Below are 144,179 nucleotides of genomic sequence, written 5' to 3' on the forward strand. Positions count from 1 at the left end.
TGTTGGTATTTTCTTGTAGTTTTTGGGCGGTTTCCTGGTGATCTTACAGCAAGTAATTCGGTTTTATTTTTAGTTTTTTACTTCTTTGGATCGCCGTTTGTACATTTTATTTGTTTGTTTGGTGTCTGTGGGTTTTTTTAAAATAAAGGTCATCCTTTCATATCAGCTTAGGTCTAATTTCTTATAGTAAAACAGGTTTAATATTTTAATATTAACTATCACGTTATTGATTTGTAAGAATTTAAATGTATACACCTCTACAGAATTACTTGATACCAGATAATGCATTCTTTTTCAAAACGAGACATCCCTGTATGGTCAAACGACAAAAATAGCCACCCAAGGTATGAGAAAATTGTAGAAGTGATATCGTTCATTTGTGATCAAAACGTTTTTAAATTGACCAATCAGGTGCTGTGGTCAGTAGTGGAACGTAAGTGCGTTCTTTAAATAAAAACAAGTATTGCTCAAAACACACACAAGTCAATACAAGTGTGGAATTAGAAACAATATAACCAACATCAAAAATAAACACATTAGGCTGTTATGACGAGCTTGATCTGATATAATAGAGTATATGAGTGTATTTATAACGCATGTCCTCTCCTTGAGGAGAGGTCAGCCATATTTCTTTTTCTTGTTTCATCAATAAATCTTTCTAAGAATGACCTCGATGGCATTTTATTGTCTTTAACAAACAACTGAAACATTGAATTTCAATCAATATAAATATAATTGGTTATTGGATAGAAAAAAATGACTGGATAAAAATTTTAAAATCGATCATGTTGTCCAATTATAGTTTTGTTTTCTCTAATGTGTTATACGCTCCGTCTCACTATGGCAAGATTCTGCTTATGTTTCACACAGACATCAATCAATACACTCAAAGCGGAAAAAAACATGACGTCATTTGTGGTGTTAATTGTGCACCTATATGTATATCTTGTCCTTCTTAGTCCTAATACAAATTCATAAAATTTTATTATCATATAACACCACTGGTGTTTAATCTGAAGACTTTTTATTTGTTTTGAGATAATCTTACAAATTACGTATGTTCCTATTACAAATCATATTAATTTTACTAAAACGGAAGTGAAAATGTCTGCAAGGATATCTTTACCGAAAACTTTCCGGTCCTAGAATATTCACTTTTACTATTTATCATTTACATGTGTCGGAGATGTGTTACAAGCGTGACTATTCTTTATCTGACCTAGATCTTGTAATTTTTTTTATTTAAAGTAAGCGTTTAGACGTAATTAGCTTCTAGAAGAGCTTGACGATGATTTTATTTCTTTGACGATTGTTGAGGTTTTGCTAAATGTATTTTCGAGAATTATTTAAGTTTTATATTGTATAGTCATTGAGATATTAAGTTTCTTCCGAAACGAAGACATACACGATGACGACGAAAGGGTTATTTTAAAACACAATTATTCTATATCATTTTCGTTTGCTTTACATTGTTAAGAAATGAATGTTTTATATTCCGAAGAGGCCAAACTTAGTCCTTGAGAAGATATTACGAAAAAGTTCAAGGTGTAATGAAGTAAAGTCTTGATTTGATAAATTAGATAAACATGGATTTATTGCAAGACATCAAAAGAAAATACAGAGATGTGAACAAGATATAGAATAATTACAATGGGAACTAGTAGGAACGAAATACTTATTATTTAAGGGTAAATGTATAATGTTTAGTCGGCAGCAGCTGTCATTTACGTCGTGGGCAATCACGAACGAAATACCACCTTCTCAAAAGACAAAATCACCATCGACTAGACCACAAGGTTCAATAACACTGTCGTTATTTAAATTAATAAAAAATACATATATGTTTATTAACCAATTTGTCAGTCGAATCATAGTGACAGAACACCTCAGTGATTAAAATTCCATCAACTTGCCTCTAACCATAAACAGCAGGTTTGTAAATCATTCCTTGTCTGTTGTGTGTTAGCAATATATTCTTTAAAAAATATATTCTATGAATCACCTTTTTTAATCTGGTGTGGTTGCATAATATTTGATTACAATCACTTTGAATTCTTTTATGGTATCAAAGATATATACTACTTGCTTTTTTTCCGACATTCCGCAGAAACCAGCTGTATTTATTTTACAATTGACAACTGAAAGAAATAACCAATCAAATTTAAATATGTATATATAACAAAGATTGTTGCTGCTTTTGATAGATTAAAATAATTGTGGATGTATTTCATCATCATTGGGTATATCTTTGGAACTCTAATATGTTGCTGTATTTGGTAGATTAATCAACCTTAACGGTAGGATTTTTATCAATGAACATCGTAACCAGTCGTTAAGGTTGTCCTTTACTTCACAAAAATAAAACGTGGGTGAAGATGACGAACTTCCTTCGTCAAGAGTCGTCATGTCACAATCACTCTAATCCTTATAACTATATCACGCTACCCCTGCCTTCCCATTCGATATCATCACTTAACATAATCAAATAACTAGATTTATGATGTCATAGATCCGAGAGAATCGTATTTAAAAAGACCCCTGCTTGCTATTTGGTCTTTTATTAATAGAAATCTCTGGGCTATCGCTGTCACCAGCTAGGGCGACTGCCAACTGCCATCAGCAGAGACCCAACAAACAAGCCACGCCGTTTGATGCCAGATAGCCTTAGTGGAACCGCCTAGTATATAGCACTATTCATTGTATACCATTACGGTTATATCGCTCATAGGAAAATACTCTTTGTATTAAGTGAATGTTTTTAGAAAACTAACTCTAACGAACGATACATTGCTAAAGACAATTGACGCTCATTCGATAATCAGTTTAGGTTACACAACGCTGGAAACAGTTTGCTTTAGCGGGGACGTTTTAAGAAAAAAGCTCAGACAAGTTATTGTCTAAAGTTAGTTGATAGATATATTGTTTAAGTTTTAGAATATATTTATAAAAGTATCTTCTACGGTCATCATGAAAACATCGTTGCTTTTCACTTGGATTCTTAACCTGACTGTCGTGTTCGCCCATCCCATGCAGGTAAGATTAATTATTTCATTCAGTGTTTCGTTCTCATTAGCTTTCGGAACACAGTCATGTGAACTCTTAAGGAAATAACAATTATCTCACTACATGTGGGCTGCTGGCTGGAACAAACTAATGTTATACAATGTATTGAGTAAAAGGAGACAAAAGCTAATTAAGCTATGACATTTTTAATTTTCAAAACAGGTTTCGTTTATTCTGGTATTGAATTGTAGGAATATTTCTAATTCACACAAAACTATCAGTATCATATTTCAAAAGTAAGTTAAGGAGTTTTGGAAAACATATATTTTAACAGCTGCATTTAAAAGTCTGAAATGTTCAAATGTTGATTCTGAATATTGATTAACAGTTGTGGTAACTTCTATGATTCTCATTGTATGTTTATGTTTTAACTCGGATGATCGAAAGTGACTTTTAACCTAATACATCTGTATACTTGTATCACTTATCTCATTTTCAACAGACTTTTATTTAATTGGTCGTTTGACAATGGAGCGTAAAGTTACGTTTCTATTGATAGTTAAGTGGATAATGTTTTTACGATGATAGAACACACATTTTTTATTTAAAATGTTCAAACGTATAATTGTGCAGATTATCAAAAACATAGGATGTAATTTCATATTACTAACTTAGACATACCTAGCAATACGTGTAAGTTTGGTAGTGGTCGCACAGAGAACTCCAAACACGTTCAATAGAATGACAGAAAGTACATGGCCTTGTTGTATCTTTCTGTGATGATGAGATCTATTGGACAGCTAAATTGCTCATATACAATTGTAACCCTGGTTCGTTTAAATAGAAATACGGGATGCTTAATTGTGAATAGCTCAGTGTAACAATAGTAATGTTTCATGAATGGTTTGTGTATAGAGTACGTGGTATTTCCAAAGTAATGGTGAACGTATATACAGGAATCAGCTTTACAACAGATTTAGATAGCTCTGTAGAAGCTGGGGATAAATACCTTTTCTACTGTTGATAATGTTGCGATATGAAGTTTTAGTTATGGTGGGTATCTGACGTTTAAAATCAATCAATAGTAGCGCGGTTCAGCAAACACACATGTACTTGACAATCATTTGAAATCTTCGGATAATGAAAGTTACAAAAATGATTGAATTATCCGACCAATGCGCCTATACATTTACATTTTGTCATTTCATTCAACCACTTGTAGCTTTCCAAAACCGCCTCCTAGTTTACATATTTCGGTCCTTATTATCACTGACGAGTCCTAAAAGGACGAAACCGAAGTATAATGCAATTTAATTTGTGGTTTATTCTTATTGCACCTAATCATAAATTCGTATTAAATGTTCTATTGGCCTGTGTGTCTTTTGTACTTTTATGTGTCTTATAACCAGTATGTAGTAGAAATTGTTGAATTGCCGGTAGCGATATTATTGACCAATGTAAAACGACTCAATGAAAAATCGCTCCCCCTGCACGTGCTACGATTTGTCATGCCCCAGTTAAAAGAGTGATAGCTTTTCTATTATGTTTGATTAATTTTCTCTTGTAAATCTAGCTACAATCATAAAAGTACCTATGTCTGGTATACATGCTCCTAGCAAAGCTGGAGTATATTGGATAATTCTTCCAAACCAGTGATCAATCTAGAATGTGTTACGAAAACAGCAAACAAAATGGCGCTAGATATATAGCTTGCACGATGCTGTATGAATGACAGTTCGTTATGTAAAGACAAACTATTTTTTCTATTTCAAAGCTGATAACATAATTTGCGTTACATTTTATCTAATTGGGATAAATGGCGATGTCAAAACAGAGTGTATTTTACAAGTAATAAGTCATTTGAGTTTTTCATTTAAAAAAAATACTGCCCTTAGCTGTCCATATGTCTGATACTGACTTCATTGACCATTAAAGGAAATTATTATTATTATCATTTTAAGAATCTACGGATTTGTATGATTTTCGTACATGTTATAAAAGAAGGCGATCGAATGGACGCTCTTATCCCAAACAACACATTATTTAGTCTATGGATCACATCTATTTATCTGGTGTAACTGTCATACTAATAACACTTGTGTGTATTGTGTTTCTTTGGATATTAGTTAAGAGCGCGTACTTCACAGAAACAGTTGCATCATGCAGTTTAATTAATTGTTTGGCTCTTTCGTATCTGAATCTAATTTTGCTTTGAATGATGATATGTGTGTCGTTTGTACAAACTTTGACCTCGATTGGAACGGTGGATATACGGAAATGTGATATTTTAAATCCACTGTGTTTGTACAACTCCAAATACGTGGTGAATGAAGCTTAACATTTTGTGCAATTTATTCCATTTAATATACGTGCGGTTTCGTTATGTACAGCCGAATAATGACGTCATATCGGAAAGCCAATGACGTGAGGTCACGATGTCAGGAATGTGACTGCATTTTATTCTGTTAGAAAATGAATTAGCGATAACAATCTCGGATACGAGTAAAAATCTTTCGCATTCTTAGTGATATATCAGAATGAATGTTTTCAACTCACTAAGAATTTGGTGTAAGTAGAGACGAAGAAATCCTTAGACTGCGGAAACATTTAGAAATATCATAAATGAACAATAAAATTTTCAAATATGAAATAGATTCCAAGAAAACGTGAACATACGTTGGATTGTGTTCTATATTCCTGCGGTACAAATATACTTGAAACCTAATTAGGACATGTTTGTTGGCGGTTCCGTTGTTGTAAACCTTATCCTCGTTTGAGAACGTGACATGACTAAATGGGATTGACCAAGATTAACATGGCGTTTGCTATTAAAGAACCGAAGGCGGCTGCCCTATAGGAATATCTGGGTTTTTTTCTCCAGTAGAATTTTTTTGTAGGAATCTCTGAGTAAACCTTTCATTTGTCCATATTTTGAGTTAATTTAATCAAGGTTGGGTTTTAATCAAGATTCTTTCGACGTATCGGTAATTTCTGCGTCTATGTTACCCTACAGACATTCGGAAACTGCTTTTTATAAAAAGTTATGACTAAGTTATTGAGAAGATATAACCGTAGTATATATCGTCCCAGAATTCTGTATTTCAGGCATCAAAGTCGTCATACGCCTAATGGGTTATCAATAATATCCGAAAAAAAAATTAACTGCAAAGTGTCTTTTATACATATTATCTTAACGTTGCAATGATGAACTTTGGAAGGACGAAACCTCTGCACGATGTAACTTGAAGCTATGACAGATGTATAAACTTAGGTTTGTTCGCCTTTTGTTTCCATTGTTGTACACCGTGTTCTTATTTGGGAACATGGTATGACATTACTTACTTGGATTGACTAAGATTCACAAGATAGGTTTCGTCTTACAGAAAATCTGGTCTTATTCTCCTTGTACCTCTTCAGGAGCCTTGGTGTAGATCTTTCTGTTGTTCACAGTTTGCCCTTGTTCAATTGAATTTGAGTTTTGATTATGTTTACATGTTGGCAATATTATTTTGTGACATATTTTGTCACTCATTCTTTTTTTGCCAATGTCCAATCTCATTGTTCTAGAAACTCCGAGTCATATCCTATTAAAATTCCTTCATAATTTTCTTTGTGGTTCAAAGACTATTTCGAAGAATAATTGAATTTACATTTAAATGCAAGCAAATAATAACTTCCAAATTAAAAATTTCAAAACTGCTGAAAACAATATTACCTTACTTTACAAATTGCCTTTAATAGAGAATTCACAAATTGGCATAAAAGAGTGTCTACTTTTTGAGCTTTTTTGTTTTTATTTGAGAAGCTGTAAACAAAAAACAAATGGGTAACATTAAGTAATCTATTATGTATAAGTTTGATCCATGAACTGACAAAGTAATTGGAGACCTTTGCTATAAATCCTGAGTAGTTGAATTTTCTTCACAAGTAATAAATATTTAATCATTTAATGGTTTCTTAATGGTTGCGTGTTGCGTTTTGATCGGGATTAAATGCTACCATAAAGGTCACAAAGACGATAAACATTGCATACACAACAAAGTCGTCGGGTTTAATACACGTGTACTCGCGTAACCCAGGGTTATACAAAACGATGTTCATTAATGAGGAGGCTCTTACGACTTGTCTATAGGGCTAGCACACAGAAATGTCATGACCTGGAAACATTAGCGAATTGCAGAAGACATGGAAGACAGGAAAGTGAATAGGTCTCAAACAATGTCGGAGCGGCTTGTCAATCGTAGTTATTAATTCGGATCCATCTATCACCACACCTTACAACATTTAACAAACAAAGATTTGCCTCAAGCTATATCTTGCCCCGAGTACAAACCATGTACTTAATGCATTTCTATATATTTAACTATTCCTGATGATTAAGGAGCGATTGTCGGATGCTTGTTAATACATTTTAGTATATTTCTCGCATATATGTCTGTGATATCAGTTCCCCAAGAACGACTTGAATCGTCAAATCATTTTTTATTCTGATAGTCGTCTTGGTCTATCTAGGTTATCGTAACAATAAAAGATATATCTATATTGTAGGTAGTAACGAACAGCCAATACACACGTCATGTCAAACAAACATTTGATGACAAGAAATGATTTTTAATCAACCAGAGCTTAAGAATATCAAAATCTTTAGATGTCTCTTACTTGGATTCAGCAAGGTTTACATGGCGAAGAAGCAGAAAACGCTTACTCTTCTGGAACACCTCGTCTTATTCTCCTTGCACTTGTTCAAGAGTCTCCGTGTAAATCTTTCTTTCATTCATGGTTTGTCCTAGTTTGATTGAGTTTGAATTTGAATTATGATGATGTTGACCTGTTAGTATTTTCTTTTTCTTTTTTTCTAAATTAACGCAGATATACGAGATATTTAAATGATTTTACTGCTGTATTTCTCCGATGTTTCAATTGGTTCGTTGCCTTGTTATAACCGAATGAGTATGATGAGAGAATGATGTGACATGCTCTCTATCGATCACGCATAGCTATTCGCCAGTTCATCCTGTATATGGCATACCACAGAACAACAGTAGGGCCTGTGATAGGTGAACGTGAATGAGCAAGAGTATTAAGTGTATATAGTTGGGCAAATATGTTTCCATGTTTAAGTCGCCGTGAACCTGCAGTCAAGTTATACAACATCATTAAAATGTTTGTTAATTCAGCGCAAAAATAGTAAATACGACGTGTCTCAAAAATCGTAAATTAAAAATATCAAAATCAGTTTAAAAAAAATTTGGGTAAAATGTGAATTAAAGTAAACTTTACACGAATACTCCTGAAAATGAGCAATGTCATTGAGACCAGGCATTTCGGAAGAGAAAAGCGACTTCTGCTTCGTTGACAACACCACAATATAGGTATTTAGTAACATTACATCCACAAATGAGAAAGAAACAAGGAAACTAAATGGAACTTTTATTAAATCAGAAGTATGTTATTCCATCACGATTCTGTGATACAATAGTAAGGATACTCCAGTGTCCCTGTGCTGCCGAGGTCTTCCATGACCTTATATATTTCTTATGGTTCTGATAGAGCACTGGTTTCATTCTGAACTGACCTATCCGACAACCTGTGATTACTGACACTGACGGCTAATTTTCTTCATAGATATATTAATCTATTTATTTTATAGCTTCAAGATTGCAAGTGGCAGACACCGCTAATAGATTTTAAGTCCTGAGGTTAATTCATTTGAATAGTTGAATAGTTCAGATTATACACTAGACGTTGTATCGAATATATGAGAATTGTCGAATATATGAGAATTATTGTTTGTGAGAATTATTAAATATAAGATAATTATCGAATATCGAATATGAGAATTATTGATTTCTGGGGCCAGTGTATCTCCATATTTAGATTTTGACTTTTCTTTTGATCGCTTTGGATTTTCTTCAGTCCCCTCCTAGACTTCAAATCTTATGCCGTTAGCATTACTGAAGAGTCATGGAAGGACGAAACAGCTGTATGGTGCAGTTTAATTAATTTGTTTTGGCTACACTAAAACTAACTCTAAAAACGTAATAAAAGGTTTTATCAACTGTGTCTTTTTATACAGTGTTCGCATGCTCGTTATCATTTAGGTTTTGGTTGCTAAGCGTCCTTTCTCCAAGGTTTATCATTTCTTCTGGTTCGGAAAACTATGTTCTGTATCTCAATAAGGTTTACACTTAGCTGCAGAGACATTTGATTCAATTATTATTTTGATAAGTAAGTTGTCGTTATTTTGGTGCCTTTATATTAATACAAAAAGCCGTAAAAATACAGGATTTTGTAACACTTGAAGCAACTCAATCTTGTCTTCAGACTTCAACGATCCAAGCCAGTCTGTACTATTTATCATTAATGGACAATATGCGATCATGTACAATACTGTTATAGAGAGGCCCGGCATGGCAAGCACCTTTCGACAGTTCTCGGCAATAACAATAATTAAAATGTTTTAAACAGCTATTGTAATTTAATATTTATCTGACCACGTGATCACCAGGACTTCTGGACTTATGCTCCTTGTTCAGGAATCGCCATGTAAATCTTTCTTTTGTCCTTATTGTGACCTGTTTATATTGAATTTGAGAACGAATTTAGACTATGATGAAATGCTGGCTTGTTCTTTGTTGTTTGTGAATCGTTGGCAAAGAAAAAGTTGAAATCGTGCTAATGTGTTTGTGACAGAGTGTGCAAAGAATCACATACTAAACCACAATGAGGCGAGTTTTGTATTCTATATTGGAACATTAGGTGTCCCAAGTTCCTGTGAGATGATGGCCCCGTACAAACTTTATGATAAACAGCTACTTGAAAACGTGTCTTTCACATTTACAGGCATAATTATTTCTATTCACACTATGCGGGTCATTTTTATTTGACAGTTTATGAGTGAAATAAACGTCATTAGTTTCCCTGTTGCCATGACAACGGGTTTATTTAGAATGTTACAAATGTCCTTAAAACCGCCTGTCTTTTAAAATTTCACCTACCATTCTTTTTTTTTAATTAGATGCCTATAATATTGTACAAACGACGCACACGTAGATAACAGCTTTAAATAGAAAATCCAAAATGGGTAGAACCAGATGATTATGTTTATTTCAATAAATAAAGTCTAATTAGTTATAGATACATTGTACATAGTACCTGCTATCAATAGAAAAATTAATCGTAGCGCTACTACACCCAATAAATTTGTGTTGATGGTACATACTGCACATCAGGTTATTTTCGGGGATGCTATTTTCGTGGTACATTAATGTCTTCGCGACGAGTTAATCTGTGAAATAATGAAACTCCTGTTTACAAGATACCCTTGAACATTCAGATAATGAAATTTTAATTTGTTAAAGTACAGTTCCATCAATTTAAAAGAAAATTTTGAAAATTTTAACTCGTGAAAATTACCAACTCTGCGGTAATGAATCAATATCTTTTACCTGTCTATCCAGTTTGTTTCGGATACAGTTTAAATTATTGTCACATATTACATTTTCAGGTTAAGTATTCCACACCTATGCAAATCATAGCAGATAACGATATTATCATCAGTGTCCACTAATGATATGTTTTAAGGCAATTTCCTTGTTCCTGGATCATTACCGGTTGATGGCCCTAATGACCTTTTATGTGTTGACGGGCTGTTTAGAATGCCATAATGATAATAATAATAATTGTTCATCGATCGCATTAACAGATCTTTTCATAACTGAAAAAAGAAACCCTTGGTCGTCACTTACATGAAGACAATATCCTCACTTTTTTTGTCTGAATAGAAAGAAAAAGTAAAACGGAATCCTTAATTGCCATTCCGGGATCATAGATTAATCTGTAAGGGAATAACGTTAGTGGCAAAAATTGTTTTAACATATTATAACGCTTTGTTACATTGTTCATGTGTCCATGTCATGCTTTATGCCAATTTGTAAAGATAATTGTTCAGGGTTTTTTTTTACTGAGATCGTATTGGTGAAACAATCGTCTTGGGTTTCGCTATGCCTGTTTAGACATTGACAAAATATCAGAAAATTGATGTCCATATTCAATACACGGCTGATGTTTATCAGCTTGAATGTAATTGTCGAGTTAAACTGTAATTACTCTCACTTGCAAAAAGCTACAAAAAGCCCCCAGAGGTAATAACCTTCAAGCAAACACTAATTTTAACAAAACGAAAGTAGAAATCGATATAGAAAAATGACGTCATCAGCAAGGTTTAAATGGGCTTAGAAAAATTTACACCAACACAATATGAAAATTTCACTTAAATGAAATATCCGATGTTACTGGAATATTTTAACAATTCTAATTAAAAATAGTAATTAAAAAATCAATTAATCAATCGAAATTATTTATAAATCAAAGTTCTAGCAGTAAACAAACCTGTTAGATAAAAGGGGATGTGTTATGAGCTGGTCAGGTTTAATTATCTTAATTATCTACCATTTTAATCATCTATAACTTTCATTTATCTTTTGATTTTACTGATTAACAGTTATTATATCAATCATTCTTGTCCTGCTCTGGAAGGAAACTTGAGAATATCCACTGTGATCAGGACGGTAAGCCCTTATCCTGTTGCGTCCAATTAAGGAAATTGTTTTAAAGTCATTTAAATCATGTTGAACAGGTTTGTTTTTATAAATAACTAAATATTTTCGTCCCTGATAATAAAATGGTGTGGATGTTTAGTTTTATTCTTTATTAAAAGTTAAATATTCTTATCAACAGGAAAATATCTGCTAAATGATTTGTAGACCGTCGACAAATACAGTGTTTGATATTAGTTTGACCGCCATGATCCGATCTGAAGGCCTAAAAAGTCCATGACAACTTTCCAATACAAGGAACGGCTAAGCTTTTAACCATTTATGGCGCAATTTAGATTTTTTTATCACTAAGAAACAGAAGTGGACATCACTTATCATTGTGTGACTTTATCTTAAAAAACACACAGAGTACTGCCTAAAGTCAACACACACCGTGTTAACTCAGCTATCATAATCTGTGTTGTTTTGTAAAGGTATCAGATAAAGAAAACAGCGATTCTCTTTGTAAATATTAGACACGTCTGTGCCTTCTTGATACGACTTCCGGAAACTGTCGTAAATAGATTATAGGACAGCCAATCATCGTAAGTAGGTTCCGACTTAAAACGAAAAATATTAATCGGAGGAAAGAATTATGTATCAATTGACAATGTTTGTCTTAGTAAGATATCTGTGATACCAGAATTGTAATTAAGCAATATACTGCGTATAACAGAAGTTAAGGTCAATTTGTGTATACGGAACGCTTATTGGAGTTAATTCAATATGGAAAATGTTTAGATAGCTGCTTAAGATAAATGCGCCATTGATTCGAGTTTGTGACGTATTCACATAGTTTTTACAGTTGATACCGGCTGTCGTATGTTAATATATACCATTTATCAAATCACAACAACAAAAGATTATGACAAAATTAACATTGGTGGGGTTGTAAATAGCTATTTAACAATCTGGACTGTCCACCTGGACATTATCTGAGATATAAGCGAAACCAAAAGTAAATATCACAGACGATTTCTGTACGTAATGATATGGTTTGCAACGCCTAACATGTTTTGTATTTCCCGTATATTTTTTCACGTCCTTTCTGAAATCAAAAAATACCTGATCTGTAGTTCAACGTTCGCTGGGAAAGTCCTCCTTTTTGCTATACAGCACGTGATATCTTAATAATAAGATGCTAGATATCCCTATAAAGCTACGATAATTTTTACTAAGAGGGAGCGGGTGTCTAGAGGCGGCAGCCTCGTTATCATTTCAACAATCAAGAAAGTAGAAGACACTTCTCAACCTTCCTGAACATCCAGACTTATTGTCCATATACATTTTCATTAGCCTCCATATAAATCTTCGTCTTGGTCATAGTTCGACTTCGCCTCATTGATTCTGTTGATATGTCGACATCTTCTATGCTTTTCTAAAGAACTATGGTTATCGCCCAAAGAGTACATCCCTGACGAGTTTAATCAACTTACGTTTAATCTATCTTATGCTGAACTGTAAATTTAATCAAACGACGGAAGGAGTTCACCGAACAATCTTTAATAATCCGGTAGAGAATGTCATGCCAACAAAAATAAACAACTTATGAAGAACCTGACAAAGGGTACGTGAGAACAAGACGGTGCTTGCTGCTATGTCATTACACCAGGGATGGTGGAATGTCATTTTGTCCTGAAACCAGATATCAATTTTACCTTCATTAGCTATTTTCATAGAAAACTATATCTGTTCGGTTACGTATTAGCCTCTAGGGCCTGGTTGTGTAAGGCTTAGATTTTGTGAATGTGAGAGATACTACAGTTTACGTTATATTTCATTCAGAGTAAATGTCAAGTAGGATTGTATCGCTAGATTTGGATGTCAGTTCGAATTCGAAATCATACGTATTAGATATTACATATAGCGACAAACTCTGTGCCTTGCGTTGTCTCTAATTTGATACAAAAAATGCATTTTTTGTTCAGCATGCAAATTTGCACCATCATCCTTCCCATTATTTACTTTTAAATCCTACTTGTTGTCACCAGATCTTGATTGTAAAGCCCCTATCAAACTAACAATGTCACATGAGATACAAACACCTAGCATATGGTTTAAGTAACAGACGTATTCCAAAAAATAAAATTTCCTCTCTTTCAAATAAAACACTAACAAATACTAGCTCCTATTTTTCTATTTGTTCCTTCTTTTTTAAACTCTCCAACATTTAAGACCTGCCAGATTATGATTGCTATCTTGTCTCAAGTATTAATCTATAATTTTTGGATTAATAGTAAAGGTAGGCAAAGCCAATTAACATAGAAGATCCTACATGTCCGCCGATGATTACAGTAAAAGGAAGGCCAATTAAAATAGTAGATTCTACAGGTCCGCCGATGAGATCCTAATTTGATATGTCATGAGACTTCCGGCGAGTGACATATCAATTCATATTACGAGTTTGATTAATTTCAATTTTCATTCACTCTAATTTATCATATAGCTCATATTTTTAAAATTACAGCGAACACTTTCATCCAATTCATTTTCCCATAAGACAGGTTTTTGTTACTTTGGCGGTACGTTTTTCGTTGGAATAATATGACGTCATCAATAATTGACTTTCTCTTGACATCACAAGGCCGTTCTCACGACAGAACAGGCCAAACATATGATATAGATAAAAATCCTTTTCTTTTAGGAAAGAACGATGACCTGAAAGTAGGGGGACGATGGACGGACAGTGACATCAACTGTATTTTAAAAAGATATAATCTAACACTTTATGTAAACTTAATTTTATATTTTGCATTTCTTATTCGAAAAGGTTTGCTTTTGTTATCAAGTCATTATTTTGAATTTTAAATCTTTAGGATGTTAGATGATGAAGATTTAAGACTAATTTTTTCCCAGTGTTACATTTTTTAGTGTTATCAAAATCTTGAAGGAAAAAACGAAAAAAACTATGGATTGCTCTATTTTGTTTTTAAAAAATATCAAATTTATTCGATTCTTAAAAACTTAAAAAAGGAAATAAACCCTTTTAACCGTTCACATGATACGAGGTGCTGTTTGATCGACCATTGCCCTCCTCATGTAGTTATAAATACAAATATTGAGCTAAGAGCAGTCGATATTTTAATACTGACATCTAAAAGACATTAACACCAAAGTTTATTTGATTAATACTCTGTTTAACCTAACGTCACACTATCATTTTAATTACAAAATAAATGAAAAAACTTAATTGATTACATTAAGTTGTTTATAGTCGCTGATGTAAGTCGAGGGCTACTATGAAAGGTTAATGTTCGCCCTGAACACATTAGAATGTCACCATACCAAATCACACGGCGTTGTCGACAAGGTAAACAGTCCTAGCCGCAAACGTATCATATAGATTAGTGTGTCTCTGTCTTGAAGCATGCCACATAACCGGCCTGACTTTGACTGAGAATCTTTCAAGTACGTAAATTTAATTATATCGTTTATAGGTGAGTTCTACGGCAAGACGTGTTCAATATGATTTCTGTTATATTGTGTTGCAAATGTAAATTGACAAGACAACCCTGAACGAACTCCTGCAGAAAAAAAAGCAAAATAACAAAGAAAACGATATCACATACAACTATCTCTTTTCAAATAAAATTGAAAAGTTTTGATATTTTGTGGACATTTAAAGTTTTATAACCAATTACCGCAAAAATATCCATCGAGGCGCGTGCTTAAGTGAATATTGTATCGTAATTCACCGGCAGACTTGACTAAATATAGCTACTGAAGTATTAATTACATAGAACCTCCCAGAAATTGAAGTGGTGCATTAAACGCTTGAAAGTCAAATGAACTGAAATCTAGGACATGATTTGGAAGCTTTCGACACTTTCCGTAAACGAGAATATTTTTTTTCGTTTACGGAAAGTTCCGAAGATTCCCGATTACAAATATACCTTACTTAAACAGGAAGTTACGTTACCGACAAAAAGATACACTTATATGAGGTAAAATAGGTAATGCCAGGTAATACATTGTTGAATCGAATCTATTACTACAGTTGACAGCTCGTAATGTGTTTATAAGTGATATACATTATCACAATGCTATTTATATAACGATTCTTCCTTTGTATACATCCTTTAAGACAAATAAAATCTTATTATCTCTTTCTGTATGTATCTCTCCCTTCCCATCTTGTCTCTTTCTCTGTGTCTCTCTCCCTCCCTATCCTGTCTCTGTCTGTATGCATCTCTCCCTCCCATCCTATCTTTTTCTGTATGTCTCTCTCCCTTCCGATCTTCTCTCTGTCTGTATGTCTCTCTGTTTCTGTCTCTTGGCCTGTCTCCGTGTCTGTCTGTCTGTCTATATCTCTCTCTCACTCTGTTTGTCTCTCTGTCTCTGCCTCTGTGAGCATGTGTACTCTCTCTTTCTCTCATTCCCTTTGTATGCCATTCATTACTATAATTGTAGCAAGATGGTGTACTTTTAGCAAATCCGAACATGATTAATCAAGTGTTTTTAAATAATGCCAAACTATACATTCCCAAGCATTGCCCTGTTTAAATCGATCTGATTTGTTCATTTCATTTCAAGAGAAATGTTGCATCCCAATTGCAATTGTTGTTGTTTTAGTAATTAAGTAGGGTAACCAACTGCCATTAAGCATTCAATCGACCAGTACGTAGCATTATATAGATTTCCCAAGACACTCATAAACCATGGCCATGTCCTACTGGCTTGGTTAGCATGACAACTCAAATGATGTAGCATTTGTTCTGAACATGCCACATCAAAAATAAATTTGCTACAAAGTCAACATTTAGATATAATACAAATTGAGAAAATGTAAATATTTTGAAAATTCTAACTAATTAAAAAAACGATCTTTACGGATTATTTTGGAATATTTTGCTCAAACATGAATGAACAAAGCACCATGCTTTATGAAGGTTATTACATACGTCGCGTGCTGAAAGATAATCACAGTTAATTGCTTGTACCGATTTCTCTGTAACACTAAGTCAGCATTGTTAAGTAAGATTTGGGGATGCTATCCTGAACTCTCTATGAATAACTTTAGACTTCATTGACTCCATGCTATCCCTTTATGTACAAGTAAGAGCCAGGCAATTTCATCAGACGAATACACAATGTGGTGGACACTAAAGGGATGTCTCTAATTTAAATATAAATGTGTTCGCTAGTTATACTAATGTAAGTAATGGTTTAAGTTATTACAGATGTTGATTATTCTGACTGACCAAGGTTTACATGACATTTCTCTTGATCACTTTGGATTTTCTTAAGTTGCCTCCTCGGTCAAGGTTCCAACATTTCAGCCCTTCACATCACTGACAAGTCCTAGAAGACGAAACAACAGAACAATACATTTTAGTTTTTATTGTTTCTAACTTTAGATTGGTATCAAATTGTGCTATTCACTTGTGTGCTTATATACAATACTCGCCTTCATAGGGATTAAAGCCTAAAACAGTACGTAATAAAACACTAACAGAATATATATACATATATTCATATAGTCTTCGTAAAATCTGTTATTTGTGAGCAAACGTCTTTCCATTTGGTGCAATGTTAAATAAAAGCAATATAAACAATCGTGTTGCTTTACTAGTCGGGTCAGGTGCAAATAGCTTGGAGTATTATAATTTTCTTTTTTTGCCATGCCTATAAAACTATCGTTAAGATAATGAGTATGTGAAATGAATTGAATACACACATATATATATAGATAGGTCCGTGATGACCGCAGGCCATTCGTAAAAGTAGGTATTGCAGCCGAAGTCATATGTAACATCAAGTGCATTGAATGTGTCGGGTCTCACACAATCAATATCTCCTAAACTATTAAACAGTCGATCAACATATTGGACAACTGGTTCAAATGCACATCGATCATTGAACATTGTTTTGTAAATTACGAGATTTCGAGATATTTCGCGAAAGGCGGTTTGATGAAAAATATCGTTTTATGGTTGCCATTAAAACAGCATTTGAAGTTTATACCGTGTCAATATGACGGATGTGTTTGATTATCCTTATTATGCCTGGTTTAATTAACTGCTGTTCTTATTGCTAATATTTGGAAAGGATTAACGGAGCAGGAGACGCTTAACCTTCTGAAACACAAGTTCGTACTCTTCTTTCAGCTTTTGGTCTCCATGTAAATATAACTCTACAACCTGGATTCCTGAGTTTTGAGTCTGAATTAAAACTTTCAATGATGTCTGTATTTTTACATTGATTGTGTTGACGAATGTTTCAATGGAGTCAATATAGTGACAGTTGTTATCATAATGTCTATACTTATTGACTGGATGTGATTATTTTGATTGCATTATTTTGTGAAGTTTTGTTCCGAATTTTACGCAATATGTAGTTTTGTTTACATTTTCCTTTTCTGAATTTTGTTCTGTTTTCACGTTCTAAAATATTTCAATCTCGTTTGTTGGGTGTGTGATAAATTTTGTTTACATGTTGATGTCGTGATACAATGTTTACTCGTTTTCAAATTGCAATATATATCTTTAAATTTTTGTATCTGTTTAGTTGATAAAATATACAAAATATCCAAAGCAATCTTCCTTCTAAATTATCTTCTACTTGTAATTTCCAAAACATTGAAAAAATAATGAGATTCCATTCTCTCTGCAGCTGATACAACGATTGCCATAGTTATTCCAGTGTGAAAAAAGATTTCTTTGTCTGGTCATCAAAAGAGGACAGTTGACTCTAAATGTCACTTCGTGTTGATTATATTTAATTTTTATCATACAGATTAAATTCTACACGATATTATCATCGAAAATTTCATGATATTGCTTTTCATGATTTTTCCAGTTTTACAATTTTCACCAGCTGGTAGTGTCATCGATAAATCGATGGACGCTTACCCTTCCAGAACCCGTGGCCTTATTCCCCTAACCTTTTTTCCTATTTCGTTTCGTTGTTCATATTTTGCTCTTTTGTGACATTCGAATACTCCTTTGTAAAGCAAGCTAACTGCGATTTTGTGACAATATGTTTTCTATGAACGTATGTCCCATATAATGGGTGAAGACTTTTCTGGGGTCAACAGAGGTTGTAGTTTAATGACCGACATATACTGTGATCCTTCCGCCGCTCTCCACAGGTCGTGTACATATTTATCTAATCTGTTGCCAATAAACCTGCACGCTTAACATCATGTAACTTAGTTGCGTTAGACGGATTTCCTGAGTCCATTTATCTAAAGAACACTTCAGCTATTAGCTTTATCAATCTAGATACATAATCTACAAATAGAATAAATATAGAGAAGTCTGCTTCAGTTAAAACGATGTAGGCTGCTTCAAGCAGCACAATACCCAAACAATGCAATATTCAAATCTATTTCAATCAAACGCTTGTTTATTACGGCGGTTAAACGACCTTGTACAAACATTCGTGCTGAATCAGCTGAGTACTGAATTGTTCTGTTAATTTACAATGTGATCTGAATGTGTCCCATAGTTCGGCAATAAAGCTTATCATTGTAAGGTTAATTCATTAGCAATGCCAATTGATATTATCTTTAACAGTACTTACTTGGAGATGTGTTGAGATATGATGCATTTATGTTAACAATATTACCAAGGAACACAATTCCAATGCCCTAATTAAGATTTATCGATAAAATTACGTAGATTTAAAAATAATCGTGTTTTCACATAGTTTTTGTCTGCTAGGATTTTCCGAAACTTCATGCTGTTTATCCGTTAGCTGTCGACATAACCTAACAATTAAAGATTTTTAATCTAATTCAAGACGCCATATTATCAGTAACATTATTTTTTAATGTTATGATCTTTGATTTGATAGTTAACAAAAACAGATATATTTACGCAGGAAATTACCGGCTTATTGTCGGGGTAAGCTTATTTCTGAGGTCGGCTTGTTCCTTGGATATATCACGAACGGACACTGTGATGCTCAAAAGAAATCCAAAAAAGGTGATATCACCAAGGGCTTTGTGATCTTCAAATGAACATCAGTATCCACCATGAATATTGTATTGTTGGGTATAGTTTTTATTCTTTCTGTTAGAAATATATCTGAATAACTTTACTTACGCGGAACACGAGAAGACACACTTTAGTCTTACTAGGTCATGGTTGAAATATCATATTTAGAAACCAACAGCTAATTGAAAACGACAAGAGTTAAACAAAAACAAAAGGTAAATCGAATTTCCTTATTTTCAGGAAAAAGTCACAGGTCTGTAATTATTCTACAGGACACATATATTTTAGTATAACATATGTGATTTAGCAATATCATTGAACATTGTAAACCTTTTTTGAAACCGGTAGTCATTTATTTATAGAGTGAATACAACATTGATTAATGTATTACAGATATAGACCTTCACCGACAGCCTTAATTAAGTTTCATGTCGTTGGAAATAAATCCGAGACTGACGTGTTACTTCTTCACTTTGGTTTCTGAAAAAAGAAACAAATAACACTATTTAGCCAATGGAGTCGAAGTTCATGTCATCACAACACTGAATTATTGCTATAGAAACCATTAAAAGGAAACAGAAATATATTCCTGTGTGACATATGCATTCGTCGTTAGCGTGGTCTATTCCGTTAATCACTATCATGTAGCACGTGACATATCAGTAATGGAATTTCTTCCGGTTTGACGTTAATCATACTCAAGGCAAAAGCTTAGGTTTAGTAACAATGCAGAATGTCTAAACAGGATATAAAACACACTGTGATTCCAAACCTTATAAATCAAACCTCCTGTAATCCATTTCTATCTAGTCCTCTTGCGAGGAACACGTGGCTATATCATGACCTGTACATGTGGTTAATAATGTATCATTCATGAATCATGTTGGTTAAGCAATGCTCGGGCACAAACTACAGACAGATTACAATACTTCACGCAGTCAGCAAATTAGTTGTTGGTTATCGTGTTTTCATTTAAAAATCGCACATCACTTACCTGAGTTGACCAATACATATATGTCACGTGTTGTCGATGAAGCGGCAGACGCTTACTCTTCTGGAACACCTGATTATCCTTTACTTGTTAAAGAGTCTTTGTGTAAGATTTCCGTTAGTTCATATTTTGCCCTAGTTTTAATGAAGCTAAGTTTGGGTTAAGATTATGTTGACATGTTGGTATTTTCTTGTTGTTTGTCATCAACTTTGTTTATTGAATTATGCATTGTTAAATTTGATGTTGCATAGGATTCAACATTTAGGCCCGTGGCATCACTGAGGGGTCCTAGAAAGACGAAAAAGTTGTATCAACATTTCAAAAAATATTAGTCTGAACGGAATTTGTATGAAAAGATGCATTAATTACTGTCTTTTGAATAACCATTGTCATGTCAACTAAAGTTTATGAATCAAATCGACTCTTGCTCTTCAGAAACCCATGTTCTCATAATTCTCGGACGTTTTCAATAGTTTCCGTATACATCGAAAATTAAATTATTTTAATCGATTTCTGAATTTGTTAAAAAAAAACAAAGAATAAGATTTAAAAGAATATTATTAAAAATAAATTAGATAAAAACTAACTTAAAAAGATCTATTCATAACATGTTAGGCTTTTTAGATTTACAACCTTCGAACGTCTTCGGAAGCTTTCATGTCGAATGTAGGATTTCTGAGGAAATGTTTTCTGCGTCACATTTATCATAACTTGATACGGGGAGCTGTTAGTCGTCACACCTTGGCTGTGCTCTTTCTGTGAATTAATATTTAGTTGCATTCTGTAAAAGCACATTAATGAATATTTAGCAGAAATTTCTTTATCAGCTGATGGTATATGCCACAGGACACCCTATTGGTCGTTTTCTTACTCATTTGTTGTCGACAGTATGAAGTGATAAACGATGTATCGCCTAACGATATAACATAGCTATGAATATTTTATCTTCAGATCATCAAAAATGCATTGCATCGAAAACAAATGAAGGGACCTCCTGTATCAGGTTCCTTCAGAATCGTGATATGTCCGTCTCCTCTGTCTGGCCTTTTCAAAATCCCCTGATATCCGTCTCCTTTGTCTGGGCTTTTCAGCATCCCCTGATATCAGTCTCCTCTGTCTGGCCTTTTCAAAAAACCCTTATATCCGTCTTCTCTGTCTGGCCTTTTCAGAATCCCCTGATATCCGTCTTCTCTGTCTGGCCTTTTCAGAATCCCCTGATATCCGTCTCCTCTGTCTGGCCTTTTCAGAATCACCTGATATCAGTCTCCTCTGCCTGGCCTTTTCAAAAAACCCTGATATCCGTCTTCTCTGTCTGGACTTTTCAGAATCCCCTGATATCCGTCTCCTTTGTCTGGGCTTATCAGAATCTTGAGATATTCATCTCCTGTGTCCGGGCATTTAAGAAACTCCTAACATTCGTCTAATGAGTCAGAGTCCTTCATAATCTCGAGACATTCACTCAGAACAGCAGGATAAACTACATTGTAACACACCTTTCTCTTTGTCGTTGTATTTTATATTTGATCTTGATATATTCACGAGACCTAACAGCATAATATACCTTATTACACACTTTTATAGGTCGGTATATTTTATCATTATGAAGAGAAGAAACAACAAAGAAATACCGATATGTGAACCTAATCTTTAATCAAACTCAAAACCGAACGAACGAGAATTGTACAGTAGACGTATTGTGGAATAGCACCTTTTGGTAACAGAAAACGGCTAAGTGTTGTTTTGTCATCAGTGACATCCATTTTAACATTGGTCAATCCAAATGCATCTGTAAGTATTGTTACGTTTTCAAATGAAAACGTCAACAACAACAAAAATCATACAGAATAATTGATAATAATTAAGAAAGGAAACAGCAACTCCTAATCCGCACTAGAGTTTGACATAAGAATATTCTTTGCTAAAAACCTGTAACACTGAGTGTTTAATTTGTTATAATGCCAGCTTATTAATCCTAGTACACGTGAGCGATGTTTGGTGCCCATTTTTGAAATCTAAAAGACCAACAAGGAAAATACAAATTGGTCAAATCAACAACATTTAAACATGATCTCATATTCAGTGGACTTTTGTCTTTTTGTAAATATTTCATTTGTCAATATTTTGTCCCCATTTCATCGGATTTTATTTAGATTTCAGTACCCGTTAATATGTCGGTATTTTCTTAGTTAATTTTTATTTACTCTTGTGTGATATTAGATTTCTAAGTGTTTATTGAATATTTAAGATCGCCTGTTTGATCTAATAGCTGTCTTGAGTGGAAGTCGATTTACGTTTTCATCGTGCATTAAGTGTTGCTAGGCACTAATGGATGCTGAAAGAGTGTAACCTTGAGATTCACTCTAAGGTTCGCATGTGTTGAAGGTACATCAACTAATTAAACGATTGAATGGACGGACAAAGTGGGCCTTGAAGTGATGAACTAGGGAAACTAATATTACAAACTCACTGATGCTGCAATAAACCTCTTGTTGATATGACGGTTACCATGGATAAATGATATTATTCCTTCCTTCAAATTTCATCAAAACATAAAAAAAAATGAAATTCTGTTTTTCTTAATTATCTTTCACTATTAAATCATAATATTGGATTTTACTATTGGCGAGAAAACTGATTAGGTTTTATAGCAATGATAGACCAACTTCACATATTTTCTTTAACAGTTTATTAAATCGATCGGTTTATATGTGTCAGTAATTGTGTAATAACGTTAATTTTTAGATAGGTAGCGTAGTGAAAACTCTCGACCTGTTATTTTAATCGGTTCATATTTTATTTTGGCACGAAATGCAAGATATCTCCTTCCATGATTGGAGTATCGTAAAACCCAAAATAATCTTGTTTTGCAATTACGAATTATTTTCTTTAGGTTTGGAATATACAAACGAATAGAATTTTGTACATATTATGAATAGAGTTTCATACACATGTGACTGGATTTTCGTACGCATATGCATGGGTTTTCGTAACTGATTAGATAACTGACTGATATGGTTAATGAAGGTGAAAAAGCAAGTGTTCAAACTTGTGTGATACACAAAATATTATGTATGTAAATAGCTCTGACCCGCTATTTATGAGGCACCCTCTATAGTTGACCTATGACGATAGATTCAGCCCAGTCGTTCTGTTGGTTTCTACAACTATTTACATATTGGTATATATTGAATGCTGCACCAGATACCAACTGACTGGGATCTTTTCATGTGTGGGTGAACATCAATATATCTCAAGAGAGAAAAGGCTGTGTATCGTATTTCAATAGCCAAATTGATTAGGAAAGCAGCATAAAAAGAAGACAAAACTCTCATATTACTAATAAATATTGTATAAAATCATTTACTGTCTGTTTGTATGATGTCTTCAATCAAATTGTTGATGTACTTTTCAACTCACAGTTTCATCAACATGAACTAAAAAAATCAAGAAAATGCCTACATGTAAACATTCCAAAATCCAAAACTTAAATTCCATAAACAACAAGAAAATGATAAGATATCAACCTTATCTTAATCCAACCTCCAATTCAATAACACTAGGGCAAAACATGATCAAAAGAAGGATTTACACGGAGACTCCTGGCAAAAGTACAAGGAGAATAAGACCAGGTGCTCCTGAAGAGTAAGCGTCTTCTGCTTTCGACTATATATGCCATGTAAATCGTGGTCAATCGAAGTAAGTAATGTCAAATCAGAACATGGTATACAACCACGGAACTAACAGGCAAACTAACGAGCATAAAACACGTATATTTTCCCATCACACAAGACAATAGAATATTTCTCAATGAGATAACTATGGCGACCGTACAACTTACCCATAATTTTCATAAAACTGCATCTTTTGAAACCCCATGTAACATGTTTGTCCGTCAGGCGATATCTTTATCGTAAATACATTTAGAAACTCATAACATCTTTCAAATTTTAATTCTGGTTGGGAAAAAATGACGAATACTTACTGCAATCAAGACTGAGAAACTGACGATTTGATTTTTACTTAAAAAAGACACAGAACAACGACCTTCAAATTTAGAATTAGAAACATAATTTCACTGACATATATCTACTGGTCACCTGTGTTAGTCCCGACAGAATATCAGAGACTTGATATGTACTGGTCACCTGTGTTAGTCCCGACAGAATATCACGGACATTATATATACTGGTCACCTGTGTTAGTCCCGACAGAATATCACAGACTTGATATGTACTGGTCACATCACAAATGTATTATTCACGCTTTTAATCCTCAGTTATAGCGTGGGAATATACCTACACTGAGTCGTTTTTTTCAATCCGTTTTTAGACACCTGCGTGATGTTTTCGGATGTTTGTTTGATATTTAGTCTTGAAAGTCAGAGTAACATGTGTATACGATTAAGATATTAAGTAGAACAACGAGGGTCACGGGTTACGGGTCAAGGGTCACGGTTGGTCTTTTCATTGTACCCATTGTATTAAAACCACAGCTAATCTCAAATTATTTAGATTGTGCGCAAAAATAACCTGATATGAATATCTAAAAATGAACATATAATAAAACAATGTTTTTTTTTTTATTTCTCATCCGATTTTTTCAGATTGGTCATATTTTCAAAGGACGGAAATAATTAAAATCTTTAAAAAATGAATTATTTTTAACAGCTTTTTTTCAGAATGCGGAATTTTTTACAATTTGGTGTAAAAGCTGTAATTAGCATTCCATTTTCTGTCGTGTCATATTTCGTCAATAAAGTGCCTCAAAATTGAAATTCGCAAGTTAGAAATATTAGGAAATAAGACCAGAGTGAACAAGACAGCATGGCATCTTTTTCCCCCTTCTTTTTATCGTCAAGAAACTACCGCTTGACATCGTGCTTTTTATCTGTAATGAACTATCAACTTCCATGCAAGGAAAATGTAAACTGACACCTGTTGCCGGCGTATTTTCATCTATATACACTCCCAACCAGGAAAAAGCATTACTTGGAGAATCCAAAATGTGTTCACCAAGCTGTCAGTGGGGAATGCAGTCGTCTATTTATTCGAGTTAAGATGCGTCCAGAGTTAAGTGAAAGACCAATTTTATTACCAGTCGCAGCAAATGGAAGAAATTGATTGGCACAAATGTCCCTAATTACCGTTGGAGTCATAGTAATTTACTGTAATATAGCCTTAATTGGAAACACGATATCTCTTGCTACTAACAGAAATCGCAACTGTTGTTTACATAGGGATTCATCTAAGGGATAAAGGCTCCTTTCCATTCGGAAGTTCCTGTCTTTGAACCGCATCAGGTTTGGTACAAATGGACATACTCAAGATCAATGAATACACGCTCTCACTCATAATATCAGACATAGCCTGACGTCCCTCTGTCCATCACTCATGTTCCTTTATAATAGAAATGTTCACGACAGAAACAAATCAATTTGAAATTTCTTTCTTTAAGTATTTTTAATGCTTTCAAAAAAACAGAATTACGACCTCGCACGGGCCTCCAATATCTGCACCATATTAGGGATTAGGGCCGCTCGACCAACGTTCTCATTCCGAGAGCTGGATATTTAATATGCAACCTCGTCATGACGTATAAAATACATTGTGACCTTGGGCGCTACTTGTGGTACTTCATTTCATGTCTTTGTTTTAAACCTACATCCTTGGAAGGGAATTTGAATTTTAAGTATTCTGACAGTTAAAAATTTGTCTATTGTGGGTTCCAGACCTATAATACTGACAACGGGATAACGAACGCACACCACTATCTGATGTAATGCTTTATGTCACGCTTGAAACAATGAGAACGAAGTTAGTGTCAGTCTTATCGGAAAACACATAACGTTACCGCTAAAGAGTTTAAGAGCCTACGAGTTCCTCGACAATAACTCTTAGGGGCGATAACTCCTTTTCACTGATGTTATTGTCTATTAATAGAAAACGGACGATGATTCCTTTTCATTGGTGTTATTATCTATTAATAGAAAACAGGGACGATAACCCCTTCAAACTAGTGTAATTGTATATTAATAGAAAACAGGGATGATAACTCCTTTCATTGGTGTTATTGTCTATTAATAGAAAACAGGGACGATAACTACTTTTTCACTTGTGTTTTTGTTTATTAATAGAAAACAGGGACGATAGCTACTTTTTCACTGGTGTTATTGTCTATTAATAGAAAAACAGGGACGATAAATCCTTTTCACTGATGTTATTGTCTATTAATAAAAAACAGGGATGATAACTCATTTTTCACTGTTGTTATTGTCTATTGATAGCAAACAGGAACGACAATTCCCTTAAACTGATGTTATTGTCTATAAATAGAACACAGCGACAATAACTCTAGCAATTAGCAGGGACGATAACTCCCTCTGACTGATGTTCTCGTCTTCTAATAGTAAACAGGGCCAGTAACTCTGTTTTATTGATGGTATCGTCTACCAATGAACAGGGACGATAACTCCCTCTGACTGATGTTCCCGTCTTCTAATAGTAAACAGGGCCAATAACTCTGTTTTATTGATGGTATCGTCTACCAATGAACAAGGCCTTTGACTCCCTCTGATTGATAGTGCAAACTGGGTGCTGTTGTCGGTGCTGAACAACCAACTTGTGAGCAAGCTTGTTGATGACTCATACCAAACAGGGGAGACAACTTCTTCTGTCGTCTCTTTACAAACAAGGACGATATTCCCTCGGACTGTATGTACTAATAACATTGACAAGGACGATAACAACTTAAGGTTGTTTCATAGTCTAAAATGTAAATGCATTTAGCATTATGAAATACTGTTTTTGTTACCATATATTCGACCTGTATGTACTTTCGAGTATTTCAGAGAACTCAAGAAGGAAGCTGTTAATTACCGAATTAATGTTATGTTCAGTGTTTGACCTTGGCTTACAGTGAATAAATCTCGCGAGAACCAATGCTTCACGAAATCAAGTTAACAGATGCGTCATATACGCAATGAAACCACGAACTTTGAAAAATTAGAAAACTTAACAATAATTTTGATAACCTTAGAATTAACAGTAAATGAGACACTGGTTAAAGTCCATCTTAACGGAAGCAGAGCAGCAATTATCGACCTATACAGGATTTGTCGACTAACCGGCCCAGTGAAGTCGGTGATTAAGAATTGCATTCTTTCCATTTAGGCAGTTATTTTGGTTTTAAAAATGACAAAAAAAGGCATAACAACTAATGTAATCTCGATGTTTTGGACAAAAGTTTGAAAAGGATTTAATCACAAGGACGCTTTAAACCGGCGTGTTTTACTCACCACTATGGATAACAACATTAACGGCCTTTTGTCCTGCTGGCTTTTGTACTTCGGCTTTCTGTAATGTGATGGTGTCCTTGACAGTTTGTTTATGTCTGTCATGTGGCAATTAGTCTAGGCTTTTGTTATACTGCCTCTAAAGAATCACAATTAAGGGCAAAACGAGCAGCTCGGTACATCTGCTGAACATTAAATTCTAATTTGTTCCGGATTTCGATCTGGCAATCTGACTGTTATTTACAAAATGTCAGCATTGATATTACTAATGAACACCTGAACACGGAAACGGATATATAAATCTAATTTTCGAATCGGAAATTACAATTAGTGGACGCGTTTCTTTGAGGCAGAGGAAATCGAGAATATCTTGACGTCACTAAACATGCAATAAGTTTATTTCTCATTATTTATAACGAAGAAAAATAACATTAATATTTTCCCACGAATTGGTATCACTAATAAACGGACCCTGACATAGTTTTGTTTCCGGTTAATGACATAGTATTATTGAAATGATGATTATCGTGTTATTTCCGGATGGCTCGCTACCGTCCTCCCGTGAGATCAATCTTTAAAGAGTGAACAGGAAAATACATCGTGCCTTGAAATAGTAGTAGCATTATACTATACGTCCCTTTTAACACATTCCGGAAAATTAGAAAAAAAAGTAATTAGATACACATATATTGAAACAAACGTGTTAAAATCCACGATATCTTATAAATTGATATAATTTATCAAGAAAAAAATGGTAATGATACACTGTTCTAATGTTGAAATCACTGACGAAATTTAACTATGTATATAAATTAAAGTTTTTTTTCTATTAATCAAAATCTTAGCTAGATATATATTTTTTAGTAATTCGTTAGATCAGTACCTACAATGGATTAAGTTAAACATGTTGTATGACTTTGTCGTTCCGACGAATTTCAGCCGGTTAAAATTAATTCAAAATATTGCGATATTTCATGATGATTCGGTGATAACGAAAACACCAAACTGTTTTTCCATTTCGGTTTGCCTATACACATGTATGACATGTTTTTTTATATATTGTTCATTACATACTATTAACAATGGACTGATGTAGCCGAGTGGTTGAGGCGTCTGACCGTCTTTTCTACTAGCCCTCCACCTCTGGGCCTCGGATTGAGGGCTAAGTGGGGCACTTGCTAGGTGATAACCACAGGTCTGGGTTTTCCCCCGGCTTTCCTCCAACCTCAAAATCGGGGATGTGCTTGAATGACCCTAGCTGTTAACATGACGTAACCAACAATAAACATTAAACGACGAAACCAACACCAAGTCAGTTAGATGTTTGATATAATTATCATTTGCGCCACTTCACAGGGAAATGACAACAGGGTCGATAACTCCTTTTCACGGTGTTATTGTCTTATTAGAAACAGGGACGATAATTCCGTTTTAGAAAACACTCGCTCCTTTATAGACAAAAGTTAAGTGATGCTGTTTAATGCATTTTCGAATCTACCGTATCCAAAATTTTGTTTCATGGAAGCTATTTCATTATTTGGCTAGTGAACCATTCCATTCCGATTTTGACATATTTTTTTTAATCAATTTTTCTTTCCCTAAGTTGCCAACAGAGAGCTGCAAATTCAAACATGGATGTGAGTAAAACAGGTTTTAATATGATAGCTACATCCCAGAAGTCGTCGGCTTCATTATTGTAAGACTCAACACCTTGAAATTAAGTTTTTATCAAGAAAGATTTCACAGAACGTATGATTGAGATGTAAATCTCACATTTACTTGATAAGTCAGAACGACCTTTTTTTTCGTCTGAACTCGAACTCCGCAATCGAAATATACTTACTTACCAAATATATCAGAATTTGATATTCAAATGGTTCTGTGTCATGTCTTACTTGTTTTTTTTTCAGAAACGTTCATCCTCAAAACGCAACACCAGAAGTAGTGCTACAGTTGTCCGTAAGTAACTTATTTTATTTTGTGAATTTGTGCTTGGTTTAACTGCTGTTATTTTATCCTACACATGTAGATCATTAAACGCCGATGCTCGTACCAGTCCAATTAGGCACTATCGTATAGTGATGGCACACTGAAATGTCATAGACATGTTGCCATGGTACTCCTTCTGGTCCATTATTCCATTACAACATTTCACGTCAATCAGGTTACTTCAATACTATTTTCAAGATGGCCAGATTCAACACCTATCTGAATATCTATGTCTTTTGTTTATCTTTTATTAGGGTAGGTACAGAGAAACGTAATAACAAGAGTTAGTTGAAAACCTCTCCACTGAGTCCAACAAATGTTTCGCAATAAGAGAGTTTTAATTGCGCCCAAATATGCATGACTATGTATATGCATCTTAACGTACAGTCCTGAAATACCGATATCCATATAGAAATGACGTCACCGAACTAAATGTTATACTTACCTCTGTTGCGCTAGTTTCACGCTTAGGGTTTGTTCAACAATTCAGAAAGAGTTGAACGCGAGCAATCATCACGGACATAAGCAGTATCTCAGCCATATCGGCCCCATTCCCAATGCAAAATAGTATCTTTTTTCCCAATTTAGACCCCAAGTTTCCCCAATTCTAAGGAAAACGCCGTTATTTCCCCCAATTCTGAGGACCCCGAGCCCCAGTTCCAAAATGGAGCATGGTAAACTTTGCTTGTTGTTTATATTGTAACAACGTCTATTGCAGCATGTATGGACATGCAGAGTTTCGCGGGTAATTACGAATTTACGGCGGACGGCAGCGGCAGTGTGTGTGGACTTTATTTAATTTCACTTCCTGAAAAATTAATTGAGCTCGAATTCCTCCACTTTGACGTTGATTGTGAGGCGGGCGGACTTGTAGCGGTATGTATTTGTTTAACTGAACATCAAGGACACCTCGACAACAGTACAATTATATCTTTTACTCTAGGAAAAACGAGCACGTTATTTATGAATTATGGGGCTACTGTACCTCCCTGTCTAGATAAGCATTGTAATTTCTTGCCAATAATTAAGATTCCTAGCATCACTGACGAGTCCTTGAAGGATAGGAAGGAACATCTGTTTTAGTAGTTAATTCATTATTTGGCTCTGCTCTATTGCTGCAATATGTGCTCTCTTCCAAAACGAATTAGATTCTCTATAGTCTCTAGCGGTGTCCCTCGAGGACATATTCCGTTTAAGGTTCTCCATAGTTTCTAGCGGTATCTTTCGAGGAAATATTCTGTTTAAGGTTCTCCATAGTTTCTAACGGTGTCCCTCGAGGAAATATTCTGTTTAAGATTCTCCATAGTTTCTAGCGGTGTGCCTCGAGGAAATATTCTGTTGAAGATTCTCCATAGTTTCTAGCGGTGTGCCTCGAGGAAATATTCTGTTGAAGATTCTCCATAGCTTCTAGCGGTGTGCCTCGAGGAAATATTCTGTTGAAGATTCTCCACAGCTTCTAGCGGTGTCCCTCGAGGACATATTCCGTTTAAGGTTCTCCATAGTTTCTAGCGGTGCCTTCGAAGACATATTCTGTTTAAGGTTCTCCATAGCTTCTAGCGGTGTCCCTCGAGGACATATTCTGTTTAAGATTCTCCATAGCTTCTAGCGGTGTCCCTCGAGGACATATTCTGTTTAAAATTCTCCATAGCTTCTAGCGGTGTCCCTCGAGGACAAATTCCGTTTAAGGTTCTCCATAGTTTCTAGCGGTGTCCCTCGAGGACATATTCCATTTAAGGTTCTCCATAGTTTCAAGCGGTGTCCCTTAAGAACATATTCCGTTTAAGGTTCTCCATCGTTTCTAGCGGTATCCCTCGAGGACATATTCCGTTTAAGGTTCTCCATAGTTTCTAGCGGTGTCCCTCGAGAATATATTCTGTTTAAGGTTCTCCATAGTTTCTAGCGGTGTCCCTCGAGAACATATCCTGTTTAAGGTTCTCCATAGTTTCTAGCGGTGTCCCTCGAGGACATATTCCATTTAAGGTTCTCCATAGTTTCTAGCGGTGTCCCTTTAGAACATATTCCGTTTAAGGTTCTCCGTAGTTTCTAGCGGTATCTTTCGAGGACATATTCCGTTTAAGGTTCTCCATAGTTTCTAGCGGTGTCCCTCGAGGACATATTCCGTTTAAGGTTCTCCATAGTTTCTAGCGGTGTCCCTCGAGAACATATTCTGTTTAAGGTTCACCATAGTTTCTAGCGGTGTCCCTCGAGGACATATTCCGTTTAAGGTTCTCCTTAGTTTCTAGCGGTGTCCCTCGAGGACACATTCTGTTTAAAAGTCTCCATAGCTTCTAGCGGTGTCCCTCGAGGACAAATACCGTTTAAGGTTCTCCATAGTTTCTAGCGGTGTCCCTCGAGGACATATTCCATTTAAGGTTCTCCATAGTTTCTAGCGGTGTCCCTTTAGAACATATTCCGTTTAAGGTTCTCCATAGTTTCTAGCGGTATCCCTCGAGGACATATTCCATTTAAGGTTCTCCATAGTTTCTAGCGGTGTCCCTCGAGGACATATTCCGTTTAAGGTTCTCCATAGTTTCTAGCGGTGTCCCTCGAGAACATATTCTGTACGACACACGCGAAATTGCTGGGACCTGTCAAACCGAATTACTTTATTTTTTGGTCAATAATATAATTCCTCAATGCTGTGACGAAATAAATAAAATGGTTATTTATTGTTTTAGCTTGTAGATGGATGGGAAATGAATGGTCAGTTTTTCCCTCCGCCTGCTGACCATCATCTAAGACTTGAGCAACGATACATGACTTTTTGTGGACAATCGAAACCAAGGAAAGTGCTTCTATCATCACAGAATGTGTTACTCATACAAAACAGAATACCCGTCCAAGGTCAGGGATTCACCGTCAGGGTCAACTTCATCGATAACCCTCAACGTAAGAATTCATATATATTACTGTTAATCACTAAGATTTCGTGAATACTTTATTTCGCGAACTCACCTGTTCAGACATATTCGCGAATACATGATTTCGCGAACATTGATTGAAAAACCAGTTTGAATCCGCGAATGATGAGCTATTAGAGACCACAATATCGGAAACCGAATCAACATGGGTTCAGCTTAGATTAGCTTAATATCTCGTTGTTTCCTTTATGCCATCAAAACTTCGTGACGTCATGAGTATTATGATGTCACCAAAGAAAAAGTCAGGTACTGTATTGGTGTAATAGAATAATGTTTTCCTTAAAGTCAGAAAAAAATTCAGTTTTGTGATAAACGGAATGTTATATTCGTTTCATTTCATATTTAATAGGGAGTTCGGTAAAAGGAAAACATTCTTAGACTCACTGCAGAAATCTCCTATAAATGTTTGCGTGATATCATCTCTGCTTACCTGTGTTATACAGCGAACCATTCCAAATATAAAGTTGACTTTTACGAGTTCTGATCATCGATATTTTGTTTACATAGATATTTCCAGCTGTAAAAACTACTAGTACGTTATTGCTGGCCAGGAATTGCACACCATCAGATCGGGGAAACTTGTTAAGACAGCGTCTATGGTTCATCGGCAACCCAAAATAACCACACCAATAGATTATTTTTTTAGAAAGCAAATTGAAAACTTACCGACGAGGGCATATGCTGTTTTGCCGTTCAGAAATAGGAGCCTTGAAAGTTAGATTGTGACCTTTGTCATAGAAGTAATGTTATACACTGGTATTCGTTGGTTTTGACTTGGTTTCTTTTATTGTTGTTTTGCGTCCTTTTAACAGCCATGTTCATCTAAGGGCCTATAAGGTTTGTATGGTGGAGGAAAGACAGAGTCTCCGGAGAATATGTGCCAAAATATAGAATAGTAGATAACTCGATTAACTGATAATATATCAACCACGTTTTTGTGTTTTCCCACAGCGTGCAATGCCGTGTCAATGTTTACCCAAGGAGTGCATACTATGAAGAATTATGGACAACGACGAAACTGTTCAATGTCAATTATCTACCCCGAATTGGTTCACCTTGTCTCCGTCGATGTGGGCGTGACAGCTAAAATGAACGAAGTTGAGGGCGACATCGGCCTTTCAGATCAGGTACGGCAATTCTAATGAAAGAGTGACGGGACAACACATTAATGTCATCAAAACACAACAAATTAGATGATGATTCTAGAATCTAAATACTTCCGCCATCTTATTAAACGGGAACACGTGCGATCTACTTAATTGTTAGTTAATTGATTGACAGGTTTTTCCGTCTCCGTGACTTCTCCCGTGTCCAGGTATCGTCTCACCGGCCAAAGTCAGTGTTCTGGCGTCGTTACCTACGTAAATGATAGGAAAGGTAGAATTTCCACGCATTCTTTTCATTTGTTCTTGAAATATTTCAACCTCAGTCGATAGCAAAACACCAGATCCGCTGTGTCATTTCTTACGAATAGCGTCACGCATGAGGAAAAACAACCGAACCTGAAAATGCCTGGCTATCATACATTCGGTTTGATAATATATTATTGTTTTTTTCAGCCTTATTAATTTGCTTAATGTCTGGGTGTTTCATTCAACGACAAAGATTCTTGATTTGGGAACTAAACATTGCCTGAGTTTAGTATTCATTTTCATATGGCGACGGCGTCTACAAATAAATAGACCCTCTAACCATCCAGATATTCATTTAGTTCATTGTTTCTATGGTAACTGTGTGACCCTTATCGTTGATGTTTTCCCTATCATTGTCGGTGGCAATGATAATTTATAAGTTTGAGATTTCTGTTGGTTTCATCGCGATATGACGTATTACAGAAATACCCGTTTACTCTGTCAAGATAAAAAAAATATGCCAATTCTTTATTAAGGTGTTTATCAAGTACAGTTGTTGTCCTTTGGTCTGTCTGTATTATAGCTGTTTTTAGATATGAGTTACTGGATCATTGTTAAATTTCTTAGGGCTCATTTTCGCGGTTATCCAAGTTTAGGGGCTAGTTAAAGAGGATTCAGTTTCGAGTATGTCAATGCATTATTATACAGTCATATACATAAACACACAATAAACATTTTGTAACAAGGAATACCTGATGTTTTCCTTTACGTTAAATATTTGCTGGCAATTTAATTTCGCGGTATCTTTGATGACCGCGAAATTGCAAAATTAGATATCCAGCTAAATATACTGACAATACAGTATGTCTGTATTGAAATGTTGGTATTTACAGTGCCTGAACAGGATGGGAAACGCCGACTTCGTGGAAGTGAGCGGAGCTAACGGATTCGAAGTTGAGGCGAGAAACCAACGTGAGATGGTTTGTGGTCTCACAGCTGGTGCTGGTAAGATCTTCACTTCTCACCATCCATCTACAATTTCCATGGAAACATTTATTTTAAATCTTGGTTTCACCTACAATATGTCATTTTGAAATGTCATCTTTCTATATGGTATCCCCTAATTCGCCGCTTTACGTCGTCATAAAAACGAGCCGACATTTTGCAGGAGTTTTATTAATCATTTTACAACCATTTTGAGGTATTTCTTTCGTCTTGGAGAATACATTTGAAATAAAAAAAATTGTCCCATACAACTAGCGAAAAATGTATTTGTTTAGGCTATATAACAAATTACTTCTCTGCAGCATTACAACCGTTAAATTTTGTGTTTCTGGAGTAAGGACATTTGTCATATTGTTTCGCCTTTTTTGTAAGACTTGACGAAAAAAGCAAATGTCTTTTATCATTTCGTGGTTACAACCTTTCTGTTTTCCACATCAGACGTACTTACACACAGTGAATAAGTCTGTCAGTTTTAGGTTATTAGATAGACGCATAAAAAACCAAACAAAACACCTGCGTCCGCCTCGAGACACATTACAAAAATAATGAAAATATCACATATAGACGGAAAAATCATTTATATTATGATACAATTAGTCGGTAGTCGTGATCTACAACATGTAATGACGTACGCTACAGCTTATGTAAGGAAACTAGTTTAATTTATTTTTATACCCTGTGTTAGTATTATCATGGATTTGAGTAGAACCGTCATTAGATTTTGTTATTTTACAGGTTACATATAGGAAAATTGCTTTCCATCCAAAATTTCCTCTAAATTGTACATCATCAACAACAGTTCAAGGAAAAATGAAATAACAACCTGTCAAAATAATCAGAAACCAAGTTCAAATTCAATAAAAGTAGGGATAATGACAACGGAAAAAGTTAAATGATTTAAGACCAGGTGTTTCGGAAGAGTAAGCTTGGTCTGTTTAATCTACGACACCAGCAATGTAAATTTTGGTCAGTCCAAGTAAGTAATGTCATGTTCTCAAAACGAGAACAAAGTTATATAAAAAGGAACCAACAGGCAAAGTGACGAGTATCCATATTGCCGTCACAGATAACGAAATACCTTAACAAAGTTATTGATCCTTTACACATCCTTACTATTTCTATTTCTAGAATATTAATATACTTCTCCTTTGTTATGCTCCACTTTGAGCTTGGATGTAGTTGTACTTAGTCCAACAGAATACCGATAAATATATATACAACTAATATTGATGCAATAGAATGCACATTTGTCAGACGAGAATATTTTCACAGAGGAGAAAAAAATATAATTTGACTACTAACAGACACTCAATACTCAATAAGTTCAGAACATGGGATATTTAAACAAATTTTATTATTTGATTCCGACATAGAATTTCCCGCGTTCTTTAATGACGGCGACCTATTGCTGTTGACAAATTACTCTTCGTTAATAGAAAGTTTATTCTCGGTTACAGAGAGATCCGGAATTCCCGTTGCCTGCACCAATACCGTGATAAGACTGGTCTCCAGCGGTGAATACTTCAACACTGTTACGTTTGTTTATACACAACCTAAACCGGAGGACCTCATGCAAGACATGGGCACGTGCTGAGGAAAGGTAAGTAAGCCGAACATGAAAATAAAAATTGTAAACCATCTCCCTAATCCTATCGTTATTAATGTTGTCTTAGATATACCTTACTTCTAACCATCATACCAACAATTTCAAACTCTACTTGAGGAGTAGTTTTATATAAGAAAGTGACATCAGTCATTCATCTTATGTCTACCCTGCTCGTTTGCGACGTCGAAACCCTGTACTGTCCAGAAAAAACGTTCGTGCATTTTTCTCAAAGAATAAATCATAAAACTAGACAGCACATATGTGTTAATTCATGTAAAGAAGTAAACCAAGCTGATATTTATATCACAGTGAACTTCCATATTTATATTACATGCCTTCAGGTTAATGTACGCTATATGACGAACATGTACGATGCGTCATTTGAAAGCATAATCATAACGACACAGCCCACAAATACCATATAGCTAATAATTTTCAATAGGCCATTTTTTCACAATTTCCCCATAAAATTATCAAAAGAAACCTTAACAAGTGAAAATTTCGCGGTCTTGTTAAAGGTGGATATCGAATACACACTCGTCTCAATGTTTCACAGATTAAATTTTCGCGATCGCGTCAACATACTCCAAAACAGAAAAATAATCCCCGCGAGAATAACCACTTATATGATAGCATACAGACTTTAACCGGTCACAATCCAATTATTTCATAAACATGTACTAAAACGTGCTTAATGATTCTTTTGACGAAATTCTTTGAAGCCGCACATCAAACGAAAAACGACAGTTGTCTATAGATTTGTGTTCTGCATACTGCACAAATAATCTCTGAACTCTAAAAGACCATATTGCCAATTAAGGCTGTAGAAAAACGAACAAAGTCTTAATGTAATTCCCTAACAATCTCGTATTTGTGGTAAACAACATTTCATGACATCACTAGACTTCTAACATAGTGGAAGGAGCTTACAGATTTACCTTCATACACACTCTCTCGTGACATTTCACAAATTTCTCTCTTTCTCTTTTTCTATTTATTTAAAAATGATTCATTGCAGATGTGTTAAATGTGGTAATTCAGCCTGTTTTGTATTGTGTTCTAATCTCACGCGATTAAAAACATGTTCTATATGAAAAGGAACATTACTTGGAAACAAAATCAACAATATGCAAATTCTTTCAAAAAACTAGCATGAAGGGTTAGGTTAGGGTTAGACTCGTGAAAACTCGTTAAAACGTACCAGAAGAATACGGCAGGTGTTCCAGAAGGTTAAGCGTCTTCTGCTTCACCAACGACACCCGACCTGTAAATGTTGGTCAATTCAAGTAAGTAATGTCACGATTCAAAATGAGAACAAAGTATATACAACAACGGAGCCAGCAGCCAAACTAACGAGCATCAAAACACGTCTAGCTTAATACCGCATTAACAAATGAGGTCACTATGGCGACCCTGACATATATACAAGGAAAATAGAATCATATGTTTCGGACGAGAAAGAGTCTTCCGCAGCCATGTCAACCTTGGTCAATCCAAATACATGGAAATCATACTCCTTTATCAGAACAAGGAAATCATAATATTGATATTACATATGAACAGTTTTCATCTAATCCAGGTTTACATCAATTGCAATATCATGATCGGATTGAAATGAACAAAATTTAAGCGGCTAATTAATTTGAACAATAACGTAACGGTGCTATTAACATGTTATGGTTGTTTTAATATGTGAATGAAGTCTAATTTCAAGAAAACATCCACCGATTTCATATCGTTAGAACCTGAGTATTTTCTTCATATTTTGTTTTCTGATTGGCCTGTCTAAATTTTCTTAATTGTGTCGTGATTCGGCTTGATAACATCAACAAAACGATTAAAGTGTAATTCAGTTTGAATCTCGGCGGAGATTGATATCTTAAATTTAACCCAGGAGTGAATATGTTTTAAATTACCTACAATTTATACCACTTACCAAAATAAATTCTTGTTTAGCAAATATTATAGTAAGGTACCATATTTATATATGTTCGATATGATATTTGTATTAAGCAATAATGACGATAAAATTTGAAAAAATATCACAATACAACACGGTAGAGCTTTGAAAATTCCTAAAATGTGACCTCCCTTCCACAAAACATGTATTATTATTCAAGATCCATTTTGTTTTCCTGATGTAAAATCCCTTCCATGTGAATATATTCCTTTATTCCATTTACAGTTACGTGTGCAATAGTGTTTGTTATACAGCTTGTTTGCCTTCTTGTGCGTTGATTTCTATGGTGTCCCTCTAGGCACCGGCCTTTGGAACAAAGTGAGGACATTGAACCAGAATAAAACAAGTGTTTTTTTGTATCGACAATAACTTCAGAGTTACCCTTGTGTATCGTTTGTTTTGGTTTGCATTTCATTGCACCGTCATAAATGTTTACATTCGATATAATGTGTACTTTCACGGTCTAGTAGATCGAAAGGAAGGATAGCATGATTGGAAACAATTAACGATACGGAGATAGAAATCGCATGGTCATTATCCCTTCAATCTATCGTGCCGGCCGATACTAAAGTCTACAGACCAGACTGTGGTAAACAGCTGTTCAACAGAATATATCATCATGTACAAGGACGAGTAGACTGGGCTGTACTTAGATGAAAGGACGAATCTAAAAGAAAATCCTTGTAGTAAAACGTCAGACATGAATATCCTTTATTTATATCAAGTAACAGAACGTAAAAAAAAAGAATTCTTTGATCTGATTTCTATACGGATTTTCGATATCTTATTGTCACCAATGTCTGTTCCAGTCAGGTAAACAGCAATTATATAGGTCAAGCGTGTCGTATATCTATACTGATGGAGTTCGTGTTTCAGTATGGCCGTATCTACTGCCTCATTTTACAATTTGCTTTAAAATATTCACAAAATATGCAACATTGATGAATTCTTGCTCAAAATATCAAACGACTTGAAGTGGTTGTTGATAACCGTTATTGTGTATCAATTATATCCAATGATTAGTGCACTCCGAACTAATCCACATCAACAGTTTCTGAGTTTCCTGTGACCTCTCGCAGCATCCAGGATCATCTAAGATAAGTCTTAATATTCAAATGTTCTCGTTTGCAGGACAGCAGTCACAGGAGGTGTTACACTGCACCGATGCCTTCTCTTGGTCAGACGCCAAATGCCGCTCCAGAGTTGACCTTTGAACTTCGGGAAGTGGATAGTGTACAATTGAACTGAGTGAATGAACAAATGCCTGATTTGAGGCCATGGAATCTTTCATCTACAAACATCCTTGTATTTTTGTGTAACAAAGACCCATTTATCAATAACATATTAAAGAGATATTTTGAAAGCTCTCTAAAGTATTTGTTTCAACATGGAATTTTCATAAATTTAAATTTGTTATTTTTCAGGTTGATCGTAATTTACCAGTGGGTACGATTTAGATTCTCAGATTTTTTTATGCGATCAAAACCTGACGTAATATAGATAAGGAAATATAGGTACACGGCGACAAGGTGTTCCACATGAGTAAGCCTCTTCTGCTTAAACTATCGCAACAGCAATCATACTTGTTGTGTAGACTACCTTACAGCAACGAAATGTTTAGATGTTTTCAGCTCGTCAGTTTGTTAGATTATGTTACACCTTAACAATTAAGGTTATATAAAGAATGAATCAGCGAAAACTTTGCCTCTATTTTTATAGTGCGAATGCATTCAGAATGTCACACATCACGCGGGAAAACTTTATCAATACAGCAAAACGTAAAGGCGTGGTAGCAGCCGGTCTTACAATTGATGTTTTTTTAATATATTCTAGAGCAAACCAAAAGTATTTAAATGGATACGGTTGCATAACATCAAATCAAATGTACGATGTTATTACATTTGAACAGGATCACAAAGCATCGCGAAATCGAAACGTTTTTCTGTATCATTTGTCCCAGCATCTTACTCAAAATTTATCCGGATGCAAAGCCTTGTGTGTGTAATGTAACCGAGTAGGTATTTCTGCTACCGTCTCCGGGCTATGCCGTTTTAGTGTAACTATAAAAGCGCCAGCCGGTTGCCGGATTGTCAATAGACATAGACGTCATATGATACAGGCTGATGTTAGGACGTGAACCCATCAACAACAAGAATCAAATAGAAAACGATACACATGGGTATATTCTAATGAACAAATTTATCCGCATTTTTACGCCATTTTCTGTTCGTATTGCAAATACTAAGAGGTCGCCTGCCAATCTGAAATCTGACCAAGGCATAATTATCCATCACGATTTTGGACATACATGTAATTTTCCCGCTTTTCATACTGTTGTCAAGTTAGATTAGTCAGGTAATACCACTGTTATGTTAAGGCCCTCAGCATTATTGACGAGTTCTTGAAGGACGAAAAGCTGTATGTTACAAAATGATAGATCATTCTGCGGCACTGTAACTAATTCTATATTTGTATCGAAAGATGATATGAACTTGTATGTTTTTTGTACAATTTTCTGAGAAATACTCATTATCCTTTGTCAGTAAATTAGAAAACACATTACGACAACGTATAATGATTTCAAAGTTTTGCAAAAAAGTTATGTCGGTATCATCTACAAACCGTGCACAGAAACACCGAGAGAATGAGTAAAGATTTATAAGCATAGAGATAGCATGTCACATGTCTTGTCAGATAGCAACGAATCAATCCATCACTGAAATAATAAAATAATCATATTAGTAACCAATTCTTTATCATACAGACAAGGATACTAGAGGATAATGAAGACACTGGCTACAAGTATCGAAGGAGATCAAAGAGATACAATTACTTATATAAGAACTTGAATAAGTATGCGTCATTTTTGATATTCATATTTAGGCCCTCGGATTCACTGACGCGTCCTAGAAGAAAGCTGTATGAAGCATTTCAATACATTATATGGTTCTACATTAACCCTGGCAAGTTTTGAACGTTAGTCAGGTTTTAACAGACCTTTCAACACAAAAAAAAGCCGAAAAGAAAAAAAAATATGAAGACTTTAGTTTTTGTTAAAATCATAAACAAACATACCCATAAGACAACACTTTAGACCTTAATTTAGATATATTCCCTTATCTTTCAAAGCAGCAAAGCCTCAGTTATTACAGAATATGATTCTCTGTTAGCATGCTTCAAACCAAACTTGTTCAAAAGAATATTCCGAAACGGCCTTGATTATTTGTTTTTCCTCCTGGGTCATAATGACAAATAAACACTCTTCATAATACAAAACAGATTCCATCTGACATATAGAAACTTTCAACCTAATTCGTCAAAAGCTTTTAAACTGCTATCATCAGACTAAAAAAATAGACAAGTGAAAAATAATGAACAGAAAATGAAGTAAATTCAATATTGAGGTGTACTGGTACGACAAAACAGCGAGTTGATGCGTGTTAATTCATTCTTTGGAACTACTTTATCAACAATAACATTTCTCATACAAAACGCTTTCATTAATTGAATGGAAGAAAAAATATTTTGATAACGGTCACTTTGGAGATATAAGCCGAAATGTCAATGTGTGTTAATATAATTCGTGATATGGTTTTATCCGAAAAAAAAATGCCTAAGAGACTAACACACAACAATCATAAATCAATGTTGACATATCGAATCACACGACACCAGTGACGAGAAAGCAGAAGTGACGGATATCGACATGTAGACGACATTTGTAGGAAATAGAGAAACACCACACACACAGACACGTCATCTGTGATTACATCTCGGTCTCTACACAAGGTGACGTCGTTCTAAAATCATCCGCTGTATGAAAATTATGAAATATATTGAAATATAGGGTTAGTGCACCGTCCCATCGAATTTTCATATTTCGATATCCTTTCGATCACTTTGGATTCTCCTCAGTCGTATCCTGGACATCAAACTTTTGGTCCTAGAAGGACGAAACGACTGTATGATGCCTTTAATTAATTGTATTGCTTTGCTCCATCTCACGCTAAACTTCAATTAAAAGGTATTATTCACTTGTACGATCGTACAGCTTCAGCCATGATAGTGAAATAGATTAATTCCGATGCTGAAAAGGTTCCCAATATATCGTATACTTGACGTTTTTTAAAACTATGAACAAAATTAAAAAGGAAATTGATTCTATTGTGGTGTTAAATGCACTCAACCAACCTTACAATTAAATCTGTATTGACCGTTGTAGGCTTTCCTTACACATATACTGGACTATACTGACGATTAAAAAAAATAAAAGCTATATAAAATAACTGCATATTGATTCAAAACAGGCATAAACAAAATCTTACATTAAATTTGTATAGAAAGGTTTGTCACAGTTGAATAAAGAAAAACTTAATTTTAAATCATTTAATGTCATTGTTGCGAGAATCACAATTTGACAGTTTCGTCAACCGGATTTTCGTCCTTATGGAATTATATTGTTTAAATCTCTTTTGCTGTCAGCATGGCTTCTTGTTAATCACGAAAGCCTAATTGAAAAGTATTCAGATATTTCAGTAAAGTGCATTTATCCCAAAAAACCCACTATTATTTGAAAGGGCATTTCGTAGTAGAAGGATATTGTGAAGCCATAAGCCATGAGTTAGTTCTCGCAAGCTTTAACAAGAAACAAAAACAAAGGGTAATCAGTGCGCTTGAAATAACTTGCCATAAATTGGTTTACAGGGACAATCCCAGGAGCTGCAAAGGACACGAAATCAAAATGCACAACGAAAAAAAAGAAAAATAAATTGAAAGTGAAAGTCCAGAAAAACACGTACAATTTGTTAGTGTTGTCTCTGTATCAACGCAAATAATAAGTATATCGTTTTCACAGCTGTACAGTAGTCTACAATGAAAAGGTGAATATAAAACTTGGATGAAAGATTATAAGCTTTACTAATAATTAAGATCAACAAAATGTAACAGGAGATCAATCTCTCAACTAATCTTTATATAACCGAAAAAACAAAATTGCAAGATTTTTTTGTTGCGGTAATACAGCCTACGGTTCACACGTAGCGGAGGACATAAATCATTGTTTATGGGGCTTGCAACACATCAGGTCAGGTTAAAATACCAGTAACGAGGTAGCAAGGAATTGTTTCCACACAATGGGATATAAGCATGCACTGAAGGTGGACTTAAAGCCAATGCTCTGTCATATGGTTTGTGCGAATCTGCTGGTGTACACGATCGAGTTGTTTTTGTAAGGTGTAAATCTACACAGCGTGATTTGTTTGGGGAAAATTTCTGGACAGTCCAGGATGTAAACTCAAGGAAAGACAAGGTAATATCACATGTAAGAAGAACATGTTGAACTCCGTTCCTTTAGATCGACTCCATTTAGCTACGTCTTATCCCACATTAGCCTGGTCAACCTTCTTTATATGTTCCTCAAGTTGGCAAATAATCTCACCGAAAAATGGAATGTCAATAAAATACAGAAACATGTTATTTCAGTAAAAATCTCGAGCTGCGATAAATGTTTGAGGAGATTAAGGACATATTTTCAGACCTTCTGCTATTTTAAGTTTGATTCATTAAGATCACTGTCAGTTATAACCATCTAGTAACATCTGGCAAAGCAAATGATCATAATCCACCAGTGGACCTAAATTTAACACTGCTTTCTATGTTCTCGTGATATAACTTTTCATTCACAAACGACAAATAGGCATGTCAACACAACGTAACCATTCAAAGTAAAAGGAGAACATGGGGAAGTTATCAACAAAAGAAAGTTGATGCGATGAATTACTATGTAAGTTGAGATTATCACTCGATGCAGTGGAGTTTGGACAAACTGGATCTAGAGCTACACGCTATTGTCAAAGAAGATGATTGTTGGCAGTGCAAAGAGATATAGACCAATGGAAGAGCATTTATACTCACGGCAAAGATTGGTTTGTAAAAATCTAGTAGTTCTCCTAAGAGACTAGTATATACCTGGTTTGCCAAAATCTAACCTCTCTCCGACAGGGATAGAAGTATCCACATTACATACCGGAGAAGAAATGTGACAAGGTATGTCCTCAAACTTTCCACATTGATCATAATCACCTTGTCTGATGAAGGTCTCATGCATAATATCAGGTCGAAGCATTGTGCGTGTGCTATTCCTTATATATAGGTTTTAGAGAATAGGAAAACACATTTCTTCAACGCACCAAAGGCATACCGCACGCCATCGTCTCAATAAATATGTCAATTGAGATCCAATGCGGATAAAAAAATCGTTCCTGAATAGAGCAACACTGATTGTAAAATGTGTGCATTCTGATATCAATCTTAAGTAATGATGTTGGTCTCACTGTTTTAGTTTTAAGATTTAAAAATGTTGTTCCCTGTTGATGGATTGCTTTTACGTCACCCCAGCAATACGAGAGCATTATACTATGCTCTGTCGCCTTTTGTTATCCGAATCTGTAATTATCGAAAATACCATGCCAGTCTATATTTCAGTATACACCGAGTGTGTTTATGAAGTTACACCGGTTCTGGTTGATGTCATTCCATAGCTTTTTGTTGATGTATCATGTGTGTGAGGGAGATTTGTGTGTTGATGTATTTTGATATAAGTCAACGAATTACCTACATTAATCAACTGGTTCTTCAAAAATCTCAGGTAAGATATTTTTCTCATATTTTGCTTTGTAAAACATTTTGGTCAAATTAATTGAAATCTTGAAACGACTTTTAATTCGTCAAAGGATGCGGAGCACTGAAAGTGGACATAAAACATGCCTGAATGAAGAGTTTGTTCCAATGTTTGACCTTGGCTGCTTTCAGTGAAATATATGTGAAATATTTGAAGACCTTTACGCGACTTCTTCTTCTCTTGACGTTTGTGATGACCCTAGTCTGAGCTTAATTCTGTTCCTTTTGATTTTAACCTCACTAATCTGCCAAGAGTCATATCAGGAGGAAAGAAAGGTAAACAAGGTGTTGCAATAAGCAGATCGACTTCAATGTAGATGTATATAGAATGCATAGGGTAAAATATGTATAGTACAATGTATATAGCAGAAAGAGAATACAATATATCCTGTAGATATGTGAAATATAATTACAAGTTTCCTATAAACTTGATGCAAATATCTAACCAGTTATATATAAATAGAAATTAGTCTGAATTTCTCTGAAACAATAAATTGTTGGATAAATTACAAAGAAGTGAACAGGGAAAATGTTGTTAATATATGTGAATTAAAGTTACTGTTTCAAAGGTACAAATGTTTATACATCATCAATAACTCCCAGAACAGAAAGACCAAATGAGTTTTATTTATCTATTTACATCACCGTTTATACCGATCGTATACAACTGTCATTTCATAAGCGTGATGCTTTCAATTCCTTTTTTTTTCAAATATTGGAAAGAAACATAATGCGTCCCCAATCCATGTTGCAGGTGATTCGATGCTCAAAGGAATGCTCCCATTATCACGAGTATCGCGCTAGAGTTCAAACCAGTTTCGAAAATTGCAAATTGATGAAATAATTCGGGGTTTTTACAGTCATCAAAGTGATCTCATTGAGAAATATTCTATTTTTGTGCGATATGAATTTGGGCGTGTTGTTTGGCGCTCTTTAATATGCGGTTTCGTTGCGGAATACATTGCTCTCATTTTGAAAGTGGATTGACAAAGATTTATAAGTCATCGATGAAACAGAAGACGCTTACTCATCCAGAACACCTGGGCATATATCCCTGTACTTTATTTCTTAATGTTTTTTTTTGTTACGAGACACTGTACATGCCCAGCGGCATTGCGTCATACAAAACAATTTTTCCAGCATGTTTTCATAATGAGATCTGCATTATCTCTTGATTTCTCGAATCACGTAAAACACCAATATGTCCGTGTAACAATCGGAAACTTGTTTGATTGATTTCACTAAGGTCTTTAATCCGTATATCGCGTATCACGTAAAAACATCAATTGGGAGGATATTCTTAGACTGATACTTTGTAGTTTGAGATTGTTTGATTGTTCTGTAAATATTGTTTTCATATTTTTTTCTAAACAACACCGTCTGTAATGTCAAACCTTTAAAAGATAAGGTAGCTTCACCTCAGGGAATTGATGTTCATTTCTAGATTTCCATTGTCTTTATGACACTCTAGAATTTCTTCTGGTCACGCAGGGTTGATGTTGACCGCTTTATGTTAAGAGTAAAACACATCAATATATATCATAGTTCTAAACAAAAGTCATTGGTTATTGATAGTACTGATCAATGGAAACCTACACATATTAAAAAATCTTACAGCTTATCTCTACAATATTTATTGATTTTTGTGTTGGTCGCACTTATGATGACAGCGTGAATTATTCCCTCATACACACATACATTTTAATATCTTTACGAAATCAGGAAAGCAAGAGTTATAGTGTAACAGAAGCAGGTAAATGCTGCAATCCACTTTGTTTGTAGAGGATGTACTCGTTTGACACTTGACCTAACGTAAGTTTTAATTAGATATCAAATTCCTGTGTCGATTAAAACTAAACGTATGATGACTCATCATAATAAATCTCGAATATCCGTGAAATCCGACTTAATTGATCACTCTTTCAGATTTTTAAGATCAGAAAACGAATATTGCAGCTTCTTTCCTCATCTTGGAAAAATATCCAAACGTCTTTATATTTTTTAAGAATAGAAGATGGATAAATACAGGATTTATGTCATTTGGAATTATTCTTATGTTTTAAGTTGCTACGCTAAAACCTTATCAGTATCGCATCATGTTTTCATTATATTCAAGGACGCAAAATTCAATTTATTTGATATTTTATTCACGGAAATGTTAAGTTTTTTGTCCGAGTAGGTACACGTAGTTCTGTTGAATTTGTTCTGAAAGGAAGTATGCCGCACGATGTAATACATATGTACAATTTAATACGAAAGTTCAAGGTCAGTGAGGACCATTTGATATCGGTCGCTAATCTTCGTACATTCTTGTACCGGTAAGTTACATACGTCATGACCAAACAAATGGAGGAAAGTCTTTGAAAACTTGGAAAACTCGTTTATGTAACTTTCATATCCCTTAATCATACTGCTGATAGCTGGTCAACATCCGGGTCCCAGTCCTGTCACGAACTCATTGACCCCAAGCGTCGCACTAGGGTAGTCCGTTCACAGGTCTAGCTAGATATCAATGTCTTAAGTTGTAATGCTGGGTATTACTGTGTTGTTCACAACTTCCTGATCTCTGAGAAATACCGTCCTTTACTTACAATGAATTATCTGACAGCCGAGTGTTTGGGGAGACTTAAGTCTGTGCATTTGCCCTGGTGATAGTGAGTGGAATCAAACTTTAAAGTGCAAACACACCAGAACATTCTGTCGAAAGCAGAAATTTATATCCGACCATATCATACTGACAACAGATTATTCATTTCGAGTCAGGAAGAAATATGTATCTAATTTGCTTTCTGTCAAGAAACACAAATAAACCAGTTTTTGCACACGACACATAGAAAGGATTTAAGTGTAGTGTGCAAGCCTCTCTGATCAATGGTTGTATAGATGAATTCTTCAGTGTTTGCATATTTTGACGACTGACATCTACCGAGGTATACAGAGGAATGAACCGTCTTCAATTATGTTGATTGTGGTATGGTATTCCGAATCGAAGGACGATATGAGATATTCCTGGTAAACGAAATGATGGGTTATAGAGTCTAGTTGGCTTTCTTAATCACACGATTCGCCATTGTAGAATACATGAATCGTTTCCTCCAATAGTGACAACAAATATTTTCCCGTATACAAAAAGGACTTTCTGTATGGATGTATGGCTCTTGTATGTGTGACAGAATGCCTGAAAAACACAAATTAGTGAAAATATATTATCTTTTCATATTGTTTAAATAAACACACATTCGAACCTCGTTATCTCGAACTGGGCGGGACCTTGGGAAAACCTCGGGATAATCGAATATTTGATTTCATTGAGTTCGATTCATATGTGTAATGTTAGGCACGATCCGATGAAATGCAATGAATTAAATCTAGTCTCCAAATAATACGAGTTGTAAATAAGAAGATTACACTTTACGTATAATGAAATCACAATTTACAAATATCTGTTTAAATTCTGGCCCTTATATTGATTAAATTCAAAACAATTACATGTTTTACTTTTCCATGCCCTAAAATTATCAGATGTATGAAAATTCAGAAATCGGTTGGATTTTGAGGCTGGTGTACCTTCTCATCTAGATCTTTTGCATCCTTTCTGTTACTTTAGTCTTACGTCAGTCGCCTCAAAGGATCCAAGATTAAATCCTTAGCAATATTGATGAAGGAGGAAACAACTGTATGATGCAGTTAAGTTATATGTTTGGTTTTATTGTTTCTATTTTAAAATTAATTCAAGATGTACTATCCATTCGTGTGTCTTTTGTACAATCTTGAGAAGACAGTATAAAAGTTAACAGCAGCACCTTTCAATACAAATTTAGAGTTATATAAGCAGAGTCGAATGCTACCTTAAACTGCATCCTACAGCCGTTTCGTTCATCTAGGACTCATCAGTAAGACTAATGGTCTAATTTTTTAATCTGGGAGGTGAATCAAGAAAAAGCGAAAATGATCTGTGGAAATGTCGAGAAATTATTTATATTATATAACAAAAGTCTTTTCCACAGGCAAAACATTGTAACTTGAAAATGATGTGCTATGCGAAATGTTAATACTAAACATGGCAACTGATTCTTAAGAAAGCATACCCCTCTTTTAGTGCAAGGATACCGGAAGAGGCTAAGATATCCATTGCTGTCGCCCATAGCAACCAGATTCCCTGAGCTGTTGACGTCTATGCAGTTGACATCGTTTTCTTGTGCCTGCTTGGACCACCACAGGCCGTACACGTGGCTGTCCAGTTTACAATGATGAGTTGACCATTGAATGGACGTACTGTCACAATCTGCCATTGACGTTTGGTCATCCAGACGCCCTTGACAGGAAAAGGTGATATATATTAATATTCAGTGCGGTATAATCATATAACGCCACTCATAGGCAAACGTTTCAAACAGTAAGGAAAAACATTGTCAATTGCATTAATATTCATTTCGGTTAAAATTCCCACATTGTATTTCAGATTTGAGATTTTGCAATTAAGATCAAGGTACAAATAGAGTATATAATAAAACTTGAAATATCGATTTTATATCATGCCACTCCCCCCATATATGTTGCTTCAAACATCTCTTTTTCTTGAATAGTGTTATGAAGTTATGCAATGATACATACAGTATTGGATATCGGGTTTCGTAGAACAGCTTTTGACAAGGTAGGACCCGCTCTGCTTCTCACATGAAAAATCTAGTCCGTTAACAGGTCCATTATGCCCCTGGGATACAGAAAGAACAATAGAAGGTCTTCATCACAAACCTCCTCAGCGATGTAGTAATGCTAATTGGACGGACAACCTGGTGAATAACCCTTATTGGGAACATGAACTTGCTTCGATTGCCAAATATTTACATTACGAGTGTCATCGATGAAGCAGAAGAGGCTAGCAGAACACCTGGTCTTATTCTTCTTGTTCTGTTTCAGGAGTCTCCGCGTGAATCTTTCTTTTTTCATATTTAGTTTTATTAAATCTAAGGTTGGTTTATGATCATGTTGACATGTTGGTATTTTCCTGTTATTTTTACTCCTGTTATTTTCATTGAATAATACTCATAACTGAAATATCTGAGTTTGTTAAACTGGATGTACGGATTTTAGATACCGCTTCTTAATTATGCACGATTTTACTCCGGAATGAAAAGTTCAATTATCTTATCACGATCACAGTTCACTGACGACTTAACGTAGTTAAAATCACTACATCTGTATTAATTTTGGTTGTACAAGACGTTATTCCTACAATTAAAATTATTATTTTCAAGAATGGATATTATCTTATCAAATACGTATCCCTAAGTTTTCTCCAACATGTGCAATAAGGGAATATGACGTAAATAGAGATTTACTGTTTAAACAGAGGAACAAACAGCATACCTGTAAATAAACACAACAATCGCGAAAATAGAACATATCAAGGAAGACAATACTGACAAGTAGGTGTCTCTCAATTCTAACGCGAACACACAGACGTACAAAAATACTATTTTGACGACCGTAACACTTAACAATCTACAACTTTAGGCGTCTCTTTAGGCCCTGTGCTGTAACTTATTTCTGACAAGTGAATACTTTTGCACGGAAATCGTGACATTGGGAACGATTCCTTTAGTATCGACATGTTAACAACGTATGTTAGGGAAGCAGGCATGTTATTCTTTAAAAATAAATCGTGACCTTATCAGAAGGCATCTCGGAAAGGTCATCCTGTTAGCTTCGTAATCAAGACATTATCAATATACCTAAAGGTCTTGTAACCTATTTCAATAATCTCTTCACTGCTATAATTGCCTCAAGAACTGCAGAATCTTACATTAAACTTCCCGACGAATTCCCAGGGAGTAGAGCCATCGTCTTTCTGTTGCACAGAGAACACATAAACGCTTTGGTCATGACTGCCAGCCGCTACAGTCTGGTAATCTACATGGAAATATAGATAACATCATAACATGAGGTTTACATTTAGACCATGATATACGAACATGGATCCTTTATAATAGAAATCAAGAGAGAAACACACCAGAGTTTTGGATTATCATCGAGGATACGATATATGTAAATGAAACCTAAACCGTGTCTGTAAATATATAGAGAGTGTCGATCACAGAGTTATTGATATAGAGCTAAAGTATACCCATCGCAATATATTATTGAGATCATGATATGTGTAGAAGTAATTCAAAATATATTGAATACGACTTTCATTGTCGTTTCCACTGTTATTGTAGACATCATATTAACCCACTTTTGTTTTTTTTCTACTTTACTGAGAAAAGGCCAAATGACGAAAATTTACCTTGTATGTTGCCTTTTTTTATTGAATATTGATCAACATCAAAGCGACAAAAGTTGTTAGAACATTGCGTAATACATACACTATGTAGAAAATCTATTCAAATAATACTGCAATTATTTTTATTTTTACTCGTATTTCAAATATATTTTCAGTTACACGTTATCGAGAAGTTAACACACTCCTGCCTCCCTTCCGCCACCACCCATCACCATCACCATTATACTGATGTCATTAACAATAAAGTGGTGCTATTGGTTTCTAATATAACATACGAAATACACTTGTACCTTGTTTTACATATGATGATTGATAAATGAATATGAACGATAGGAAATATTACACGGTCGGAATAATTTTACTATTTTTATCGGTTTCAAAATAAACGAGAACGGGTAGTTAACACTTCATAGAGACATCTAAATAGATGTCCTTGTCTAGAAGATTAATCTATTCAAAATATTTTTCACTGATTGTATTATTAGACCATTAAATTACATCAACACTGCATTGATGTTTAATAAGTCTCCAATATAACAGAATAAAATAGAACTAATGTCGACTTCAATATCCAAGTTCGTCTGTGGATCTGACAGTTTATCATTTTACAGTCAAGTGTATAAAACAGGGATATGTTTGTTTGAACCAAATAATGTAAAGGTCGTAACACCAGGTATAAACAGACTTGCCTGGCGAGAAGTTAATTGTGTCGATACGGTCCTTGCAGATCTTCTTGTTGAAAGCATCAGAACTGCTCTCTCCCTCAATCTTAATCAAAATCACACTGTCAACATGCAAGGATTATACATGTCATAGAATATATTCAGAATTTCAAAAACATCAAAGAAGTTTCCGAGTAAAAGCATCGCTCCCAATGTGATATATTTCTTATAGAATATCAAGTTACTTTTTAATTATCATCAACAAAACCAACAGTTCATAGCAATATTTTATTTATCGGGGAAAAGATGGACCAAATTCCAACAAACTAATAATTTCTACAGAATACCTTCCCCCCAACCTCTAGATGCGGAATCAACCATTAACACAAATTAAAATTATTTTCCAAATAGGGGACATAATCTTTACATTCTAACAACAGGATTGTTGGTTTCTTCCCTCCAGCCACAGGAGTATGAGACACACTATATTAAAACATTTAATTATCTTTCATCTACGGATGCTTTTGACCAAATTGGACAAGACTGATTGTTTTTCGCGCAAGAATGTTTAAACCACGTGAGCTAAGTATCTTAACATTGAAAATGATATATAATTTACCGAAATGCATTCCAGTTAAAACAAAATATTAATGTAGATATCAGATTTATCAGCAAAGATATTTGAACTTGAGTACAAATTTGTATTTGAGCAAAGAATTGGCAAAGTATGGGACCGGGTGTAATTTCTTGTCATAATCGGGCAAATGAAAATACAGAAGAAACAGTAGTCGCTTAACATGGCCTTGTTCAAGTGGCGAAATAATCCTATAACGTTCGTTTTATCTTTAAGTAGTTGTAACTGAATGTGATATTAAGATGGCCTATTGGGTCTGTTATTTCCACCACATATATCACATCCTGGACACGGTAGATTGATACCCTAGCAGTTAAAATATACAGACCACATTATATCCTAATCGAAAATTTATTCAAAGATGAATGTCAAGCAGCAAGAAAAACGGAAACCTTTTAACGGACTTTGCATTGCCAGATGTTGGGGATAGAAGCAATAGGCTTTCTCACTGTGACGTTAATTGTCAATAAGTAAATCGTATTAATGATACAGAGAACAAATGGGACTTCTTCATGAATAGTTTATACCAAGACGTGAATTCTGTTATAATACAAATTCCTCGCGAGACAGACGAAGTGGGATTATTATTACAATCCACAAGAGACTTCATCGATGTGAGAGAAGGTGCAATACTATTGTTTTAGGAATTATGTGGACATCACGTGCTGTCAAAATATATTAAGCTTTATTGGCACAGTTGTAATCTTATAACATAATATATTACTGTATATATGTCCTTTGGAAGGGATTTATCATTGTCACTGGCCTTTGGGTAACATATGTATTTCCCCATTAATAAAACTATTGTGTGGAGTGATAAAATATGTTATATTGTTCGTCACTCGTTTGAAAAGTCGTCGATGCAGTTTCCCTTTCCCTCGATCAATATTGATCTTCTTTTCAGTCATCTCCTAGATTTCATGCTTCAGGACCTTGCATTATGAACGAGTTCAAGACGGATGAAACAGTTATATGATGCATTATATTGCGAGAGTTAAAGACGCTTACTACTCCGTAACACATGGTCTTATTCAGGAGTCTCCGTGTTAATCTTTCTTTTGTTCACATTTTCCTTTCTTTTATTGAATTTGAGTTTGGATTTTCATTTTGTTGATATGTTGCTATTTCCTTCTCTTTTTCATTATCTTTGTACTTTTTCAAGAGTCTCAAGGTAAATATGTTTTCTTTATATTTTTTGCCCTACATTTTATATAATTTGAGTTTGAATTGTCATATTATTTACGTGTTGGTATTTTCTTGTTGCTTTTCTCACTATGCATTGAAATGAGTGATTCCAGAGCGTGATAGTGGAACAGCAGAGCTGTTGTTTACAAAATTGTAAAAGTATGTTTTGCTTTGATTTTATTTTTTCTTTATTCGTGTATTTACTTGTTCCTGGCGATCTTCCCCTGTAATGAAGTTACAACTTTTTATCAAATAACATGTAACCAAATATCTGCCATTCACACCCATCAGTCAACCGTTAAGTTTCAACATTGAACTAGCCACAAATTGAGTCGGTATTTCAAGAAAAATCGTAAAAAACGTCGAGAAACATATAGATATAATTACAGGTAATGATAAAATGCATTTAGCATTCTTATGACAGGAAGCCATATAAAAAGCCCCACGGAACAGTGAAAATTAACGTTTTAGGTAGGTGGTCTTTATATAGAGGTTCAACGTTAAAGCATTAATGATTGAAATCAATTGGGTTTGTAGCCAGTATTTCTTATATTAAGATTCGATTACACACATGACACTGACACTACAAAAATGTTCGTTAGCTCAAATTAAATATTTTAGAAAAAGTATGCTCCAAAATTGATGCGAGCACTGGCGAACGAAGTACAAATTTTGCACTCATTATAACCAATCTAATTAATTATACAATCATTCATCTACCTTTTGACGAGATACTGCAACAATATCTCAATGCGTATTCTGTAATTTCTGCATGAACCATTTTTACAAACTTCCAATTTGCGATTCGGATGTAATCTCTTTATATGAGAGATTATGCTTTTAAAGATTGAAGTATTTTGCATCATCTGATAACTATACTTTATCAACGGATCAGGATGAATGTAGTAGAGTTAATTTTTTTTGGTTTAATCTATTGGTCGTTTTATAAAATAAGTCTAATTTATGAATCCATTTATCCTGCGCTATATATTTGTGATTTTTCTAGCGGTCTGTGTATATAGTTATACCAATGAAAGCCAGAGAAGAAACAGATACAGATACAGAAATGTCTTTTCTTGTCTTATAATGAATTAAAAGGTAATTATTGCTTGATATATTAAGAGGAAAGTAACAGTCTAGACACACGTCAGCATGGAACAGAACCTTTAAGGATTATAAAGCAGCTGAAATGTCATGCTGTACAGGGTGTGATTTCACTGTGAGACATGTGTAATCTGGAGTGTTACTCACTGTCCGTCCTTTGTCCCAAGGGCGATCAGTTTTCCGGACGGATTACTGTCGATACACAGAAACTGCTGACCCTGCCAAAGACAAAACATTTTAAGAATGAAGTCAAATTACATTAATATTGACATAAGTCATTAAAATTAAGTTCCGCTGCTGTTACTTGTTAACGCATCTGCGACAAATAATGGCATTTCAAATTGACTATTTTGAGTTAAAATGCTTACCTAAAATATCTGATTTGGAGACAGATTAAAATGTCTTACTCTTAACGAATAAATAACGAAATCTTCAAAGGCTTTTAAAGAAATAACTTACTGAAATAATTTTTAAACTTTGTAAGACGTGTTATTCGTGTTGAACGAAACATTGATTATTACCATATTAACAAATCAAACCGTTTAGTAAGTCTAATGGGAGGGGAAAACGTAATAAATAGGAACAACATTAAACAAGAGAAAAAGTAAAAAATATACAACATTATATACATGAAAATCATTTAGTACTTTAAACCATCAACACAGGTTCTGTATTTAATGAAACAGTTGTTTCAGATAACACAATGTGCATTATTTGTTTTGTTTTGGATTAAAAATGGAAATCTTATATAAGGTTTCATTCGACATGCCAGAAATGATATATATCAAAAAGAAAAATGTCAAACTTTTGAATAAAACCAATCCGAACTATCACTGTGTGTGATGCAGTTTGATTTATAATTTGGCTATATTGTAACCATTTCTGTACTAAGAAACTCTGTTAACGTCTAGGTCTTATGTATTAAACATTGATAATTTATTGCTTTATGCAGCAAATATTTTCATAATTTTTTTCATATTTTCATTCATTCACCCCAGACCATAAAAATATATGCCATTTTCAAACGACTGACCAATGCAGAGTTGCATGAAATAATCAAAGAATTCATTAAAACGTGATTACATGGCTTATGTCCTATACAGTCATCTGAGATTTAAAAATATTGTCATTGTTTTGGTAACATATGTCACAGAATTGCCCTAATTAACAAAATGAACTGACTTGGCCTACATTGTACATATGATACATATCTAAATTATACCTTAACTGATTCATCCTATGTAAAGGAAAGTAATTACGGGTTGATTTTCTAAAATCTATAAAAAAAAACGACGCCGGACAAAAGGCGACCACGTGATAAGGATTGGCGTTCATTATTTTGTGTTCTAAATAAACCGCGAAATCAAAAAGTCATTTTATGCACGCGTTTTATAGTGTGCTGACGTCAAAACGTCAACCACGTGTTCTTAATTTGAAATACAAACGGGGAACTTTTCTTAGAAAATATCTTCTTTTATTTCTGTATCAAATGTTTAGGCTATAAAATGGCATTTCATATCAGTGTAGATAAAAAGTTCTTTAAAAATATCTTCATTGGATTCTGTATAAAAAGTATCGGCTATAAAATGTCTTTTTGTTTCAGTGTAGATAAAAATACTGAAAATGATGTCTCCTTATGATTAAATACATAAAATATGATATACCTTGTTGAGCGATAAAAATTTACCTTTAATACTAATTTACAGACCGGATCCCGCCTATTGGAATCAAACCAACATATAATACCATCCAGACCAGCTGTGACGAAATCACCTCCTACTTCAGACGCCGGAACACACGCAATCCCACGTAGGTCGTCAAAATGTCCCTGTAAAGAACGGAAATCAGGCCAGATAAGTTGACCGATAGAATATGATATGTCGGTCAGGGATATTATTATCTATAAAGTTTTATGATAAACCTGAATCTTAAATGAAAACACAAAATGGTTGTAAACAGAATCAATAACAAACCTTTTTAATCATAATCAATACCAAATATTTGTAAACATTATCAATACCACGTGTTTGTAAATATTATCAATACCACGTGTTTGTAAACATAATCAATACCACGTGTTTGTAAACACAATCAATACCAAGTGTTTGTAAACACAATCAATACCACGTTTTTGTAAACACAATCAATACCAAGTGTTTGTAAACATAATCAATACCACGTGTTTGTAAACATTATCAATACCACGTGTTTGTAAACACAATCAATACCACGTGTTTGTAAACATTATCAATACCACGTGTTTGTAAATATTATCAATACCACGTGTTTGTAAACACAATCAATACCACGTGTTTGTAAACACAATCAATACCACGTGTTTGTAAACACAATCAATACCACGTGTTTGTAAACATTATCAATACCACGTGTTTGTAAACATTATCAATACCACGTGTTTGTAAACACAATCAATACCACGTGTTTGTAAACACAATCAATACCACGTGTTTGTAAACACAATCAATACCACGTGTTTGTAAACATAATCAATACCACGTGTTTGTAAACAAAATCAATACCACGTGTTTGTAAATATTATCAATACCACGTGTTTGTAAATATTATCAATACCACGTGTTTGTAAATATTATCAATACCACGTGTTTGTAAACATAATCAATACCACGTGTTTGTAAACACAATCAATACCAAGTGTTTGTAAACATAATCAATACCACGTGTTTGTAAACATTATCAATACCACGTGTTTGTAAACATAATCAATACCACGTGTTTGTAAACATTATCAATACCACGTGTTTGTAAACACAATCAATACCAAGTGTTTGTAAACACAATCAATACCACGTGTTTGTAAACACAATCAATACTACGTGTTTGTAAACACAATCAATACCACGTGTTTGTAAACACAATCAATACCACGTGTTTGTAAACATAATCAATACCACGTGTTTGTAAACATAATCAATACCACCACGTGTTTGTAAACACAATCAATACCAAGTGTTTGTAAACACAATCAATACCACGTGTTTGTAAACATAATTAATACCACGTGTTTGTAAACATAATCAATACCACGTGTTTGTTAACACAATTAATACCACGTGTTTGTAAACACAATCAATACCACGTGTTTGTAAACACAATCAATACCACGTGTTTGTAAACACAATCAATACCACGTGTTTGTAAACACAATCAATACCACGTGTTTGTAATCATAATCAATACCACGTGTTTGTAAACACAATCAATGCCACGTGTTTGTAATCATAATCAATACCACGTGTTTGTAAACATTATCAATACCACGTGTTTGTAAATATTATCAATACCACGTGTTTGTAAACACAATCAATACCACGTGTTTGTAAACACAATCAATACCACGTGTTTGTAAACACGATCAATACCACGTGTTTGTAATCATAATCAATACCACGTGTTTGTAAACATAATCAATACCAAGTGTTTGTAAACATTATCAATACCACGTGTTTGTAAATATTATCAATACCACGTGTTTGTAAACACAATCAATACCAAGTGTTTGTAAACATTATCAATACCACGTGTTTGTAAATATAATCAATACCACGTGTTTGTAAACACAATTAATACCAAGTGTTTGTAAACATTATCAATACCACGTGTTTGTAAATATTATCAATACCACGTGTTTGTAAACACAATCAATACCAAGTGTTTGTAAACATTATCAATACCACGTGTTTGTAAATATTATCAATACCACGTGTTTGTAAACACAATCAATACCACGTGTTTGTAAACATTATCAATACCACGTGTTTGTAAATATTATCAATACCACGTGTTTGTAAACACAATCAATACCACGTTTTTGTAAACACAATCAATACCAAGTGTTTGTTAACACAATCAATACTACGTGTTTGTAAACACAATCAATACCACGTGTTTGTAAACACAATCAATACCAAGTGTTTGTAAACATAATCAATACCAAGTGTTTGTAAACATAATCAATACCACGTGTTTGTAAATATTATCAATACCACGTGTTTGTAAACATAATCAATACCAAGTGTTTGTAAACACAATCAATACCACGTTTTTGTAAACACAATCAATACCAAGTGTTTGTAAACATAATCAATACCAAGTGTTTGTAAACACAATCAATACCACGTTTTTGTAAACACAATCAATACCACGTGTTTGTAAACACAATCAATACCAAGTGTTTGTAAACACAATCAATACCACGTTTTTGTAAACACAATCAATACCACGTGTTTGTAAACACAATCAATACCACGTGTTTGTAAACATAATCAATACCACGTGTTTGTAAACATTATCAATACCACGTGTTTGTAAACACAATCAATACCACGTGTTTGTAAACACAATCAATACCACGTTTTTGTAAACATAATCAATACCACGTGTTTGTAAACATTATCAATACCACGTGTTTGTAAACACAATCAATACCACGTGTTTGTAAACACAATCAATACCACGTGTTTGTAAACATAATTAATACCACGTGTTTGTAAACATAATCAATACCACGTGTTTGTAAACATTATCAATACCACGTGTTTGTAAACATTATTAATACCAAGTGTTTGTAAACATAATCAATACCACGTGTTTGTAAATATAATCAATACCAAGTGTTTGTAAACATTATCAATACCACGTGTTTGTAAATATTATCAATACCACGTGTTTGTAAACACAATCAATACCAAGTGTTTGTAAACATTATCAATACCACGTGTTTGTAAATATAATCAATACCACGTGTTTGTAAACACAATTAATACCAAGTGTTTGTAAACATTATCAATACCACGTGTTTGTAAATATTACCAATACCACGTGTTTGTAAACACAATCAATACCAAGTGTTTGTAAACATTATCAATACCACGTGTTTGTAAATATTATCAATACCACGTGTTTGTAAACACAATCAATACCACGTGTTTGTAAACATTATCAATACCACGTGTTTGTAAATATTATCAATACCACGTGTTTGTAAACACAATCAATACCACGTTTTTGTAAACACAATCAATACCAAGTGTTTGTTAACACAATCAATACTACGTGTTTGTAAACACAATCAATACCACGTGTTTGTAAACACAATCAATACCAAGTGTTTGTAAACATAATCAATACCAAGTGTTTGTAAACATAATCAATACCACGTGTTTGTAAACACAATCAATACCAAGTGTTTGTAAACACAATCAATACCAAGTGTTTGTTAACACAATCAATACCACGTGTTTGTAAACACAATCAATACCACGTGTTTGTAAACACAATCAATACCAAGTGTTTGTAAACATAATCAATACCAAGTGTTTGTAAACACAATCAATACCACGTTTTTGTAAACACAATCAATACCACGTGTTTGTAAACACAATCAATACCAAGTGTTTGTAAACACAATCAATACCACGTTTTTGTAAACACAATCAATACCACGTGTTTGTAAACACAATCAATACCACGTGTTTGTAAACATAATCAATACCACGTGTTTGTAAACATTATCAATACCACGTGTTTGTAAACACAATCAATACCACGTGTTTGTAAACACAATCAATACCACGTTTTTGTAAACATAATCAATACCACGTGTTTGTAAACATTATCAATACCACGTGTTTGTAAACACAATCAATACCACGTGTTTGTAAACACAATCAATACCACGTGTTTGTAAACATAATTAATACCACGTGTTTGTAAACATAATCAATACCACGTGTTTGTAAACATTATCAATACCACGTGTTTGTAAACATTATTAATACCAAGTGTTTGTAAACATAATCAATACCACGTGTTTGTAAATATAATCAATACCAAGTGTTTGTAAACACAATCAAAAACAAGTGTTTGTAAACATACTTTCGCTACATTTCTTATATCAAACACAACAGCCAATATACAAACAAGTTCTGATAAAACATGGCTTCCTACATCAATTATCATCAAATCACAAAAAAACATGTTAACGTTTTATATCAAAACAAACGGTTGATGAAAACAGTCAGTAAGGATTACTTCCGCTATGATTACTTCTGATAACTGCCCTTCCTGTCAAACTGGTGCAGCTGACAAACATATACTGAGCCCCAATGAAACGCAAGTCCAACTTAAGATAAGTTTTTGTAAGAAATCAAAAACAGGAACTGAATTTTTACTGATTTATTTAATAGTTTGTTGAAATTGCAATTAAACAAAATGTTGCTAGATTTCATTTCATAAAATTTACAATTTATATTGGCTATTTAATTAATATACCCCCATGAAAGGAATATCACAAATTAGTCAGTAATGCGTGTGTCCGCCTTGGGCATTGATGCAGGATGTGTAACGGCGTCTCATGGAATTGCGGAGTCTGGGACTGCTAAGGGCAAATAGTTCCATGCTTGTTCCAGCTGTGCCAACGTCAAAAGATCTCAAGCAGCAGAGATTCTTCTCATCCCACACACGTTCTATCGATGTCATATCCGGTAAAAGAGGCGGCAAAGGCAGAATATTTACATAATTCCGCAAAGGAGCAGTGTTGGGACGGGCGTTGTCATGCTGGCAAAACTGTAGTTGGAACAACGTAAGGCCTGAAAACGTTATCTCTGTACATCACTCCTGTGCACTTTGACGGGAAACGTGAAGAGGTGTCCGATGGTGGTAACTGAGGCTTCCCATACCTTCACGCTACCGCCATTCCATCTGTTAGTCTGCAGGTCACAACAATCGATGTAAAGTTGTTACGTCGACGCAGGCAAACGGCCACCAGTATGGGGAAGATGGAATCGAGACTCGTCTGAGAAGAGAACTCGTTGCTAGTCAACAAGAATTTATCGTTGATGATGCCTTGCCCATTGAAGACGATGCTGTCGGTGGCGCTGAGCGAGAAAAGGCCCTACGTCAGGACGTCTGCAGTTAATGCCATGTTAACGTGGGCGACGCCGGACGTTGTCGGCGGACACTGGTCGTCTTCTAACTCTGATAGCAGCTGCTGTTCTGGTTGCAGACAGGTTACGGTTACAAAGGTTGGAAGCGTCCAGCAAGACTGGTGATAGTGCTAACACGATATCCCAAGCGCCTGGCTACCGTCTGCAAACTTCCAAGAACCTTTCTTTTCTGCAAGGGTGTTAATCGAGTTCCATGAGCATTATTCATGCTGCCTTCACTGAATGAATATCTTTAGGACGGAGCACTTTATAAAGGACACGTCTCGGTGAAAACGCACCTGTATTGGCAACACCCGTGACTCCAATTCACGATTATATGCATTACGCATGTGTCGATATGAACAGTGACAGGAGTGAACAAAACAAAGGTCATTTCACCATTTGCCTACACAACGTTACATTATTGATATCACCAGTAGTATACAAAAGGTCACAACTAAACATTTTCACGTGAAAAAAATGTACTTGCGTTTTCTATGAGGCTCAGTATATTAGATAAATGAGATAACCAATTAAATGGGAAATTACTGTAGGTCCTGAGTAATCATTCGGTTTGAATAGGAAAATACTATCATTCGGTTTGAATAGGAAAATACAAACTAGAACTTACCTGTGTAATTGGTATCGCGTCAAGTGTGACGTCAGTCATTGGCGATTGTTTACTGGCAGGGAAGAAGGACGACAACATGGAGTTCATGGTAGTTCCTATCAGTAGAGTCTCATTGTGAATTTGTACCATCCTCACTCCGCCTTCTGACCGGGGGATCTACAACGGATGCAATACTTAGTGTTTTACGAGTCATATATACAATTCACAAAGATCCCAATACCCTCAATGATTCACAAAGCGTATATGACATTTGACAACGGAGATAAGATGCTTAATGATTCACAAAGTGTATACGACATATGACAATTGCGATAAGACGCTTGATGATTCACAATTTGACAACGGATACAACACTTAAATGGGAATGCACGATAACCTTGTTAAGACTTAATACGTGTGCTTTGTGTGCAATCCCTATGCTTGTTTCGTCACCTTTACAGACACAAGTATGTCTTTCATGTCATACGCACGGCAATAACCTGTTAAAGATATTGGTATACCCCATGATACTGCGTTAGATATCTTCGTTTCATCTGCGAATGAGAGAGGGGAAACTCCGAATATACATTTGTGACCAACCTGATGCTAATTTGAAATGATAAATTTCAGTGTCAACCGAGAAAAATTGTATATATATACTAAATGTATTAACAGTATATTAAATCTTATTCTCCTTGTAATTTTTCAGTTGTTTCCGAGTAAATCCTTCTTTTGTTCATATTTTGTTTTACGGAATTTGTTTTTCGATTATAGTAATATTGACATTTTGTTTTCTTGTTGTTTAGAATTTAAGACCCTCGAAAGAGGACAGCTCACGCGACGGTTGGTGGTAAGAGGGACACAACGATTGGAAAACGAACCTAGTTTTATTTCCGAGGGTTTTTTTAGCAAATTTTCTTTAATTTACCGTGTTCATATCTATTTTGTGCAACCATATATTATCTAAATGTATGTGGTATTTCTCGATTTGTGCATATTTCGCCTAATATGGTTCACTTATAGTTTTAAATCTCGATGATGCCGTTAACGTTACTGAGATCTAATACTGAAGGTTCTTTGACCTGGTACTGAAACGATTGTCAAGCTTATTGATGCTGCTAAAATAGATCTTATTTTGTATAAATAGAAGAATTCAGCAATAGCTGAAGGTAACCGATTAAAATCAACGTCATATCAGTTCAGTCACACCCCTAAAATCTAATGCATTTCATAATTATATCGAGTAGCTAGGATGATAACATAGCATCATCGACATTAGGCTGGTAATTCATCATCTGACTTAAAATAGTAAAATAATGAAGTATTTCGAACGTCTTCGCTTTCAGATAAAATTGATAGGAGTGTAATGATATATTTTAAATAACTATTCATATGCTGACTATAACTGCATATCGTCCAACGCTAGACTGGTGTAATCACGCTTTTTGAGGCTGAAATTCCCTTTTCCCTCACACTTTGCCTATGTTGCATGGCCTTATCCTTTTTTAACACCCATGAAGGATAACCCTTCTTCTTACTCTGTACAGGGATTCTATCTTTGACAGGTAAATAAACGGTTTGGTGATGTAACATTTCCTCGTCTCGCCCTTGAGTTGAGTTTGGGGATTCTCTTGTCAGTACAATGGTATGACGTCACAATAACAAATTATTGACGTCACATCAACGACTCAATCACATCAAAAACAGAATACTGACTGGGACAACATATCACATAATTGTACCTAAGCGTAAGAGAAAATAATCATTTACACCCTTGCTGTTGAGATGAAAGGTCACATGATAAGTCACGTGATTGTTCTCTAAATCTTCTTACTCTCGGGTTCAGATCATGATATATCATCTTAAGTGGTCGTGAAAGGTTCTACCTATCCCACATGGGTATATGACTTGACATTTGACATTATGACGTCACAATAGAATGACGTTATTTTATGACATCATAGTCAAAAGCCTGTCATAGTATTCTTGCTGATCATGATAATCATGCCGTCGGCAGCTGACACCATCTCGAGAACAGCATGAATTAGAATGATAGAAATAGTACTTTATTCAGCATTGTATTTGCTGGATTATCATAGTGTTTACCAGATATTAGACAAAGCCTCGGTTATGACCAAAATTTTAATTGAGACGGGGGATTCCTATTTCATATTTATGACGTCACATTAAAGACGCGATTTGATGCGTATTTGAGCGATAAACTACATATCATTTGCTATGACGGTCAGCAAAGTAAGAGGAAAAAGAGGGATCTTAACCATTAGGAGATTCGTGTTTAACTTGGTAACGTTCCCCTAGATGGATTCCCTATCTATCAATCAGTAGGTTTAAAACAAGTTCATTACTCTGTTGTAACCTCCTTCTTCGACAGTAAAGTACAATGTATATAGTTCATTTATTTGCTGTTGATTTTTCTACCTGTAAAGATCCCGATTGGTCCATGTTCTTATTCCAAGTCCAACAATAGACCATACCATCACGGCCACCGGACAGTAAAAGGCCTTTGGAGTACAGCAGAGTAAATACCGGCCCCTAAGAAAAATAAAGGTAATATTAGGTTACATACTGGTCTCTTAACAATATAAAGGTTATATACTTGTCTCTAAAGTTTTCTCTCTCTTTTTTTTTTTTTTTTTTGCCCCGATTTGCTTAGAACGATATGTAGCTGGGATAATGAGAGAGGTGCCTACCACCTACATTTCTGTTTATATAATCATTAAGCATGGTCAGTCAGTTATATGTATCACATCAACACTCAACACATTAAATGTCTCTCAAGCGTAACGAAAACTTTCAGCTGCCTTAAGTTTAGTCAACAGGGTATTTCTGAGCGGCGCCATATCGGTGTTAGTGATATTTAATTAAAATGTAACAAAATTTAATAGAAGCCAAATAGTAGACACAAGTCTTTTATAGAATTCCATTCCTTCGGCAGAAAATGGCAAAAGTGTTTTTTAATGTAAGTCCGCACATCAGTTACACAAGATTTTCTCAGTTTAATATGTTCTTTTATTAGATTTTTGGTCTGCTTTGAATGGCAGCACATCTGATAACATATCTGCAGTGATTGATTCGAAGACCGTTGACATCAATGTAGTTTAAATCGTTATTTACCATGGACACCACATAGGGATTTAAATTCAACTGCGTTATCCCCTATCATATTTCTGTTTTCCCTTTGGACAATGTCCTTTCAACAATCATTTTCTTTCATTTTTCGAAACATTTTCGCTTCAACAAAAATAAGAACCATTTAAAATAAGGAACAATTTAAGAGTAAAGATCTAACTGTCTCAGTTCTTCAATACTCTGAACATTACAATCTGTTCGAGAAGAACCCGTTTGTGATAAATCTCACGTATTCTGGTTCAAATACATTCCCGGATAAATAAAGGCAAAAGACAAAGGAATCGCAAAAATAAAAATACAGATCAGAAAAGTCAATTAATAAATTAAACCATACTACTTTTCGTTCTTGTATGACTTTCGCCAGTGAAGCTAATGGCCTTGGTAAATCAAGAGTGACAACAGGGGTATGTAAATATATAGTTATGATATTAAAGTGATGGTCATATAAAATACTTTCCATCGTGACTTTAAAACTTGATACAAAGTCCTTCACTAGTGATATGAGTTTTTATTTATTGTATTTTGTAGGGTATGTCTCCCGAAAGAACAAGATTCAGCATTAAACATAACAATATAAGGATACACAATGCCAGAAGAAAAAAAAATCAGACAGGATAAAGCAGATCCTTGTAGGATTGACAAGGACGATCTGAGAGTTAATTATGTTACTAAATAAAACTTACGTCGTGCGCATGCTTGATGAAATTGGTGATTTTGTTGCCTCCGTCGCCCCAGACGTATATCGTGCCATTTGAATCACCAGTAATAAGATCGCCTTTGTCGTTATGGGTGAGACAAATTACAAACTTCGCCCGTAGGTATGTCTACAAGAAATGGTGAAATAACGTACAAAACAGTGGTATCAACAGACCTGACCAGGAATTGAACCCAGGTCGCAAGCTTGTGATAATTGACCGGCTTTTTCAAAAACTCTGCCAAGGCATGATCCCTCATATGACAGATACCTGTATAAATTTATGAACAAGCTTAACAGACCCAGCCCCTGTTTACATTATGTTAATGCATTCAACAAAAAATATCCAAATACAACAGAGTATTTTGGATTAGGAGCATAAACTGGTACTAAAATGCTTTATGGTATAACGTTCCTGTAAATCCGATTCTTAAGAAGAGATTATATCGATTGTGATACTTTCTTACTTGTACATTTAACAACAGAACAATGAAAGCAACAAGCTGATTCTATATCTTGATAAAGTGTACAAACACCAACAACATGAGGAGATGAAAGGGCATGGATAGGTAAAGTTGAACAAATGATGAAAATGTTATCCCATCAGGAACGTTTAACAATGAAATCGCAAAGGAGGAATACGGTAACGACAGACCACAATACTCACCAATAACAGTACTTTAACATTCCATTGCTTCATGAGCACATCATTATCACACAACTTAATACAGAATTAGTTTCACAATCATTCCATCTAACAATTTAGGATTTACAACGCGGCAATGGTTTTCCATGCTCAAGCTTCTTCAAACAAACAATTGCAGTACATTTATTTGGTAATTTGTATTTTCATTTCTAAGTATAATGTCTGATTCATGGGATACCGGGCACGTCAGACGTTCCATTCTGGATATAGAAGAAATGTACAAAAGACACACGAGTAGGTAACACCTTTCAATACAAATTAAGAAATTGACAGGTGTATAGACAAATATTTAGCTGAACTGCGGCATAACACTGTTTCAACCTTCAAAGCCACATCAGAGGACACACAGTTGACCTATACTTTTGTTTCACATATAGCTTTAGTTATTGACACTAGCACCTCGACAAGTTATAACATGATTACTTGTTGAAATGGATAGTATATATGAGGAGGCAAAACAATCAGGAGAGGGTCACAGACAAAATGATTCTATTTCCGGTACACATCAGAAACCTGATTAGTTGGTCAGTAACAGTGTAAACCTAGAGGACAATGCCATGTAAAAAAATTAGGAAGATTGTTGTTTCGGTATTTCATTTCTCCGTTATATAATAACTGTTGTATTTGTGGTTACGAGGAACCAACAGTAGCTCATTCACATTTTTATTTCACGAGCGATGGTAGGCAGGAGAGACGACAAGGTAATTCCGGTAGTACACTCCCTTCTCAAGCGGACGTCATATATTGATTTGATCACCTGATGTTAAACAATGAAGTGTTACTTGCCAAACACGTTTTGTGTGTCCCATGTGAGCTATAAAGAACAATATTATCTGGAACATCACATATTATTCTGGTATAATTCAGTTGGTTTGCAGTGCAACTCTTTTCTATTGCTCATTTTTTATCCTAATTTAAGATTCTTCTGACATGTTCTTTTTCAGCAATTATTACAATATGGATATACCTGATACAATGTTTTATTTTCGTTCCTCAGTCACCCGTAACAGGCACATTGGGGTAAGTTGGTTAACACTTATATATTAAAAATTAAAATTTATTGATAATTTTATGAAAGATTCCATCATATTTTCTAACGTGATTTTTATGACTAGTCTTATTTTCCTGTCCCGGTCATATCGTAGTAAGTGGAAAGGAGAAAGTAATCCTACTTAATTAGTGCTGACATTCAAGGAAAATGATCTTAAACTGGCAGACTGCGATTTTACCGTTTTTAACAGCAGGTATAATTAACAAGAATACATTTTGATTTGAGAAATACAACAGATGATACGCAGCATGCGTTTCAAATTGCCGTCCGTGGTGCATGTATGCTAGGGTGACATATTTGCAAGATTATTAGTACATGGATCGCACATATTATAAAGAGTTATGTTTGGTGTCAGTGTTGCTATCGATATCTGAATGTAAAAAGTGTGGAATGATGCCCAGATTTCAAATAATATCCTGAATGGTTATCAGACGGACCATCACTGAAAATTTTAGTTTTATTTTACTTTTTAATTACAATTTAATTAAAAAATGAAAAAGTTAATTTAATACAGTTCTGACATCATGGCTGTTCACTACTCGTGATAGAAGATCAATCTCCAGAAAACGAAGAAATGATAACGAATACTGTTCACTCTCGATAAGTATAAAGATGCATTTGATTATAAACAAGAGGCATAATGGCCCTGTATTGCTGACATACATTGTAGCTTTTGACTTGACCTACAAAAGAATCACAAAACATAAACCTTTTTTACTATTCAATAGTGTTTTTTAATGTTTTAACTTGGTGCCAGGTTGATTAATATATTATTAAGAACACATTTCATCTGCCTAATCAGTGCCTTTCAAAATCTATATCTACATCCTCATCATCGGTATCTTCGTTATCAAGAAATCGGTTTTAAGTTCAAGCACAAATGAATACTGTAATCTAGAGAGTGTGCCGAGACATATATGTTAAGATACTATGAAGTCCCGCATCCAAATATGTTCAATAAATTGGAACCATACGTCGACATTATTGGGAAGTAGTAGTTAAACAGTGGCGCTACAACATTTTAGGTAGACAAGAAAAACATGAATCAGTCACGGGAATATCAGATATATAGCAAGTTTTCCAGCGAATCAATATACTACAGAAAACAAGTGTCCACCATTTATCAATGAATATGTCTTCTTGACTTACAACTCAATTAAGGATTCAAGCTGATCACAAAAATCATTTTATTTTCACGTTTCGCCGTGGAGTACATTACTCTTTGAAGTTCTAGTTCTTTGTAGCAAAACAGAATACATATATGTGAGCAGACAAGCAGTTCAAACTGAAATTTGAGGAAACCAAGGTAAGTTTGTACACATACGGAAAATAAAACTAAATGTTCCAGAAAGATGAAAAATATCTGCTTTATCAGAAAACGCGTTATTAACGTTTTAGTAAAATTTAAGGAATATCTTGTTCTTAAATTTGAATACGGTGAAGACCAACGACACTTCCAGGTACACTGTAGAGTATGAAAAAATCTAACTTTACTTAAAACAAGGAAATAGAAACGAGATTATGGTCACAACTTATGTCGTACCTCATACTCTGGTTGTGCCACAGATTGTATGGTACCACTATTCCGGTAAACCTTCCACCAAGCAATGTGTTCCTTCCCTGTAGACACCAATAAATCAGTATACTTCGGGTTGAAATGAATGTCGCAAATAACATCTGTGTTTATCTGTGAATTTGAAAAAAAAAATAGATAAATCAGAGGTTATGAAATACCAAACATGAACTATGGAATTGTGGAGCATTATACGCGAAGGGTAATATGATGTTAACTGTTTCAAGGACGAATAAAACAAAGACTCCATACAGAACCCTTTTAGTTTATCGTATATCACCTGGCTACGATTGGAAAACTCTTGAATATCGTCGGTCACTTTACATTAAACCTTTAAATTGGTCACAGCGAGGACATCCTTGACAAGAAGATACCGTAATCATGGTTATTTTTCGAGTTCTATTTTTTCGCTATTTACAAGGATGGAATAACACAACTGTGGAAAAATGGAATCATGAGATGCACAATATGTATATTATGTAACAAGAAATCCGTTAAAATGCATGAATTGTTGTTTTCTTTCTTTTAAAAAAACTGGGACAATTTAAACCATTAAAAAACAAGTAAGCATTGACAAAATGTTGATTCATATCCAACAAAAATGAAACATCGGTGAGATATGAAATAATTTCTGTCTCTCCATAATGCAGAAGTATCTACTCTTTTGTGCAATCATTGGTTTTCACGTCATTTGTTCGTGATAGCATCGTTATACGTTTGTGAGGAAATTTTCGTACGCAAACTGATGACATAACAATTAATACAAATTATTTTGCACAGATAACCTCAATATTAAAATCATAGTTTTTACACCGAGACCTTTGAAATAGTACAATGGAAAAGGTTCATGTGTTCAAGCAGGGGGTGCGTCTGTTTCAGTTTCATTACAGATTTCCAGGTAATCTTAGTCAATTCAAATAGGAATGTCAGGTTCTACAACAAAAAACCATGTTAGTAATGGTCATACAAGTCCATGATATTGTCAAGAATTGTTGGATAGAGAGAAGTGAGAGATCTCTTTGCTCAAAACAAATTAGAAACAGGATTTATCTATCCTTCCTTGTAGGATTTGTCAGTGATGTTAAGAGACTTAAATGTCGACAATCAGGAGGTGAGTTAGGATAGTATGTAACGGTCGTAAGAAAATGTTAAAATATTCATGGCGAGGTGCAATAAATACTTTTAAATTGATAAGTCATATTTCATAACATTACGAATGCCGAGTACCTCTGTATGTCACCATGTCACTATTGAAATAAATTAAAACGTGATGAACAGGTTACGGTAGGTTTAGGAGGTCAACGTTTTTTTACCAAGTTAAGTGTAACACACTCGTCACAAGTGACGTTACACATTGCGCATGCCTACTTGTGTCCTCCGGTAATGGCCACAACCTTCGATGACTCAATAGTCAGATATAACCCATTAATTACACAATACTATTTCCCATATCAACGCGTTTTGCATAAATCGACACAATCTGTTATTTTATTAATTTATACAAATGTAGGACATTTCCACGAGAAACTTATTTTCCATTACTAGTACAAATGGCCATCAATATAACACTTATATTGTATTCATAAAGAGTATAACGTAATTGCCGTCGTACACGATCAATATTCCTACGCCGAATTATTACAGAACTATTTTTGTGGCAATGTCTTAATGATTCACCTCACTATATCATTACAGTAGGCCGATGCCTATCATCAAAACCATTACGATAATATTTTTTTTTGAATTCTGAACAAATTTCACCGTTAAAAAGCAATATAATGTAAAGCAAAGTGTAACAGCAGGGTATATATTCTTCAGTGGAACAAAATATGTCCTCGTTTGCGGGCGACGATGGTTAGCAGAGTTATCGGACTCTTAAATATTGAACTAATATATATTTAGAGTTAGACACAGTATAGCCAATTAGACTACATCATACAACAGTTTCATGCCTCTTAGATTGGTTGCGAAGGACCTAAATGTTGACGCCTGGGGGGTGACTGAGGAGAATATAAAGGGATCGACAGAAACCTCGCTAGATGGGGAAGAGCACAAGTCCATAAGATTAATTTTGTAATTGTCATATATCAGATATTAACTGAACAGATACTTGTCAAAACGCGTTTTGTTCTAAAAGCTGACGTAACATCCGGTCCCTTTCGAAAGTTATACAATAAAATATTGATAGACTAAATCAGTACATAGTACATTAGTCGCGCCATAACCGTGGAAAGCTATCCATATACTTCTACAAAGTTAAGAAAAATATACCTTGTATATTAATTATTTACACCTTAATCTCACACTCCTGAATAGTTCCATATCCTTCATTACCGTGCATCTCCGCAAATAACTGGGAAATACTGACAATTTAATACTCCTGGCTCAATATTAAAGAAACGAGATCAAAACATCAAATAGATATATATAATTAAACCCCTAAAAATATGCAAGAACAAGACAATATGGTTTGACAGATTCTCGAGTTTCATCGATGAAATTCACCAGGCAAATCTTCGTCAACCCATATCAGCCTATGTCACGTTCACGACAACGTTCAGGAACAAGGAAACCACCAGAAATGGAAAGGAATATCGGACACTTCTAACGTCACATCACACATGGAAATATTTTAAAATGAGGTTATTATGACGATAATAACGCTTCCTCATCATGCACATCACCTATGTTTGACATTTCTCTATATCTATAGTTAATGTAATGCACCTGAACCTTGTAAAGGAATTGGTTAACGATCTGTTGACGTTAATAGAGTGACCTTTCGATTCAATAATTCCTACTATTTGGACGACATTGTTGTGGTCCTAATAGGACTTCCGAACATATTCGTAACAGTTATGAATAAACCAGATTCTATAATGCGTTCAATCTATCGCGACGATTCTAAGGAAAACCATTAACTAAATTTCGGGAATAAATGAAAGCTAAAGGTTAACATTGAGCTGACCATTCATCTGATTCACGTAATATTTCGTATTCCAGTTCTCTTGTCTATTATCAGCTGATTATGTCTGGATAAGTCTTTATATATGTAATATTTGCTGGTTCCTAGCCTCCTTTTGTTGATGATAACAATGGTTTATTAGACTTTCCCGGTCATTACTGAAGTCACAAAAGGGCAATACCAAAAACTAAATTGGAGATGAGGTCTCCATAACTGGTTTAGATATGACATTAGGGGTGTTGTTTCCAGATTTGTTTCTTTAACAGCAGTTCAAAAGTCGTAAACAGGATTGATTTGAGCTTTATAAGTATAACGTAAACATATTGTTATACTACACAATGTAATAAATCGCGTTTATTACCACATTGTCCATAGATCTATGGAAAATACTATTACTATAATAAGTAAGTACGGGAAGAACCTTTGTTATTTTGAAGCACTGAACAAATACAAGGGAAGAATTTTCTTGAATTGTTGACAAAGTGCTTCAACACATGTTTCCAACTTATTTTTATAGTACATGCGTCAATTTCATTTTGTGCTCATAGCTAGTGTTTGTTAATAAAGGTCAAACAGTGTTTCAAGTTCCTCTTTGAGTCTGGTTTCATTACGTTTATAACGTCCTATTAACCTCCGAGGTCATTTAAGGACTGTCTCCAGCTGAATGCGAGGTGGACATTATGGACTGTGTGTACTTTTCATAGGTTGTGATAGTAACATTTAATACTCCTTGTGAAAGTGTAGAGCTGATACCGACTTAAACCGAAGACTCCCAACCAGACACCACACCAGATCATGGCATACACACAAATGGAGAATCACTTATTTCTCTTCCAAAAAGCTGATAGTTAAACAAGGGTTCCTAACCGTAAGACTTCCTTAGAAAAGCAAAAGCTCAACTAAATTGGCATTAGGGAATCTGAGTAATTGTAACGTGTAAAAGTGTTGACTTAGGCACTAGAAAATAACAGGACCAACACAACTACGGATTCTTATAAACCAGTTAAGTGAACTGACTTCCTCCCTGATGTACATATACTAAGTTTTGTCGATATGATTCTGGTTTTGTGTTGGTAAACTTCCTATCAAAGCTTTAGGAATGATTTGACGGTTTCTTATCCAGCGAGGCGCGTCCATGTGTGGAGTCTGTTTGTCGGAGGATGCAATATGTTTATATGAACTTAGTCGAAACTTCGTATTTATTGATGACATGATTTTAAATAAGACCGATACAGACCGTGCTTTTTGCTGACTTCAATTTCTGGGGAGGGCCTTATCAGTCAGTTTTGTCCGTTTTTGAGTTTAATACTTTGACTACAGTTCTTGACAAGACATTGTATCGCAAATCATCATTGACAGGTCAAACAAATCAAAGTCTTGTAGACGCTTGGTCGTGCTCATCACATCATCATTGTCAGGTCAAACAAATCAAAGTCTTGTAGACGCTTGGTCGTGCTCGTCACATCATCATTGTCGGGTCAAACAAATCGAAGTCTTGCAGACGCTTGGTCGTGCTCATCACATTATCATTGTCAGGTGAAACAAATCAAAGTCTTCTAGACGCTTGGTTTTGCCCATCACATCATCATTTATGATATCACTGACTATTCAGTTAAAAACAAACCATGAACACATTTTCCGGATATTATCTTACCTTATCTTATAGTACCTTTATCAGAATGTTTATAAGGCAGGATAAAATGATAAATGCTCGCAGATCTGAGAACCAAATATGATAAAAAAAAATGTTTGGGAAGGATAACGCTTTATTTGCCTTAGGAGTACGAGTTACGCATTATACAACACACTCGCCTTTCCTCTAAAAACTCCTTTAAATTCATACCTGAATACCAAAGAAAATCGGTAATAGTAGAACAATACGATAAGGTGGTAGATTGTTTGTTTTCAAAAGTGTTGGGAAAAAATGAAAACTGTTTTATGCCTTATCAGCCTACTAATTATCTAGAAACATTGTATCAAATATATTTTACCATTGTTTCTGCAATCAGTGTTCCTGATCCACCGTCCCACAGTGTTAGTTTCTTCTCTAAACTATTGTCCACGGCTGCCAGCATGTCCTACAATAGAAGGTCACTCAATAGTTCATTTATCATAACACTACATAGCAAAGCAGGGGAGACAACCTCCATTGAAATTCAGTCAATGATGCAATGACGTGAAAAGTTAGACATTAAATATGTAGGTAATCAGTTCTGATAATCCAAATCAACATTTTTGTTAGCTTTCTTATATTGATCCAGGAATGTATTTATACAATTAATTTTACTTACACGCTGTTCATGAAATGGTGTTATAGAAACACAAAGAAGTACTTTTTTATATATTTAGTTTCATAATAATAATAATAATAATAATAATATATATAAGTATATGTAAGGCTAAACAGAAATGTTTTTTTCTGTTTCCGGCTACCCCACCTACCTTAATATGTTGTGTCTATCTGAAAGATTTTATGTTAATTCAAAGAAGCATTGTTAAAGTCAGGATCTCTCTCCTATACAAACGTTTTATCCTGCCTTCTTACCCTAGATTTTTCCAACATGTTACAGGAAACATACATTTTTGTTTGGCCTAAATATGTTGTGAAACATAATTACCTGTCCGTTTGCGAACGAAAGAGACATGACCGCCTTTTTAAACATGCCCTCCCCCAGTACACACATAGTCTGTAGATTGTCCACCCGCCATATCCGGATGTGTGCCTGAAGAACATTAGAATCATGATTTGCTGAGAATATTTCCCAATGTGATATAGACAATCGGTATAAACCTCCTAAAACCTAATCGCGGGTCTATGGAGACATCAACCTGCATGTTAAAGTGTAAACTGGGTGACTAAATTTGTACAGACAAGAGAATAACACATGCCATTGCCAAAAAATATAATGATAATAATAATAATGAAAATCAGATATGGTTGAGCCAAATAACCAATAAGACTTCATTAACAGTTATTTCGTACCCGTCAGTAATGCTAGGAGTCTACATTTTTCAGATGTTTGTACAAAATATACACCTTTTAACACAAGTTTTTTTTTTACACTTGTTCGTTATAGCAGAGTTCAACAATGAAGTCAACTGCATGAAAACATTGTTTCGTCCTTCTAGGACTCGTCAGTGATGCTACATTATACAACTGTTTCGTCCTAAAAGGACTCGTAAGTGATGCTACATTATACAACTGTTTCGTCCTTCTAGGGCTCGAGAGTGATGCTACATCATACAGCTGTTTCGTCCCTCTAGGACTCGTCAGTGATGCTACATCATACAGCAGTTTCGTCCTTGTAGGACCCGTCAGTGATGCTACATCATACAGCAGTTTCGTCCTTGTAGGACCCGTCAGTGATGCTACATCATACAACTGTTTCGTCCTTCTAGGACTCGTCAGTGATGCTACATCATACAGCTGTTTCGTCCCTTTAGAAACCGTCAGTGATGCTACATCATACAACTGTTTCGTCCTTCTAGGACTCGTCAGTGATGCTACATCATACAGCTGTTTCGTCCCTTTAGGACCCGTCAGTGATGCTACATCATACAGCAGTTTCGTCCTTGTAGGACCCGTCAGTGATGCTACATCATACAACTGTTTCGTCCTTCTAGGACTCGTCAGTGATGCTACATCATACAGCAGTTTCGTCTTTGTAGGACCCGTCAGTGATGCTACATCATACAACTGTTTCGTCCCTTTAGGACTCGTCAGTGATGCTACATCATACAGCTGTTTCGTCCCTTTAGGACCCGTCAGTGATGCTACATCATACAACTGTTTCGTCCTCTTAGGACTCGTCAGTGATGCTACATTATACAACTGTTTCGTCCTTCTAGAACTCATCAGTGATGCTACATCATACATCAGTTTCGTCCTTGTAGGACCCGTCAGTGATGCTACATCATACAACTGTTTCGTCCTTCTAGGACCCGTCACTGATGCTACATCATACAGCAGTTTCGTCCTTCTAGGACTCGTCAGTGATGCCACATCATACAGCAGTTTCGTTCTTGTAGGACCCGTCAGTGATGCTCCATCATACAAATGTTTCGTCCTTCTAGGACCCGTCAGTGATGCTACATCATACAACTGTTTCGTCCTTCTAGGACTCGTTAGTGATGCTACATCATACAGCAGTTTCGTCCTTCTGTGACACGTCAGTGATGCTACATCATACATTAGTTTCGTCCTTCTAGGACTCGTCAGTGATGCTAGGGCCTAAATATCCCCCAAAGTCAAAATCTATATTGGTAGACACACTAGCCCTACAATTCAATATATTTCACACTCTTCACATATCGAATATAACGTCAAGTATTTGAGTATTTCCTGAATCACGGTACAATTCCAAAGAATGAAAACGTGGCATGCAGTCGTCTCCCACATGCAATCGCGAAGGTAGTGCAATAGAACGATGAATCAAACTGCATTGTACAACATTTAAAATAGTATATGGTACAAATGATATATATATATAAATCAAAAGATCATTAAAGAATTCAATGAAATTTACACTGATGTTATCCTTCCCAGCAAATTGTCCCGAGGCCACCATAGATAAGTTAGAATGTACGGCAACGCTGTAAAATAGAAGGAATATGTTATTTTGTAAAATAGAAGGAATTTATTATTTTGTAGAATGCAAGGAATATGTTATTTTGTAGAATAGAAGGAATTTATTATTTTGTAGAATGCAAGGAATATGTTATTTTGTAGAATAGAAGGAATATTGTTTTGTAAAATAGAAGGAAAATATCATTCAAGCTTTGAACCCTCTACTCTACATTTACGGTAATCTGATGTTATGAAATTAAAATTAAAAACTCCAAAAATGAATAACTTAAAAATTTAAAAGACAAAACAATGAATGACATATCTCAAGGAAAAAAGAATAGTTTGATTCAGTAAGGTTAAACAATGAATCCAAATTCCTTATACAGTGATATGATGGCAGGAATCATCAGTGATGTTAAATGCCTAAAATTTAGAAACTTAGAGGCAACTGGGGAAAATTTAAGCAGATTGACAGAAATTTAAAAGTCTAAATAGGGAGTTAACTTGCCAAATAATTCTGTACATTTTAAAACTTACTTATAAATCAGATCATTATACAGCTAGTCAATTATACAACTTTTTTTGTTACTAGGAACTTCTAAAACTAATGTCTTTCGATGTCAGCTTGACGTTCGCCAATGTCAAATTTAACATGATGTGGTAACAGTATGTAAAACATATCATCTCTTGTTGTTGATTTTGTGTGTGATCTGATACCAGTTCTCCCAGACGATGTTACATTTGATTTAATTTGGAAATGTAAGTGTTATTATCAGTTGGCTTTAGAAACGTGTGGATTTAAGTAAACTGAGAGAAAATGCGCTGCCGTCTTAGTTATATCTAATTTCACGTGTACTACCATTTGATGTCTTCTGTGTGTTCCCTGTAGTGTCGCTGTCTGTGGCTGGTTCGGTCGTAGAGCACCGCGATCTTGGACACAAAATACACAACATCATCATTTCCCAATACGTGAATGTTGGACCTGCAGTCGTTACCACGGTAACCATACCTAGGGAGGACAATCGTTAGGATGATATAATGACGAATATAATTATTATATACGTCCATATTTAACTGGTAATCATATTCTAACGATTTTCATTCGCCAAAATTTCATCGCGAAAATTGATGTACGTTTACAGTAAACAATCCTGTGTATATATTTATATAAACTGTATTCACAGTAATTATACATTGTCAAAAATAGTTTATTTAAAAAATGGATCCTGTGAAACAGGATAAAGACCCCTGATATATCTAACAACAATTTGATCACTTACACCCAGTCGAGGGTGAGGCGTTCCTGTGGAGGGTCTAGAGTTGATTCTAACTGGTCGTAGTTAGCAGGTTTAGGGAGTTTGATGGTCTGGTCCCCACGTTTGATACATAACATGCCATCTTTGTCCTCCTCCGTCACATGGTTGGGTTGATCTTTTTCTGTCGTGAGATAAAATGGCTGGCTTGTACACACTTTTCCCTTTTCCTACATTTAAGTATTATGAGTGTCATTCTACTCTCTGTAAACTCTGTTGATTATTTTCGGTTCAAATAACGGTAAGCAAAATCCATTACATGTACTAGATTAGTTATTTTTGTTGTTTTACCTTTTCACATTCATTTCAATTTAAGAAAATCGGATGCCTACAAATATAATGCTGTGTGTTAATGCTATGAACAGACGTCTATTGAAGAAAACTGAACATCGAAAAACTATAAAAAAAAAAGATATTGATATGTTTAATATTTGAATTTTTTTCTAAAAACCAAATTTAAAAATTAAAGATACATTACTTTCTGTGACCTGTTTGGAGTCGTCTTCCTTTTTCGATACTGGTTCGGGAGACTCTTGATTCGCCTCAGCGGGCGCTGTTTTATTTTCTGTTTCCACTTTCTTTTTACCTGTCACGACGAAATAGTAAATAGAGGTAAAAAAAACTTAATCGTCTATGTTAAATCATAAATATAGAGTTTTTTTTTATTTCTTTACATTACATTGCACATCTGAATAAAGTTTTTACATCTTACAACCAACTACCGAGATCTGATAACGACAATGTAGACAACATAAAAAAGTGTACATTTCAATTTTAGATTAATAAAAATGAATTAAATACTGGCCTTTAAATTTTAGTCCACTGCATCATAAAAAGGCTTTTTTTACGATAAATCTCACAAATAACAAAAAAATGCATATTCATTGTAAACTTTTGTTAAGTAAGTTTAAGTATATAGAATTATGTTACCAAAACGTCACGGTAACTGGAACAAAAGTTATAAAAATTATTTACAAACGCTATGGAACAATAATAAAAATTACTTCAACTAAGGCTGATTTCAAGGCCTGTGGGAAAATTCACATTCATGGGTATCAATCTACATGTTTTTTGTCTAAATCAGGAATTAGATGGCCGAAAATAAGATTATTTTTAAAAAAAAAAAAGAATGAAAACCAATTCCTCTCGAAATAAGACGCCTTCTAACATACACGATGAGCACTGAAACTAGGATATGGTCATAGGTAAAAACATATTTACATACGATAAAGATTAAATAATGTAGAAAGAAAAGGATATATCATAAATAAGGGTTTTCTTTGTTAAAAACTAAATGTCACCTGTGTAGTATACAGCATTCGGAACACGTCACATAGTGACGTCATACCTGATATGAAGGACTTGACGGAGTGTATGAACCCGGAGGAAGTCTTCACCAGTCCCTTCATCTTGCGCATGTCTAGAGAGATAGTTATTGAAGAGAGAAGATCATGCAAAGACAAAGCGATAAAGACACAGTGATTACAGTTGACCCAATGAGAGGTACAGATCACGACTCACTGGTACACAATATTGAAACTAATATTCTACACATAAAACAGCGCGCCATTATTCTTCGCTGTTACCTGGCGACTCAAAACGCATTTTAACCCTATGTTTGAGTCCACTCTTCCAACCACGCAGAGCCTCAATCCAACATGTTCAGTGAAGAATTAATTTCACGAAATCTTTCAAACTCTTACTGAAACTCCAGTAAACAACTTAACATGAGATCTCTAAACCCAATATCACCCTAACCCTGTACTAAGAGTTCACTAGTATAGCCACCCAAACCTTATATTACACGCATTATTAACTCGCCAAACCATTTAAACTCATTTCTGCTAGAAAACGCCCAAATAAAACATCAGAATTATAGATATTTACATTCTTCATGTTTGTTGTTAAGATAAACCGACCAGCAAAACGCGATAACCTTTTACTAATACTACTTTTCACACGCTAATGTAGTTATTCAGTCTGCATTACGAAAGACTACGCCAGCAGCGGTTGCCTCCCTTTTCCCGTTAAGGATAATTCCTTGAAAAATCAACTGCCGCTTCCCAAGGATTCGACTTTTTTTTCTTTCTTTTTCTTTATTTGGCGGCATTTCATAACAACAGAGTCTACATTCCTAATTCTTTAAGAGGGCAATTGATAATCCATTAGTATGAACTATCAATTTTAGGACTTCGCAGGGATCTGTCCTAATTTCACCCAGTTTCTGAGCTAGTTGGCACATAGCTATTGTTATCAGCGCTCTACGTTGCTGAAAGCTACTAATCGAATTCAGCGTAACTGGTGGTAAGAGAATTACTACTCAAAACTACACAGCTATCAGCTGATCAATCCTCCGCTATACCCAAATCAACAGTGAGGAGACAATCGTAATGATATTCCAATTATTTGCAATGTTTTAGATAAGAAAAAGCGTTCCGTTGGCATGCAAGGTTGTTACAAACATTGAATTGCAATCAGTGGATTGCGTACATTACAGATGAGGATATTTAAGTGAGCAAAAACAATCATGCATAATAATATTAATTGAAGACACATATGTGAATATGATTTCATTCAGAATTTCTCAGCTTAATTTGACAGTAAATCGATAGTAGAGAAGGGAAAACCATTAATTTAGCAACTACCTACTGGAACATCGAACTAATTGTGTGACAAACATAGAGTTGTATCTCAAGAATGAAGAATGGATGAGAGTGCGTACTAATAGAAAGATTGAACTAAATAGTTATATTTTACATTTGTAAACAACATAGATCAATTGTAAAATCAAAATCTTACTTTCTGTGTGTTTTTGTGCCTTTGCATCACTTGACACCGCCGTAGCTTTATCTTCGGTTTTTACAGTGCTCTCAGCTTGTGACTGGTTTGTTACTTCCGGTTTTACAGTATCTCCAGCTTTGATTTCATTGCGAGGCAATTCTTCCGTTTTACTTTTAGGAAGGACTTCCTCCTGTGGATTCGGTCGGTCTTCTGTTTTCGTCTGCTCTTGGTTTACTACTTTCTCGGTACTCGTCTTCTCTTGCTTTTTGTCCGGTTCCTCACTTATGGCGTCCTTCTTTATTTCCGGTTTCTTTATTTCCGGTTTCTTGTCGGTGTCCTTTACTTGCTCTTTGGCATTAGCCTGACTTTCTTCTTTCTTTTTTGCGTTCCGCACTTTTGAAAGGGACGCCTTAACATGGAGATAAATATTTGTAAGGAATTTATATGATGGATAAATGACATTCTCTTTGGTAATTGCGAATATCAATGGATTTGCATATAGGTTGATTGGCCTTGTCGTTTATTGCGTATCTTCTATCCGAACAAAGGGAAAGACCCTGTGTTGGCAACTATTTCGCTAATGTACGGGATATGTATTTAAATTACATTACAGTTTCAACCGTAAGAAAACTATCACTACATAAAAATTCTCGTGGATCACCTTTTTGCTTAAGAGCTTGCCGATCAGTTTGGACTTTGTCTCCTCTGAGAGCTCAACAATGGGGTCTGCTTGGATCTGAGCTTTCTTTGCTTGTTCCGGTAACTCTGCCATTTCCGGGTGTTTCTTCCATGTTGTTTCTTGTGCTTTTTCCAGGAAACTAAGGAATTCCGGCCAACTTTAATGGAAAGTACATAAAAAGTAAAACAAGAGACATTCCATTTCAAAATTACAAAATTTAGTATGATGTGTCAAGGCATTTACACAAACCTTACGCAAGCAATGTTTAAGCTACATGGATAGATTTATATAAGTTGTAAAAGTTGTTTCCATAGATTTCAATAACCTGTTTGATGTTACTACTGATGTTATGTAAAGAGATATGAAATAAAAGTTTATACCAATCTTTAAACTATACGAAAAGGTGACAATTTATTGGCCGGGTTTTGAAAACATAAAACACTTGTTGAGCTATAAGAAGTAACTGGAATACATTTTTTGGAACAGCATCGTTCACAAAAGAAAAATATTGAAGTGTACGACACGTGCTTTGCTTGTTATCAAACGCACAGGTCGCATCGCTTTAAAGAAACTAGTTGAGGTATCATTGTCACATTTAATATAGTTCTACCCAGAAAAGATATGAGTCGAGTCATGACAACCAAAATGAAAAACGTGACTTGAAATCAATGACAAATGGGCAGAAATAATGAGGAGGGTTCTTGTACAATTCAATTATGCACACTAGTGTTTCGAAACCGTTCATTACTTGCAAGGATGAGGAAAATAACAATAAAAAACCAAAAAAAGAAAAAAATAGGAAAAGACTGTGCGAGTCTTGACAAAAGGCCGAAACACGAACAGGATTGGGGTCCCGTAACATATGATGATATGTTTAATACGGATGGTGGTCAAAACAAAATATATTTATCATATCTTCATTGTTGTGGGGCGTATTTTCCTGGATGGTGGCGCAATCCCTGAACCCAATTCGGGAGATCCGTCACATCTTTGCATATTAATCCTGGTAAAGTGTCTAACCCAACATCACAACAACAAAAGAACAGCAAATTAGATAATCTTGATTCCATGGAAACAAATTTGCAATAAATAGGGATAAAGTGGATGGTCTTATGCAATAATTGGATGTTCTATCGACCGAACAATCGCAGCTCCTTGTATGGGTTATCAAGACAATACGGAGAGAGATACAAGCAGTAGTAATATTGTCGTGTTGTATACATACCTTACCATGCCATTGTTATCGCCGTCACAACGCTTGACCAGTGCCTTCAGTAATGCGCCATACACGGGTACGTTTCTCCGTCCACAGATGTCAAACATCTAAGTCAACAAAATACAAATCTTTATATATTTCATTGCAAGGTATTACTACGGAAGCGTATTCCGGCCACGTTGTGTTTTATTTTATCTCGAAATTTTGAGTTAGTAAATCGAAATCAGTAACTCGAAATTTCGAGATAGCAACGCGAAATTTCGAGTAAGTAATCCGAAATTTTGAGATAGGAACCCGAAATTTCGAGATAGCAACGCGAAATTTCGAGTAAGTAATCCGAAATTTTGAGATAGGAACCCGAAATTTCGAGATAGCAACGCGAAATTTCGAGTAAGTAATCCGAAATTTTGAGATAGGAACCCGAAATTTTGAGAGAGCAACGCGAAATTTCGAGTAAGTAATCCGAAATTTTGAGATAGGAACCCGAAATTTCGAAATAGCAACGCGAAATTTCGAGTAAGTAATCCGAAATTTTGAGATAGGAACCCGAAATTTTGAGAGAGCAACGCGAAATTTCGAGTAAGTAATCCGAAATTTTGAGATAGGAACCCGAAATTTCGAGATAGCAACGCGAAATTTCGAGATAGTAACGCGAAATTTCGAGATAGCAACTCGAAATTTCGAGATAACAACGTGGCCGGAATACGCTTCCGTATACCACAGTGTATTATGTAGTGTAAAAACCAGTGCATATTGGTAAGGTACATATTGTAATCAACAAAAGTCTAGCCAACAAATGAAGAGCCATCATTAGGAATTGCACAAAAGACACAAGAAGAGACCTTTTTAAAAAAGATAGCGCGTCAGGAAATAATAAATGGGGCTGCATCATTGCCATTTCGTCCATTTAGAACTAAACAAGGATGTTGAATGTCTTTAGTCGGTGAATTAATGCGAATGAAATATTTTATACTAATATTACAATATCAGTGTATCAATGTGTAAGGTTGTATGTATGACTGTAGAATATCTGGTTGGTATTAAGCACACATAAATGTACTATGAAGTACAGTTGATGGAAAGAAGGAAAAGATAAGCAACAGTCTTGCGTTCTTAGCAGTGGAAATGTTAAGTTAAAACACCTAACACTATGAATATAACATGAATGTTAATGTCAACTCAAATTCAATAAAACTAGACCCCCCCCCACCTTGCCAAAAAAAAAAAACAAAAAATACACGAATATTTCTGACAAAATTCAAGGAAATAAGGCAAGGTGCTTATTTATTTATCTCCATTCAGATAATTATATCAACGGTTCAATACCTCATTTCTATACCACTATCGATCAATAGTAAACTTTCACCTCCGACTTCTCGATCCGTCCAGTCTTATCGCGATCCTTGTACTGAAAGGCCTCCCGTAGCTCAGGTAGGTCAAAAAATGTATTACTCCGCACAAGAAGGTCCTCCAACCGCGCCAAAAGGTCATTGTCCTTCTCTTCTGATGTCATTTCCGGTCTTGGAATCAAATCGTTTCTGCTTTGTAACGCCATCACACTATCCCTACCTGAATATAACGATGACGATATGTCAGGTGAAATTACTTCGTAATAATATAATGATTACGGATTCTGATCCAGAGTGGTGATATAAAAAAATAAAGAGTGACCCATTTTTAACTCAGCATTGAATAGTACGCTCAATACCTGGTTAGCCATTACTTCAGAAATATCTAGTACCCATAATGTGAATCTGGGAGGGAGGGGATGTGTGGTCCGAATTTGTGTATAGATATACATGTTATGTATATATTTGTACGTTCGTATGTTATATAAGACTACTATATGTATCTAGAAAATATTTTTAGCATATTAAAATCGAAATTATTACACTGATAGTACAGTTGGGTGGATAAAGTTGATATCAAACGTTTGTAATTAATTCAAAAATTATTTTAAAAAATTATTTCATTTCTCTTATTTCATTATCTACATTGTGAAAATGTAAACAAATTGTGGGCTATAAAATACCTTAATGATTCTACCGGATATTACCTGAGCGAGTATGCGCATCTGTAAGGTAACGGTACATCTTCTCAAAGTCGACGCCATGTTGGTCCTCGAATCTCTCTAGCAGCAGTTGTACCACTCGATTAGACAGTTTCACATGGTTCTCCTGGCAAAAATACACAAAAACAGTAAACTGATTTGTATACAATATTGTAGATTAACGGATTTGTATACAATATTGTAGATTAACGGATTTATATACAATATGTAGATTAATTGGTTTCTATACAATATTGTAGATTAATTGGTTTATATACAATATTGTAGATTAATTGGTTTATATACAATATTGTAGATTAACTGGTTTATATACAATATTGTAGATTAATTGGTTTATATACAATATTGTAGATTAATTGGTTTATATACAACATTGTAGATTAATTGGTTTATATACAATATTGTAGATTAACTGGTTTATATACAATATTGTAGATTAACTGGTTTATATACAAAATTGTAGATTAACTGGTTTATATACAATATTGTAGATTAACTGGTTTATATACAATATTGTAGATTAACTGGTTTATATACAAAATTGTAGATTAACTGGTTTATATACAATATTGTAGATTAACTGGTTTATATACAAAATTGTAGATTAACTGGTTTATTTATATACTGGTTTAATATTGTAGATTAACTGGTTTATTTATATACTGGTTTATATACAAAATTGTAGATTAACTGGTTTATATACAACATTGTAGATTAATTGATTTATATACAATATATCAGGTTTAAGGAGGTATATATTGCTTCAGATTTTACTAGGAGGTCCTCTGGCCTATCAGTTAGACAAACATGATTTTGAACAATTTAGACTGAAGTCAGCATGTTCTATAAAAAGGATGCTTGAACTATATGGCTATGTATAGTGCGCCAGGAGGCCTTCTGTATCATATACACTTAAAACATATTATTGTGACATATATACTTAGTATGTAATTATTTCATAACATTATAACTTGCAAGACAATTCTTCACGGAGTATAAATTACATAAAACTAACATATTGTATGTAATCATAATTTGTAAAATCTACATTAATTTCCTACTTAATTGTATGCTTTTCAAGTTGATTTATTTTGTAATTTGTATGTAATGCTCTTCATCTTTGGAGGAAATAAAGACAATAATAATATTGTAGGTTACCTGGCTTATATACAATATTGTAGATGAACTGGTTTATATACAATATTGTAGATTACCTATAACAATTGCATTATCGCCATTGCCGTAAAGACCGACTTTCCCCGATGTCGGACAAATTTTATTCTGCAAATATGAAAAATGCGCAAAATCTTGGTTTTCAGCTCTCATTAACCTAGTGTATTTCGTCAACACAAAAACAACTATGGACGTGAAGGAATAGGGCTGGAGATAAACGGGGAGGATATGCAAAGGATGTTACTTGATGTCATCAACAGGTGTGGCAATCTGTCTGATATTGTTTCTACCGCTAAAGAACTAATTCGGAAAATACCGACATCGTTAACCAGACATCAGACGTTCCTCCCTAGGCTACAGTAATGCACAGCTAACACTATATGTTGATGTCTCAGAACAAATCATCTAAAGGCTGGAGTGTATTGTTTGACAATTGTAAACATTCAGGACCAACCTCAACAATCAATACAAGATGATCCTTAATGATTAATATCAGGTCATTTAAGCATTGGCCGAAGAACGTTTACCATCGTCCAATTTTTTATACATTGATAATGCGAATGCCCCCAAAAATATCGATATGTTAATTAAACTTTTTAATAAATCATCAGTTGTCAAATTTAATACTGAATATCTCTTTGAATTGTTTGACTAGTGTACCTACTCAAAGTTTGGTTTGATTTTTTCATTCGCCTCCTTGATTTCAAAATTAAGTGACCTTATTAAGCATCATGATGAATCATAAAAGGATACATCAATTGTATTCATTATCTAGTCACATTTTGCCTCAACTGTATCTTATCCTAAATCTATTTTTATACAATCTTCGAAGTTAGTAAAGTTACCAAATAATCGATTTTACTACAATACCCTCTTAGAATTACCTGAAATGCTTGACCGAGGTCCTTCTGTGACACCCTCAATTCTACGTTGCTATAGTGACGGAGACTCATGTGTACCGCCCGAAGTCGCTGTCGACTGTAATCCCTTAAATGTTCCGCCATGTTCTGAAGTGCTTTCTCCTCGGGATCGTTCACGTCCTGTATTGCTACAACACAACACACAGAGCACGCCAAACAATTAATCCGAATGCGAACTTACAGGATCAAAGGGACAAAGGGAAGCAACTCGTGTGTACGAATAAAAGTTAACAATTAAAAATACGTTTGTATCTGTATAGGTTAGATATTTACGAAACATCAAAACTTCCTATTGCAATATTATAAGTGGATAGGAAACTTCTTATGCTCGCGCAGACAATTTCTATTCTACACAGGGTATTTTAGAATCATACGAATGGTACATGCAAGACGTTCATAAAGTACAAGATATGGAAACAGACAACTTGTTGAACGACTTCATATGCCAGTTTTTAGAACCTAATACACTTCATAAGTCTGTCATAGATGTGTAATCACCGTCTATGTAGAACGAAACGTTTCACCTACTTGGAGAAATTACTGATGTAACTTACGTTCTTTGTTCAATGTGTTCGGGACCTCAATAAGTTCAGTGGCCTTCGGAGTCTTTCGGAGTTTTTTATCCGTTGTCCGCACATTTCTTTTGGTGTCCTGTGGTAGAAGTATTTTAGAAATAAATGATAAGCAAATGGACCTGTATATTTACAGGGAAGCGGAACTGTTTGTGTGGTTAGGTTACATATCTTCCCAAAAGCAAGGCAATGGCTGATATGAAAGCATTTAACGACCTGTCAACAGAGAAAATAAGATCAAGACAACAGGATTAAAGAAATAGAGTACAAAATGTACTTAAACAACCAATCAGCTTTCAGATAATCCTAAATTTTCAAAAAGACTGACTTCCGGTAGGTTATAAGCCAATATAGTCCAACTGCAATTTTTTTTTCTGTAAATGGTTCGTTGCATGCTTCGCGCTGAGGCTGGTCTTTGTTCCTCAGCGTATACGAGTATGTTTTATATGCACGCGGGTAGGGAGTCTTTATATCTTTACCTGTCTCTATAACAAGACCATTCACTTAACTTTTGTTTATCGAATGTAAATTGTTTTCTGTTTACTAAATCCGATCTTCCCCACCGTGACGTTAAAACGTGTCCAAAATTGATTTAAACTGTGTAAAATGAAGTTAAATATTTACGGGTTTTAACAATAAAGTCATTTTTGCTCAACGATCGGATTTTTCAATAAACTGATACTAATTCCCACTTCTCAAAGGAACACAGCAAAACACATTACAAGTCATGTAGTAATACCAATGTGTTGAAATGAAAACGTTGTAGATATTCCTATTGTAAAGATTTTATAAAACAGAAAATGAATCCGAATAAACAACTGCTCTTGGCATACTTTCATCTGATTGTTTCAAGAACTTGGTAGATTTGCAGAACAAATCGACGTTTTGTTTAGTGGTCGGCATTCAAGTCTGTATCCAGAGTTACCTTGGCTTCATGAGTGTCTTTTGAAACATCAGTACATTGAGTTTGAGTGTAGTAATGAGAATGAAAAACGACAGGTATAAGGATCATTATCAGTTTTGATCTTTGTATGAGGTGAAAAGTCAATATCTGGTTGTATTGAAAGTCATGGAAGAGTTTCAATTCTCGCACAGGACTGATTTGTATCGACATTAATTTTGGCATTTTCGAAAGGAGTGGACACGCGAACACAAAATTGGGGTATGCTTGGTTTATTTCATCGTGTTTGGATTGAATTTGAATCGGGTGGAAGAGTTAAGTTCCTAATCAAAGACCAATGGAAACAAAGAAGGCAAATGCGATTGCTCAGTTGTCGCGATATGGGTATCAGATTACTTTTGCGAGCAAACACTTCGGATTCAAAGACATGCAGTCATCATCATATTTAGAATTTGGTTTGTCACTCCTTGCCATCTCTTCTGGGATAAATCCATATTGTAGGGAAAGCGAGTATCAATTTCATGAATACGAAGATTATCGATCGTAAAATGGAATCACATACACTGTTTTCGCAAGTGATCAAAATGACCTAAAGCAGGCAGCTGATGATTTTTTCGAACACATTTTTGTTTTACGATGATCACACAAAGTATACTTTTGATATTAATCAAATCAATAGATATTCACTCTCAGTCGATACCTTTACGAGACGTAAATCTGAGTAGCAATACTGATTACCTTATCATCAACATTGTCCTGTTGGTTTCGTTTCCATGACGTGTTCGATCGGGCACTTTTTACTCTCGACCTTGCCGAACCGGAAGTGTTTTGATGGGCGGGCATTTCCGGATCACTTGCGTCGCTACCGGAACTTTCCTAAACAATCATGAGAAAAAAAATGATAGCGTACAATGTAACATTCCTATCAAACACACTCAGGAAATCGTGACTTCATATATATTCCCTGTGAAAGATAAGATATCCATTTCTGCTCAAGAGAAAACAATGATGACTTGAATCATTCTTCAAACATTCTGTTTGAAATCAAATTTAACACAAATATACCATTACAGAACGATTCGATTCCTTCTCCATCCTCACAATTTTTTTTTCTAATTTTTTTTATAAATTTTAAAAGATAATATCACCTTATTGGCAAATCAGGATGTAACATTAAAACCTACATGTTGATTTAGACGTGTCGGGATTACTTCCCCTTCCGTTATATCGTCCAGGCGAATATGCAGATCAGTATTCTCTTTCCTATTTGATGGTATTATATCGAGTTTCTTGTCTTTTTCATTTACACTTTCTTTCACAGCAGGAAGTTCAGTTTCACGATTAATGTCGCTCTGAACAATATTTCCTCTTCCGTTCGGAACCTCTTTCCTGGTGTTTGTTTTTGGTTGTCTCTGTTGGTTCTGTTTACTGTACACCCTATATTGACTGTCGGGAGAAGGTTTGATTCTGTTTAGTTTTGATGAAAATAACAGCGAAGATTCCTCCATGATATTGCTAGATGTTTCCTTTTTTTGCAAACATGTAATTTAGTAATATTCAAGTTTCAAACAAATCCCAGAATCACATTATCCACGATTAGGCTAATGTCTCTACTGTTGTATAGAAGACGTGAAACAAATTACGACAGAGAATGCTGCTATCTACCTATTGCGCTATATCCAATTCCTAGTTCACCTGCATCTGTAATTGGTTTGATTGTGAAGTGTAGAATGAACTTGTATCTAAATTAACATAATTCTCCTAATATCACAACACCGTTTGTCGATTCTCGCGGGAGATGAAAATAGCAACATCCACATGCGGTATCCTTGTCTGTGCCAATGCATGTATGGAACTCTACCTTCATTTGATGACATTTATAATACTATGAACGCAATATTGGATAAACTCCTTCTTCACATGTCATCTGTAAACCTAGAACTAAAGCCGAAACAACACACTTCCGGCAATGTTTCGCAATATATCCACAACCACAACCTTTCGACAGCATCCTTCAGTCTCCACTGACATCTGTACTGATACTAGCATATGGTACTGTTTATCGTCAAAGTGATATACCTGTACAAATTCGTTCTTTTTCTATGGCGACACGTCATAAATCGTTATCATCAATGGCGGAAGTTCAGCGGGACTCTAGCTTATAGATTAACGCTACTTTAGCGTAATTGAATATTCCAATAGTCGGCGATGTAATCATTAAGCTATAACAATTAAGGTAATACCATTCCACTTTCTGCAAACATTTCTTATCTAAATATTTTTGTGACGTTGTGATCACAATAAGTCCTAATTAGGACAGCAATAGAATCATGCGAATGAAAATGAACCCTTTCACAAAGCTGTGAGTTACGAGTAAACAAACACCCATTCAATACCCACATCATTGTGTTGTGTTATTGGTCAATGTAGTTTTAATTTTTTCCCATTTCTACGAAATGTTTTTGAAGGCAAACAGAAGCGTTCTAGTGTTACATTCCGACCATTTCATCAATTGTTCAACTGAGGCTTGTGTCAATGAACCAGAAATGTTATCTTTCAATAAAAGTTCACAGTATCGAACTTGTTTTCCACATGGTTGAAGATGAAAGCAATCAGCACATACTATTTTGTTTGCCATCAATCGAACTCCGAGGAGAACAGTTTCGTTTTGATTTTAATGGTATTGTTTAACGTCCTTCCAACAGCTATGATCATGTAAGGACGGGCTACCTATATATGCGGGTGGGTATATAGAAGGTTACGATATAATCCTGTAAGCCTCATTGTGATAGATAGGATCGTAAAGTGCTGTCACACTGAAATGTACAGTCGAATATGCAAAACACCACCAAAACAGTCACATTATACTTGCTACCCAGTCCTTACACTACCAGATTGACGAGAGTGTTGTCGGAAATAGTAACTAAGATTTTCAAAGACTCTGGTACGCCTATATTATAAAGCTTCTCCATCAGGGGCGAACGTTCAACTAAGAGCTAAAATTAAGACATTGTCAAGGCAAAACTAGTTGTTATATAAATGAATATTTACCTGTTTCAGAGAATATGTACGTTTGGTGATACGGGTAACTAGTAACCACGATGACTCACACACCGATATAGGACATAAGAGATGGTGTACGCGCGACGCATACTCATCAAGATACAGCTAATTACTTTGTTGTTATCAAGATATACCATTCCAGAAACCGGTAGAGTCACCAAGGTTCACTGACGGTAGTAGTAAACGATAGATATGCGTGGAGATAGAAAGCTGCATAAAAGTATCGTAATTCCATATTTACACAACAGGGAGAGAAAAAAAAGCTGAGATGAAGAAAACCTTCGCTTGCATTCTACCGAACACCGGGCACACTTACTGCCTTAAGTTTTCCGAAGTGGAATATTTTAAAAAATCAAATGCTCTATGCAGCACTTTTTTAAATCTAAGATAAATTTTATTGATTTTGCGTGAAAATGAAACAAGGCCTTAAAACCTATCAGAGTGGATACTCGACTTACCGTTTGTGAGCTGTTCCATTTAAATATTCTAAAAGTAGAAAATATTGTGATCAATTGTCTCGTGTCAGGTTCGGACTATGGCGCCACTGTTTCAGTAGTACAACGCCAGTATTGTTAAAATTGAGTCATTGAATGCCCAGACTGTACAGGCAATTCTCAAATTACAAAAAAAATAATAATAATAAATAAATAAAGTGATGTTTTGAGCAAAAAATGAACGCCCATTTAACACATATGGCCATTTAAGAATAACATCCCAATATTTGGATTGTTGTTTATTGTCTAACGTAGAAATTTTGTATATTATCAGAAAAAAAAATTATCGATTAGAAAAAAATCAAGTGACGATCGATGATTGAAAAAATAATAATCGATTCCGAACATTGTCGTCAACGTTTGTTGCACTCTGTACTCTTCGCGTTTTCAGGTGAATGTGTCAACTATATCTTCATTAGTTAAAAGGCTGCCTAATTCTGATCTACCTTTTTGAAAGAAAAAAAGGCAGCAGAATCACATGTTGATCTTTAATTCCCCACAAGGAATAACCGAAATCAAATAACTTTATATATAAAATCATGATTGACGATCAATAAGTAATCGATTAGGTATGGCTTTCCAATATGATTGACCACAGTGATGTCCCAGCCGATACGTCACTTAACGTCCTATCAACATATGTAGTAGTTTATGAACGATCTCTCCGTGTATATACGAGGACATGTGGTTCGTGTGATTGTGGGGCTTCTTGTATGTTCGTGTAAAGTGTGAATATGCTTGTTATAGTGCAGAACTGACGCCTTAATTATAGTGCTATCATTCTGGAATTGTACTGTCTAATAGGACACTCGGTCCTGATACATTATACAAACACGAAGACCAAATGATACCTGTATAGCTCACAGTTAAAGTGTTACATTTTCCACAGGAAACAAGGAATCTTAAAGCTTTAAACTAAATTTTAAAAAAGAGTCTTCATACAAGTAGAAAAATAATTGTTAAAACTTCTATCTCTATGAACCCATAACATGTCCCGTTCCTCTGCATTTACATACAATGGAGTTCCCTATCAGACTCGCCCCTCAACACCTCAAGGAGATTATATATATTTTTTTTAATATCCACCTCCCCTAGATACTCCCTAACTAGAGAGGAAATGGCTTATAGCTATATAGCCAAATTTCCTCCTGTTGGCTCAGCCCCATTCCTCTGAGGGTCAACCTAAATTTTCACATTTTTAAATCACCTCCATCTAGTAGTGCTTTGAATGAAACCCAATCCGTTATAAAGAAATGGATGATGAACGCCGCGGTACGCATAAGCTGTCCTTGGGACCCATAACGACGGATGAACCAGTCTTAGCAGTACCCTAAAACTGATCATTCAGTAGAGAATACTAACTACCACTTCCATATACTCTGGCACCTTTCGGACAGGAAACGAAAAAAGCGCCACCTACAGGGACGGACGCTCAACAAAATATCGAAAGCGAGGCAGCGTACATGGTAATAACTAAACGATTAAAACCCAATCTGTATATGATTATACAAAATATTTGGCAATCTCACGATTTAATAATTTATGCATTCCATCAATATTTTTACCGATACCATAACTTTCCTCTTCCGGATACAGATACACCATTGTCAGGTCATATTACCGATATCTGTCTCTGGGAAAATGACGTCACTCAATGGTGAACAAAACAAGTATATGGTACCTTTGTCAGTATTGAAGTAACGTTGCACGTGCGTTTTAATGACAATAGACGAAGGTCAAGGAAAGAGAAAAACACTTTTTACGTATTGTGTATTGTTGAGAGTTAGGGACAGAATCACAATTCTGCAGGCGGATCATATACATATAGACTTTTGTAGAATGGTCTTCCCCGAATCGTCCTCACGTAAAGTTTATCACTTTATGGAACATATTTACCCAACCTACCTCTCAGTTTTATTTTAAGTTTTACTTAAAGGTAGCGTGATGTAAACATGAGGCAGAAATTGAGAAGTAAAATACATCTTTCTTATGATGATGTGATTGTTCGCACACATGTCACATAGCCGTTCATCGCGGATACAGCGTTTGAATTCGGTCACTTTTTTACCATCGTCATCATGAAAAGACGCATTTCAAGCTTAAATTATTTACAAAACGAATAGATTAAACATACATACCTTGTTATAAACCTCCATAGCCGAGCCCTGAATTTCACAAGCAAGCTTAGTGTTGCTGTTTAAATGTTAATGGCGGATTCTATACTTTTTTTTACAGTTTGGAACTGCGCATTGGCTTTTATTCCTTGTAACTGGAACTATAATCAGCTCAACCCTGTATAATTGTAACGTGTTTACAACTCAAAAACGCAAAAATATTTCTTAGGTAAATGTTTTTGCCGTTTTCTAATGAACTGTGAGATGTTTGATCGTTTGTTAATACACTCTAAAAATTACTTACTACGTTTGAGTAATGCTAAAAACACTTACTAAAATTCCATATTCTACCGGTCAAGCTGACAATGCTCCGTTGTTTCGGTATAATTACATGACAAACAGTCTTGATTGATTTAGCCAGATTAAAATAAAAGAGTCTCCCTATGACTGGTACCGGACCTCGGCAATCACGACCGATTACTTCCTACAGGAAAATATCGGGGCTGTTGCTCCATGGCTGTGAACCGGACGATAATGGTTAAAATGCGTAAATAATATAACACGAAGACTTGGAACAAATGTTGCCAAGACATTGATTCAATCAATTATATATATTCAATATGGCAATAAATCATGTTGTGTTTTAAAGGATTACTGCGATAAATTCTGTATATTTTTAAACCCTGGTTTACGATTGCTATTTTGACTAATTTGGCGTCTGCTAATGCGATCTCTCAAACCCATATTTATGTGAACGCACAAATATTTTGATCCTACTAAATTAATACTTATATGGATCTGCGATCGTCTTGCAACATACAACAAAATATAAATCAATTTTCGCATCTATATATTCTCCAGGACAAAAACTATATTGCCATTCCTGCTAATTAATATTCAATCGGAACTACGTTTTTATGTAACATTCAATGAATATGTTTACAAGCCTAATCTAATTTGCATGTGGGATTCAAAATGCAAATATGCTTTAATGCCTTAAATGAATCAATATCTTTCAAAAATATTTTGCCAATCAGTATTTTCAATAGATGAGTACACAAACTATTTCATGTTGTTTGACTTAGAACAGTACATCATGTAAAAAGCTTGGAAATGTCCTTAAGCCGGTTACTGTAAATGGTTTTCACTTATAACTGCTCTTAGAGAACATACATGTATTAGAGTGATATCGATCCGCTGCATTAGCGCATACAGTACAAGGCGAGACGGTCGATACCTCAAATTGGTCCTCGGAAATACAATATACCCGTAACACAGGCCAGGCGAAGGTGATCGATACAACGAATCAATAACTTAATCTCTTCGATCAACTGTAGTTACCACAACAGACAAGCTATAACATAGCACGGGAAATCGTTTGTAGTATGTATAGAGTTGTCTTTCTTGCTGCTTCGTTATTTAAAAAATAGTTATTTTGTATATGTGTACGCCAGTAACCAATGATTTATCCTGCAACTGGCACCGCCATTGTCGGAATACACCTGCCACACTTAGTTTTGCTGTATTCCGCAGTGACGGAAAACAGCTGTATTTTAGCACGTGCGGTAATTCGACAGTATTAATCTCTGAATTTATTTAAATATTACATTTAGAAATATAAATAGTTGTTGAAATAAGCGGTCTGACATGTTGTAATGAAGAAGTTGATTGACGAAAATTCATAAAATTACTGTTATATTCGATAAAGTTTGGAACTATGTTTCCGCGCGGAGCGAGTATTTTGGCTACCGTTATCAGGCAAAATTCAGCGTAACGCCAACATCAGGTAAACACAGACTGTACAAAAAAACTGTTTAAGTTTCAATAGTCTGATTTGCAGTCAACATTGCAGGAAAAATAGAATGCATGGTCAGTGTCTTAAAATATAAAATGCATTTTAGCTGTGGACAGGAAAACAAAAGTGGCTTGCTAGAGGCTCGCCACTTTCGTCTTTCTTCATCCTCACCAACATACAGTTGGCTACTTTTGTCTTTTTTCAACCTCGACAAATATGAGAAAAAGAATAATTATAAAACAATATATAATCTCAGTCAAAAGTCATTGAGAATGCACCAACTCGTGTTAATAAAACGAACCAAACACATTTAGAGGATTCGGTCAAAAACGGAGGGAGAAGATCTTTGGACAAGGTCAAATACCAGAAAGGAGAAACAGCAAAAATCCTAGTAAAATGTTTACTAAATAAAAAACGATGCAAAAATAAACGCAAACAGAGGTCAGACAAAAACGAGATTGGAAATCACAGGATCACAAAACTGACTATGATTAAAAAGATCACCAAGTTTGAAAGAGATAGACTTAAAACTGTAGTACAGAACCTGACAAATACTTAACAACAGACAGATTGATTATAACGTAAATGCCTGAAATTTTTGTGTCTTAACGGTCATAAACAAGAGGAAAGGTTCATGATCACATTATCAGTGTTATTTGACAGGTGTCTTCATATATCGCGAGTATTTACAATCTTATTTGCTTTGATATTTCTATACTGTACCGACTTTGTTCACAAAAGCGACGGTTTTCAGTCCTTGTGAGGCGCGTGATTATGTTTTCTGAAAAAATTAATATTCTCGAGTAAACATTCTTGAAGTAGGGTAGGCTGATGGCAACTGAAGATCACAATATTCAACTTACGTTGATGAAGACAGTGGTACATGCATGTATCGACCTAGGGACAGAACACCTATCATTCGTCTCTAATAAGGACCATGCTAAACTACAATGACAGGAATGGGATGAGGATATCAGGGAGAACATGGATGTTAAGAGAGAAGATCAATCATATTTAAAATTAAGTATCCTTTCCATTGTACGAACCATGAAATTGGGACAACGGGTACAATTCTGACGCTCTGAACGCAAAGGCAGGTAAATCTTCAAAACTCATTATTCGGATCAGATCCTTTCTCTCCTCTCTATTGAAGTGTGCGTCCTAAAGTGAACCTTTTCATACAATTTTAGAATTAGATATAGCAGAGCTAAACACTCAATCAAAACACATCATTCAACTTTTTCGTCCTTCTTGGACTTTTCCGCGATGTTAAACATCACGGATACTACATCTTGCAGGTCTCTTTATTTCGTCATAACTGTTACCTGAGTAATACTCTGAATCGATTTTCACCCCTCGCTACGGTTGTGGTCGAGCGCGTTCGGCGACAGGTGGGTTTAATTACCTCCCTGCTTCAGCCTTTTCCGGTCGCGTTCAGGAACCAAATATGTGACGTCATTTCTGCAACTGCACATCCGCCAGCCGGAAGTGACTGAGGTAATCACAACGGAAGTCTATTATAATATGACAATTTTATAATCAATATGGTTTCAGCAGTGATGGTACACTCTGTTTTTCAGAGCTATTGTAAAACTAATTGAAATTCAAACCCGAGCTTGTTAAATATAAAAGGATGTGAGAAGTTTCCGAAACCAGTCAGAACTGACACGAACGAGAACGAAATCAATATGGCGGATTCTTCATTAACACCCCAACATGTTTCAGTATATTTTCAGTATATTTCTACACAGGTTAAGCAGGCTGAGAGTGTGGATGATGTAACACTGTCACAAGCCGTAACTGTACTATTGTTTTTATCGGAATGCGAGATCACGACGACTTAACCTCAAAATTCAAACAGAATAGTAAAACATACATTCCTCAACACACACATTTACCGTACTTATTCATAACTACACTTTAAAACGTTTACTTGTTGTATTGATTTACATCTCATTGTTCTAAGTAACAATTGACAAATACTGTACGCGTTTAGCATATTTGTGGAGAGGTTAATCAATTAATTGATTAACTTGTTTGCCACGTTTAAATTCAGTCGGATAGTCGCACGGTTCAGAAATTACTTATGTATTTGACGCTATTCTAAAATTATCTGTTGTAGGAAAATACCGAAATTTATCTAATTATGGGGCTGGTGCACCTCCCCGTCTAGATTTTGACTTTTCTTTAAATCACTTAAGATTTTTCTTTGTAGCCCCCTAAGCCCTTAGCATCACTGACGAGTCCTAGAAGGACGAAACAGCTGTATGACGTAGCATCATTGATAGTCCTAGAAGGACGAAACAGCTGTATGATGAAGCATCACTGACGAGTCCTACAAGGACGAAACAGCTGTATGATGTAGCATCACTGACGAGTCCTACAAGGACGAAACAGCTGTATGATGTAGCATTACTGACGAGGCCTAGAAGGACGAAACAGCTGTATGATGTAGCATCACTGACGAGTCCTACAAGGACGAAACAGCTGTATGACTTAGCATCACTGACGAGTTCTACAAGGACGAAACAGCTGTATGATGTAGCATCACTGACGAGGCCTAGAAGGACGAAACAGTTGTATGATGTAGCATCACTGACGAGTCCTAGAAGGACGAAACAGCTGTATGACGTAGCATCACTGACGAGGCCTAGAAGGATGAAACAGCTGTATGATGTATTTTAATTCATTGTTTGGCTCTACTGTATTTCACTCTAACTTTTGAAATGACTATTCACTTGTTTGTCTTTTGTACAACCCCTAGAACTCTATATACAATACATATACATGTACATTTCCTCTACAAGTGGAGGTTGATGATGTTGTATATGTGAACATATGCTGCTGAGTCTACTTACATGTTAGTGACGCATTTATAATTAATGTTCTGGGGCTAGCACGAGGATTGAGCTGAATGCATCCAGCTGCATCAGGGCACATCGCGGTATGAACAGCTATATATATATGATATATATATATATATATATATATATATATACCAAATACAGAATCGCTATGTTGTGTCAGATAATTTCAACTCATATTGTTCAATAGTTTGTATCGGAATATTTGTATGATATAATTATAAATACAATCTAGAAACATGTTTTATAAATTGACTACCTACAGGACTTAATAACACCTGTTACACGTTTGTATACTGGTACAGGTTGACTATGCCATGTTCAAATAAAGACACGAAACCTCTGTGAGTTCTGACCATAGTTTATTGTCGAACAGAAAGAGTACGAACTCTGTGTGTGGCAAAAAGGTCGTCTACATTTTGATATCGACGGTTGTAAATGTAGAGTTTTACTGGTTCGCAGGTATTTCAAGATTACTGTTACCAAAGCGTCCGAATCATCCGTCGGTCAGTCAAACAATGACCGGAATTTAGAAAAAAAAAACGCGAAATCAAAAGAACCAATAAAATAAGACATAAGAATGTGACGTAACACAAAATTTAACTGACCAATGACCACACGACACTATTTAAAAATGCAATAACGAGACTTATACACGTGACTAATTAACAAGATACAGTATAGACGTAAACTAATAAATATGATTTACCTATTACGGAGACAATACAATTCACATTATATTAAAAGTCAATCCTACCACAATACAAAAATATATTTCTGTGAATACATATATGTATACATGTACACTGTGTCATTGTGTTCTTGTCCATCGTACGCGAGCTCCCAAACTTCCCCAGACTCTTTTTTTATTTCATGTTTTCAATTGCACTAAAGATACTATCATGCAGTGCTTTCTGTGTGTTTTATGATCGTGGATCTCGTTCTGTACTTCTCGTGTGTAACATGTAGAGTAAGTTTCAAACAAGACATATATACAATATCAAAACATGGTAATTTACAGAATCAAAGTTGATCATAGTTTTCTGCCTTGTCTATGTGAATTCAAAATCAAATGAACTCATTTTTGCCCGGTCACAATCACTAACTCCTTGCTAACCGAATGTACCCGGCGAAACATGGGTACTTCTCAGACAGCAGGCTAGAGCTATGAATAGCTACCCTTGATAATAACAATAAAAAAATAGCATTTGCAACCTAACTATCTTGATAAATCGTAGATCTAACAAAAACTGTTTTGAATTAAAAGATTTTTTATTTTTGACACAAAATATGCGGGAAAATGTGTTTCCGCCACTTAAGTGAGTACAAGACGAAAATCGGAGAAGAAAAACATATAATGACATTGTGTTCATCTACTCGAAAGTTGTCACATATATATAGATGTGTAGTATACAAATATAATTCTAAATAACTTAAATTCCCCTTATCATCCATCAACATTCATACTCTATTCCTAAATTAGATTCTTCACTTGAATCATCACCTCTCTCCATCGTTTAGCGACATCGAGGCTGTAACTATTAAAGTCCAGTAAGAGTCTTTACCTCTTATTGAGTTGGACAAGCTTATTTAATTAAGTATACTCTATTTGATGTACACGGTCTTTATAAACTATAGTGGAAATGTGTCTAGGAGCAGAAATGACGTCACACATGATCGACCATTGAGAATCCTTAGTTTTCAGGGGAAAGTAACTTCCTCGGGTGCTTACAGGTAAAAGTAGTGATGTCCGTTAAGGGAAAGTATTGTACTTCATAGTGTTATCTCACTGAAATGTACCGAGAAAAGCCTCCACCAAGACACCCTATCCGGTAACATCATATTCACAACGGAGGCGACTTAGGATTTTTTTAATCGAAAGGAATATTAAAAATCTAGTTTGGAATGTACATTATCCAGATAATTCTTTTTTTTTAAGTTAAAAAAAAATTGTAGCTGATACTTTTCGCAGAAAGTCAAGAACTATCATATTGTCGGTTCCGTTGTTGCATACCTTGTTCTCATTTGGGAACGTGACATTATTTACTTGGATTGACAAAACCTACACGGTAGGTGATGAAACAGAGGACGCTTAATCTTCCGCAAACCCTGGTCTTATTCTCCATTTACTGCTCCGGGAGCCTCCGAGCGAATCTTCCTTTTGTTTATATTTTGCCTTAGCTTTATTGAATTCTAGTTTTGATAATGATTCTCTCGACAAGTTGGTATTTTGTTGTTTTCTTAACCGTGCCGATAAATAAATAAATAAATAAATAAATATTGGAAAGTGAAAGACCACCAGTAATGTATACCAAGCACACCCTTGTCAATTTAAAAACCAGTGTAGGACGCGACAGCTTTCAATTAGTTGATTCCAGAGCCGAGTTTTCAATACCAATATCTTTTTTACGCTCCGCTCTTTAATTTCTCTCCGTCTGTGATTATACCATCAAGTAATTTTCTTTCAATGTCTAATTCAGATGTGATATCTACGTTTATTTACATAAACCATCAATTAACTTTTGTTCGGAGTTCAGTAGATCTCCCACACGGAAACAACACTAATTAAAACTTGTATATAATCCAGTACAAAACCGTGTCAGCATGTAATAAATACGTTCAGTAAATACAATGTGTTATCCATTGGGTACGTAATACATCAAAGATTTAACACACATTGTCAGCAGCGTTAATGATTCATTAATATTCTTGTAAGGTGGCAGACTTAACGGGTCTGAATTTTAATATAGAAAAAACAGTCACTCCTTTTCTATGTCCTTTGGAGCTAATTTAAGACTTAATTTAGTTTCTGCCACGTGGTATCCCAATCAAATTGAATAGCTTGTGATTTTAAAGTAAAAGATAATATTTGCGATGCATTAAATAAACGATATTTTGACGAATGCCTTCTGATTCCCTATTTTTATCTATTGATTATGTAGTTGTTATACAAACGGGTTCATATCCTTGCCAGGGTTGTCCACGGAGAGCTTTTTAATATTTTTTCCTCACACACGTCAGTGGGTTCGATCAATAATTCAGTCTTGCACCTGTCATGTCAGCGTTTTCATCATTATTTGACAAAGTATATTATCTTCATGAAGCATTAATTACTCGTCGTTACCTAAACATGCTGTGAACCTGATATTGGATACAGTTCTTCAAGTCGTTTAGTACATACAGGGGGAAGCATGCCCGATATTTACGTGTCATAAGAAGTTATCTATTGTGCCTCAAACCTCTGGGTGGCATGAACTATCCGATGGCTTCTATAAAGAGAAGTTGCAAATGGAGTCTGCTTTATTTCATTGGACACGATATCAAGTTGGACAGAATCGCCTTTTCTGCCTTTTACCAAGGGATTATGGACAGGACCAACTCAGATTTACTGCCAACATCACAAGACTTGAATTCTTGTCTTCTGCATTTCTGTTTTGTCTGCATCTTTATTTCCGTGAATTATTTTCATTCTTAGTGTCTTTGACACACGTCCTCGTATGACACTTACTGTTGCTAGAATAAAATGACCTTAAAAACACTTTTCAAGTACGAACGACACTTACTAGGTCCACATCATCCCGTTACGGCGTTACATCTTGAATAACAATCCAATGAACGTGTTTTCAGAAGGAGTTTTTTTTTATCAAAGCAACATATTATTTCACTAATAAACAAATACTGAAATCTACCATATCACCCACATGAGATGTAAATAAATATTTCACGCTTATCTAATTCTAAAGTTGCTTTAAGAGGTTGCGGCGGAATTGGGACGTTTGTTTAATTCAAAATCCCAATTTCGATGAAACGAATGCAAAATGTCAATAAGAAACAATTTAGGTAGAAACCCTTAATAAGGTATAAGGGAAAATATCAATTGTTCCCCAATGGCTAGCGTCCTCTGTTTTATTTATAATACCGGTATATATATATTGGTCAATCACCTTTGAATTTGAAGAGAGCCTGTTATTAGAATGGATTGAAGAAACATGATTTTCATCCTTTAAAATGAAGAATAAAACAACTTATTTCTGATCAGCTATGAACATTGTATAGCACAGTATAGGTATTCTATATGTAGCAAGGTCTGAACATTTGAGAAGTATTAAATGTCTCTCACACACTGCACGGAAGCATTCACGGTACAATTTTGAGTAACGTCAACAATTCTCAAAATTCTTTATTGACCATTTATGACGTAAGCAGTTCGTACTTACAGAAAATAGTCAATTAAAGGTAAGGCACGCATAACCATATAGCCAATTATCCTAGCGTGACGGTGACAAAGGTTCTTCACTCTTTCAGTTTTATCATTCAGCACCCTGGAAAAATGCTCGTCCGAATATTCAGGAATATCACAGTCAGAATCAGACAGCTTTATCCACATAACATAGGTCACAGGGTGAGGTATTAATGCTCACCAGCAATACTTTTTCCAATCTGGAAAGATTCCATAAGCCATCTAACAAAGACGATCTTGAAATTAACCATTTTGAAACTTTTAGAAGTATAAATTGTCTGCTCGTCCAATTCAGTGATAAGTTCCGGGGAGACTCTTCCGTCAGCTTGTTTTACAAACACTGTAATGATCTGCTACTCATCTGCGTTATTGTAAACCTAATGGTAACTTTAGCATATTGAACAATATTTTTACAGAGAAAGGTACGATATTTTAGATTCTACAAAATATCTACAAATTGTTTTATATAAATAAAATCTTCTCGAACCTCAGCTGATGGTATAGATGATTGTTGATGCACTGGGAACAAGTTCTGTGACAATTTTACTGTAGATGTGAAATGTTACGTCACGGTAATGTTGTCATGGGAACAAAGAATCTTTGCAATGTTTACAGTGTATTTGACATCAAAAGCAGGATCATGGCCAGCGTAAGGAAAGTTGCCATGGAAACAAAATGGCGATATCATTTAGAAATTCGATCTTTCCAATTACACAAAGAACAGAGTGCACAGGTTTACTCTACTGACCATATAAATTTTTTTTTCACTGAAGTCGAACATAATTATGTTATTGAACCCATATAATTCCTACGTTCCGTATTGTCCTCTATGTTATCCCCTATTACATCGCAATTTGTTCAGTGAGTGGGCCCAAGTTCCAAAGATATTTTTACTAAAAATTAAGTAACACTCTCAAGTCAATTCCAGGGTAGTGTGACCTTGTGCAAACCGCTTGTTGCTAACTATGACCTTGAAGTGATCGGTTCTAAAACTTACTTGTGATTTTGTAATAGTTCGTTTTCCAACTGTGTTAAATTTTGTTAATAAATCTGGGTTTGTACCTCCGCAAGTCTCTTTCTGTTTTTTTCCCCTAAATGAGACATGTATATCAATACAACATATGAAATAAATGGGGAAATATGATATAAAACTTACCTTTTCTTTTCCGATCTGTACAACTCCAAATAATTTCTACAACTTACACACCGTCAAGACTAGTCTGTTAGAATAGGCCCACAGTAATGTAACTGTAGGGTCCGAATCACATCATTGTCCTCGGCTACCACGCCCACGTTATACAACAGCGCTCGTCCAAAATACATTGCAGGTAATACATCGTCCCACGTAACGGGTTCTTTCATATGGCATCAAAATCCTACATGGTTTGATAACACACGTACTTATAATCAATAGATTAATTGTTCAGAAAATTAATTTCCAGTCGGACGTTTTTCGTCGATAAAATGGATGTCGTGTTATTTCCGGCTAGGTATCCTGCGTCTAGAATTTGTACCCAGATTAACTTGGGATTCTCATTTAACTGCTCATGCGGTTTATTGATAAGGCTGGTGTACCACACTGCATGGGATACGTGCCAAGATGGGATATTGAGCGTTGTTTTCTTCTGTAAAAAAGCAGAAATATAAAGTACTCAACGTTATTCCTTCAGACAAAAACTGAAGAAACAGAAGAGTTGGAGACGTAAATACGCGGTTGATTATTTTTCTACTCCCTAATATTCTTATTTAATTGTTATCGCTGAAAAGGGATGGGTCACCTGCCCGACCACGTGGATTTCCTCTGGTACTCCGGCTTCCTCCCACACTAAGACTCCATCCGAGTCAACAAGAGTTATTAACATAAGTTAGAAAAACTTGCTTCGCAATTGTTGTAAGATAAATAAAGGTTATTTAACGTCTTTTACCTAGCCGTCAGGGGTTCGATTCCCAGAACGGACGTGAAAAGGTATGGTGTTACCTGCCCAACCGGCACTCCGGTTTCCTCCCATGCTTAGACCACCCACATATTTCCAACCGGACCAACAAGATTAATTAATATAAACTCATAACTTGATAACATTTGTTGTAAAATAAATAAAGTTTATATTTTGTTAATAAGACCAGGTGTTCCGGAAGAGTATTTTTCGTCTGCTTCATCGAAGCACCTTCCCTGTAAATCATGGACACATTAAGTAAATAATTTCACGTTCTCAAATAAGAACGATATTTTCAACAAAGAAAACAGCAGGCAAACGGACGAGCATCAACGAACCACTTTCACGACCCTTTTCATAGGGTATAAGCTTTGTTTTCTCAATACTTTTTATGATTGTACAAAGGACAGAGAAGTTTAAAGCACCATTTAATACAACGTTAGAGTTAAATACAGTTAAGTAAATCTAGGACTCATCAGCGATGTCATGTGGCTTTTTCGGCCATCTAGTACTCGTCAGCGATGTCATGTGGCCGTTCCATCCATCTAGGACTCGTCAGCGATGTCATGTGGCTTTTTCGGCCATCTAGGACTCGTCAGCGATGTCATGTCGCTTTTTCGGCCATCTATGACTCGTCAGTGATTCTGTGTGACTTTTTCGGCCATTTACGACTCGTCAGCGATGTCATGTCGCTTTTTCGTCCATCTAGAACTCGTCAGTGATTCTATGTGGCTTTTTGCGACCATCTTTGACTCGCCAGTGACTCCATGTGGCTATATTCTGAACAGAGCAATTATTCGATAAATAAAAACATGGTGTGCATATTTCTTTACTTCAATCACAGTAACCGCTACACATGATGTTCGTTACAATTAAACTGGCTGTAAATGATATCCGGTGCTGAATATTAAGGAGCGTAGATAGAACATTTAAACATGAAAACCTTAATTTTCAACCAATGACGATGCTATATTGTATATATGATATCTCCGGAGGTAACTACAGATGGTCCTTAATTATAATCATGGAAGCAATATTCGATATGTGGCTGGCCTGGTATTCAAATAGGAGCTTCGTATGGGATTTTATCCTCGCAGCTGTCACGGTTACACGAAGACGGCGACTACAATTGTTAGGACTGCCTGCATACACTTAGAGTGCTATTACATGAAAACGCGCCACCATATCCGTCACAAGATATATATATAACTGAAACGAAGCAAACGACAAAGTCTATAAACGCTTGCTCCTTACACAATAAAAAAAATCAATGTACATAATGATTATAGAAATACACAGTGTGGGAATTTAGTACAACTATTTCTCTGATCACTGATAATACAAGTCATATTAACACTGAGCACATTGAAGACCCCCCACGCCCCCCCACCCTCATCCCCACCCCTTTAACATATAAATACATTTCTGTTGTAATCGTTGATAAGTTATTTCTATTATGATGACGCGAATTTGTTATGATAGCAGAAATTACAAAAAAAACACACATACACACAATAATGAGTTATCAATTGTAACTGGTTATCTGTTAAACATGATCTTAGGTCGGCACATTCGAACAGAAATCTGTGCTGATCCAAACCAGTCAGTTGAGAAGCAAACAACAACGTAGGACAACAACGATTATTCAGAAAAAATGAATTTACTTGAAATCATGAACTCTACAATTCTTACCTGTTTTCTCCGTTTCATTCTCATTCGCCCGTCAAATAATTTCTAGAAGTCGAAACCCTCCTCCCACAGTTTCAACCGATCTTAATCATCACAGTTTGATTTGATTGTAAGTATCACTACGCTATCTTGTTTCTTATGTTAATCTTGTCCGAGGTTCATATTTCTCGGTTTTCGATTCAATTGATTTCTTTCACGCTTGGTTGGCGTAACCCTTTATGACAAAATTTCGTAAATTATCAGGGGAGGTAATCACATCGTAATACACGTAAACAGTAATACACAAAACAAACACTAAACCGTCCACACGTCATTAACACCTGTTTAAGCAACTTTTCTTCAATATTTTTTCCTGATTGTACCAAATAAAAAGTACCAACAATAAAAGGGGAAATTACTATAGATCCGAATCGTACTTTCACCTAAATCATAAGGAAATTGTATAGGCTCGATATTACCGAAAGTTGGGGAGCTGATAGAAAAGTTTTGCTAACACGTTATAGAGCTCTTATCAAATTAAAATTATACTACGGTTCCATTGTGCTTTGATATGCTAGACCTTCAAATTATTAGAAACTGATCATCACCAGGGTCTGAGGCTCGCTCTCGCTCAAGACCACACTTTCAGCAAGCCTATATGAAGAGGCTAACGAACCATCACTGTATAGCCGTCGAAATTAATTGGCTTTGCAGTACACCATTCAGCTGAAGTAAAATAATTCAAATCCTGCTTTTCCACTTGTATTTAATCCAAAATATAAAACCTTGTTTCAAAACAATTCAAAGACCATTGCACCATTCGGTATTCTAATTTCCTCTCTCACAAATATTGATATTGACCTATCATAGATCATTTGGAACGATAAAACTTTCGCCCTGGCTCTTGAATTCACCTGAAGTTGACTTTTCACTTCATGAAATGGTTAAATCAGACATTGACAGTTGCACATTTCGTTCATCCTTCTCGAATTTGCAGTTAAAATATAAAACATTTCTATATTGATATACTGATGGTTCAAAAGATAATGATAAGGTTGCTGCGGCCATGGTTACACAAGATGAAACCTATGAATGCTGGCTACCGAACAACGCCTCAATATTATCGGCGGAAGCGCGTGCTATATACGCCCTTGAATATATTTAAAGAAATAAAGTAATGAGAGCTGTTATCCATTCAGACACTCTTTCTGTTCTACAAAGTCTTAGTAATAGAAATATCGAAAATATTTTCATCCGTATTACATTAATACTATATCATTAATTTGCTTTTAACTTTCGTATTGATTTTTGTTGGATTCCTGGGCACATGGGAATACCAGGCAATGAAAAAGCAGATCGTGCCGCAAAGGAAGCTTTATTGCTGCCACCTGTTGTTTTTAAACTTCATTTTACCGGTTTTAAAACATCTAATTAACAAATGTTAGCAGCTCAGTTGCACGAGGAATGTAATACATATACCGATAATAAATTGCACTCCGTTCAACCTGTTATGGATGAATGGTCTCCATGCTATAGATACAACCACTACAATGAACTTGTCCTTGCCCGTCTTCGGAGGGTTCATACATACCTTACACATTCATATATGTTGAAAGGTGAAGATAACCCTCGGCGCATAGGATGTGATGAGACATTCACCGTTAAACTTTTTTTTTATTGGACTGCATTGGCCTTCTGTCTACTCGAGAATGTTGTTATCTTAACATTACATGTCTAAAAACCCTTTTTGATACTGTTCAGATTTGTAAAATTCTACATTACCTGAAAGATGTTGGTCTATATAATAGACTATGACGTACCATTTTAATCTTTTGTGTTAGCATACCCATTTAAGATTTTTAGCCCTGATGACCTTTTATGTGTTGACGGGCCGTTAAGGATGTAAAATAATATTGATAATGATAATAAGGATTCTTGAATAAAGTCAATAGACCATTCTTTGTCATGTCAGTAACTTTCTGGAATAAAGGCAATAAAACCATTCATTAACTTTATTGTGGCCATCTTTGTTGAGTTTGGTTCTATATTGCTGGACATCCTGGCAAATTTAAAGTCATTTGAGGACGGCCTCCGTATTATTCGAGGTAGGAAGGTGTGTTTATCCCTTGTGTTCGTGGAGGGTTGAGATATGGGCGAGAGTTAGCAGCCTTCATGTAATAGTTTGGTTTCATAATAATGGTACAACACTGAAGTGTGAGGGCACCACACTCGGTCACATTACTGAGCAAACCAGTTGTTATTATAACACAAAGCTGACACCTTAAGCTGAATGTATTTTCCTTCTCGTCACAGCAAAAGTAGAACAAAGACAATTACATCACAAGTAAGCTTATATCATGACGATTTATTATAATTTCTTTTTAAATAACGATTTAATTTCAGTCTTGGCAATGTTATCATCTGTCCTCATTTGAGCTCCCAGTAGACTTTTTCCCTTACCGAGAACTTCCATTCCTTTCAAAATGCATATAACAGGGCCATTATATGACGAAATTGTCAATGAGCCGTAAAATAACACTGAACAAAAAATCAACCCTCGATATGGATAGAAGTGTCAATAATTCCTATTATATTGTATATGGTAGAGTGAACGACGTTACAATTCACGGTGGAACTTCAGACCTCTTAACCGTCTGGAGAAAGGACTGATCAGGGAAATGGAATACAAGATTCATTTGTGCACAAAGAAGTATATACAGAACCAGGAACCTGTTTTTCGTGTGGTTTGGATTGTATTCCTACTTCATGCCTTCATGTTATAAATTTCTACCCTGTACAGGTCTTATATACACTGATATTGTCCATACATATCTACTGCGACATCATATTGGCTTTTTGGGTTCATATGCCTTGTCACGTGACAGAAATACGAGCACCATTCACACAGACATAAATTTACGCTTCAAGACACCTCAAGATTTTTCGAAAAATCAACAGCGTAATGCAAACCCATATACGTGGAACATTTTGTTATTTATCGTACATATTCAGTAGCCGTAGTAACATAAACAATCTCAAAACAAAAATACTTGACGATTTCTAGATGAGCATTATATTGTAGAAACGTATCTCAAAGAAGCTCCCATTTTCTCCCTTGTCTCCTCGTCTTTCCTCTAGTTTTGTTCATCGTGTTGTGAAGTAATAGCAACAGTAATTTCTATCTATTAAATCCAGTGTAATCACATGTCAGCCTTTTTTGTTATTCTTATCACTCCAAAAATATAAAGGGCACAACTCTTGACTAAAGGGACCCAACGTAGGAAATTAGATGAAAAATTATGAAAAAACAAAAATTTAGTACTTCTCAAGAAATGATGGTAACACACATTCATTGTGAAACTCCGTGACGCTACATATAGGTCTTTTATTTTGATTAGACCTGACATTATTGGTTACATCTAGGGACTATGGGAAATGTAAATAAGACATAAACGCAAAATTCTATCCAACACCTCTGAAAAAGTAACAAAAGAAAACTATATTTCGTTGTCAAAATTCTAGATGGCCACCTATGAGCCATCTTTGTTTTCTGATCAGTCCCGAAATTAAACGGGCACAACTGAGCACTAAGGGAAAAACAGACAAGTTCTATCCAAAAAATGGTGCCAGCAATTTTCAACACAAGTCGAGATGACCGCCTGTCGTTCATATTCTTTTTCTGATCTGTCCAAAATTAAAATGGCATTCTAGAGATCTCCTCTGGCTCCACGGCATAAATCCCCACAAGCACAAACACGATTCTTCTTCAAGTAAGGATGCTGCTGACCATATTTGGTCAAATGCTGAACTTGTATTTTTTGTGAAAGCTTGTGGTATGTTCGTATAAGCTTTTTCTGAATAGTGAGTAACTAATGCTGCTTTTTTACATTTTGCAAACTAAGCCCAGAGGTCTCCCCGTATTTACAGATCTGTTCCGAATGAAGTCATCAATGTAGGACGATCCCCTCGTTCTTGGTCTGTCCATACGTTCCGTCTTGAAAATTCTTGTTTTCCCTATATCTTTTGCTCATAATTTGCCTGAATTTTATGGAATACGATATAGAACTATGATTATGCTGCCATGTTGGTGATTTTTTAGTTGGTGCAGACGGCCATCTGGGATGAAATACTTAGTTATCGCTATTTCTTAATTAATATATCTTGAGAACTACTGCATAATGTTTATACTGAGATGTAAATTCCCTGTTATCTCGTTACGTACTATGCCCATTTCTCTGCTAATAAAAATGGCTGACCATTAACTATCTTTCGATTTTGACCATTATGATTTTTTATTACTATTTCCTGAAGTAAATTAAGGACCTTATTTAACTTATGTGGGTTTCCTTTGTGTCTTGTGGTACATATTCAGCAAAATACAGAGATAGGAGAGAAAGGAGAGGAAAATTGAATCAAACGGAGAACTAATTAACGCCAATATTCTTTAACGACAATATCCCTAGGGGATAACTTGTTCAATGCAAGCGGTTTTAAAGTAGATTACGTTCGGTGTTCCCGTTGGAATTTTCTTTATAATGCAATTGTTTAATTCAGTTTCTCTTGCGTTGAGCGTAATTTGTCTCATTGTTATTTGACCCTGAATGATTTCAAATGTGATAAGATAGCAGTTTCTATGTTCTGAATTTCTGTTATACGGACCATTGTGTATTATGCTAATGACCTTTCGCAATCTTTTGACCAGGTCCATGTGTATTAAGCTGTGCACTACAGCAACCTTGGCTATGATAATTACCAATACCGATATGCGAGGAATATTCGCCGGTATTGTTTGACTATGGATTTTTATATATATATATATAAATATATATATGATGCATTGATCAGTTTTCATAATAAGCGTACTAACAGCACAAAATCTTACTTATGTATTTTAGATGTCGTATATCAATTCATACTGCACATATATAGTCTATACCCAGACATGAAAGCTAGTCAGAAAGGAACCCAATATGTAAATATTGATTCAGTTATTCTAGGATCCAAAGGTTTTTAATATGTTGTCACAGTCTTGACTTCGTAATGTTCGGATCACTTAAACGAAAGCTTGAATGTAACAGTTTTTTTTAAATATTTTTGCTACTGTATACTGGACAAGTCATAAGTGTTCCGTTGATCTATACCTTGTTCTCATTGGAGAACATGACATTACTTACCGGGATTGACAAAGATTAACATGGCGAATGGCGTCAATGAAGCAGAAGACGCTTCCTCTTCCGGAAAGCTTGGTTTTATTCTCCTTGTAAGTTGTCGGAAGTATCCGTGTAATTTTTTCTTATATTCGTAGCTCGAGATGGATTAAGATTATGTTGACATGTTTATAGACCCCTTAACTCGCCGTTTCTGTGTGTGATATTATTTTTTTATTCTATAGACCTCGCGTTTAGTGATTGGGTCTCTGATCTGATAATTACTGGTTGTCGTAACGTAAAAGTTTTTATTTTTTTAAACAAAAGGTAAAATTATCATTAAAATTGATTACTAACTAGTTTTTGGCTGTCTCCGTCTATTACGCAGGTTTCGCTCAACTAAGACCGGAAGGGCGGGACCCAACACGCCAAATAGGGCAAATCATACAAATGCTCCCGTAGGAATAATTGAATTTTACCACATTTGGTCTCAAACATTTTCAGATGGCGTAAAATTATTTTGTAGGTTTCGGTCCTCTGAGACGGGAGGAGCGGGGCCCCAAAATATGAAATAGAACAAATTCTTGAAAATCCCTCTCCAGATATGCAGGATTCTGTTTCAATGTGGTCTGAAACTTGAATGGTTTTGAAGGCCCCTCGGGACAGAGGATAGGAGCAAATAGGTGTTGCTAAGTTGAGTGTTAATAATAACCTTTAGTTCTGATGAAGCAAATTGAGCCAAGCAAATCAAGTTGAGCAATTAAGGCCCCACAGTTCTCTTTTTTATAATATTATTCCTATCTCGTGTCATTTGCTTTTGGCTACTTCGATCTTTGTTTCCCTTTTTTCCCATTTTCAAATCTCTCTCCTCAAGCACTGAATCGATGATCTTTGTTGTCCATTTTTGCCATTTGTTATCCTTTGTAAGTTCTGTCAAGGACATAGGCTGTAAATCTAATGAAGTTTGCAAACGACCTTTTTGCGATCGCACACACGTGTTATTTAAAGCAGAAGCTGACAGCATTATCGACTGTGTTGATACATGTGAAATACACACAGTGAAATGTAAGTCATTTAGCTTTACTAGAAAGACCAAGGAATGGGTACGGAAATCTTCTATGAGTAAATCAGGCCAATACGTCACTATGGAAACGTATGTATAAAATATGTATCTAATATGTCATGTACTGGCTGAAGAATACAACAACATAAAACTAGGCAACGTCTTATGGACAAAAATGCTTCCAACGACACAAACAGAAATATTGTCAGATGTACACCTTTGATTTCAAGTATGAATGAAATCTGTTGAGAGGTTCTTGAGTTACGATTACTCTTTTCTCTCTTTTCATACAATATGCCATTGCCAAGGATCGTTACGCTATGTGACACTGTTCCTTTCCCAAGTAGACGAGGTTAGGAAAGCTACCTGTGCTCTCAACTTCTACATATACACTGTACAAACACACAACTAAGTTACCGACCCTTTAGGTAGGTCACACGTGACCCAGAAATGGAGAGACATTAACACCGCTCAGAAATGTTAAATTGCGCAACCTTTTCCCGTGTATCTGTGCTATTCATTTTTACATGAAAGAAAAACGACCGTTTTATCTTTATTTTTATGATGCTATTCCAATATACACAATATTCTCCAGGAATATGTCATATTGATTATTAATTAATAATAACTAAAGCCAAATATGGAAATCACTAAACAATCAAACATTTTAGCCACCTGTTCACACTATGTTGTATCGAAGGTCTTGAATTCTAGATGTCGGCCTGTAGGCCAAGATAATATTGTTATTGATTTTTACAGTCTTTCTCGCTCTGATGATCGTTTGTCTTCTATACCGAAAATTTAATAATTCAACAAAGAGTTCTTATCGAAAGAGGTTGTCGGATAGGTTGGTTTGGTTTTATTTTGCAAACTCTCTCATCTAGGGTTATTTGCTTTTTGCAAGTTCCCATCTTTGGTGCAAAGAGAGTTCATGTGTTAAGTGCGTGTTTTGTTGAATGCTGTGATATAGTTGTGTAAGCTTCTTTGTGATAGAGATAACATACAGCCAACCAAACAGTGCTATCACACTGACGCTGGATGTCATCACACCAGTCACGTTATACTAGAGAGAACTAATCGTTAACATAACATGGTAACATGTGTTCACTTCCTTGTAAAAATGACTTTCCTTCGTACTTCCTTTACACCGCCATCTTTTGGCCTTTTGTTAAGGGCTTTCGCACTTTTGAGGAGACAGGTTCTGTCTTCTTAACGAGACTTAATAATTCTTACAGCTGACCCTATAGTACAGTCGTTATACAAACATCAAAACATCTCCTTATCGTACCTTAATTACACGGGCGATAACTTTACAACATATATTGATGATGTATAATTGATCAACTAACGGCAGTCTAAAACTTTGGGCAATGAAGTAAGAAATATCAAAGAGAATGTCCCCGAAAATTTCTTACTGACGTTAATGACGATCTTATCAAAGCGTAACAATACCGACTTACTCCCACTTTAACCTTGTCTGAGACAATTTTAGAGGGGTGCGGTAGAAATCTTTGTTTTGTATCGCTTCTTTTCCGTCTTCATATAAACTTTCCTTAAACAAATCAATATGGTAGATAGACTTGAAAAAGGTCAATCTGTTTTCTGTTTATAATTAGGCACATCATACATAAAAAAATGAGAATGCATCACACATCTTCAACCTATTTAAAGAAGTGACCTCTGAGATAAAAACCACTACATTTCTTTATAAAAATATTTTGTACAGTTATTTGCCAATTATGTTTGGTACGGTGTTGACATGAATATGAAACATCCTCGAAAATCGAATACTTCAATAAAGAGTTTTAAACAAAAGAGTTTGAAGAATCGGTTTGTTTAGTTTTATTTTGATACATGTCCTATCTCTGCCTATTTGCTGTATGGGAGTTGAATGTTATTTAGGTAGGAGGCGATACGGAGCTGAAGTCGACTTTATAGTGCACCAAATTGTTGCATACTCCCGAAGGTCCCAGCAGGATACTCTACTTGGTCACACTGTACTGACAGTGGGAATGCCATTTGTTACACTAACATAACATAGAACATTAGGCAGGAAATAGAAAAAAAACCTCTTACAGTCTGGTATATATATGCAAGGGCGTAAGACTTAAAGCGTTAATCGCAAGGATACATGCTTAAGGTCAAACGCGAGATATTGTAAAAAGACCAAGTGGGAAAAACAGTTGATGTGAGAAGATATCAATTCCAAAATATGAATATTTAGATATTCCATCACAAACTGCAGACGGTTCAAAGTATCCATTTTTACTTGGGCTTGGTTTGGTTCTATATTATCTGACGTCCTTTTAAAACGGTCACTTAAGGACAGCCCCCGTGTGATGCGAAGAAATTTCACCTGTTAAGTGCTTGTGTTTGAGGATTGATGTGGTATAGGTGTGTCCTTGTGATAGAGAGAATATTTAGTCAACTTAACAGTACTATCACCCGTCACATTATACCCTCGATTTTGGGGAAAACAAACCCATACAATACCACTATCTGATATGTTCTATTCCTTGTGAAGAAAGAACTTCTTTCCTAATCCCTCCCGTTACCCTGTCAATCGTTTGGCCTTTCCTTGACCTTTCGCACTCGTGAGGAAAGAGACTTTCCAATTCTTACAACTAACTTTTAATACGATTTTTACACGAACAATTGGCCAATATATTAACGCAATTACACGGGCGACTGCTCGCAGCCTATGTATGATGTATAATTGATAAATTTACACGAATCCGGGAACTTGCCTACCTGATGACGTGAAAATTGATATAAGATATAGCGCAACTTCAGTCGTCTAATATTGTGGATAACGAGCAGATCAGGATTTTCAAGAAAATGGAAAAAGTTGTTGAATTGTTACACAGAAAAGTTTCTACAAAAACCTTCACCTATAGAAAAAGCGTACTATCTGGAATTTGGACCGTCATATTACTGGCATCATTAACAGGTAATTGTTTGTTGTTATATATACGGATCTGTATATAAGATGTCGATTGCTATAGCAACCGTGACGCTAGATAAGATCGGTTTTCTTTTATCATTGTTGTATTTCAATATCTAAGATGAAAATACACCGATTTTCGTTTAGTATCGTAAAATCATCATTTTTGTCACCCGATACAAGTCTCGTATACACATTGATACTGCCTACATATATCACCAACGACTTTATAGTAGTGTTTTGGGTTCATATCAATATGATTAAACTGTAGATCTCAGCATTTTTCTGTTATGGAATTTTGTCAGATACTAATCAGAAGAGTAGCAGAGTGAAAATTAGCATCTGCATTTTAATTAGATGTTCATATGCACATTGCGTAAAGTCACAGCGATATGTACCTTTAAATAACATTAACTTCAATGTTGTAATACTTTTATAGGACTTTATAGTGAATTGTCCAAGCAGTTCAAAAAATGCTGTTATCTGAATACCTTTTATGCTTTGGTTTAAAAACTGTCTTACCCACATCAACAGTGGTCGTAGCAACAGGAAATGTTTTGGTCCTCAATTTTAGATATAGAGATAGTAATCTTTAACTGTGAAATCAAGTGTATATTTCCTCAGCCATGTCATTTCTGGAGCATTCCCACAATCACAATACCCCATCTAGAGAAAAATTGCGATCCTACGTATGAAAATTTAAAATATTTGCTTAGTAGTTTTTTTTTTTTTTTTTTAGAAATAATGATGAAGAACTTCTATTGTCATCATCCTAAATGGGCACGCACTAGTCATCTAGCTTTTATGATAAGTCTCAAAATAAAATATTAAAATATACTGTTGAAGTATTGTTTTAATAAGTCCCATCTGACACTATGATGCTTCGAATTCAAATCGACAACATATAAATGTTGTATAGATACTAAACGCTGCAATAGGGAAACCGCTACCATAAACAGAATGTGATGGTTTACAAGCACAAGTCAATGATATGACTTGTTAAATGTTCAGACACAATGTAAATAGTTTTATCTAGGCGAATTTGTCTTTAAGCGCATGTTCAAGTCAACAATGTATGCCATAATGACGAAAAAGGGATATATGATTTTGCGAATCTCTTTAATCCAAATAACCGAACCTTAAGCCTAGTGCCGTTATCGATTTGGACATTTTTTTATAGTATACGAATGTATAGATACATACATAGATAGATTTAGTGTCAGGGAGCAACATTTATTTGCATCCGTATACAAACTTTAGTCACCTTCTCCAAAGAATGATGTTTCAGACGGAGGGAAGAGGGCGCAGATCGCCAGTGTTATAAAAGTGATTCCCCTTCCAGCAAGGATGTCTCTGCTCAAATTTTGTTACAAAATGAGAGCATATATAACTCGCGTTACCTTTTTTCACAGATCTGTTTCCAACAAGGTCGATTTCATCACTTCAAAAGGAAAAATAGGTTTTACTTAAAGTGTTCCCTGAGAGTAATTTTATCTTTAGATATAATGTTAAGAATGCCGTAAAAATAATAATAATGAAAACCCCGTCAAAATCCGTCGCCCCAGTGTCGAGTTATTAAAGCTCAAAGTTGTCGATTTTCACCTGTCCGCCCAGACCTAATCAGCCGAATCGTCATTTCCGCGGAATCGAGGCTCTTCTACTCGTGACGTCATAAGTTCAACAGAAATGGCAGTCAACATGACTGACAGTGACAACGACACCGCAACTGAGAGCGATTTGAGCATGAGTTTTGAGGAGTCTGATTATGGTGTGAATGATATGTCTGAAGACGGAATCCAGCCCTACCGATTTGAACTGGAATTACAAGACGATGTATCCAGTGAGGAGGAAAATGACCCTTCGAAAAGTAACGATCGCTTTGGCAACATAGATTGGCACGTACTTCACTGGGTCTCACCAGTAGTCGTGAAAGTAGTCGAACAGTGAATCGTCGTTTCAAAGAAACAAAATAAAATTGGGTGTGGTTTTGGACTAATTTCACTATCTTCAAGTCTCGATCAACAATTTCTGACGTCGGGAAATCGCGTTTGTGCAAGACTATGCATACATTCACGAGGTGTCGGGAATTTTCTTACCGAAGAAGTTTCGTCCGAGGGGAATTTTTCTTTCCAGGGAATTTTCGTAGCACTATGGATATATATAGATAAGGTGTCAACAACCAATTATAACACCATTCGCTGTGTTAATAATAAAAAATTGATGTTTTAGAAGTTTAAACAATTATTTGACTGGTTTTTACCCTAGCACTGGTACGCGTCTGTTGATAGCCGACAGGCGTGTCGCCTCACAGGTGTCACAATTGTTTTTTCCAGCCACAGAGGTGCTAATTACCTAACCTGACACAGGTGTGATTATGAGTTTAGATGACATCTCTACACTGTGAACTGTGTTTTCAAATCAAGATTGGTGATCTTATTGTTATTTTTACGATCGCAAAATTAATAACTAAACAACATTGTCTGCTGGAAAATCTAAAAACCAAATACACCTTATACAAACAACATACACACATAACCTATTCTATAAATTCTAATAATTCTATTCGATACTATATAATAGTAGTATGAAAATTCTCGGGGTGAAAATTCCCGTGACCCATTCACGACTAGGCCTTCTCCGAGTATTAGGCGTTCCCGATTACGAAGGAATAATATTCCTATGACCGCCCAAGTCATAGGCTAGCCTATCAATTTAAAATGTTTGGTTGTAGAATTAATAACAAAATATCAACCTAACAAATATACTTTTATTTAATCAACAATCAGTTTTATTTATCGACGTCATACATCGACACCCCATCCGTGATAGTGTTAGGACAACCATACACACCGCTTCCCTCCTCGATAGGAAGCCATTTTAGCGGATTTAAGCGCTAATTCACCGACCCCTCGTTCACTACCTTAGATATTGCGAAGATGTGAAGCACTTTCACGTAAATAAACAAAGAAATTACCACGACAATATGGCTGCATCAACAAAAGAGTTGAACTTATGACGTCACAGGTTTGGGTGCCCGAAAACGAGGTCAACGCCTCTCAGCCAGAGGTGTGTTTTTCAGAAAAGTCGCAATTTCTCAGTAACGGAACATTCCACGGCATTCGCGTTCTCGGCATAGTGTATTTTATGTGCAGAACTATTTTTCAAGGTCAACATAACTGGCCTCTCAGGGTACATTTTAAAAGCACATAAATTGACAAATATTACATAGAGTTGTTACATGCCATTTGTACCCGCACTCGGATTTTAACCGATCTATCTAAATTGTTTGTGTTTCCCCATCAAATCACTTTTTTATTCTGTGTTTCAATCGATTTTGTCACACTTGCCAGGTTTAAAGATAAATAATTTTGGAAGCATTAATATATTATCGCTATTTCTTGATTGATTGAGAACTACTGTCAGCATTAATCCTGTATTTCGATATAGGTGCTCCATATATACCGTAATGTGTATTGTTCATGTGGCTGTTGATAGAAAATTGCTGACCAATGACCAACTTTGACCGTTTTTGATTGTTATCGTTATTTTTGATGTCCATGACACGTCTTCCTATTGTCCTTCATAAATTCTGTTTCGCCCATTTCTGACGATGCTTGAATGCATAATTCCCAAATTTTATATGTCAATTTCCCTCAGTCACTAATTGTTCGTTTTGGGACTGATGGGTAAAAGAATAATGCCAATGTTTGAATTGATTTCGTAATCATTACTTCCTACTACTGGATCATACTCAAACTTCATATGTAGGTTCAATGTGATCCTGTACTATTCATCATTCATTTTGCTGCTGATGAAAAGGCTTTGCCAACTTTGAATCTAACCTTTATATGCTTGTTGTCGCTAAGTCCTGAAGAAGTTTTATTTACTTTGTTTCCATTGTGTCTTATGACCTGGTATCAGTAATCGGAGCAAATACGAGACCAGAAATGACAAAAAAGATGTACATTTACAGCAAGGAACAAATAAACGACATGCAATGATGGGCGTCAGTATTCCTTAGCGATCTGTTATAAGTTATGAGTTCAAAGCTGAGAATTCATAGAGCCGTTACCACATTAAATCGAGTTTTCTTTGGATTTTGATTTCTTTTAATTACTAAGATGGGCGTAGTATATTATAGTTAAATCCATTGTTTGGTTCTACTGTATCTGTATGAAAGGGTTATCTTATACAATCTTCGTTACTGCAGGTGGTAAAAGCCGCTGGTGGACTAACATCACAAACCGAATCCCCTTTTATGAAACATTTGATATTGCGGGTATTTCTAGTAGTTGCTTGTAATATTATTCAATGTATTGTTATATATTGTGAACTTAAATATGGTTGATACTGGAATATAAACTACATGCAAAATGGTATGATTTAGTTCTGTTAGCTGGTTAGTCCTGTATTTGGTATAATGTAACCGGGTGAGATTCATCCAGGTTATGACATTGCAGATTTACAATTTCGACGCTAATGCACTTTCAAACAAAATTATTTTGGGGATCGCACACAAACCAAAATTTGCAGAATATGGAATACTATATAACTTCTGACAACATGTATCTACAGGTGTTCCTGGTAGATGCTTCATACAGTCATCCTGGCAGAATGATGCATCCAATGTTAACGTTATCTTCGATGACACCGTGTTATTTAAAGCAAAAGCTGACAGCACCATCGCCTGTGCTGATTCATGCAAGATACACACAGTAAAATGTAGATCATTCAGCTATACTTCCAACACCAAGGAATGCCGAGGGTACGGAGATCCTCTACAAGGAAGAGTAGATCAGGCCAATACGTCACTATGGAAACGTACGTATCAATATATGTAATAGTACGTAGCACACTAATAAAACATGATATAAAATTGGAAATGTCTGAAGGACAAAAAAATGTCAAACTCCTATACCAACCACACTTTTGTCGGGTATAGACCATGAATATGTGACACTGAAATCTCAAGAACAACCACGAATACAATGACATGCTACCAGAATCTAAATTCACTCAAAATATGAACAAATGAACGATTAACACATGACAAAAAAGAACAAGAAGAGTACGACAAGATGTTCCGGAAAATGCGAAACAGATAAAAAGCTATACGAATGGGTGACTGTAATCCCCTAAAATATGACATCGATATATAAAGGGGGCAATATGCTTAAATTGCAGATCATAATTCTCGCCGCATCTGTCACCATCCTAAAATGGTCATGGTCTGGTGAACATTTTTTACATCAGCCAATCAATTACTTCTTACCGAATCTTGGAAGTGAATGAAGGTGAATTAAAAAGCTTGCATAATTCTATTTAAGCATTAAATCATTTCGTCAAAATACGTCGAAAATGCTAGGGCATATTTAGATGTCAGTGTAGATAAAATATTGATCCCTTTTCTCTCTACTATGCAAAAATTAACGGAGCGAGAATTGTGTTTTAATCAGATTCATTCTAGGTAATCAACCAAACCTTTGTCACAATCACTTACCACCATTCTTAGCATTATCAAATCAGGGTTACAGTGTTGTTGTGATGTTATTTACTCAAACAGTGGAATTAATAGTATACAGCATTTTAAAGGGCTTTTGACCAATCTTCAACACCCTCATTTAAAACGCATTTTGTTCGTAAGAACTCTCGATTTTTCGTTCTGTAATCCCCTATACCTCACTCTAAACTGACACAACGCTTTCGTTTCTTTTTTTATGATTATATTGATCTTTTCCTACAACGAAACCAACATTGACAGCTATCCATCTAGCTGTATGATAAACGTGATGATTCCAAATTCCCTTTTGTGAATTTTCAATTTCTGGATAGCAATGTCCGTGCATCTATACCCTAAGGTATTCACGTGTCACAATTCATTCGATATGCAAAGGCCCGGTATCATGATTTCCATGCAAGAAGTCGCGAACTGACAAACAGACTTGTAATACAAGAGTTTAAAGGATGCAACTTGACGAAAATTATGGGAAAGTTTCATGGTCGCCATGGTGATCTCATTGAGAAATATTCAATTTCTTTGATTGCCATGACGCAGGAAGTAAGTGATGCTCGTTAGTTTGCCTGTTGGTTCCGTTGTTGTATACTCTGTTCTCATTTGAGAACGTGACATGACGCACTTGGATTGTGAAATGTTTACATGGTGGGTGTCGTCGATGAAGCAGAAAATGTTTCCTCTTCCGAATCACCTGGTAGTATTCACCATGTAATTTTTCAGGAGTATCCCTGTAAATCATTTTTTTTCATATATATCCCTAGGTTTATGGAATTTGAGTTTGAATTATGATTATGTTGGTATTTTCGTAATTTTTACAGCAAATCTATTAAGAATTTATTTTATTGATAGTCCTCCTTATTTTTTTTTATTTTTGGCTTATTTTGATACATCTTTTAGTGTACAATGTCTATAACGTTGACATCATCGAACAGAAAGCAGCCTTGCCCAGAATTGTGGAACATTGTTTCCGTGTTCCCAAGAAGAACGCCCAAACTAATTTCGGCAATAACGTGAAGGTTACATGCTACAGCCCTTCCTTTTGTATTACAATAACAGACAAAGACTGAAAATCATCTTGCAATACAGAGTTCACAGCGATTCATAATTTATATAAAACAGCGTATCAATTTTCAGTTAGAGACCTATAGGCGTAATGATATCGATGACATACATTGGACAAAGAAGGAGAAGTATAGCTATCCAGTACAACTTTACAATACATGTATCCATAGTTCTTTGATTTATTGCGAGTGTATTTCTGTTTCAAATTAGAATTGTGTACAATTTTAGGGGTATGCAGACGAGAAGACTACAAGTACGATCCCGCCTTCGATACATGCATTCGATTCTCCAGCATCGGAAAGTCTTGGTTCGAGGCATCAGCTTGGTGTAACAATGACGGGGCATACCTCCTAATTACTGATACCAAAGAAAAACAACAGGCCACTAAATCCGGATTGCACAGCAGTGAGTTTCGAAGTAAGTACACATTGCTAGAAAATGTTAAGTGTACGCGTTTCCACATTGGCATTACCCTTTGTTTTTTCAAAGGAGTGGAATAGCGTTGTCAGCAGAGCGTTTTACTCAGGAACCCGATCCGAGGTATGCGAACGTTCTGGAACAGCACGTGATTTAAGATCCACGAATGATGGGATCATATGTTTTAAAAATTTTATGGTCCCATTGATATGTCACCGCCTGAAAGCGACAACAATTTGTCACAAGGCACTTAAATCTGCGTCGTTCTTACTGCTTGTCCATCTGCGTTAGGCGGGATGTTCAAGGTATGGTCTATGGTTGTTGGTAAGTATAAAACGAGTTGGACAGGAACTTCATGCCAAAACTGTCCATCAGTGGCCTCATCATACGTCCGCACCGGCATAAGTAGTGTTTGGTGGTAACTAGTAAAAATTGATGGTTTTAAGATAAGGATCGGTTGTAATTAGACGGTCGCTTATAATGTTAATATTTTCACTCGTGAATCTCCGGGTTTTTATAACAAATTTCTACCATCTATCAAGCTACATTTCGTTTCAAATGGACGTTCTAGTCAAGTTGTTAAACTTTTTTTTTATTTCAAAATATCGGTCATGGAATTGTAGTTCTGTACTCCTTATGAACTATGCATGTCCTGATATTGACATACTATGCTTTCAAAATATTTTTTTTTATTTCAATACGATAAACATTTGATATCAAAATACATGGACATGCGCAAACCTGTCTCGAAAATGTCATCTAAAATCACTTTCAAACGGGAGCGGGAAACGAGTTACATGTTCCTGCATCAAACGGTGACAAATGAATGGATGTAAAACAATTCAAAATCACTGCTGACAAGAATCTGAGAGCTGGAATGTATTTAGGTAAAACATAGCTCCGAGAAAGATTTACATGTATATTACTGTGTCATCACTCTTTTTCCCAATTGCGTGGATTTGTTGTCAAGCAAATTCGTTCCTACCAGATGGCGCTTCATTTCGAGCTATATGAAAATTCTTGCTATATTTGGCACGGACTTTCCTAATATTTAAACCGACCACACTGGTCATTGGCTTCAAATAACTTTGATGTCCATGTTGTTTTTAGGTTTTTTTTCTTGACTGAATATGAATATCTTTTCTGCTTAAGATAAAAAAAGGGGGAAAACGTTGTTGACTTAAATGACCTTAAAGAACAGCATGCAAAGTATGGAAGATGAGTGTTTGTTGCTATGCATGCGGGTGTCTCCCTGTGAATGTATGGTACTACGCATGGATGTTAGTGTTGTACTGTATACATAACCAAGTACCAAAGGTCATCTCAACGAAAACGTATATTTATCATCTTATATAATGATCGTGATATAAGGTTGTTATTGATTTATATATATATAATCAGAAGGAATTATGCCACCGCTGGGGTTCGAACGAGCGACCCTCGGTGTCTAGCCGGACACTCTACCGCTCGACTAAAGGGAAATTCACATCAGCCGAGGCTAGGAAGACGACCTGTACTCTCAACTTCTACACTACTCCCTCGTTCACTAAGTCTTCGACACTGAAAACAACAACAACCCAGGTTCAATATGTCCAAGGAAGCATCTCAATTTCCTATACCTTCTACCCTTAGATTGGTCAACGGCACTAAATCTGTCATGGGAAAGAGTAATTAAAAACACCCTGCCACAGCTGGGGTTCGAACTAGCGACCCTTCAGTCTCTAGCCGGACGCTCTATCGCCCGACTAAAGGGAAATTCCCACTAGTTGCGGTAAGGAAGGCGACATGTACTCTCAGCTTCTACATATACAATGCGTAACGCAGTTACCGACCCTTCAGATAGGTCACGTGACCCAGAAATGGAGAGGCATTAATACTGCTTTGAAATATTGAATTGTACAACTTTTTTTCCGTGTATCACAATAAGCATCTGTGCTATTCCTTTTAACTTGAAGGAACTACGATCGTTTTATCTTTATTTCTATAATGTTATGCCAACATACACAATATTCTCTAGGAATATGTCATAGTTTTATGATACATCTTCGAAAAGCACGACAGCCAATGTTGTTAAAGAGACTGATCCACCCCGAGCACAGAAGGATAGTGGTGAATTTGCGGTCTATTTGAATTTTCAAATTAAAACTGCATTTGTTGTAAAATTATCATTACAAACAAATGACATCTCACAACATAGATAAACATATTTAACAACACACATGTTTACTGACAATAGTGATATAGCAGCCGGTGCAGAATACACACGACTGTTGTAAACAACATCGGGTCATTGGAACGTTGAGTTACAAACTATGTATCTTCATTTACGATTACACTGGGGATAGTCGGCAGCAGCATTAACCCCGTGATTCTGACATTGAACTAAAAGCATTTTTTTTGGCCAAAAACAAGACCTCAACAAACTTCGTACTTATGATTGATAGCTTGGTAAGTGCACCTTGGCCCACAGTGATGGCAGACGATCAACACGATGTTAAACATAGCACGATTAGATAATCATCTTCATGATAATATGAAATAATGTGATTAACACCAGATTAAAATCAGTCCTTATGACTTAATGTCAGCAATTTGTGTGTTGTAGATATATTCACCATTTGTTATAGGAGTTGGTATCAATATTGCATACATTCTTTTTAGATTTATTTCAGATTTATTTCAAAGCGTTTTACCTTTTTCCAGCTCATTTTAGATGGTGGGTGGGCGGATACGACTATGATGATACTTCAGTTAACGACTTCCGGTGGATAAATGGAGAGCCAATCAGCGACAAGTTGTGGTCTGCAGACGAACCCTCTCATGTCAGTGAGCATTGTGTTAATTTGTACCCATCAAATGCTTCACTGAATGACCTCCCTTGTTCGAACCAAGAATACTTCGTCTGTCAGGAGGATTTGTACCCATGACGATGGTTTCTACGAGGACGCATTATCCTCTCAAAGATGCTATGTAGGTGCGTACAAAAACATGAGACGTAAAATGTAACCGTTGAATTATTTCAATTACTATCAAATAAGTGTTTTGATATTGAAATGAGTTTTATATCCGGTTTAAAACGTACGCCGTTAAAGTGCAGACCTTGACCTTGACACTACAACCCGGAAGTCTGACTGTTTAGATGTGTACTGTGTAACAATCCTCACGGAATAAAACCACAAGGTCAATGACAAACAACATGAACGAACAAAATGCTATAATTTTGTTCCCCAAACGAAATCAGGGGACGTATTTTCTTCTCATCATTATGGATATTATATGAAAGGTGATAGGTTTTTATATACTTCTGTTTTGTGAAAGTGTTCCAATACTTGGTCCTGTGCTGTATACAGTAGTCGTGGTGATTCAAACAATTTAACCTCTATTGTTAACAAATTGACATGGTTTGGGGAACAGACGTCTTTGAAGTGGAAATAGTGTATTCTTCGGCAATTGAACCTTGTATGATTTTCCATGTGGTCAGATCATCTTATTTAACCAGTTCAGTTATTGTGCAATGGCTCTGGTCATTAACATGACAAATCAGATCATTTTATAAACGCGCACAAGCAAACCGTCAAATTTACATAAACAAATTTACAAATTTAATGAATCTAAAATAATAATATAAGAAAATGATAAAAACAAATCCAATTCTAAAAACTCTCCGGTGTAAAGGAAGATTTGAAAATAAGACACATCTATTACTTGTAAGCTCTGTTTTATATTTGCAAAATATCAGGACCACCCCTAAACCCCATTCTGATATTAATCCAGTGGAAAGATGCTTATAAACATAATGAGATTTTCCCGTCATCCCGTGCATGGTATTGTACATTTCGTCATTCATGTTTGAATTATGCCTTTTTTGTGATTTACTAACCTTGTCATTGATGCACGTCCCATTTTGTTACCGTGAGTCAGGAAGTAGACGACGTTTTAAGGATGTACTCCCTTGCGATTTAACAATATCTAGTATTACACATTTTCCGATGATTAGTTTTTGAAATGTTTGATTTTAGAAATTAGATTAAAGCAAAAATCGGTATATTGCTGTTCTACTGTTTCCGGTGCAGGTGTCAGAAAATGTGAATCAAGAAATAATTTATTTCCATATATTATTCTTAATTTCATCTGGAAAAACAAACGTTCTCTGTAATTTTCGCTGCAACCATTTTTAGAAATACATTTTCGTCTTTTATTACGAAGTACGGGTATTATAATTGGATATTAAGAAAAAACACGTGCAAATGATAAGTGTTTATGTTACTTGATAAGTTTTCAATTCCAGAGTATCTATGGAAGGAAAAATAGTGCAAAATGACATAGATCTTGTATTTTACCATCTCCTAGTATAAAGCTTTTTGAATTTTTTTTTTTAATTTTCGAGGATACATTTCAAGATGAGGATGATTTATCTTAATTTATTTTTTATTTTATTTTTTGCAGTCTTCACCAAAATTGCCAGTTTAACCAAGATCAGGAAACCAACTGACATATCTAGCTTTAGGTCCTACAAATCCGGGGAAATGGTCACTAGGTCGGAATTCAAAAATCTGTGATTTGTGCTGATAATGCATTCAAAATTCAGTTGAACTCTACACCAGTTGTAATCAAGTGAATGACCTAATCCACCAAACTACTCTGCAATTGTTGAAGCGATTGTCCACATCGATGTCCAAAATATCTAGCGAAACGTCATGCAGACCGTACTCAATATACGTACAACTATAGATGACAAAGTATAAAAACGACAAAAGTTCAAGATGTTATGTTAAAATCCATTTTACGTTGAATAATGCCTAAATTCCGGTCAAAATGTCAACGGAGTACATACTTAACGTGATTTTGCAATTAAAACATTCATCGTAACATTTTTTTATGAATCTAATAAAATAAAAGAATTAAAAGTAGTAGGAATAATCGACTTATCGCACACACTTCTAATATGGCGATGCTTCAAAAAGCAGTCGACAGAGATAAATAAGATATAAAAATAATGTATATTTCGGCGAGTAAACTTTATTCTTTGTCCCTGTGTAGTTAGATGACCTAATTTGGTCATGGCATATTCAGATCAGTCGTAGTATAGTCACTACGGTCATTGCCATGGAAATAAAAATTTAATATGAATACTTATTTAACAGGCTAACTGGTAACAAGTATTTTTATATCATTGTATTTAAGATGCAGCTTTGTCTAGGAAATGATATATTTTCTAAGTATCTTGATATTGGCCAAGGGGTTCGGTAACACATGATACAGCATACATGATGGGGAAAAAATAGTGTGCTGGGAAACGATTTTGGTAAATAAATTGGTATTCACCAGTTTTATAGTATAGACCCGAGGAAAAACAAGAATTGAAATAAAACAATATAAAAAATAAATGAAGAAAAAGTGCCCCACCTGAGCTTCAAACCTAGTCATTACAGAGTTCCTTGTTAAGTTATGAACCGTTTGCGCAACATTACATAGGCAGCTACCCCATATATTATCCTGTATTAAGTATCTGCTTATGTGAAAAGTCGAAATTTGCTGATGATTACCTCTTTAAAACCCATACCTCATTTTAGAGAGGAGAGAGTATAGGTATCAATAGAACAATGAAAAGAAACCGTTAGACTGTAGTGCTTGTCTGCTCATGGTATTGTGCTGAACTGTGTTAGTAATCTTGAAGTGTTTTAAGAGCTGTTTGTACGCTAATGTTATTTTCTTACTAATTGTACTATATATCAATATATGTGCTTGTTCTCATCTGTCTTTTTAGTTAACACCTTGTATCAGTTTCTTGAAATTAACAAGTAAAATTCTGTTTCCGGCAACAACTGTATTTATTTGTGTTTCTGTCAATATAACATATGGTAAATGACATAAAAACAAATCAACGTCTCAGTTCACTTCAAATGCGAATTTACCATATTTCTCCCGAAAAACATTTTTCTAACTCAACACCAAAAGACAGCATAGCTTACTGATTATTTTCATGCAATAGAAATGGGTCAATGAAGTACTTGTTTTATAATTTCGATTTGAAATGTTTTTTCTCTCTTAACCGAATAATAAATATCAATGTTTTTAGATTAGGTACAAAAATGATAACCGAAGTCAACGAAAGTTATTTGAATGTATAAAATTAAATAACTTTGAAAAATAAATAAATAATTTGATAATTTTAGAAATTTTAGAATTTTTTATTTACATTCTGCCTTAATATCATAAAAAGATAATATTCACAAAAATAAAGCATTTGTCTATAAAAATGTAAAAATTGCCATACAAAATATATATGTATGGTTGCATAAAAACAACATTGATATTTCAGATGCAATAAAGCAATTTTTCATCTGTTCATTGTTGCTGAATTATCTCCCCTTTAAGTGTTAATGAAATTCTGATATTGACAAAAGGAGATAAACATCTTATGGTTAACAAATCAAAATGCTACAAAGAATAGAGTATGTCTATATACTATGATAAACACTGATAAAGGATATTTATATAAACAAAATGTTGTATATAACTCATCATGATAAAATAGCCAAATTGTAAGACATCACTGTGTAAACAAGTGATCCCAGAGGGATCTTGGAGCCCATCATTGTTTGATCTTTATTTCTTCTTTGAAAGTGTTTCTTATCAGTCCCAAAATGAAACGGGCACAAATAGGAACCAAGGAGAACCTACGTATGAAAGTTGAGAGAGATCCATTCAGTACTTCTCCAAAAATAGCGATAACAAACTTAACTAGGCAAAATCTAAGATGACTGCCTGTCGGCCATGTTTTGCTAATCAGTCCAAAAATCTAACAAATTATTTCAACATCAAGTTTAGGTGTGTAGATATATACAAATCTTGGAAGCTTTTTTCTAATAACTCGTCCTACATTCCGGTCCGAGTCTGTCGACAATTTTACTTCAAAGTGGGCGGGGCTTCTACGTGAATGAAACGACATGACTGGTTTAGAGGAACTGAGGGGCAGATTTAGAGCAATTGTTTTGCTTTAAGCCTCAAATAAGTATAGAATGGGGTCCCGTTGCTTGTTTTGCACTTCAGCTGAAGATCAGATCATGGATTCTGGCGTGTTAGCAGTAAGCATAATCTCATGTTGAAACAAAGTTATCTAATCTCCAGTAATAACAGAAATAAGATTTTTGTCGTAAATTATTTTTTTTTTTTGCTCTAAATCTGCCCCTCAGTTCCTCTAAACCAGTTATGTCGTCCCATTCACGTAGAAGCCCCGCCCATTTTGAAGTAAAATTGTCGACAGACTCGGACCGGAACGTAGTTATTAGAAAAAAGCTTCCAAGATTTGTATATATATTCCTGGTGTACACACCTAAACTTGATGTTGATTCTTGAGAATTACTGCATAGATCATTCTCAAAATCCCACGCCTGTTAGATTTCGTGTCATTTTTGTCGACTGCAAAATGCAAAAGTTTCAGTATTCTAGTAAAGTACCCATGTACGGATATAGAACTCGGGTTAAACAGTAAGTGAAAGTCTCATGAGCTTTTATCGAGCCTGTAAATGACACGAAAGCATAATACAGGATATCACAGCAAAGAGCGGTCACTTTACGATGTGTGGATAAGAGACGAAGACAGCATGAAGCTAGCTACTATGGGGCCACTCTGACATGTACCTCATCTTTGATGTGACTTTAGACTCCCTAAGACACTAGAAATAAACACTGCCATCAAAGTACATGTTACCATACTGTATCTGTCACATTAATATTTTATACAAGTTGTCTTCCTTGACCAGTGAACCGGCAACAATGGGAGAAACTTCATATATGTATTCAGAACACATTCAGATTTACATATCATTTTCATAAATCTTTAATCATTGATAATTTTGATATGATAGTTTTCATGTTGACAAAGGATTGGAAAGAAAACACTGACACTGACATATCGAAACAGGTAAAATGATGGGTAGATAATAACTAAAGCCAAATATAGAAATCACTAATCATAAATTTTAGCCACCTGTTCACACTATTTTGTATCGAAGGTCTTGAATTCTAGATGTCACCTGTAGGTGAAGAAAATACTATTATTGATTTTTGCAGTCTTTCTCCCTTCAAATGTTTATTTGTCTTCCATACCGAAAACTTTATAATTCAACAAAGAGTTCTTATCGAGTAAGGTTGTCGGATAATTTCGTGAGGGTTTATTTTGCTAACTCTCTCATTTAGTGTTAATTACTGTGTGCAAGTTTCCATCTTTGGCCTTGGTTTGGTTCTATAATGTTTGGCGTCCTGACAAAACATTACGGTTATTTGAGTAAGGCTGTCTTCTGAAATTAAAATCTCCTCAAATAAAAATCGTTATACTTTGGCAGTATTCTTAGATTTAGAAAAGGCTTATGACATTGTTTGGCATAAGGATGTCTTGCTTTCATTAAAAGAAGTAAGAATAAAGGGAATATATTTAAATTCCGAACCAACTTTCTAAAAGATAGGAAAATACAGGTTAGAATAAACCATGAAGAATCAGACGAATTAACCTTAGAGAATGGAGTCACACAGGGTCGCTTTATACCTCCCATATTATTCAACATATATATAGAAACAAATTAGATAAACAATAAATAAACTGAGTAAAAAAAACACAATCTTGAGAAGATAGGACAGTTCGCCGATGACACCAGCATTTGGCACACAAAGTTATGTCACACAATGGTACAATTATACAGGGAGCAACAGATACCATACAAGAATGGGTTGATAATTGTGACTTTAAAATGTCAAAGGACAAAACAGTAGCTATGTCATTTTCAAGAAGAACCAAGACACCGGAGAGATCTCCATTAGGCAACCAAAGAAATTTCTTTCAAAAACACGATATTTAGAAATGATATTTGACCAAAATTAACCAGGGTACCCCATATAGATAACATCAAAGACAATTGCACACGAGCTCTAAACAAAATAAGTTTTGTTTTGGGAAACAGACTATACACAAATAGAATTAACCTTTTGAAGATATACAGTTCATTAATTAGGTCAAAAATAGATCATGGATGTGATAAAACACAACGCATTTAGAATAGCAACACGCACAATCAAAGAACACGCCTACCATAAGTCTAAAACTTGGAACAGAAAAATTAATATCGAAATACTGGGCTGGAACTCAACACTATGACCTGAATCTTCAAGCCAAGAACATCAATTATAGAAGAAAAAAAACCAACAACACAAGAAATCACCATATATCCATGTAACAAACTTCTCTCGTCGCACACAATTTAGACCAAGAAATTATTCCAGATCCCACTTCGCACTGGAGATAAGACACTCCGAAAATTAGCACTGAAATTTTAAACAAAACCAACAAGAAGGAGAAGCTAGAAGCTAGGACAATTGCATTGTCCTTAACTGACGAGAAATACAATAATTATACCAAATAGTATACTGAGAGGCCAAAAAATCCACAAACTAATAGAATAGGGTTGGGTATTTATTTCGGAGACAACAACATTGCATTACCAATGAGACTGACCGATCAGTGTTCCGTTTATACCAGTGAACTCTCTGCTATAGAATTAGCACTTAAACGTATTTACATCAAAAAGTTCAGATATTCTTTCTTCATCACAATCAATACAGTCTAGTAAAAGCTAAAGAGCTAATGTAATCGGCTCAATATTGAATCTAGTTAAAAATTTAAAACAACAGGGAATTCTGGTAAATTTTGAGTATGTACCATCACATGTCAATATACCTGGAAATAAAAAAAACTGATGATCTAGTCCTTCAGATAAACACTATAGAATATAAGATGAAAGTATCTAAGACAGAAGTATATTCTATTATCAAACAACCAATCATTTTAAGAAATTATCAGAAACATGGAGAGAGTCGGAAAGATCAAACAATCTAAGACAAACTACAGATAAACCTAATGCTAAATCAAAAACTTTAGGACGAAATAGATTAGCAGATTTCATCACATGACTAAGATAAGGAACCACAAAATTAAAAAGTAACAGCAGTATATTGGTTAAAGATAGCTCACCAGACTGTACGAATTGTAGAACAGAAGAGACAAAATATCCCAAGTTTTCTATATTGCAATAAATTCGATCAGGAAAGAAAAGATCATATTTTTTTTAAAAAATGATAAAAGATAAAATATACATCAATCAACCAGGTTTTAAATTCACGTGAAAACGAAAGATTAGTCCATATACTCCTCGTCGCATTCCTAAGGGAAATTGGTTACTTAGACAAAATATAAGCAGAAAACAGACAGATCAAAGGGAGACAACTCCCAAACATCAGGAACCTACACAACATTATACACAATAGGTAGGATCCCCAAGGAGACTTTACCAGAGAGAATTAATACTGCCACCCCCTCCCCGCCCTCCCGATACCATACACCCCATACTTATTACTGACACCTCATGAGGTATGTGGTGTCCTCCTCTGTGCCCCAATCCCAGCATTTGCATTTGTGAAATAAGTTGAAACAGTACAAATTCCACAAGCTCCACATTTAAGAACCTACGCCCAGTATAGATTGAACATAACGGGAACATCCAGGTACAACGGTCATGGACTGGTTTGCCGTTGGATTCGGGTCTTATACCCTGACCTACAGCATATGGAAACCTGTTATGTAGAACAATAGGGATAAACAGAACTATTTCTACAGCACTGGCTTTAGGGTCTAAAACTAGAAATCTAAAATACCATACAGTTAAAATCAACACACAACCATACATACAATACAATTCACAAACATAAAAAACCAAGTAAACAAGACCAACCTCTCTATCTATACTCAAATGTAACTAGTTAGAATTAACACCGTTCTCCTACCCATGCATGCACAAAGAATTTCGCTGTCTCCAAAATCTTAAATCTCTCTTAGATAGTCTCATCCTAACACAACACTTTCTGCTTCAACGTAACTTATCATGCTGAGACCTTTCATAACCCTTCTAAATAAGCACATCCATACATATCTCATACTTAACCATAAAAAGTTAGTATCGTGAACAGAAGTATGCTGAAGGAATGGCGTGGAATCACACAAAACCAATAAACATACGAAAAGTGATAAATTTGCTTAGACCAAATGATTGGAAAACTTTTCAAGACATGACAATGAAAAATAAGTATTCATTATAATTTTACATGCACCGAACTAACTACAAACCACTAACTATAGTCCGGAGGATGAGACTTTAAACGATGGGCCGTGGAGGATTGTCCATTTTCGCACGCTGTCTTCCACAAAGAGTATGCATGATAACCCCGGTCCAGGAATCTAAGGATAAAACCAGACGACATAATTATCTTTAGGATATTATATGGACTACAAAATTATCCATACACAAACCAAATCTAGATAGACCCCCAACTCTTTCGCTCAGCTTATGGACATGTTCTAACTGCCAGAGTTAAGTTAAGGCAATATTAGGCCCTGGAGCCGTCTTCTAAGACTAGTATAATCAAATGATCACAGCTACAGACGGTTCCATTCCAATGAGGGGGATGCAAGTCGCCCCTCACGTCGCCAGAACACTGACGTTCGTTGGTGAGACGATACCCGAACACGGGAGGTGTTACGGCGACGAAAAAACCTGTCAACCAACTTGATGAGTTTTTTTTTCATTTCGCTTCACTTGGAAGTGGTTGACAAGGTAATTTACCTATTTTTGAAATATGGACCTTTCTACACTTGCTGATATGGAATTCACGGCGTAACGGTGAAACTGGAACAAGTATACTGCAGGGATACTGGCGTTCCACAAAGTACGCCGAGAACGCCAGGAGCGCCAGGCAAGAGACGCCGGCGTACTTGCCGACTGAGTGGCTTCCGGTATTTCCTTATCGGCGAGGCATCGGCGGCCGCACATACTAGATGTGTAGAAGCATTTAGCTAATACATGTGTATATATATATATGTAAATGAATTTCATTCTTCGTTGTACTGTTGCTGATCATTGGTAGTATTCACGACTGTGGAAGAGAACCGGTGAAAACGTTACAGTCTGATTAAATAACATGCCTGTGTGACTGCAGGATGAATACATGTGTATATAAGTATGCAGTGTCACTATTGAATGCCGCCTGACAATATCATCTATCGACAGAAACACAACAATCAAGTTTTCATAAGAATAAGAAATTAGTCATAACTTATCAAAGAAAAATAACTCCTAATTAGCGATGAAGACAAACAGTAAAAGGTAATTCAAACCTTAATCCTGTGTAAAGTTGATATTTTACAAATTTTTCGATCGGAAAAAAGCCGACGCTTGCAAAAGCCCTTTAATCATCTTATACGTTAAGGCAGATATTGGGAAAATTCATGATAATGAGATCACATGATATGAGTTCCCAGGTGAAGAAAACCAAGATATTCACTTTAATAACATGTCAAAAGTCACTTATCTTCCTTTCCAAGTCATGGCGAGTCCTATCAATCTGTCGGTATTGTCCGAATGCAAAGCAATATGACTGGTCAAAATTTAAATTTATTGGGTCAACACTAATTATTACTTTAATATATTAGACAAATATTGTATCTTATAAAATGGTCACATGACTATATCAGAACACTCTGTAAAGAATAATTAATTAATTCCAATCTCTGTTTGAAATAAACTTGCAAACTTTCACGATTCTGAAGACGATTGAAAACCCGAAAGCCTCTCTCCTTTATTTTATCGATCTACGTACGAAAATTGATCTTTGTCATGAATTTTCGAGTTTGTACACCACGGATTCACGGGAACAATTATTTCGACAGATAATCCAAACAGAAAAAATAGAGAACTTTCAATTTGTAAGAGGCGATATGATTGCGGAATTGAGCGGACGTTTAGAAAAAAAAATCAGCTTTCATTTCTTGTTTAATTTTGCTCGTAATATGCTTGATTTATGCATCATTTGATGATAAGATCAAGAACATTGTCGTTTTAAGAGTGAACTTAATGTTGTATCGAAACCAAAAATCACCAGCATACTATCCACAAACTATAAATAATGTTCGACTGCATAATATCAAATCTCTTAAATCTCTTAACTATTAATTAATATTATAAGATTTCCATGCGAAGCTTCTACTTTGTGACGTATTTGTGTTGAAAAGCACATTAAATTTGAATGAGATACACATCATATTGTTTCTGTTGGATTATCATCCAACTAGGTCACCAATGACGTCACAGTGTCACTAAACACCGCAGCCAATTAACAATTTAATTAAAAGAATGATTGAAATAAGTAACGATGTATATTGGCACTTCCACAAGTAGCCGCTTTCTTTTCAAAATATACAATGATTTTCTAATTTGTGTTCAAACAGTGTCTCATGTCTTCTAATGTCATTTCAATCAATTTGAATTCTATAAGGAGTCTCTAATTTTCCTCTTCTACCAACCTGAATAGTTTGGGGGAAGTTTAAAGCTGTCGAGATGACTTAAAGCGTTAGACAAAAAGATTAAGGAAATATCAATCATAGAGAATATCTCGGAATATTTGCCAGAAGCGAATGATGTAACTCAAGGGAATACATTCCCCCAGTTTATCTTCTCATTCCACCCTTGTAGACCAATTAGAGAAAATAAATTTGTGATTAAGCAAAACCGTTAATTTGATTAAATACCTTTCACTTTTTTTGTCGACTAAGCGAACGGGTTTTCCTTGAATGAAAGTCAATGTTCTCTTATTAAAACTTGTAGGAATGATTATCTGTAAATCAGATCAAAACAAAAAAAACATATAGCAGTAGAAATGTTTGATAACAATAGAGTAACATTCCATTTTTAAATGGTATTGTTATAAAACAAGGTGGATGAAAACCGAGAGCCTGAGTTCTGTCACGGAGTCTAAACTAAGATATCAACAGCGATAATTACAAAGAACATTTCTTACAGAATTTTACACGACAAGGACTCTTTACAAAGGCAAATCAATAGACGGGTTGTGAACAACATTCCAATAAATTTTATAACTCTCAAAATAAAACTGACTCAAAAGAATGTCAAGGGCATAAGTTTATCATGAAAAATTGACATGATTGAAATATATCAAAACCAAGCATGCAGGTTAAGGGAAATCTCGGAACTAAATGCCACTAGCAGAGTATATAAGTTATCAGGCCAATGAATTATACAAAACGCAGGTGTTAATAGTACAAGACAAAGATAAATCAAAATATATAAAATATGTTCTTGGCGTTCACTATGTTAAATGGCCACTAGTATGCCTGGTAATTCCGTTGTTGTTAACCTTGTCCGCATTTAAAGACATTACATTACATTGCAGGATCGACTAAAATGTACGTATTGTCGATGAAGCAGATGATGAACTTGCTTCGGCAATATCTAGTCTTCTTCTCAGCATCAAGTGACTGTGTATAAATGTTTAATATTTGCTAAGCATAGCGTTTCCTCGATTTTTTAATAAGGATTTACCTTTTTACCGAAAAGCAGCAAAATTGTATTGCCTCAGTGATGATATGTGTGTATTGATATTTATATCAACAGTATGTACATACTTGTTATCTTGTTTCAGATCCCTGGCTACACTGTTAATATTCATAACCTGCATGCAGTCTGCACAACCAAAACACTGAAATGGTATCCAAGTGCAATTGGTGATGGCGCCAGAAAAAGGTCATATTGATTTTCATTATGGTTGAGGGATTCCGTTATTTTTTTTTCAGTGAACATTCTAGATATGTTAGTTAAACCAATAATCAATTTCAATTGTAACGATGTATTTTTCACACACACGACGGAGTATATTGCTTTGCAGATATTACTAGTTAAATGCCCATAACCCTAAAACGGATAACATGGATTCTTTGTAAAATGTATAACTCGTTAGGTTGTTCTTACTACTTGCGATAACTACCATGTTTTAAACCACGTGATACATGTGTGGTTGATCTTCTATTACTCTAGATGTTTTGAGTCAATGTGAGTCATGTGAGTCATTGCCAGCCTAGACTGTGGGTATTATTCGACAAACCAAACAGTTGATGCCGAAACGGGAGCAAGGATGATAATTCTGGCACTAATTTTGATGACAGGTGAGTGTTGTATGCATACCAAATTAAAAGTTTGATTTACATTGTTATACGTCCTATCAACATCAATGGCCATTTAAGGACGCTTTCTCCATATATTGGTTTTGCCAGACACCCTTGTTTCTTTTGTGCAATCTTTACGACATCAGGTGGGAGACACTGCTGGTGGACTTAAAGTCCCCGAGGCTTGCCGTAACCTGCACTTCACGTTTCGAAATATATCTAATGATAAGGCTGTTACACCTCCTCGTCTAGAGTTTTTACTTTTTTATCACTTTGGAATTTACTTTGATGCCTTCTAGGCTGAGAACTTAGGCCTTTAGCTTCACTGACGAGTCCTAGAAGGATGAAACAGCTGTATGATGCAGTTTAATTCATTGTTTAGCTCCACTGTATCTCACTCTGAATTATGAAATAGTGTTATTCATCTTTTGTATCATCCTTTCAATACATGACACCCGGTTACATTGGACTGTCAACGTGCCTTACAGTTGGTAACTATCCCAATATTGGTATGTTTTTGGACACAAGACTGAACTTGAAGCCTTCCGCACAAAGCGGACATAGTTACAATAATTTTAGAACGTATAACCCTTTGTACAACCTTCGTTCCTTCAACACATCATTAGAGATATTTACGTGAACATCTTTACATTGTTGGGTAGGAGGTAAGGCTTCAGAAAATAACTTTAGAGATAATTGGGGGCAGTTGAGGCCTTTTTTTATTTCTTTTCTTTTTCAGGTAATAAATCTTACTTAGACAATACGTATTTAGATAGATAAGAAAACTTTCAGCATTGTTTTTTTAATTGACACGTCATATATTTTAATTGAGGAAATGCAACATAAACATTGATTTCATGTTAACAGTGAAACTGATCTTTAAATGCATCCAATTTTTTGTGATGCCAAGAAACAAAACAAATGATCATTGATATGCAGTTATCTTAAAATATAAAAGTTAAAATGTAACCAGCTGGCCACCCTGTATTCTGTCGAAGTTTTAAAACTTTAGATAGTGACCTTTAACCAGGTGGTCACTCTGTATTCTGTCGACGCTTTTAAACTTAAGATATTGACCTTTAAGCAGCTGGTCACTCTGTATTCTGTCGAAGCTTTAAAACTTTATATATTGTCTTTTAACCAGCTGGCCACCCTGTATTCTGTCAAAGTTTTAAAACTTTAGATAGTGACCTTAAACCAGGTGGTCACTCTCTATTGAGTCAAAGCTTTAAAACTTAAGATATTGTCCTTAAATCAGCTGGTTACTCTGTATTTTGTCAAAGCTTTAAAACTTTAGATATTGTCATTTCACCTCCTTGTAACTCTGTATTGTGTCGAAGCTTTAAACCTTAAGATAGTGACCTTTAACCAGGTGGTCACTCTGTATTCTGTCGACGCTTTTAAACTTAAGATATTGACCTTTAAGCAGCTGGTCACTCTGTATTCTGTCGAAGCTTTAAAACTTTATATATTGTCTTTTAACCAGGTGATCACTCTGTATTCTGTCGAAGTTTTAAAACTTTAGATATTGACCTTTAACCAGGTGATCACTCTGTATTGTGTCGAAGCTTTAAAACTAAAGATATTGTCCTTAAATCAGCTGGTCACTCTGTATTGTGTCGAAGTTTTAAAACTTAAGATATTGACCTTTAACCAGGTGATCACTCTGTTTTCTGTCGAAGTTTCAAAATTTGAGATATTGTCCTTAAATCAGCTGGTCACTCTATTGTGTCGAAGTTTTAAAACATTAGATATTGACCTTAAACCAGGTGGTCACTCTCTATTGTGTCGAAGTTTTAAAACTTTAGATATTGACCTTAAACCAGGTAGTCACTCTCTATTGTGTCGAAGTTTTAAAACTTTAGATAGTGACCTTAAACCAGGTGGTCACTCTCTATTGTGTCGATGCTTTCAAACTTAAGATATTGTTCTTAAATCAGCTGGTTACTCTGTATTGTGTCGAAACATTAAAACTTCAGATAGTGACCTTTAAGCAGCTGGTCACTCTCTATTGTGTCGCAGCTTTAAAACTTAAGATAGTGACCTCAAACCAGGTGGTCACTCTCTATTGTGTCGAAGCTCTAAAACTTAAGATATTGTCCTATAACCAGTGAGTTTACAGTCCCCCAGAAGGCAGTTTTGTATTCAACGACTGCCATTCCGAAAAATCTATAATAGATACAGAAAAGAGTGTTGAACAAAACAATCACTTGTTTTCGTTCTACTTCGTCAGCTATGTCGATAGCTATGATTATTTCATGTACGATATGTTTAAATAAGCCTCTCCTAGGAAAATAACATTCGAATATTCGTTCCGTAGGACGGTTTTCAAATAGGAAAATGGCATTCGAATATTCGTCCGGTAGATTCAGTTGATATTGCTTGCCTAGTTGACCATGGAATACGTTGTTATTATGATGTGTCTTTACATTGTACTGTGACCCTTTCTATTCTTTTGATTTCACAGAACAATATTTTCCAAGCTGGTAACGGTGATGGATTTTGTCAATAAACCTATTCACTTAAGAACTGTCTCTATTATTTACATATATGATGAATCCATTTACTTTACAATTATCCATCATACATTGCAATTAAATTGATACCGTGAGGTGAGTACAGCATAATATGTAGTCATCTGTCTATGTTGTATTGAAGTACTAAAATTCTAGATATCGACTTCTGGGTCTTGACGACAGAAAGGAATCTTTCAGTGGCTTTTACAGTCCTTCTCCTCTGGATATACATTTTTTATTCAATGTCTGCCATTCCGATAATTCTAGAAAGTCTTGAACAAAAATAGATTGCATAACTGGTTGAATTCGGTCTTCTTTGCTAGCTGTGCCAGCAACAGCTATGTTTTTATGTATGCTAGGTGAATGCGTATTTGTGGAAGGCTAAGATACGTTTGTGCGAGCCTCTTTGAGATTAAGGTAATATGGTACTGAAATACGAAATGAGTGGCATTAATCGCCAACATTGTTACAACCGATTCAGTCGAGGGTGCTTTCTGTGTATGCGTTATCATATATGACTAAAAAATTAACAGATCCGAAGTGTAGATCGACAGATAAATATTTCCTTTTTATAATTATTAACTAACCTCTTTATGAGCATATTTCAGCAAAAACCAAATGCCATTGTTCATAAGGTGCTAGATATATATGGAATGATATAAAATCAGTAAAAACAAAAAGCATTTTTCGGTGATGTCGCTTTGATAATTTTCTTTTTACAATTCTTGTTACAGCTATTTCCTGAGAAATACGTCATGCATATTTCTCAAATGCCATATGTAGGTTTCCCTGGTTTCCTAGTCGAGCCCCGTTTTGACAGATTGTTATCGCTATTTTGTAAAAGAACAAAATGGATCGTTCTCAAAGTCTACATGTATGTTTGCCTTTGTTCCTACTTGTGGTACTCTGATTCTGGAGTTGACCAGAAAAATGAAACTACTGACAGGCAGGCATCTTGGGTCGTTCTCTGGTTTTAATTGTAGCTTCTCCTTTATCTCGTTTTGTCCGCTTGATGGTTTGGGATGGATGAGTGGCGTGGGCATGCTAAAGTCTATAACAATATTGTTATTCGACGCTGAACCCTCAATACTGGGATTTTTAACCACCTACTTTCTCTATAATATATAAGTTTTCCTGCTGGATGCTTTTTGATTTATACTTCAATGCCATCAATTAATATGAAACGTCGGCTACAAAATGGGGTTTACATCATTATATCGCAGTTTCCTATTTTATATTACTTAACGGCCTATCAACAGCAATGGGCATTTAAGGACGGCATCATGTTGTATGTGAGGTGTGTGCATGTGTTGGGTATGTTATTGAAATCCTTTTAAGGATACCGTGTTGAAATCATAGCTATTGATAAGACAATATTTAAACAATATAAACCCAGATAAAACCAACAAGACTTTCCTAATCACCATCAATCAAGTATTCCTCGAAGAGCAAAGTTTGGCGTTGTTTCCTTCGACAATGGAAAATATGAAACATTCCGTTTCCTTCGCAAGGGGGAGAAGTAGTAGGTCATCATTTGTATGTATTCGACAAACGATTCTGACACCTATAATGCATCTGAATAAAAGAAAAAATATCTATAACCATTACAATAGTGTCATCAACCTTTTTATTTGCCGTCCGGACTATCGATACTATAACATTTTAGATTTCCAATTGGATTTGGATGAAACTTGCCTGAAATCATCCGAAGATGGTCCTGGCCAAGTATTTTTATTTTTCGGTGGTTGCTCTCAAATCTTATATAGCTTTCATCTTTGAAAAGCACATTTTAACTCAAGTTTAAGTTGAAAATAGGTGGAAATGTAAGGAAAGGGAAGCCGAAAAACTTTTATTTTTCGGCGTTGTCAAACCACTACGGCAGTAATGAAAGCCATTTTGAAACACGATTCCGCCAAACTATTCTAATCTCCTCACATTGCACTAGTGAGAGAGGTGAAACTTGCTGGAAATAATCTATGTGTTGATATTTTTCGGATTGGTCCGAAATCCAATATGGCTGACACGGTTGTCATCTTGAAAAATACCAAAACTTCCTCTCGATTCCACTAATGCCATTGAATTGAAACATTGTGGTAATGTTAGGAAACTAAAATGAAGAGTGTTCTTGGCGTTTACTACTGAAATATTCCGAGCTTTTCAATCTTTTAGTAACTTAGGTACTGTTTTAAGTATTATTAGGCTATGTAGAAATAGTACCTGCGTGCAAAACTTACAGAATTTACAGATCATGGTATTTCAGAAATCCAGTGAAAAAAGCACTTTAAATGCGTCTGAGCACCTTGTACGATTTCCATTGAACCTTGTTTGTTTCATAATCGCACAAAAAATACTTTCTCAGTTCAGGATGTCGAATCTAAATAGCCTATTATGCCAAAAATTGCATTGTTCAAACGTTTTGCAGGTGTTCCTGGTAGATGCTTCATACAGTCATCCTGGCAGAAAGATGAATCCAATGTTAACGTTATCTTTAACGACACCGTGTTATTTAAAACAGAAGCTGACAGCACTATCGCCTGTGCTGTTTCATGCAAGATACACACAGTGAATTGTAGATCATTCAGCTATACAGCCAACACCAAGGAATGCCGAGAGTACGGAGATCTTCTACAAGGACGAGTAAATCAGGCCAATACGTCACTATGGAAACGTACGTATAAACATCTGTAACTAATGTACACTATACTGCCGGAAGATATATATGTATATAAGTATAAAAATGTTTGAAGGATCAGAATTGTCGGATCCTATTTAAACCGGAATCTCTTCAGGTGTAGACCTTGGTTTAATGATACTAGTTGGTAAATGTTCCCAAATCTGTTGGGAGGTCGTGAAGTCAAATATTGATAGGAAAGAGCCATCAAACTGGTTCTTTTATTCCAGATTTAGACATGCAAAAATACAATTTTTCATAATCCTCATTTAAGAAAAGGGAAACTATTTCTAGCCAGTAAAACACAAGAGTTTCAATGATTCATTCAATTCATATTTCGTTTTTTAAGTTAGAATTTTACTCAAATTTCAGAGGTATGCAGACGAGAGGAGTATAAGCACGATCCCGCCTTCGATACATGCATTCGATTCTCCAGGATCCGAAAGTCTTGGTTCGAGGCATCAGCTTGGTGTAACAATGACGGGGCTTACCTCCTA

The 144,179-nt window shown here is 35.2% G+C and overlaps 3 protein-coding genes across 3 annotated transcripts; 2 read left to right on the plus strand and 1 right to left on the minus strand.

Annotated features, from left to right (window-relative positions):
* The first annotated feature begins 2,967 nt into the window (after window positions 1-2,967).
* LOC132556228 (corticotropin-releasing factor-binding protein-like) lies at window positions 2,968-36,683 on the plus strand. Its single transcript, XM_060220625.1, has 7 exons — window positions 2,968-3,033; window positions 29,733-29,781; window positions 30,530-30,687; window positions 32,490-32,700; window positions 33,684-33,859; window positions 34,978-35,089; window positions 36,547-36,683. Exons 1-7 carry the CDS (start codon window positions 2,968-2,970, stop codon window positions 36,681-36,683), a joined length of 909 nt encoding a protein of 302 aa, XP_060076608.1.
* Window positions 36,684-48,388: 11,705 nt separating this feature from the next.
* Window positions 48,389-89,954, minus strand: LOC132555979 (echinoderm microtubule-associated protein-like 2). The gene is made up of 25 exons (XM_060220369.1): window positions 89,850-89,954; window positions 88,193-88,289; window positions 87,603-87,766; window positions 85,531-85,651; window positions 84,841-85,043; window positions 83,484-83,581; window positions 82,241-82,415; window positions 81,598-81,988; window positions 79,277-79,384; window positions 78,766-78,922; window positions 78,345-78,494; window positions 77,445-77,511; window positions 75,537-75,641; window positions 74,910-74,996; window positions 69,924-70,067; window positions 66,613-66,753; window positions 65,219-65,332; window positions 62,801-62,956; window positions 56,892-57,032; window positions 55,352-55,422; window positions 52,309-52,403; window positions 51,140-51,246; window positions 49,948-50,047; window positions 49,422-49,648; window positions 48,389-48,511 (listed from the first exon to the last, which is right to left on the minus strand). Exons 1-25 carry the CDS (start codon window positions 89,952-89,954, stop codon window positions 48,389-48,391), a joined length of 3,447 nt encoding a protein of 1,148 aa, XP_060076352.1.
* A 22,523-nt stretch (window positions 89,955-112,477) lies between these two features.
* On the plus strand, window positions 112,478-126,358 carry LOC132556189 (aggrecan core protein-like). Its single transcript, XM_060220584.1, has 5 exons — window positions 112,478-112,543; window positions 120,648-120,735; window positions 121,013-121,258; window positions 123,243-123,431; window positions 126,135-126,358. The coding sequence occupies exons 1-5, from the start codon at window positions 112,478-112,480 to the stop codon at window positions 126,356-126,358; spliced, it is 813 nt and encodes a 270-aa protein (XP_060076567.1).
* Window positions 126,359-144,179: the final 17,821 nt, after the last annotated feature.

Source organism: Ylistrum balloti, unplaced genomic scaffold (genome assembly GCF_031769215.1).
Source record: "Ylistrum balloti isolate Yb309-2 unplaced genomic scaffold, AGI_CSIRO_Ybal_v1 Utg369648, whole genome shotgun sequence".
Classification (NCBI taxonomy): domain Eukaryota; kingdom Metazoa; phylum Mollusca; class Bivalvia; order Pectinida; family Pectinidae; genus Ylistrum; species Ylistrum balloti.

Excerpts from the sequence above, each read along its gene's own strand:
- LOC132556228 (XM_060220625.1), top strand. The coding sequence starts at position 2,968 with ATGAAAACATCGTTGCTTTTCACTTGGATTCTTAACCTGACTGTCGTG. Across the intron at positions 3,034-29,732 it reads TGTTCGCCCATCCCATGCAG|AAACGTTCATCCTCAAAACG; the intron begins GTAAGATTAATT and ends TTTTTTTTTCAG. Across the intron at positions 32,701-33,683 it reads CTTCATCGATAACCCTCAAC|CGTGCAATGCCGTGTCAATG; the intron begins GTAAGAATTCAT and ends GTTTTCCCACAG.
- LOC132555979 (XM_060220369.1), bottom strand. The coding sequence starts at position 89,954 with ATGCCCGCCCATCAAAACACTTCCGGTTCGGCAAGGTCGAGAGTAAAA. Across the intron at positions 85,652-87,602 it reads ACCTCGGTCAAGCATTTCAG|GAGAACCATGTGAAACTGTC; the intron begins GTAATTCTAAGA and ends TATTTTTGCCAG. Across the intron at positions 52,404-55,351 it reads CTTGGGACAAAGGACGGACA|TGTGATTTTGATTAAGATTG; the intron begins GTGAGTAACACT and ends GCATGTTGACAG.
- LOC132556189 (XM_060220584.1), top strand. The coding sequence starts at position 112,478 with ATGGCGAATGGCGTCAATGAAGCAGAAGACGCTTCCTCTTCCGGAAAG. Across the intron at positions 112,544-120,647 it reads AGCTTGGTTTTATTCTCCTT|GTGGTAAAAGCCGCTGGTGG; the intron begins GTAAGTTGTCGG and ends TCGTTACTGCAG. Across the intron at positions 121,259-123,242 it reads CAATACGTCACTATGGAAAC|GGGTATGCAGACGAGAAGAC; the intron begins GTACGTATCAAT and ends GTACAATTTTAG.